This window comes from Centrocercus urophasianus, unplaced genomic scaffold, assembly GCF_019232065.1.
Source record: "Centrocercus urophasianus isolate 14NV4802_14NV808 unplaced genomic scaffold, USGS_Curo_1.0 seq_59, whole genome shotgun sequence".
Taxonomy (NCBI): domain Eukaryota; kingdom Metazoa; phylum Chordata; class Aves; order Galliformes; family Phasianidae; genus Centrocercus; species Centrocercus urophasianus.
In genome coordinates, this window is record NW_024885188.1 from 334 (window position 1) to 139,801 (window position 139,468).

The 139,468-nt window shown below is 45.2% G+C and overlaps 7 protein-coding genes across 27 annotated transcripts; 4 read left to right on the plus strand and 3 right to left on the minus strand.

Annotated features, from left to right (window-relative positions):
- Window positions 1–781: 781 nt before the first annotated feature.
- On the minus strand, window positions 782–22,543 carry TMPRSS9 (transmembrane serine protease 9). Of its 3 annotated transcripts, none has more exons than XM_042836294.1 (20): window positions 21,958–22,543; window positions 12,701–12,846; window positions 11,752–11,879; window positions 11,342–11,409; window positions 10,774–10,949; window positions 10,067–10,108; window positions 9,613–9,726; window positions 8,568–8,739; window positions 8,097–8,371; window positions 7,836–7,972; window positions 6,934–7,246; window positions 6,237–6,408; window positions 5,124–5,395; window positions 4,315–4,451; window positions 3,439–3,796; window positions 3,242–3,358; window positions 2,819–2,990; window positions 2,271–2,536; window positions 1,663–1,799; window positions 782–1,203 (listed from the first exon to the last, which is right to left on the minus strand). In XM_042836294.1, exons 1-20 carry the CDS (start codon window positions 22,404–22,406, stop codon window positions 1,042–1,044), a joined length of 3,813 nt encoding a protein of 1,270 aa, XP_042692228.1. In that variant the 5' UTR covers window positions 22,407–22,543; the 3' UTR covers window positions 782–1,041. The 3 variants fall into 3 exon arrangements, with proteins under 3 accessions (XP_042692228.1, XP_042692227.1, XP_042692229.1); XM_042836293.1 differs by having other exon boundaries at window positions 10,774–10,952; XM_042836295.1 differs by lacking the exons at window positions 12,701–12,846; window positions 21,958–22,543 and adding an exon at window positions 11,979–12,655 and having other exon boundaries at window positions 10,774–10,952.
- Window positions 22,544–22,558: 15 nt separating this feature from the next.
- Window positions 22,559–60,248, minus strand: SPPL2B (signal peptide peptidase like 2B). Of its 14 annotated transcripts, none has more exons than XR_006171648.1 (17): window positions 60,116–60,247; window positions 53,175–53,294; window positions 49,692–49,874; window positions 45,815–45,904; window positions 44,227–44,366; window positions 43,397–43,539; window positions 42,514–42,610; window positions 42,239–42,355; window positions 38,022–38,103; window positions 36,869–36,943; window positions 36,677–36,739; window positions 35,391–35,490; window positions 34,377–34,454; window positions 32,755–32,915; window positions 30,833–31,270; window positions 30,351–30,383; window positions 27,255–29,939 (listed from the first exon to the last, which is right to left on the minus strand). XR_006171648.1 is itself a non-coding variant. In XM_042836297.1 (17 exons), the coding sequence occupies exons 1-16, from the start codon at window positions 60,167–60,169 to the stop codon at window positions 30,364–30,366; spliced, it is 1,770 nt and encodes a 589-aa protein (XP_042692231.1). In that variant the 5' UTR covers window positions 60,170–60,248; the 3' UTR covers window positions 27,255–29,939; window positions 30,351–30,363. The 14 variants fall into 14 exon arrangements, 4 of the variants coding, with proteins under 4 accessions (XP_042692231.1, XP_042692230.1, XP_042692233.1 ...); XR_006171646.1 differs by having other exon boundaries at window positions 27,255–28,108; window positions 28,592–28,647; window positions 29,847–31,270; XR_006171647.1 differs by having other exon boundaries at window positions 27,255–28,464; window positions 28,592–28,647; window positions 29,847–31,270.
- Window positions 60,249–60,356: 108 nt separating this feature from the next.
- LSM7 (LSM7 homolog, U6 small nuclear RNA and mRNA degradation associated) lies at window positions 60,357–65,132 on the plus strand. The gene is made up of 4 exons (XM_042836315.1): window positions 60,357–60,424; window positions 60,762–60,852; window positions 62,238–62,309; window positions 64,769–65,132. The coding sequence occupies exons 1-4, from the start codon at window positions 60,380–60,382 to the stop codon at window positions 64,909–64,911; spliced, it is 351 nt and encodes a 116-aa protein (XP_042692249.1). The 5' UTR covers window positions 60,357–60,379; the 3' UTR covers window positions 64,912–65,132.
- Window positions 65,133–66,294: 1,162 nt separating this feature from the next.
- LOC122169849 (kelch-like protein 23) lies at window positions 66,295–74,920 on the plus strand. The gene is made up of 3 exons (XM_042836316.1): window positions 66,295–68,828; window positions 69,604–70,015; window positions 72,527–74,920. The coding sequence occupies exons 1-3, from the start codon at window positions 67,850–67,852 to the stop codon at window positions 72,831–72,833; spliced, it is 1,698 nt and encodes a 565-aa protein (XP_042692250.1). The 5' UTR covers window positions 66,295–67,849; the 3' UTR covers window positions 72,834–74,920.
- Window positions 74,921–75,192: 272 nt separating this feature from the next.
- LOC122169853 (ceramide synthase 4-like) lies at window positions 75,193–85,850 on the minus strand. Its single transcript, XM_042836324.1, has 10 exons — window positions 85,684–85,850; window positions 84,452–84,569; window positions 83,558–83,676; window positions 81,901–81,958; window positions 81,372–81,422; window positions 80,578–80,670; window positions 79,460–79,588; window positions 79,093–79,199; window positions 78,445–78,589; window positions 75,193–75,267 (listed from the first exon to the last, which is right to left on the minus strand). Exons 1-10 carry the CDS (start codon window positions 85,848–85,850, stop codon window positions 75,193–75,195), a joined length of 1,062 nt encoding a protein of 353 aa, XP_042692258.1.
- Window positions 85,851–92,153: 6,303 nt separating this feature from the next.
- On the plus strand, window positions 92,154–117,452 carry HNRNPM (heterogeneous nuclear ribonucleoprotein M). Of its 6 annotated transcripts, none has more exons than XM_042836301.1 (17): window positions 92,154–92,261; window positions 95,322–95,491; window positions 103,523–103,575; window positions 104,401–104,408; window positions 104,494–104,587; window positions 105,080–105,169; window positions 106,781–106,975; window positions 107,924–108,077; window positions 108,984–109,033; window positions 109,420–109,480; window positions 111,751–111,852; window positions 112,437–112,481; window positions 112,872–112,946; window positions 113,422–113,520; window positions 115,019–115,800; window positions 116,066–116,117; window positions 117,020–117,452. In XM_042836301.1, exons 1-17 carry the CDS (start codon window positions 92,185–92,187, stop codon window positions 117,181–117,183), a joined length of 2,271 nt encoding a protein of 756 aa, XP_042692235.1. In that variant the 5' UTR covers window positions 92,154–92,184; the 3' UTR covers window positions 117,184–117,452. The 6 variants fall into 6 exon arrangements, with proteins under 6 accessions (XP_042692235.1, XP_042692236.1, XP_042692238.1 ...); XM_042836302.1 differs by having other exon boundaries at window positions 105,083–105,169; XM_042836304.1 differs by lacking the exon at window positions 111,751–111,852.
- Window positions 117,453–118,524: 1,072 nt separating this feature from the next.
- On the plus strand, window positions 118,525–138,011 carry TIMM44 (translocase of inner mitochondrial membrane 44). The gene is made up of 13 exons (XM_042836323.1): window positions 118,525–118,583; window positions 119,220–119,327; window positions 119,706–119,876; window positions 120,516–120,596; window positions 121,567–121,716; window positions 122,205–122,344; window positions 122,795–122,880; window positions 125,635–125,727; window positions 126,033–126,157; window positions 126,769–126,819; window positions 129,094–129,183; window positions 133,034–133,144; window positions 137,273–138,011. The coding sequence occupies exons 1-13, from the start codon at window positions 118,554–118,556 to the stop codon at window positions 137,390–137,392; spliced, it is 1,356 nt and encodes a 451-aa protein (XP_042692257.1). The 5' UTR covers window positions 118,525–118,553; the 3' UTR covers window positions 137,393–138,011.
- Window positions 138,012–139,468: the final 1,457 nt, after the last annotated feature.

The window sequence follows — 139,468 nt, forward strand, 5'->3', positions numbered from 1 at the left end:
CACTACAGTACACTGAGTTCTCCCCTCTGCTTTAACCCAAACGGCACTATGTGTGTCCGTGCCTCTGTCCTTGATAATGTAATCACTCTTTCCCTTACATAGAGAGAGCTGTGGTGGGGGTGAGAAGCCTGTGCTGACTAAAGCAGATGAGGGCAGGCTGAATTCTAAGCATCTCACTCTTACAGCTTCTCTTGGGATCACACAGAGAGCCACCGAATGGATGGTGGAACAAAAATGGTGGTGTACTCTTTCACAGAGTCATAGAATGACAGAATGGCCTGGGTTGCAAAGGACCACTAAGATCATCAGTTCCAACCCCCTGCTGTGTGCAGGTCACCAACCAGCAGCCCAGGCTGCCCAGAGCCACATCCAGCCTGGCCTTGAATGCCTGCAGGGATGGGGCATCCACAGCCTCCTTGGGCAACCTGTTCTTGTGTGTCACCACCCTCTGGGTGAAAAACCTCCTCCTAATATCCAACCTAAACCTGCCCTGTCTCAGTTTAAAGCCATTCCCCCTTGTCCTATCACCATCCACTTATGTAAACAGCCACTTACAGCTTTCCATAATCCACTGCACAACAGCACCATCCCAGCAGTGAGGTGCTGATGCTTTGCAGGGGCATAACTCAGGGCTGCAACCGAGTCCGTTTGTCTCCTAGAGTGACTTTGGGATGGCAGTGCAGACAGAGCTTACCTACATGCTGTGACTTTCTGGCAGGTGTTTGTGTCACCCCTCCGGCTCGGAAGGCCAGGTGTTAATGCACAGGATGTTGGCCATGTCTGAAGATGGGACAGGTCTCATTTATTTATAGAAAAAAAAAAAAGTCTAGAATTGCATCTTTCTAAGCAAAGCAGTTATCAAATAACCCAGTGTCAACGACTGCAGTGGGTCACACCACACGAGCATTTGCTGAGTACTCGCAGACCATCTTCACCCCTTTGCAGCATCCAAAAAGTGTACAGTAGCGGTGGTGGGGTCGGTGTGTCCCCTGGAAATTATTCCTCTCATTTGTCACCTTCCCTGAGTGGTGAAATTCAGCTTCAGAGCTTGAGGTTCTGCGCAATCCAGCCTTGCACTGCCGTGACTTTGGTGTAGACCCCAGGAAAGTATGGCCTGGCACAGCCATAGCCCCAGCTTGTGATTCCTGCTAGAAACCACCGTCCTGAGGGTTCTTTACATGCCAGGGGCCCACCTGCATCACCCTGCAGAGAGAGGAGAAGGGTCCTGTATCAAGCCAAGAAGACAACCAAGCCAACCCAGCCCCCAGCTTGGAGATGATTGTGTTGTCTAGGGTGCAGGAACATACGCTGTCCCATTACCTGCCTCTGCTGGAGCCCAGAGGGCTGCTCAGTGATGCATTTGTATGCACAGAGACTGGGACTCTGAGACATTACCAGAGGTGCAGCAGGGTTGTGAGAGGGGCCTGTGGTACCCTTGTGGCATCCTGTTTGGTGTTACCTCTGTATGTATCCCTGAGCTGTCCCAGGTAGGTGGAACACAGAAAACAGCATGTGTGGGATGGACTTGGATGAGGTGATGGGAAGAGGAGGTGGTGGGATGGACAGCTGAGCTGGGGGCAGGGCATGGCCCTCCTAAAGCACGTGGGGACTTTGCATGAGTTTGCTCCATTCCACAGCACCATTTGCCGCTCTCACACTCACTGAGCAGCTGTCGACGGTACCCTGTGGGAATCCAGCACACACCATCCTGCTGCTGATCTGGACAGGATAGAACTTTTTGCAGTCCTGGTCTCCAATCACATTCACTGCTGCTTTTTGCAGATGCTTTGTCATGAGGCCTGAGGAGGCAAATATCACTGTTAGCTTGGTGCAGAGCTCACAAGAAATAGAAGCATGTATAGGAGTAGGGTCCCCATAGATTTACTTATGTGCTAGAGGGAGAGACCTGCACTGGGAAGGTGACCCAAGCCTGGTTCCTCCCCAGCACAGGAAGCACAGGAAGATCCTTTTGGGCTATTGTTTGTCAGGCAGTTCAGCTGACTGAATAGAAATGGGATCAAAGCAGTCCTTGTGCTGCAGGAGCATAGCTGGAGCAGCTGGAAGGATGGGGAGTGCCATGGCTGCTGTTAGAAAGCTTGGGAGGTGTAACCAGATGGATGGGTACAGCCTGTGGGGGGCAGAGGTATCCCCTACAGGGTATGGGTTATGTGGAATATTTGGGGCAGAGGGATGGGAAATGCAGTGGGGCCTGCAGGGTGAGTGGCACTTAACAGGGCCAGGGTGTGTGAAGGAGCCCTGCCAGGCAGTACCTCCTTCCTTGGTGGAGCCCCAGCCTGTGATGAAGCACCTGGCTCCTTCCTGGAAGATGTGCGAGTTGTCTGGGAGACAAATGGGTTTGATGGTGCTGCTGAACCTGACAGGCATGCTCAGCTCCAGCAGTGCCACGTCATAGTCCAGGCTGTAGACATTGTAAAAAGGGTGCTTGTAGATACGGAATATTTTCTCCATTTTGCCATCGTTGCCATTCAGGAAGGGTGTTCCTAGAAAGGCCACCCACATTTTGGGGTCACTGTAACTGCAGAAAGACAGCAGAGCTGGCTGTTAGCATGGCTAGCAAGGAGTGCTGCTCCTGCATCCGTGGGGGCTGGGATGCACCACAGCCACACACTGTGAGGCCACAGCCCATCTCCATCACACTGTAGTGCACCCAGGCTTTGCTCCGCTCATTCCTCTTCATGCTTACCCGTAGGGGCTCATCTCTAACAGGCAGTGTGTGCTTCCAGTGAGGTACAGCATCCCGACCACGAGGAAAGGGAAGGGCAGATGGGAGGGAGGCCGAGGGCCATCTCAGACTTACATATCAAAGCAGTGAGCTGCAGAGAGCAGCCACCTGTCGGCAATGAGGACAGCCCCACACTTGTGCTCCTTCTGCCGAAGCCAGAGACTGACTTGCCAGGGCCATTCTCCTCGAGCTGCAGAGCTCCCACCCACGATCTTGCTGAAGGCCAGAGCAGTGGTTAAGCCGCAGTCTGGGACAGAAGAAGAGGCACTATGGTTTTAAATAACCATAAGCATAAGGGATATTCCTTCCCTATCCCCTGCAGTGCAACACATCTGGGAACTCGTTATCTCACATGGGGATGTATGACCCGAGCTGTGACACAGCAAGGGATGTGTAGCCCAAATAATGGCACTCGGATGGCAAGTTGTGGTGCCGCGCAGAGCTGGAGTGCCAGCTCCTAGTGGCACAGTGGGCAGGAGGCTGCAAAGCAGGGCTTACCACAATTGCTCTCATCAAAGCCATTGCTGCAGTCAACAATTCCGTCACATTCGGGATTTTCTTTACCAATACAGACGCTGCTGGAACACCTGAAGGTGAGGCTGGTACAAGGCACCACTGGAAGACAACAACCCAACTCAGCACCCTCTGTGCCAGGGCTGGAGGTCGCGATGAATTTGCCGATACTGGACTTTTACCTGGAGCGTGGGTGGGCTTGGCAGCCTCAGTGGATTTCAGAGCTGTGGAGGGTTCTTCCACGGTGGTGGCAGTCTTCTCACTCAGGGTGCTTTCACTGATGGGACTCGTAGCTGTTGTATTGAGATGGAGCATGAGGATGTCTGCAGTAGTTCTGGTGGTGGCTGAAGTGGAAGGAGCGCCTGCGCTGGGACTGGGAAACTGTGAGATGGTATCCAGAATCCAGTCGTTGAGTTTGGTAATTCTGGAGTACACGCCAGGTTTCTTAGCCTGGGCACATCCAATTCCCCAGCTCACGATGCCAGCCAGATAGAACACGCCCGGGGTGACCTCGCAGGCCAAGGGCCCTCCTGAATCTCCCTGGGGAAGAAGCGAGGTCATGGATGCTCAGCCCACGTCTCCAGCACAGATGTGCACAGAACTGCTCCTCAGCCACACCAGGAGAAGTCAGCTAACCTCTCATTCTCCTTCCAGCCCTGAGGGGCTCTGTTCCCATGCACTGTGTGCAAGACTTGACTGCCCAGAGGCTTAAACTGGTGCTGATGGCTCAACCTGGCTGCAAAGCTATGCAGTAGTGTTTGCCAGGAATGCCAACATCTGACAGCACCTTTCTGCAAGTGGAGGGGAGTGAACAACAACCACTTCTTGTACTGCTGCCACAGGAAACCTGCTTCATCCAGGGTTGCTGGCAGCCCAGATGGTTTAAGTCATGCTTAGTTTGAAGGACCTTCATTTGCTTTTTTAAAATTGCAGGAGAGCAGGCTGTGCTTTTAAGCTAAGGTACACATAGGAAGCTCGGTAAATATTTCACAATGCCATGCTGAGGCTGTTAACACAGGAGCAAGCTGCAGAGGAGTGGAGAAATCCCAGGCTCTTACCTGGCATGAGTCTATCTTCCCCTCCAGGAAACCAGCGCAGATCATCCGCTCAGTGAGGGAGAAGTTGTAGAGGAAGTTGCAGGTCTTCTGGTCGATGATGCCCACAGAGGCTTTCTGCAGGCTCTCAGACATGGTGACTGCATGCAGACCAAGGGATTAGTGCAGCAGAGGGAAGCAGGAGCTACGACTGCTTCCAACACTTCAGAAAAGCAAGCTCCAGTCCCAGACAGGAGCTGCATCCCGCATGAACTGCCCTCCTACTGGAAGCCTCTGAAGCTCCTGGCTCACCCCAGGGTGCAGTTTTGGGCCTGGATACAGGTCACTGGGCACAGGCAGCCACTTTCTGTTGTCTAGGCAGTTGGTGGGCTCCTTGTCAGCTGGTAGAGAGCAGCAGAGCTTCTCAGGTAGCATACATTGCCCCTCTAAGGCCTCCCCCTGAATTGGGCTCCTAGCTCTTTCTCATTGCTTGGAACATCATTTTGACTGAGCCTCATCAACGAGGCCAACATTGAGCTTATTGCATCAAGTGCTGCCAAGGCAGTGCCCCACTCTTGCTTAATATGAGAGAACCACTCAGGGGAGCCAGATGGGTTCTCCTGGCTCCTGCCAAGCCACCTCCCTTACCTTGTTTGCTGGTGGCTCCCAAATAACTGCAGTTTAAGGTGTGCCCTATTTCTTGCTTACTCATGTTTCTGTTTGGTCCTGACCTCCCCTACCCTATATTCATGTAGGGTCACAGTCACACAGGCTTTGCTGCTGAATCTGTCTCTGTTTCAGAGCAAACCAAATGATAACACATCACTGCTTACCATTCCCTTCTTGGAGGTTTCCCCACCCAGAAATTATGCATTTCTTGCCAACAGGAAACTTCTGCACAGCGAGTGGGAGGCAGATGGGCTGGATGTATTTGTTAAAGATGAGTGGTTTTGCCAGCTCAAGTACAGCTACATCAAAGTCCAGAAGGATGGGGTTGAAGAGAGGATGTGGGATCACTCGTGTTATGCTGACTTTCACTGCGCTCCCATCAGTTCCATTTAGTGATGTCGTTCCCATGTAGGCTTCGATCTCTTCTGGATTTGTCCTGTAAATACACAGTCTGAATACATACGCTTGCACACATACACCTATCCCTAATTCTGAGCTGTCAGGCTGTTTCAACTGCAGGCAGCATTAAAGGATTTGTATTTGAAGCCTCACTTTACCAAAGCAAAGCCCGGAGCACACAAATGTGTCCCCAGAATTCTGCTTCCAGCAGTGGCACCTGTGGGATGTGTGCTGAAGAGCAGGAAAACGTGTGGTAATCCTCTCCCAGCCACCCAAAATGTCTTGAGGATTACAGCAGCATACAAATGGTGCTTATACTCAAAATCTCTGGATGCATGGCTTCTATTAGAATTTTTCTAGTTGTTTTCTCATTTTTTAACTCCACGTGAACTTCAAACATTCATCACTTCATACAGTGAAAAGGTCCACTTTTAATGATGCAGAGCTGCTTGTTTCACTTTCTGTTTTGTTGCCCAGCTGTTTAGCACACGAGGTCCTCCTGGAACTCCCAGCTGATGCCCCCATCTGTTTTGCTTTCAGGATTTACTGTTGTTGTACTGTGCTGCTACCCATGCTCTGTGCTAGGCCGTCTATAGCCACACCAATGGAGGCATGAACTGCCCACACTCTCTTTAAGAGCTGATTATAGAATCTCAGCCTCACCAAGGTTGGAAAAGACCTCTGAGATCATCCTGTCCACCAATACTGCCCACTGAACCAGTGCAACATCTGAACGTTTCTTGAACAGCTCGCAGGACGGTGACCACCCCCTCTCTGGGCAGCCCATTTCAGTACCCAACCAATCTCATTATGTGTTTATTTCCTATGTTACAGCCAGTTTTTCCTATCTGTACCTGCACCAGCAGGCATGGACTCACTCGTTGAAGCAGTGTGCAGCTGACAGCAGCCAGCGGTCCCCAATGATCGTTGCCCCACAGAAATGCATCGAGTCTTCCTGCAGGCTGACCTGCCAGGGGATCTCCCCTCTGGAAGCATCGGTTCCTCCCACAATCTTGTTGGGTTTAGAAAGGCCAGGTCGTCCTCCGCAATCTGAGTGAAAGCCAAAACACAACCTATGAGTACTGCTAGCAGAAGAGAAGTGAGCAGAGGCTTTGGCTCTCTCTAAACAGTAAGTCTGAGCAGGGACAGGTTAGGGCTGAAGGGGGAGACAGCTGCCCATGCCTGCTGACCATGGGGTCCCAGGGGGTCCCTGGCTGTGCACGTCTTCGAGCTAACAAGTTTCCTTCCCAAAAGGGAACCTAAGTGGGACGATGCATGGCTGCTACTGGATTGCAGCTATTGATTTTGAACTTCTGGAAAGATCCATGTGGCAAAGAGAAGCGAGTGATCCAGGAGTTACGCAGTGTCAGACAGTGCTGGGCACACAGCTGCCCGTTTGGTTGCACAGGTGAAGGAGCCCGTGATGCTCAGCTGTGCAGGCAGCAAGTGCCATACAATGGTTGTGTGGGTCAACTACTGATGGGAATTCCAGCTCAGTGGAACAACAGACCTTGCACTCGCATGTGCCAGCAACTCCTCTTCCTGAGGTCATACCCACCCCCTGGGTGTTCATACCTTGTGCTCTGGGTGCAGTTGCTGGTTTGCTGGCAGCCGGTGAAGAGGTGGGGACTGCTGTGCTGGTGGTGGTGCTGAGTTCTTCAGCGGTGACCACATTACTGTTAGTACTGGAGTGTATTAGAGGAACAGTGCGTGTTATGGAGGTGGGAAAGGGAGAAATAGCATCCAAGATCCAGTCTCTCAGTTTGGTAACACGTGTGTAAACCCCCGGCCGCCTGGCTTCAGCACATCCAATTCCCCAGCTCACGATTCCTGCCAGGAAAAACTTGCCAGATGGTTCTTTGCAAACCAGCGGCCCACCAGAGTCCCCCTGCAAGAGAAGCCCAGGTGGTGAACTCTTCTCCATGGATTTGCTTCAGCCTAGTGATGGGTGAAGCAGCTCCTACACTGCTCTTGGTGTGTTCTGCTGTTAAGCTGCTATTAAGTCATATGCTCTTGACTTGCCAGAAGAGCACAAGGACATCCTCCATAACATCTAAGGCTGCTGGTTCAGTGAGCTGTTAAACTGCTGCTCTTAAAGGCTAAGCCCAACCACCCCTGAAGGGCCAGATGATGGGTGGATACTGCATGATACACAAACCAGGGTGGCCATGCTAACCTTTTCATGTTTTTTTTTTTTAACTTTGTCCTACGGTGACGACAAGTCAGTAAACAGAGGAAGGCAGTTAAACAGCTGAAGAATCCCCTTAACAGCAGTGCCCTGCACTGAGCACTACAGAACATATTTTTCCTCTTTTGCAGTCCCTGACCCATGGCTGGATCCAAAGCATGGCCCCAAAACTCAGTGGGGTGCTGCAAGCATGGTGTTGAATCCTGCTTCTGGAAGTGCTATTTGGTGCATACTGGCAAGGAGAAGCCTCATGCAGGGATGTGTGTCACCTTCCCAGGGCAATGCTCACCTGGCAGGAGTCAATTTTTCCCTCCAGGTAACCAGCACACAGCATCCTATCTGTGAGGGCATGGCTGTAGAGGCTGGAGCACAGCGCCTGGTCCAGCAGCTTTACTGTTGCCTTCTGCAGGAACTCAGGTTTCACCACTAAGCGGGAAAGATGCAGCCATGAGCTCCGTGCAAAGAGCCTGGCTGGTGCAAAGAGCCATGCAGACCCCCTCTGCATGCCTTTCCCTGCTGCCTTCCTTGCCATATGCCATGATTTGCTTACAGAAATCCTCCTTGAGGTATCCCCAGCCAGAGATCAGGCACTTCTTGTTGGTAGGGAAGTGATGCCCAGCGTGCGGCAGGCACACAGGCTGGATGTACTTAGTGAAGGTCACGGGTCTCTTCAGCTCCAGCACAGCCACGTCGTAGTCGGCCGTGTCGGTGTTGTAGGAGGGGTGAGGGATGATCCGGGCGATGCCCATTCTCACTGCACTGCTGTCCGCACCGCTGATGGAGGTGGTCCCTGCGTAAGCTGCCCACATGGCCGGGTCCTGGAACCTGGAAGAAAGACAGCTGGGACTGTGCAGCCCTGCAGCATCGCCCTGCTGCACTCTGCAGCTGCTGCACGCCATGCTGTCTGCTCTGGGACTTGGGCTGCTAGCAGCGTGATGCTTGATGGAGCAGCGTGGTGCAGTGGGGGGTCTGGGCCAGAAGATTCAACAGCATTTGGGAAGCTAGCACAGCTGGGACTTACTCAGTAAAGCAGTGAGCAGCAGACACCAGCCACTTGTCCGTGAGGATTGCAGCTCCGCAGAAGTGCTCATTGTTCTCTCGAAGGCTGACTTGCCAGGGAAACTCCCCTCTGGATGCCTCTGTGCCTCCGACTATCCTGCTGGCAGTCTGCATGGCAGGGCGGCTCCCGCAGTCTGAAAGAGATGAGAGAGCATCAGGATTGTGCCAGCTGTGCCCTGGCAAAGCGCTCCCTGGGGCAGGTGGGAAAATCTGCTTGTGCACGTACTCAAGAACCAAACATTTCTAGGGATGTCACAAGAGACCAGATTTTAACCTACAGATCTGGAAAAGGGCACTGCAAAGCACTGACCCACCACAAGGTCCTCTCTGAAACTCCTACAAGCAAGAAAAATCCAGAGAGAATTATCTCTTCTAGCTTCACAAGCTCAGCCACTACTGAGCTGCTTCCAGCAGTCCATGGTCATGCAGAGATGACTGCTTAGCACACTGTAGACCAGGAAGGTGTGGGCAGGTTGCTGGACCTGCAACACCTGTAGGTCATCCTGGGTGTGCACAGGGGAGCAGTAGCACTGCAGGGGAATGGGAGAGGCTCCCTTTCTCCAGCAGTGGCTGTGGGAGACGCCTGCAGAATGTGCTCCCTTTACCAAAGTCTTTCAGGCAAGGAAATGTGTGAGCACACCAGGAGTCAGGTGTGCTCCCGAAGGCACAAAGTAGCTCAGCTCCACACCGCTGGGTGTGTGGAGATAGGGCTGGGCATGCCCTTGTGGCTCAGGCTTCCTAGGGTGCTGCCACTGAATGTCTGCAGTTTGGGCTCATCAGATTCACTGGCCCGTGGCAATATGACATTCTACCCCAACGCTGTCATGTCCCTTTGCTGTTGGTAATAGGACCAGCACATTTCTAGGGTGCAACCTTTTGATGCAGACAACTTGTCTGACAAGCTGTGCTGTCCTGTAACCTACTGCTAGAAGTCTACTGGTCAGAGGCTGCAGTGGTGGTTTGGGGCCCATCCCCCATCCCCAGCAGTCCTGCTGCAGGACACTCACCGCAGCCCTTTTCATCAGAGGCGTCGGCGCAGTCCTTCCGGCCGTCACATTCAGGGTTTTCCTTCCACACACACTGAGTGTTGTGGCACATGAACATGTCACCAGGGCAGCTCCCTGGGGACAGCAAGGCTTGGGTCACTTGTGTCTTCTACAGACCTCCCAGCAGCTGCCACCCAATCCCACCAGGGGCCATCACCACACTCAGCCAGCATTGCTTGCGTCCCCAGATGATGGAGCCAGCAGCTGAGCTGCAGCTCTTGCTGAACTTCCATGGGGAGCAGGGGAGCACAGCCCTGGATCACTGTGTGGTGAATAAAATGGGGCGCAAATACATTTTGTATCCGCAGGCAGAGTGCCGGAGAGGAGGAGGCTGGAGGGGAACTGGGACACATTGCTGCGCTGATGAGCACTCGCTCAGAAAGGCACACAGCTCTTCCTGCTGCCTGGCTCTTACCTGCTTTCAGTCCTGGTCTGTATGGAGAAACATCACTGGGAGCTGTAAAAGAATTGAAGAAGTGGGGCTCAGCGAGGAGGTCTCCAGTGGGGGGCACAGGAGCTGTGTACTCTCATTACTGCTACTCCCAAGCAGTGCAGGCAGAGGCTCTGCTTCACCTCCAGCCTGCCTGGTCACCACTTTCTCCATCCCATGGTCTGCAGGAGCTCTGCAATGAGCTCCCAGCCCGGTTCACCTCCTGCAGACCTTCTCCACTTTGCTCCATGAGGGGCACAAGGCATGGGGAGGAAGGAGCTCTCTACAGCCCAGCAGGGTTTTGGGGTGATGGCAGCTGTAGGGAACAACTCCCAGCAGCTGTGGCAGCAAGCTGCATCCCAGGAAAAGCTTTCAAGGTAGAAGCTGCAAAAAGCTGTTCCATTTGGGCTGCTTCCATCACTGCAGTGAATGGAGAGGGGACTGCAGGGGAGCCACAGCTTCACATTTCCCAGGCACATTTCTTTTCAAAGGCCCACGATCACACGTGACTGCAGTTAGCAAAGGAGAATTTCTAGTCGGATGGTTTCAGGGAACAATTTACATTGCTGCTGGGCACGAAGCCTCCACTGGGTGTCCAGCCCTGAGCCAGTATGGCTGTTTGAGATCCCGCCTGGTGGTTTTGCTGGTGCAAGCAGTGCTGCTAGCAGCCCATGGTTACATGAGGAGCAGACCTGTGAGAGAAGCTGAGGATATCGTCCCGAAGGCGGCCAGGGAGAGGCCCTGCTCCTGCAGCGCGGCCGCCAGCCCTTGTCGGAGTGCGTCCTCCTCTGTGGCAGAGCTGAGGGGCTGGGAGTCCTGCGGGGCGAAGCGGAGGCGGAAACGGACAATGACACTCGAGTTCCCACTCCTGCTGGAAGACAGAATTCCTGAGCACATTTGGCTCCATCAGTGGTAGAAGGGACAGCTTCTTAGGCTTCCTGCCTACAGGGAGCACGAGGGAAACAAAACTAATGCTTAATTTCAGGCTCAGGTGCCCCTGAAGGTTTGCTCTGGATCAAAATGGTCATTTGCATTTTCTTCTTTGCCCCAGTGTTCAGCTTTGGTTGAACATGCCATTTCCCTTTCCTTTTCTGACTACATTTCCAAATTAAAGAAGGCATAACATCGCTGCAATCCATCCTCCCCTCCAAAAAACTCCAGCCTCAACTTAAAAACTGTTTCTGTCTTCGCTAGTTTAGAATAAGAGCACAGCTGTGTGTTTCATAGTGGAGCTCATCAGAACACCCTGAAAACGCTCACCTGTAGTCCAGGATGGTGCAACCAGTGCAGCTCCAGTCCAGCTGGGAGTCCTGGAAACTGGACAGAAACTGCAAAGCAAAGAAGGATGGTCACACTCTCACCAGGCAGAAAACCCCAGGGAGGTGGGGCTGACTGGTCCAGAATTTTCAGGGAGCCGGAGCTAACTGCAGCATCTTCTCATCTCTGCAGGCAGCAGGAGCACCTGAGTCCAGCTCATCTCAGCATGTGTCACCCTGCTCCCACCCTGATGATCAAGAGATGCTCACGTTTCCCCCCCCTTTTGGCTTTTCCTCCACGTTCTGCTGAGCTGGACCTCAGGGAAGCACTGCAGGCTTTCCTCAGCAAGAATAGGGCCCAGGATACCCAGCAGCCCCCACCTCGAGCGCAGGGTGCAGAGCTCCTCAACTCACCAGCCTCTCAAGGGCAGGCGTCAGCACCCGGTAATAGTCTGAGTTCTCTGCCTGCAAGCTGCTGTTGAACGTGATCCCTCGCAGCTCCACAGTGTGCTCAAAGCTGGTCTCTGCTGCAGGATGACAGGCTGCCAGAGAGGGAAGCTGTGTGTCAGAGGCACAAATGGCTCACGGAGGTCTGGGCTGCGGCTGAGCTCAACCCTCCTCTGCTTTGGAACATGGGTTACCTCGTGCCATTGAGGCCTCCCTAGTTTCAGTAGCTTATCTGTTCCTGCAGTGCTTTGGAGGTGCCATGTGGCCATGCAGGGTAACCCACACATGTACAAGAAGAGAAATCTGAATTAACAGTCAATCTGAACATTAAAACTGTAGATTTCTATCAAGCCTTAAACAATAGTTCCCAAATAGATGGTTACAGCTTTGCAGGGCGATCCCTGGCTGGCCCCATCTCTGCAGGAACAGACTGGGAAAGGTGTGCTCATTATCAAAGCAGCTCAGAAAGTGGCACCATGCAGCAGGGATGTACTTGTGGGATCTGCCTCAAGGCAGATCAGGCTGGACACAGCAGGGTGCTGGGCTGATGTGGCATCTGGCCATGGTACACCAGCGGCACCAGAGGCAGGTGAGACAAAGAGATGGTTACGTGCTGGAGTGGAACCATCAGTGGCTGCAAGGGGATGAGGCAGCAGATGGCTGAGGAAGCAACTAGAGATTTGGAAAGTTGCTGAGAAGGATGAGAAGGGAAGAAATCACATGCGACAGTAAGGAAATCACTCAAAATAAGGGGTGACAACAGTCTCTGCAGTTTGGGTGAGTAAATGGGGAGTGCTGGTGATATTCTGTCCTCAGAAGAACACTTTTGAGGGTTTCTGGTATGGGAACCGTTGCTGTGAGCTGTGCAGACCATTATTCTTTTGGAGCAGATGGACACGCCTGGCTATGCACTCACCCAGCAGGATCCCCAGGTAGAGAGCTGTCACACTGCCCACTACAGTGGCAATGATGGTCACCTTCCAGCAGCTGGCCCTCGGTCCCCTTCTGCCCAGCACCGGCTTTATTTGGTCCATGCCTTCTGAGCAGCTCTCAGGATGACCTCTGCAATTAAAGAGGAAGAAAATGACGTGTTTGGAGTGAAACATGAGCTAGCAGCTGAGGTGACCCATGGAGCTCCCACCAGTACAGGAGCACAGGAGGTAAAAGGACTGGATGTGCTGCATCCCAGCCATGGCATCCCATCCTCAGGCTGCCATCAAGTTTTTTTTCAGCAGGCAGTTCCCAGCCCTGATTTAGCAGCAGGGTTTCAGGGTCCTAGCTCCTACAATGCCAGGATGAACGGGGATGCCAGCTCATAGCAAGAGATACGCCTGGAAGTAGCAGCCACACGAATTTCTCACAATGCTATCAGAATGCAGAGCAGTTGCAGGGATATTCATGCAGGGATAACCGACAGCCCTGGATCCAGGGAAGGAAGGTTGTTTCCTCCCCTGTGCTCTTCTGTCCTGCTGGGGAAAGTATTAGCTTTAGGTAGTTTGGAGAGTGTGTGTATCCCAGTCCTGAAGCCCCATAGCTGCTGAATCTGCAGAGGCATTCTTATCACTGAAGTGCCCAGAACTCTTCTAAGTATCATAACAGCAAAGCAAGCTCAGCTCAGCCTTTTCTGAATGATGTGCTTTTGCTAGAAGTACACTCTCAAATTCTCAGCACTGAGTTCGAACTTTGATTTCCTAGATTGCAATGAATCCATAAACAACAGCAGAAAGCCCTTCAGAATCTTGTCTCTCCACTGGCCCAAGAATGAGCAATTAGGAGTGCAGGAAAAAAACATATATCAAATGCTTGGGTTGCAGGTCTGCAAGGAGAGCTCGGGCTGAGTGACAGCATCACAAGGGAGCTGCACAGGAGGTGGTCTGGCCAAGCCTGTGGCTGCTTTTTTTTTTTTCCTGGGTGGAGGCTGACTTTGCTCTTGCAGCTGTTCTAAGGTGTGTGATTGCCCCAGCAAATGCACCATCAGCTTTTGCTCTTCCAGCAATGCTGGAGGTCACAAACAGGCCCTGCCTTGCAATGCAGAGAGCTGTGTCCTGCCAGCAGGTGTGGGACATACAGCCACCTGTGGGAAACATTCCTCTGTTTGGGAACCAGTGGGAGAGAAGTGCTAGGGAATGGCCCTGGGCAAGGCTGAGGACTGTCAGTTCTGTCCTCCTGGGGCAGCAATGTGCCCCAATTGAGCCCAGCCCAGCCCAGCCCTCCCTGATGGAACACAATAAGAGAACTGCTTATAGATACTGGGAACCTTGGAGCACGTTCTGGTGGGAAGGAGATGTTGCTGCGTGTCCCTGGAGGAGGCTTCGTTGCTTTAATGCAGATCGCTGACAAGAGCAGAGAGAAACTGAGGTAAATGCAATGCCAAGAACACTGGAGGATTCACAGAAGTGTGAAGTGTTGCATGGGGTAGCATGGAAGTGGGATGTGGGAGGTCTTGCCTACACAGATGCATTTGGAAGGAAAGGGAAACTGGAGAAGAGTCCAAAACTTGATGAAATATTCATGAAATACCTGCTGACATAAATGAACACAGCCAAGGGTAGGAATGATGGGCAGTGATGGAGAAATGTTTGCCTGCATTTCGTTCCTGATTGGCAACAGGGAAACCTGCCAGGCTGTTAGGGAAGAGGTGGAGGACAGGATGTTTTTGGTAGAGACTCACCTTCCTCAGGCCAGGAGCTGCTGCCCTGCTGCAAGGCAACCTCCAGTGCTGGGATCCCACACGTTTACAAGAAAACCTTGAGCTCAAGAATAATATTTTCTGGTTTTCTGAGAAGGGGAGGCAAAGCCAGGTCCCTGACGTGGCTCAGAGCTTTTTCCATCCCATTCTCTGTTTCTCTTCGGGCCAATAATGTATTAATTACCCTTACTTATTCCTCAAATCTGGATTCATTGCAATTTCCTTGTATTCCATTAGCATGAGTTCATATCTTGTTTCTTGGGTGGTACTGAATGGCATGAGTTCATATCTTGTTTCTTGGTGGAAATGACAGCTATCAACCAGGACAAATTCCTTCCCACCTACTGCTCCCCTCACTGCTAAAGTTCTCTCTCCATCTCTTCTGTCTGTTTCCGCCCACTGGCTACTGACCACCATCTCCCCTCTGTCAGGAACTGCTGATACCTGCCAGGAATATTACTCCCAATATGTTACCAATCATCACGACCCCACTATGAATGGACAATATTCCCCTCTTCTCTCACGCCTAGCCTGGACACAAATATCCATCCCCAACCTCTTCATCACATCATCATCTCATTTTTAACTGAATGCCACCATCACTTCAGTACTATCATCGCCCTGTCCCGTTCACCAGAGCCTGTCATGTTCTGGTTACTGTCACCCCTTTGCTTCTTGTGTTAGATTTGTACTCACTGCACTTGTTACCATCTGTCGTGATCTGCTGGTTGCTGATTGTAGCACAGCAGTATTAACAACCATCTGCTCCAAAGAGAAATGAGAGGGACCTTCCTGCATCTCTCACCTGCCCGGCAAGCAGAAGCTGTCACGGGGCGATATGGCACCAAGGGTGATGGTCAGTGACACGTATCCTCATAGTGAGAGCTGGGAGTGTGCAGTAACTCGTAATTAACTGCTGTTTGCCCCATTCCTGTTGTATAATGTCCTTGCAGAGTGACCAAGGAAGGGTTTCAAAACTGGTGAAGAAAGAGATTGCACTAATCTCAATAGTCTTCCAGGTGGACTGCTGCTTCTCCTGATGAAGAACCTCAGAGCAGCTCTCCAAAGCCAGCCGCGCTCAGTTTCTTTTACTTACACCAGTCACTGTCAGTGCCATTCATGCACTGAAGGTGCTCAGTGTAAGGTTGTCCAAACGTGATCACAGAACTGCCAAACAGGGCAGTTACCACCTTCTGTCAGCACTCAGCCTATGGTTGGTCATCAGCAATCAGCCTGGGGATCTTTCCTTACCCACAGAGAGGAAGAAGACACACATCCCTTCCCTGCAGACTGGCACATGAAGTCCAGGACAATTTGGTGGACACAGCTGAAATACATGGAAGTCTTGGAAATACAAGGAAGGTTGGTCTTCCCAGCCAAAGTTTGTTGGCTTTGGAGCAGTTCTTTTGGTGGTGGTGGTTTGTTCTGCTTTGCTTTGTCTTTTAAGGACGCGACCTCTGGCTTCTGGGAAATGCCAGATGCCTAAAAGGCTTGTTAAGGCAAATTCTGACAACTTCAAGGACTTTTCCCTCCTTCTCACTCCCACATTCCGGCATGCCAAGGAAGGCTCACCCAGCTGGGCAGGAGCCATTCCCTATTGGTCCAAGAGATGCTGTGCATGGTCCAGCATGAGCACTACAACAGCAGGCATCACGGCTGCTATGAATCTGACTGAGACCAGGAAGCTGCTAAGGAGCAGCCTTTTCTAATGTAAATCTATCTCAAAATGAAAGAAAAAAAGAGGGGGGAAAGGCAGGCAGGACACAGGGAGCAGCAGAACTGTTTCTGAAGCGCTTTTCAGTGTTTTCCAAGAGGCATCAGCGGCTCTTTAAACTGAAGCTTCCAGATAAGAGATTTTAAAAGGCCACTTCTTTGTGAGGCAAGAGACAGAGAAAGGGGAGAGGAAGGGAGTCTATCCAAGATGCCTCTTTTTTTTTTTTTTTTCTAACAGACCTCCAAATATTCTTTTTCAGCTGTAACAGAGCCTGGCAGAGATAGGTGCTCTGGGCCCTGTGTTTCGTTAACAATATCTCCATTTGACAATTCAGCTCTTGCTAAGAGGAGGCAGGTAAGAGACATTTTTTCCAGTGGTCCCTGTGACCTAAATGCATACAGATGAGCAGTCCCTTCTCTGCTCCTTCAATAGGCTTTGGAGTCACTGCCTGCATTGCTGTATGCTGAATGTGGAAGCTCAAAAATGCAATCCAGATATGCTGACCAGAGCAAGAAAGGTCACCAGTGGCCTTCAAAGGTAGAGCAGTGGCATCAGAGATGCTTTGCAGAACAATAAAAACACGTCTTCTTTGCTCTCCCTTGTAGCACAAGGCAAGTTTATTTTCTTCTCAGCAAGTGGTGTGAGTTGAAAGACAACTACTGGTGAAATGAAAATGTGAAGAATTTTATGCCCTTCCTACCTGCAGCCTTGGACTCCACATGGCTGCTGTGAAAGATCATGCAGCTCCTGGAGGATGGAAGCTGAACATCACAGAACAGTGGGTGGAGTGCTGGTGGGTGACGAGCGACCGGACCGACTGGCTGCAGCTTCTCCCAGCACAGCCTCCCTGGTGATGCTCCATGTGTGCTGACTAACTCAGCAAGAACGAATCTCCCCAAATCCACCCCTCTTCACCCCAGGCTGTGATGCTGGGCACATTCTACTCCTTGGGCAGAGATCAACTGAGTAGAACTAGGTGTGCAGCCAATGAGACCACACGTCCACTTTGGCCCTGTGGTTTGGAACCATGCATGCAGTCAGCTAGGTTGGAAAAGACCTTGAAGATCATTAATTCCAACCATCAACCTGAGCTACCAAGCCTCATCATGAAACCATCCCTCAGTGCCAGGTCCACATGCCCACATTTCTTGCACCCCCCTGGGCAGCCCAGCCAGTTCCAGTGCTTGACATTAGCATAAGAACAGCAGCATCACCCACCTGTATGGCCTGGGGGAATGATAATCGAAGGGTTGTTCGTTGTGGCACATGAGTTCTCCTGTGCTTCTGCCTTTTTCATGGACCAGTCCATATCTGTCAAGGTAGGGCTGCAGGCATTCTAGTACTCACGTTCCCTAAGAGAATTAATTGTCTTTGACAATTAAGGACAGGTGTTACTGAGCTCTCCCAAATTAACTGTTGGCAGAAATTCTCGCAGTACATCTTGGTGGGATGGACAAAATCTCAGAAAAAGACTGCACGAGATGTGTGATACCATGGCATCTGCCTTTCTACCTGGCTGCTCCGGTGCCGTGCTGACCCGCATGTGTCCTTCCATGTTGTGCCTCCTCGAGAAATCATGGACACACAGAGCTGTGTGAGGGCTCCAATGCACCTCTACCACCTCTGATGATGGGGAAGAGGTAGGCAAGAGGGATGTTGAAAGGAAGCTTGTCAGTTTGTCCCTTGGCTGAAACTAAACTTCAGAAGAAGCTACTGCTGAATCAGAAGGGAGACAAGGACAGGAATCAGCATCAGCACTTCTCCCAGGAGCCTCCGGGGGCTTTTCTCTTGTGTATGGTGTCCTCCTTGATTCAGTGTCTCTCTGATTTTGTAATAATTATTCCATATCTCTGTCCTGAATCTTTGTATGATTCGGTCATTCCTGATGCTCTGGAAGGGTTATGGGGAGGGAAGAAGTGCAGCAGTGGTGCTCTTGTAGGTAATTCCTTATCTGAAAGTGGGGCTGGCACAGCACACGAGGAAAGACATTGAGCTAAAAACAGATATGTCAAAAATCTCTTTGTCCAAAGAGAAGGACAGGTTGCTGGTTGTTTCTCTGACATCTGAACTTGTTATTATTGCATGCTTTTTTTTTCCCTCTCAAGGTTTAACTTATGCTTTTGGTAGAATATTTTTCCAATAAGTGGGACAGCACTAATGAACAAAGGAGAGGTGGAATCTCATATTATATTCAGTTCTAGTAACCTATATACCTATCAACAGTTTAAGCCAGAAGAGAGAAAAAGATGATGATGACTTGTAAACAGTAGGTCCATATTGCAAGAGCATAGCAGAGGGTGGACATTTCTCACTGCTGCAAGATAAGGATCATCTGTAAATACATGAAGGAGAGGAGCAGCAAGGAGCTATGCAGTTCAACAACATCTCTGCATAAAAACAGAGCAGCAACAAGCAAATCTTGAGGGGCAGAAGAGCGTTAACTCTCAGAGGATCATGAGTTTGTGTTGGGAATGTTGAGAAGAAAACGCACATTTACGGATTCTTGTCAGAATATATCTTGTGAGCAGTTAGAATTCCTTCTCATTGGAAAAAATCACTAACGCCAGCTCTTGCAAAATGTGAAAGCACCTGAGGTGGAGACGTGATGGTGACCTTCCATTGTGCTGATGGCTATCTCTGCCACAAGGACTGATGTCTCTTTGGTCACTGCTGATGCCTTTCACCCACCTCCTCAGATCTTTCCTCCCATCTTCTCAGTCCTCTCCACTCTACATTTAGTCTCCCCCCTTCAAAACAGGAATGCTCACTCACGTATCTCACACTGCTTTGCCCCAGGCTCCCTCCTGCTCCCCATCTTTCTCTGTTGCTGTCTACCAGAGAGCATCCCTGAGCAGCACCACGAGGGGAGCCAAGCCTCTCACCTTGAAAAGGAGGAAGGAAAAAGACACAGGGAAGGAACAGCGCGAAATGTGTCCTCAGCAGTCAATTTAATTCAGTCTGCAGCAGATAATGAATGCTAGAAAACCCTTATCATAGAATCATAGAGTCACCAAGGTTGGAAAAGACCTCCGAGATCACCCAGTCCAACCATCCACCTACCACCAACATATCCTCACTAACCCATGTCCCTCAGTACCACATCCAGGCGCTCCTTGAACACCTCCAGGGATGGAGACTCTATCACTCCCTGGGCAGCCCATTCTAGCACCTGACCACTCTTCTAGAGAAGAAATTTTTTCCTCATATCCAACCTGATGTCCCTGGATGGCAAGGTCCAGACTGGAGTCTTTGTGTTGCATATTTGGATGTTTCATTCTACCACTACAGTCATAAAAATAAGCCAGTGTGCTCCAACCTTTTGAAGAAGGTAATAAAACATTAACTGGCATTATCCCCAGTAGGCTGGGACTATCACAGAGTAGCCTGAGATCTCAGCACAGCAATACCTAGCACTGCTGAGATCTCATCTCACAATGCCTCATGGTCTAAGGCCATGCCTCCCAGACAGAGCCTTTGGTATGAGAAATATGTGACTTGACTAGGGGACAACAAGCTTAGCAAAAAACCCACCTGCAGCCTGGGGAAGGAGTGAGCATTTGGTGAAGGGTGAGCAAAGGACCGATGATTTATCACCGTGGTAAGACTTGTGGTATTTTGTTGTGGAAGCAGAACCGCCTCTCTTTGGAAGGAGAAAACATAAAAGGGAAAATCAAACTGCAGTGTGCCCCACTGGGTGAGTTCAGTTCAGCTCCAAATCACTGCTGCCAAAAGAATGAATCATACCAGCAAACCATGAGCTGGAGCAGAGGAGAGGAGACAGCAGGTAGAACACAGAAACAACAAAGCTGCTTGGCGGCTCCAGATCAAGAAGTGCTTAATGAGCAAAGATAGAATGTCCACATGTGTCACAGCCAAGCTGGCTCTGACAGACCTGGCCTTTATGTTTCACGTGCAACGAGCATCTCCTGCCACCAAAGCAGTTTCCTGAACCAACTAATTGTAGTGCTTCAGCCTTTTGCTTTATCCCACCTCCAACTTCTGCAACATGCACATGCAGAGCTGGGTATGTCCCCCCATCTCCATGGGCTCTCCTTTAGGGGGCTGTGCTGCAGCTGTGAGTCCAGCCCTGCCTCCTGCCAGATGAAATGCCCTCCATCCCCCAGGAGGCGGTAAGACCAGAGCTGAGAAACCTCTTTTCTGCTCATGTAAATCAGCAAAACGCCCCCAGTACTGTCTGCCTGTTACCGTGAGCATCTTGCATGCTAACAAACCTCTGGGTGCACCGTTCATAGGATTCAAAGCAGGATTAGTAATGCTCCTGTACTCTGCCTCCTTGCAGCATCCCTTTGGAGGCGCGTCTGGTTCAGCCGCTCTCAGCAAATGCAGTGACACTGTGTGGGCCTTGTTTATTGTCCCTTTCGGACTTCAAATGTCTCTCAATTTACAAGTAAGAAGATCCTCTTCCTGCCTGCCAGCTCTGCAGCTCAGCTCATGACAGGCTGAGCAGCGCAGCTCTCCCATTATCCTGCTAACAAAGGCTCTAACAGCATTTCCACAGCAGGGACGCTCAGCCCTGAGCTCCCCCCATGGTGAGAGAGCACCATGAGAGATCTGGACCCGCAATCTCTTTTTGAACTTCCAGCTATGTGTCAGGGGGTGAAACAAAGGCTGCCTTCCTGTGACCATACGGCGCAGATAGTAAATACTAAATTTGCTCTGGGAGTATCCAGTAAGCAAGGAAGTTCCATTTTTGTCCTTCTCACAATAGGAGCGCTATATAATATGATACTTCTCAGCTGATGAATGGGCAAGAAAAACTCACCAGCTTAACTCACAGCGCTTCCTTCAGCTGCAGCCATCTGAAATGCACTGCCCCACAGTGACTGCAGAGGCAAGCAGAGCAGCACCCTGCTGCACCAGGAGATACCGCCTTGGAGGACCTTGGAGGACCTCTGGCAAAAAAAAGTGTCAAACCCACAGAGATTCAGTGCTGAGCACATTACCACAGACAGTTTTGTTCCTTCAGATGGGCATCTAGACAGGCTGAACCTCCTCCACAATCACAGTTCCACTTTTGCAGTGCTCCAAACCTCAACAGTGCCACTTCAGAGTCAAACGAAACAAAAAACAGCACTAAAACCACAAAAGGATCACATAATAAGGAAAACTATTGGGCCAGCAGTGGCTACATAGGAAGCAGTGAAGTTATTTGCATCTCTGGTTCTTAACAGAAGGTTTGATGTACAGAAACAAGTGGCACCAGCTCTGCCTGAGCCCAGTGCTGGGCAGCAGCACCATCACAGCTGGGCAGGAGTACCAGGACAGGGCAGCACCAGGGCTGGGGAGGAGTACCAACGCCAGGTAGCAGTACCAGAACCAGGCACTACCAGGACTGGATAGTACCAGGGTCAGGTAGCACCAAAACCGGGCAGTACCAGAACTGGTCGGTACCAGAACCAAGCAGTACCAAGGCTGCTGCACCAGGACCAGGCAGAACCAGGACCTGGAAGCAGCCAGGACCAGGTAGTACCAGAACCAGGCAGTGCCAGTACTAGGCAAGCAGCAGCGGGATCAGACAGTACCAGCGCCAGGCAATACCAGAACCAAACAGCACCAGAACCGGGCAGTACCAGGGTCAGGCAGCATGAGGTCTGGGTAGCACCAGGGCCAGGCAGCCTACCAGGACTGGGCACAACCAGAGCCGGGCATCACCAAAACCAGACAGCACCGGGACCGGGCAGCGCCGCGCCTCGAGAGGGGATGGTACCCGCGAGGGAAGGCAGAGGCCGCTCGGACGGCACGGACTCACCTGCGGTGCTGCTCCGACCGCCGCCGCCGCCGCGTTTGCCCGGCCGTGCCCGCAGGTCGGGGCGGTGCCGGGGGCGGACCCGCTTTCCTGCCCGGCTCCGGCCCGAGGCGCAAATTCTCCTCCTGTTTGGAAATTCGAGCGGGGACATCCGAGCTCTGAGCCCGCGACGTGGTTTCTGTGCTTCGCTCTGCGGCTCTCTTCGATTCAGCAGTTTCAGCAGAAGGACGGAGGGAAAAGCGGTGCCGGAAGGGCTGAGCTCGTCCCGGTAACCAGAACTGCTCGGCGAGGTTCAGTAACACCGAGCGGGCGCTGGACGGCACTGTCCGACGCACAGAAAGCACCGCAGGGCGCTCCGATCCCAAACCCGCTCCGTCCCTCTTCTCTGCTGTACATGAAAGGATTTCAAAGACGAGTCCTCTCATTCTAACCCCTGGGAAAGCTGATGACATAGGGAGAAACACAGTTGGGTTCAGTGGTTGTGTGCCCCGGTTCTATTGCTTTGATAAGGCTCTGACCAGGCTGCCCAGAGAGGCTGTGGATGCCCCGTCCATCCCTGGAGGTGTTCAAGGCCAGGTTGGATGGTCCTGCCTGCAGCAGGGGCATTGGAGCTTCATGATCCTTGAGGTCCCTTCCAACCCAAGCCATTCTATGATGCTGCGATAACAACTGAAAAGGGAGACAGAAAACAACCTGGGCATCAGTGGAGTATAAATATAAACTCAGCTTTGTCTTCTAGGTACAGCTGTGGCGTAGCTGAGGATCAGGGCTGTTCATGCACACTCAGTGCAATTCATCGTGGCCCTGGGTGGGCCGGGGGTCCCCACTTACTCACGTGTACAAAGAAAATGCAGTGGTGTGAGACAACAAACCTGTTTGCAACTGGGCAATGGAGTGAAGGTCCTCACGTGGTTGTGCAGGAGCTCTGCAGTGGGAGTTTCAGAGTGGCCCTGAGGACAGCCTGCAGGCAGGCAGCATCTCTGCAAACCAGTTCCTGTGCTTCCATCAGTTGAGTATCACTGCTGGAGAATGCAGCCTTTCCTTCCAGAGGTGAATCACCCCGAGGTGATTCTTGCAAATTGAGGAAGGCAGGTGAACAGTTGACAGAAACGGCCTGCAGGTGAAGAAATAGTCCCGCAGGACAGGTCCTTGGTGCCTACTTATGCATGCATCAGATAGAGTGATACAAACGTTAAAACCACACAAGTTTTTCATTCTTTCCTCAGGCTGGAGGCTCTGGGCAGCTGAGAAGCTGTAATGTCTCCGCTCAGTGAAGGAAGTGAGATAAGATGGCCTTTAAGGTTCCCTTTAAACTCAAACAATTCTATAATTTTATGAATAATTCTATTATGATAGAATTACAATAAAAGAATATAATAGAATAGAACAAGGAGTAATGGCCTAAAGCTTGAACAAAGAAGTGCCACACAAACATGTGGAAGAATGTCTTTACTGTAAGGGTGATGCAGCACAGGAATAGGCTGCCCAGAGAGGTTATGAATTCTCCTTCTCTGGAGATATTCAAGACCCATCTGGACGCCTACCTGTGTGACCTATTGTAGGGAACTGCTTTAGCAGGGGCTTGCATTCAGCCTCAAGGTCCTTTCTACCCCCTGTGGTTCAGTGGGACATACCAACAACATGAACACAAGAGTAGAGTGGAAATACACCCACCCTGTTCGTGCCATACCTCCATGCCGTGCCCTCTGATTCCTTAGAGACTTGCAGTAACAGAGGGTTTGTTAGTGCTCACCTTCCCTTCCCATCACTGGAACAGCCCCAGAGCTGGTTGGTCCTGTCTGTACCACGATCCCACTAGGGGAGAACTGGCAGCAGGAAGAGAGAGATTCCTGTTGACTGTTTCAGGATTTGTTTCGAGTCCTGCATGTGAACAGAAGACTCAAGAAGGCCACAAATAAGTTTTAGGAGTTTTGTATGGATATTCAACTCAGGTTTCCTTGGGCACTTCAATGTGTGAGCAGTTCAAGGTGTCTTACATCATAAGAAGCACTTTGTCACATTTAGTGCAAAGAAGAAAAAGCACACAATCGGATTTCAAATGTAACAGTGATACAAAACTCAAAATTCAGTTCAAAAATTAAGTATCTTTATTTTACAGGTTTAGAAAATCTTTACATTTTTTAACTAAAACAGGCTAAAGTCCTTTTTTTTTTTTTCTTAAGCAAAACAGATGAAAAAAAAAACCAAAAACAAACAACACAGCAATTTCAGCGGATCAGTCTTTTTCAAGTTTGTTTTCTTTTACCATATAGGTGTGTGCCCCAAACAGGCAAACATGGAAAACCCCATGGAAAAGACAGCAAGAGCACCCCAGTGAAACCCCTGGGATACGAATCAGCTCTTGTCCTCACATCTCCCCCCAGTGCTAATTACACAATAGGTGGGGTTGTAGTTTTCTTTTCCTCCCCCCATGTTTTAAATCACAGAAGGAAGAAACAAACCTACATTTGGTGACTGGAAACGTGATGTCTTGCAATGCATTTGCACACACAAAAATAGCTGGGATGATTCGCTGTGCAGCCAGACACGAGGCTGCAGATCAGACAGATGAAGGGCTGACCTCAAAACCATGGAACTGCATGGGAATACAGTGGGAAGAACGCACCCAGACAGAACCAGGGAGCTGATGTGGGTATTTCAGGAGGACCTACAACCTCTGAAAAACAGAAATGTTTGCCAAAATGTTACGACTTGGAAATGATGTTTTTCTCTCAGCTGCTGCAATGGCTCTTGGCTGTTTTCAGCAGTTGATGGTACCAAGAAAGGAACATGTTTTGTTACAAACAATCACCACCAGGCCTTACTTCTACCATAGATATACTACAGATACAAGTCCCCATGTCACTGGTTTATCTATTCTTGCAGACAGCAAGCAGCAATTTTCCAAGTGACCACCTAGCAAATACCACATCTTCTGCAGTTTGTGCAAAGGGACGCTATTCACACGAGGCTGCCTATAGTTTGGCCACAAAGCCAATTAAACTATGAAACCAATACAATTTATTGGCTTGCTGCCAAAATAAAATGAGATGCGAGATAAAATCAGGGAAGGATATTCAGCTATCAGCACTGTTAATGACTGACTGCATCGTTATAGAGAACCAAATTCCTTCTCTTTCGGACCCATCTGCATTTCTGCATCTCCTTCCCACAGCTTCAGTGCATGTGGCATTAACAGCCCATGTGCAGGAAGGATACTTGAACAGAGCTTTCATGCCACAGCCTTCCTACCCCAGCCAACTCCCTCAGTGGGGATTTTTATTCAGTTTTAATTATTCACTTAGTTTTATTAAGGGGCCAAACTGCAAAGGCTCAGCAGTAGTAAAAATCACAGCATGGCTTTTGGAACACTGAAAGACTTTCCTTCAGTAATTCATGGAACAAGAGCTTGAAAAGTGTGTGTACTCACAATTGGTTTATTTTTATAATTAAGTGGATGCATTCACAAGCACTAAAAGGAATAACCTTCAGAGTTTGCAGTCTTCACAACTCCACCCTATGTGCTATTATCTGAATGTTATCATAAAGCCCCTTAACAGAGACACTGGACATCTAAAACTGGTTGACTGATGTTACCTCCTGCTCCCTAAAAAATCTTACTATCAACATCCAGGACAGCAGCACTGAGCAAATACTCTCCAGTCTTACCCCACAAACCCTGTTCATACTGCTGTTTGCCCACAGCCTCCTGTCTGATCCACACATCCCAGTGACTCGTTAGCATTGCTCAGACTTGGCTGCCAGATCCCCAGCTCCTCCAGCAATGGGCTGTACAAAAACCAAAGTACTGTGATGAGGACAGCACATAGATCATCCACCACCACAGCTGTAATGAAAAATGTGCATTTACAAAAGGGAGTTTTGCTTTCCTATGTTGCCAAACTGAGCCTATCTGTCAGGGACTTGTAGGGCTGAAGAGATTCATCTGAAGTGCTGAGACATCACATCTCCACAGGATGAAGCTGATGTGCAGCCCTGCAGTTCAGGTGTGAAGCACATTTCCTAGAGGTGGTGGATGCCCCATTGGGACAATGCCCTCATTCAGTTCTGGTTGGCCCCAAAGAGGTCGGGCAGTTGGACGTGATGATCTTTGAAGGTCTCGTCCCACTGAGTTATTCAGTTCTTGGAGAGGGCAAGTGACAAAGAACAAGCTCACGAAAAGTGGGCAACAACTACTTACAGCAGCTCAGACCACTGCCATTGACACCACTCAGACAGAACAGGGCTGTCTCCCCACACAGACCCATCTCTGCATATTTTCAGCTAACTAACTTTCACACTGAACACCCAAAGGAAGCTCAAATCACAGAGTGTGTGTGAGAGCTGTAGCTCAACTCCAGATTTCTAGCCTTTAGATCATTTCAAAGCTTTCCCTAAGATGAGGTTTTGCCGTACACAAAGATAGGGAATGTTAACAAGCAGGAAAGTACAACAAGAAATCTGATAAACTCAATTGTTGTCTTCAGTTAAGAGAACGCAACTCCAAATCAGACCAGGAGAGTGCCCACTCATAACCATGGCCACCAGTGGATCAATGATAGGACCAAGAGCCACAGCATTCCCAAGAACTGCTGGAGGAATGAACTGAAACCAAATGAACTGCATAAAATCAGGTTAAGTTCTGTACTAATGCCTGAAATGATGACTTGGTGTAAATATACTCATTCCTGGTTCAAGAAACTCAATTTAAGGCCCTCGTGTATTATCTAAAGACAGTGAAACCTCATTCTCCCACCGCATAACCTGAATATTTGCCTGAATATTTCACCTTTGATATTCAAAGGTGAAAGACTCACAGAAAAGCGTATTACTGAAATGAGAACATTCCAGAGTGCCTTTCAATGCAACTCCATCTACATTTCAAAATACAACATTTCTTATCTTGGTAGAAAAAGCACTGCAACTATTTAACGTGTGCTTTGATGTGATTTCTGCCCCGGGGATTTACGGGCTTCACATTAGCAAGACAAAACCAAACACATCTCTGGAAGGTGAGATCTGAACTGTCAACCACAATGCCTTCCCACTGACCTATAAACTCCCCTTTCTGGACTTAAGGTTTCCTGTGCTTCCCTGGCCAGCTGCTGCAATTATTATCTGGTCTTCTTCCCCACTGCCAACCCCACATCTATTGATTCTAATGCCATTGCTACATGAAAAATGATACATGCACTACACAACTATGGGATAGGGAGAAGACAGAAACAAAACTGCAGGGCAGAACTGTAGGATCTCACAATAAAAGAGCTGTATGCGAGCACTCACCTCAAGAGCCATTATAGGCATCCTCTTATTTGCTTTCATTTTTTAATTTTTACTGGGCTAGCCAGGGGAGGTATAGAAACAGCTGAATGAAAGGAAGGAAGGAAGGAATCCTTCAAGGCCAAAGGCATTTAATAGGAAGTAAAGAAGTTAAGCAGAGAACTGAGAAATGTTCTAAGTCAGTAACAAAGCTCTACAACCTGTAGGGTGAAACATCCAGAGGAGGCACTGAACACACATGGTGACCCAACAATTCCATTTTGAAACAGCTTTAAGAAGAACAAAGCCCAACAAAACGATAACTGAGCGTTCTGCTGCCCACCAAAGCTACAGAGCAAAAGAAGAACTGCAGGTAAATACCCATTTCCCAGATGCTGTGTTGTTTGACTGATGGATGCAGTCACCTTCAGCAAAGCTTTATGTTGTATTACTGCAGCTCTGTTCAGTAGCTACCTTCTTCCTGGCTCCACAGTCTGTGGTTTTTCACAGCGTACTTAGAAATCAACTGGCATTAACATTATGGCCAAAAATAATGATGCATCACAGACACAAAAAAAAGAATTCTAAAGCACAGAAATGGGCATGTCTGAAAAATGGAAGGCATTCATAACAACAGACAGACTGAGGGCTACTGTAATGAAAAAAAAAAAGAGCAGCTTGTGCAGGACAGGTTGCACTGATTGTGTGAGATCAGGCAATCAGGTAAAAAAAACCCAACAAAATCCAGAAATTTGATATTGTGAATGTAAAAGAAATGTGACAAGAGAAAAAGACTCACGTAAATTAACAGAGGATTTGGGGTACTTCTCCCTTGCCATTCCCATGAGGATCCTTGATGTCACATTCTGGTTTCAGCTGCATTTGTGCAACCCTTCAGGAGGATACAAGTCAAACCCAGTCAGTCCAATGCATTGACTCACGGTTAGTAACTTCTGACCCAGGAAAGAATCTGTCCCTTGCTGCTCAGGCAATCCAAAGCATTAAAAACGAAGCACTTTAACATTACTCCAAAAGCAGCCTTTTAACTCAAGTTTAGTGTGGGATGTACATCTGCAATCATCAAATAAAATCAGAATGAACTACACTGAACATAGTTTGACAATTTCCTGTACAACATTAAATTTTACATTCGGGGAAAGACAGGAAAGCACAACCTTGGTTTGATGGGAGTGATTGAACAGGGTCCAAACAGTCGCAGCCAAACTGGTGCACCAAAGGTGTACAGTACTGCAATAGTCAAAGTATGTAACTGTTTATATACTTTAACTGGAGATATTGCACTGAGTAACTATTTTTTTCCCCCACTCTGATATTCGTAGTTTGAGAAGAAGAAAAACACACACAACAAACTTACACTTAAGTAGATGGACAACCATCCAAAACATGAAGGTGAAGCATATGCAGACCCATCTAGAATGAAACATAAAGCAACTACCAGGTGTACACAACTTAATCAGTGTTATAAATCTTCCACTTTCATCGAGTTATAAACAATTTGAGAAATAAACTGCTTCCTAACCCACATGAGAACAAATGTTAAAATACATTTTCAAGAAGGTGATAAAACTTAATGCTTCATCATCAGAAAACTACTGACCTCGGTGTACAAAAATTACTCCCTACAGTATTATGACTGAAAAACAATCAAAGCAAAAAAAAAACCATAGAACTTGGAGCCGTTCTCCAAACTTTTATCACTGTTTGTCAAGTTCATTATTGAAACACAGAATTGTTTTCTTTATATATAAACTTATACAATGGTTTAAATTAAGGCATAATCCAGCTGGCTGATATTTTCAGTTAAATGCCTCCGTTGCTTTTTAGTTAGTTGAAATTCAGATTACCACTGGCAGACATAATCCATCAAAGAGGAGACTGAAGAAAACAAGAACAAAAGTAACCCAGATGTCTTTAATACTACTATCTTCCATTTGGGTCGTTCATAAATTAAATGCAGTGCAGGACTTGGGACTTATGCTATGAAATCAACCTATCAGGCAGGGCTTTAAGAAGAGGGCAAAACTTCTGATTGCACATTGTAGTTTTACAGAAATCTTTCCACATTCCAGAGAAAGAATATTACCCACCCAATGCTAAACAGATGAGAAATGAGCATCCAAAAAAGAAAACCACAGGGCAAACTTCTGGAAGACCCAGCCAAAGAGATGAAGGCTGAAGTTTAACAGACAGACATTAAAGGAGAACCTTTTGGAATTCAACTCAACACGCCAACTGGAGACTCTTAATTTAAAATCATTGCCTCAGACTGGGACAAAATGCTGATGCTTTTGTAAATGATGCTTTAGACTCAAATGCTCTGAAAAGCATTTCTCCCATGCAATTTAGAAATGTGTTCCAGGATCCTAGAACACTTTTGTTTTCTTTCTCAGTTTTAACATGAAGTGTTTGAGGCATTAGGGCACTACAATTTAAATGTAAAACACAAATGCTTATGATAAAGCCATATGTTCGTATATAGAACAAATGGTACACAAATCTCATCATCTCCCCATAAAAGATGCATAAAAGACTCAATCACGTACAAGAAAATGTCTAATTTCAGGAATATAAATTAAGACCACCTGCACCCCAAATAGTTTTACACTTACAAACTGTGTCCTCTGCCATGTCACTTAGCAAGAGGGGCAAAATAGATCACAGCCTCTTTCCAGAGCCTGACAGGCCATGCTTCTGGGATACTCCTGGGATGAAGACAAAACATTATTTGAGGCAGCTGATTGGCTACTAAGCAGCAAGTAGCTCTAAATCACAACCTACAATAGCACCGAGTGTTCCCTTGAGAATGAAAACATCAGACTTTTCTTCAGTTAGTGACCACAACTATGTTCCTTAAAATTCATCAGTTTGGGCTCTTGAGGTTTTACTTTTTTTTTTGCTGTTTTACTGTAACATTTTCCCCAATGAAAATAAGCAAGCTTAGTTTAACGTCACTCCCTGTTTGCTTATTTATCTGGCTCGAATTTCATTTCTAACGCAAACATTCTTAATATCCTTATTCTACCAGGGGTGCTCTGTCACAAACACCTTTTCAGAGACAATCCCTGGAGTTCATGGAGTGCTTAGTGAGCTTCTTGGAGCTCCATTCATCCTACCTTTTAAACTAGACTAGTAGCCAACACAGGTACCTGGAAGTAAAAAGAAAGAAGTTTAAGAGATGCATTTAATGCACCTTGGTAGTATAAATCCTTTCAGAGGCTGGCAATTTAACCACTCTCTGCATTTCCTGAATGTCAGCTTATACTAAAGCATTCCCTTGCATCAATGGCTTTGACAAGTAGAAAAAGTAAAAGATGACAATAGGGAAAGTGCTAAAGTCCTCTTGTGTTTCTTTCAGCTAAGCATTGTAGCAGACTTGTTCAATGCTTTTCTTCCACGTTAACCTGCACTATGCTAAAGCAGCAAAAATAGCCACAAAGCACAGAGTACTGTGTAAATAAAGACTCGTAATACTACCCTGGTATAATTAAAATGGATCAGTCAAAGGCATTCACTAATAAAATGATAATTGAAATCCATACATCAGAACCCTTGTAGAGCACCATATTTCAAATATGTTTGAAGTATATAGCTGTACCAAAGCTGGAGGCAGAACATTCTTTGTTGGATTTGATGATCAGACTCCCACCGAGGTTCCTCAATGAACGTGAATACTACAGAACCAGTCTAAATACATACTGGTTTTACACAAACGTTTGTAAGGGAAAATACGGAGTTCCTATCAAATTGTTTATTCCAGCTGTTTTTGCTCGAGGTTTAGAGATTTACTTTCCAGGTCATCCTTGTGCCCAAGTGTTTCCTCACTCTTTGTGATAGAAACTTCTGACTGTTCCGTCTTTGTGTCGTTATCAGCTGGCTCCTCTGCAGCCAAGGTAGGGCTGTGCAGCTCCTTCACATGGAGGGTAGGGTTGGCCATTTCCTCTGTCTCTTGTTGAGCAGCTGGTACGTTGCTATCTTTAGGAAGCTGAGGGCAGTTGACAGAAGCTATCACCAAGGGAGGCTGAGGTAGGTCTTTCTGCAAACGGAAGACGACAGAGTGATGAAAAGCAGAAATTATTACTGCTATGAAGAGCAGAATGAACTATAGAGATATTAGAATTTCCAACAAACATATTCAACTCCAGCCAGGTGTCAGGTATGATCAAAATGGTCACACGAGGCGAAGACAGAAGGCACAACATCCCTTACCATTCTCCAGTGACAGACACGTGCATACAGTTATCCTGCCTTTGCCATTTAGGGTGCACAAGGGGATTTTTGTTCCAGGGGTTTGTCCAATAGCTTTTTAAACCTCACCAAACTTTTATTATTCACAATAATAAATATTCCTGGGTGTCCTGCTATTACAGGTTTATAAGGGATTGCCTTTCATTTATTTGATTGTAATCGTTGGGTGATATTAACAGCAGTAGTTTTAATCCCTTATTCTTGGTTTATCAGTTGTGACAGATTTCCTGCAGGCCCTACCCAGCTAACTGCATACTACTGGGCTTTCTGTAATAATAAGAAATGCAATTTGCTGGTTCAAGCAGTTCCATCACATTTTGTGTTCTTACTGAAGGACTCTAAAACAATGATTTTAAATAATTTTAAAAGAATTTAAAGAATTTAAAAAGAATTTAAAACAAGAACATTACTGTCTGTACAATGTCAGGAACTGTAAGCAATCTACAATGACCAAAGAGATGGGTTGTACCAATTAACAGAAATAAAGAATTAAAGTCTGGAAAAGATGAAAGAAACAGAATCTGTAGCTGGATGATTCCTCACTGAAATCAGCCGTGCTCTGTTGATTACTCAGGAACAAGCAGACAGCACTTTGGCACTTCTGCATTCTCTGGTTTTGATCACTTTTACTATCAGTTCATGGCAACCAGCAACTTTTCCAACACATTCTGGATGCTCACTAATTTTTTCAATAATTAAATCAGTTCTCTAGAGGAAGGCTGTGCAGGTTATAAAAAAAAATAATTGAGGAAAAAAATAAATCTCACTGGGAGAGAACCTCCAGCTAGATAGATTCTTCACTTCAGGGTAATTCATCACAATCTACAGTCATGCCTCATAATAGAAATCATTCCATTCAGAATCAAATGAGTTTCATTTATACCACAGAGAAACATCACATGATGATTCACTGTACTTAACTAGATCATTATAAGCAGTAGACTAGGAAAAAATAGGAAGATAAATATTTTTTAAGGAGCTACTTACCAAAATGGCAATGATACTTTCAACAAAGATCAAACCAGTAAAACTGTGGCAGAATGAAGGATAGACAGGGTTCTACTTTACTTTTCACTAGTCAGTTTAAGTGGCCATAAACATTAAAGAAAGAAAATGAAAACATTACCTAGGGAAAAAAGTGCATTAAAAAAAAAAAGTAAAAATATTTGGCTTTGGTGGATAATACTACAATATTTTACTCAACTTTAATTCTAGTTAGGTTTTTATAATATTAGTATTTCTTGAAGACACTCATATCAAACTGGTATTCACCGCAAAGCCGCTGCCCGTCCAGAACATTGCAAGCTCCTTTCTCCAAAGAGCCACAGCAAAGCTGGTGATTAGAGTGCAGGGTACCAAGTAGAGCAGAGCTGGCTGACCCATCTGCATCAGTGCCAAGGCGACAAAGGTCACAAGAAGGCCTATGCCATATGCTGGAAGGAAACAGAACCAGCAAAAAAGAAGTTATTGGGGCATAGCTTGACACAAGAGCAACTAAATAATTTGCTAAATAAGCATTCTTATAGGATTCTTTATCCATGTAATATGTAAAGCAACTTTTTAAAACATAAGCACAGTGTATACATTATAAATTTGGAACAGTACTGTGAAATACTGCTGTCCTTCTGTTGTGAGAGTACTGTGATTGGCCTTACACACACTGTGCAATTCAAAAAACTATCTTAAGCACTTTCAGAGCAGGAAAATAAAATATTTTGTTTCTCTTATTGTATTTATGAGCCCCAATACAGATGGTTATTTTGACTATTATAATACATGCTCCTTGTTTGGATGGTCTTTGGCTGTTTCTCAGTAACAACAATGCCAGCTATGTCATTAATTATTTTCCCTTTAAGTACTGCAAGCATTCTGCAGAATATAAGCAGAGCAAAAGCATTTATATGGCAATATTTGGTAATATTTTCAATTACATTTTCAGAACCAACTGACTTTTGTTCAGAAGCCAAATGATTGGAACACTCAGTAATAGTTTTATCCAGTTATTCAAAATCAATGTAGATGAGGGAGCGTTCCTTGTATTCGATTGAAATCTTTCTTTCTGTGACTTACATTCATTCCCTCATATATTATCTCTTCCCTATACACTTACAGAGACTACAGTCAGACTACTCTTTCATTCTCACAGTAGATAACTGTGGACAACAAAAGAATCTTCTCTCTTTTGCCTTTTCTTCTTTGGGTGCCATATGCTTCAGCATGCAGCCACTGGATTTACTCCAGCATGGCAAAGTCTCTCAAAGGATCCCAAGCTAGACAGTGTTCTAGACTCAGTCTTAAGAGCCAAACTGAGGGAACAATCACTTCTCTCATCTTGCTGATCCTAATTTTGTTAATACAGTGTAGCACGTGGGTAGTTCCCATTCCTGCAATAACAATGTCAACTCTTTATTAATGCAGAAATTGATAGAAAAAAAACCACTGAAATAAAAGAATTTTTCTATCCTTGCTTTGAGTCTCCTAAGAACCTAGCTATTTTTACAAGGATTTCTAAAGCAGAATATTGGCAGAAAACTTTGAGGAAATTAAGTCTTTGCTGGCATGAATACAGATTTCTGGTGTCTTTGCAATAAAGTCAGATTGCATTTTGCAGTCACTTGGAAGTCCACAACATGCAACTCTGGATTCTACAAACTAAAGTTTGAAACCAATTTAGAACCAATTTGAAGGTATTACATCATTATAAAGTAATTCATTATGCCATCAAGTCATGGAACACACAAAAAGTAAAGAACAAAGTCAAAATAAAAATATCCTTGAACCTGAACTTCCATATGCAAGAAATGTAAGGACTGATTAATCAAAAAATCTGGAATGATTAACTAAGCATGTATAACAATGCATACTACGTGTCAAAATATCAGTGTTAAACATACCTATTGTGCAGGCTACAAAATATACTCTGGATGATTGCACCTGAATATCAAATCTATGGCAATAGGCCACCAGTAAACCTAGGAAAGAAAAGAACAATTATAACATGTTTTCAACCCATCCACATATTAAGATAAACAAAAACATCAAACAATCTCAGGACTTTTAAGATAGTTTTCAATACTTCTGTACTCCCATGTTTAAGAGCTATGACAGAATCATTCAGGAAACTGCACAGCTTACAGGCAGTTGCACAGCCAAAGCAATCTAATAGCAACGTTAACATCTACAGATACTGAGATCCTGGAGGACCAGGTTTGAATGAACAGCACTTGTTACATATTGTGAAATATCTCTCTCCCAACTAACTGAAGCTCCATACATGAAGATCAATACAAGAAATATAACCTCCAGTGGTGGTATAAGTTTGTTAGACATGATATTCTAAAAGCAACAATTTTAAGTGTAAGATTGGGTTGGGGGAGGGAGGAAAGCACAAACAGCTGAAGCTTCCGAACACAAGAAAACTGACAAATAATTTGTCAGAAGTCTGAAAGCCAGAATACACATTTTTTTCAGCTACAATAGCATTAGGTGTACTTGCAGATACTATCTGGTGCCATATGGAGAGGTGTGGTGGTAGCACTGGATGCTGTGTGATTAGTAATTACTAAGTTTTGAGTGGTCAGGTATGTGCCACCTCAAATCATGGGCAAATGGACAAGTAGATTCCTCATCATCACACCATTAAAAATGTCTATATCAAGACACCATTTGTGGAATTAACTCTTCAAATTTCTCTGCATTTCTCTACTTCGCCGAGTGAGCAACTGAACATAAAATTAAAACGCATTTTCCTACTGAAAAGAAGTGCAGGAAAAAAAAAAAAAAACATACTTCAAAGTTTACCAAGTTTACACAAGTCAACACAAGCTTTCTGTTTGAAGTGGAAGAAGAGGACGAACTAATTTGACAGTGCAGCAGGTACAATTCTTAACACAGCAAAGAAGAAATACCTGGAACTAAAATGTCTCCAAATCCTAGGAGAGAAAAAGGTCTGTCACACAGAGCCAGTGGGGAGGAGTTCAGTCGTGGGACCTTCAGGACCATTGGGAGCTTAGAATGGAAGAGACATAAACCCTATGAAAAACTTTTCTCTATATACTGACACCAGATCCTGTTGTGTTGGAACTGAAGACTACAGATAGAGCAAATGTATACGCATACATATATATTTACATTATAGATCCTTATGTTAGGTATATTTTGTTAACAGTGCTGACAGCAAACAAACTGTAGTTGAGTTTAGATGTGGTACTAAGGGACATGGCTTGGTGGGAAATACTGGTGGTAGGTGGATGGTGGGATGGAAGACCCTGGACGCCTTTTCCAACCTTGGTGTCTCTATGATTCTATGACATGAGAGCAATGAAATATTTAAATTCTCAGTAAGAAAGACATCTCACAACTCTGTATATTAATTTAAAAGTCCTCAAATGCAGTAGGGTATGAACTCTGCTTTAACTGTAGGAAAACTGAGGTTAGCTGCCACTTGCGTAAGAAACAGTTTTAGATTTGGTTCTACTGGATGCAATGAAAGTATCAGACGTGCAAAGATTTTTGAATCACTACAAAAGGTCATTTTTCCCATCACTTCAAAGACTTTTTTTTGTGTGTGTTTTTTCTGTTTCTGCTTAAGATACAATTTGCAGAGTTGAGGCACAGTACGGCAAGGCCCAGGGCAAACATATATATTCTAATATATAACATCAAAGACTATTTATTTATTTTGCTTATATTAATGCCAAAGTAATTGTATCTAATTATACTATAATGGCACAGAACTGCTGATTTTTGACTTCACTTTTCTGTCTCCAGTTTAAGTTTCCCCCCTTTGCCTCGCCTCAGCTTTTCATAAAACTGTTATCAAAACGGGGCTGGCTGGAGAGAAAGAAAGAGACAAACATCATATGAATTGAAATGCTTCAGGCAAAAAATGGACATACTTCATTAGGAATTGGTCCTATTTACAGATAGGGGCTCACGTTTTTGTGAAACCAAGTTAATCAGTTTCCTTCTTTTAAAAGCAAGATACAAGACCAAACCTATCATGGTGAGTCACCTAAGTCTGTTTTGTTTCATTTCTATTGCAGATTTCCAGAGAGCTCTGAAGTGCTTGTTTCCATGCAAAATTCTTTTTGGAGTGGCATTTCCATTTTGGATCTGTGGTCTTTGAGTTTTACAGAAGATGAAATCTTAAAAGCTGGAACGTAATGCTTTATTTTCAGACTACATACAATACCTTCTCATGAGTGGCAGAATCAGATGGGCCTGCAGCCACTTCCACCATTATACTCTCCCCAGTCTAGAAAAAAAAGGGCAAAGCTGTAAATGAGCACATCACTCAGCAGTCCAGGGGTTATTTAGGAACACAGATAAATAGGCCATTGCTTTGCTCTATGAGCAGCAGGCATGAGAAAAATATTTCACTTACCTTTGTTAGAAATGGTGTGATAAATACAAAGAATACATCATAGACAAAAAGAACGAGGAGGAGCAAGGTACAACCCTGGAGAAAGAGACAAGATACTTGGTGTACAGTTATATTCTATGCATTAGTAGATAGCAGAGAATAATCAGCAACTCAAGAGTATTCAAAGCAAAATGTGAATTCCCAAGTATTTTAAAAACAGAAGAATCTCACCATATGTGCAGCTAATAAAAGAAAATTACATGTTAGTCCCTTAAATTCCTGATGCTGTAGAATTTGGAAATACTCTTTTAATACTTTAGGAAACAGTGAAAAGTTCTGCATTTTCTACATAAAGTTTAAAGCAGTATTTAGATTTCCTTGGCAAGTGTACATGGGAAAAAATGTACAGGTGAAGATAACTTGGAACAGAGTTTGAAAGAGCTGCCTGAGAAACAACTAAATGCTAGTGCTAATTTTTATTTTAGAGTGCTGAATACGTTCTGGAAGACTTGGAAGGAGCCAGAATGTTGCACCCACAATACGTCTTATTCTGGGGGAAAAGAAACACCAAACCTAACCAGGGGGTGTAAGCTACTCTACTTTGATTTGCAGCAAAATAGACGTAGTGAAGGACTGAAAAGTCACAGCTGACAGATCTCCACAAACAGCAAAACTTATGAGGGAATCACATTTAATGACATCTGCATGACCTGGAGCTTCAGCACTGATTTTTAATAAAACCTAAAACATGAGATCACCACCTTATGGAAGGTAAGTTTATGGGTTCAGTGCAGTTGATAAGTAAACCAACTGATTCCAGTGTTTCTGGAAGACTATGCCTAGCTCTATGGTATATTATTTTATTTAGGAAGGATGCTGATGAATCAGGGAGTTTAAAAGAAGGGAGTGTGATTAAATTACTGAAAAATCCATAACCAGCAAAATTCAAGATCCAGAAGTTACTCGAAGCATATACCAGACTCATTATTTTTCTTCATTAAGCTTCACAGAGAAAAGGACACCATGAGTGTGAGCTGCTGGTCTTTTTACCTTCACTTCCCCGCTTTCTGACAATCTAAACACACTAAAATCTCTGAGTACTCCACTGTAAGTGACTCCTCAGTTCAACTATACAGGAAAACCTCCTCTTTTAACATCTGTTTAATATCCATACCTTAAATGTAGGCAGGCGAATTGTTTTCAGCATGTAAAGACAGAAAGCAATTCCTAAAGCATCTTGCAGAACCCAGGCCCATCTAAAGGAAAAGCAAAAAGTTACATTTTTGCAGGAAACTATAAGACAAATAGATGAAGTCTTGTTCTCACTAAGCACCTGCTTGGGACAATGAACAAAAAACCACTTCTTTCAAATCAACATTGCAGTTATCATGGATTCACCGGTGGAAAGTTCTGTTAACCAACCTGATAACTCTAAAATGAAATGACTAGCTGCTTTGATGAGCAGTGGATATTGTTTATCTAGAATTCAGGGTTTTCAGCACAGTGTCTTCCATCAGATTCATACAGAAAGATGTTGATACACAGGCTGGATGAGCAGATAGTGAGACAGGCTGATGACGGGCTGAAAGGTTAGCTCAGAGCGTGCCGATTCAGTGACACAAAGACCTGTTGGAGTCTGGTATCTAGCAGTGTACCCCAATGGTCCATTTGGGGTCCAATCCTGTTTAACATCAATATCAATATTCTGGATGATGGGCAAAGTGTACCCTCAAGCAAGTTTGTAGATGACACACAACTGGGAGAAGCAGCTGCTATTGCTGGAAGGTTGTACTGTCATCCAGGGTAATTTAAAAGGCTGAAGAAACAGGCTGAAAGGAAACTTATAAAGTTCAACAAGACAAAATACAAAACAACCCCCTGCACCAGTACCTGCTGGGGGCTGAGCATCTGGAAAGCAACATGGCACAAAAGGGCCCAGTGGTCACCAAGTTAAATGTGAATCTGAGATGTGACCTTATGGCAAAGGTGAATAAAGGTATTCTGGGCTGTACTAGCAGGCTGAAGGAGGTGATCCTTCTCCTCTGTTCAGTACTAGTGTGGCCCAGCTGGAGTATGCTTTCCTGTTCTGGGCTACTCAATACAAGACAGAGATAGAGCTACTAGAGAGAGTCCAACAAAGGGTCAGAGAGATGGTGAAGGGCCTGAAATATCTCTCCTGTGAAGAAAGGCTGAGAGAAACAGGACTGTTTAGTCTAGAAAAATGAAGGCTACAGGGGGTAGGGAGGGAGGTGGAAATTTTATGAATGCACATAAATATCTGATGGGGGGGTGGAAAGATGATGAGGCCAGGCTCTTTTCAGTGGCAGGACATGAGGGAGCAAGCACAAACTGGAACATAGGAGATTCCCTCTTAAAACTTTGTACCATGGAGTTGATTGAACACTGGCACAGGCTGACCAGAGAAACTGTGGAATCTCCCTCCTTGAAGATATTCAGACGTCAACTGGATGCTGTCCTGGGCAACAGCGCCAGGCTGATCTGCTTGAGCAGCTTTGGCTGAACCACATGATTTCCAAAGATGTCTTCCAAATGGAATCATTCTGTAATTCTGCAATTGTTTTTGTCCAAGCTATGTATATTTTAATCTGTCATCTAAGATGTAGGCAGAAATTTATTCTTTAAGTTCTTGGTTGTAAGACTAAGATTTTAGAACAAGTCGTATTTTGTACTCTGTGATTTGGTTTAGACAAGTTAATTGTTTTTATCCTCTTTACTATTGAATCTATTACAATATCTGTTACAATACCACATGCACCAGGTTAGTGGATGACCAGTTGGAGTGGAGCTCTGCAGAGAAGGACCTGGGTATCCTGGTGAACTACAGGTTGGCCATGAACCAGCAGCATACCTGCATGGGTAAGAAGGCTAATGATATCCTGAGATGCATGAAAATGAGCATGGGCAGCAGGGAGAGGGAAGTGATCCTCCACGTCCTCTACTCTGCCCTGGTGAGGCCACATTTGGAATACTGTGTCCAGTTCTGGGCTCCTCAGTGCAAAAAAAGATAGGGATCTCCTACAAATAGTCCAGCAGAGGGCCACAAGATGATAAAGGGCCTGGAGCATCTCCTGTATGAGGAAAGGCTGAGTAACTTTGCTGTGTGCAGCCTGGGGAAAAGAAGGCTGAGGAGAGATCTCAAATGTTTATAAATGTCTGAAGGGAGGTGAGAGGCAGATGGGTGAGGTCGGGCTCTTCTTAGTAGTGCATGCGAACAAGACAAGGAGTAATGGCCTAAAACTTGAACACAGAAGTGCCATACAAACATGCAGAAGAATTTATTACAGTAAGGGTGACAGAGCACAGGCTGCCCAGAGAGGTGGTGGAGTCTCCTATGGAGACCCATCTGGACACCGACCTGTGTGACCTACTGTAGGGTGCCTGCTTAGCATAGCAGTTGGCCTCGACCTCTTGAGGCCTCTTCCAATCCGTGCAATCCTGCAGTCTTCAGAGCAATTAAAGGGTCTTTGAACAAATACTATCTCAGAGTGTGATTAAGCTTACACACCAAATTTGCATGTGTATTTAGTGCCAATGGCTGCTTTTCAAATTCTACTTTTCCTATGAATGTAATCCTTTCCAATACCTGGATTTATTTTTTCCCCCATGAATGATTAGTTTTACAACGCTTCTGAAGAAACACCAGAGATTATACCTGTCATTATAAATTAGCAATACGTTGTGGTCATGATAGTTTAAAGAGAATGTGAATAGGGACCTAAATTAGCTCTACTAAAACCTGTGACAGAATATTTTAAAATCTACTCACATACGTTGTCTCATAGGTAAGATACACTGTTCTCTTATTTGAAAAAACAAAAATGCAGCCATGGCTGCTGTTGGTATAGTCACTAACAAAGACCAGGATAGAAAAAGATTCATTCTTGGTTAATAATGAAGAATCATTCTATTGTGATTTACAGTAACTTATCCTAGTGGAATACATCTTTGTATGCCAGTCTTTCAGGAGGCAAGTTGAAACTGACATACTCTTCAAAGGGAACAAAGTGTGAATCATCCACAAAAAGAGTCACAAATCCTTTCAGAGGCTGCTAAAATCTGTTCATTGGGTGAAACACTGCTGAAAGCCTCCTGTCTAGGAACCTCAGGGAAGGGAAGAATGTCAGAACAAATAGGAATAAATTTTTAACTAGTGGTCACCAATACAGAGAGGCTGAATTGCAACCTTGCTGTCAAAATATTTGTGTGAAATGGTAGGTACTAAAAAATAAAACATGAAGCATCTCTTTCAGGCACTGGTATAAATAAGGAATAAAGTTGCAGGAAGAAGGATGTGCAATTAAAGTGGACAGTAACTCACTTGCTAGAAGTTCTGCAGAACTAGTGGATTTTAATATCCACTAGACAAAAAGTGAGAGGAAAAGGTCAGTTTCCTAAGCAACATCCCAGGTGAAAAAAAACCAGTGCCTGACCATGCAATGGGAGGAAGTCCTCACAGATAGCTGTACTGCAATACTGAAGTATACAGCTGTCCATTTGTACCCTCAGTGCTGGGCTTTGATCTCTTCATGAAGGACACAAAGGATCTGGCAAAGATTTTTGGCTTTCAAAGTGTGAAAAAACAGCTGATGAAGTGCTCATTAGTGAGTGCTGTATACTGAAAATGGGGTAAGGAGTGTTCCCAGTTATTTCCCCTCACGGAATTCTCTGAGCCTGTATGGAAGAGGTCAACATAACCACGAGTACCAAAATAGGAAGTCCTCAGGTCCTTTGCCTCATGTATAAATGTACAGGCCTTGAATGCTGAGGGACATCTACAGCTTGGGCTATTTGTTGATTGTATTTGCAAGTTAAGTCTATAAGAACTAAAGCTCTTTCCTTTAATCTTGGTCACTAGGATAAAACTGAAGTAGGATTTGAGTTACAAAACACTAGGGTTTCCTTGCAACTGCTGGAGTATCACAGCAATATTGCCCAAAGTTCCTTTCAGCTGTCTGGTACGAGTAAACAATTCTCTAAAGATCTGACAATCGACATAGCTCTTCTTCTCTCAGAATAATGCTGAGGAGATCACCACCTGCAGAAATAAATTATACAACTTGTATTCAAAGTTCTACATCATTTCTGTAAAGCAATCTGAAGCCCCTGAGATCAGAGTATTGACTGGGACTCCAGTCCAAATTAAGCCTGAATTTTCTGGGTTTCAGGTTTAACAAGGGAAAGTTTTCTGTAGCTTAGACCAACCAGGCAAAGATAAAGCACAGTAAGAACAGCTATGGATTTCTGTCCAAGTTTCTAGTTTCCTTACTGTAATGCCTAAATTTTAGGATAGGAGTCTGCTTCTACAGATGTCAGTAACTTACCGCATCATGCAGACTACAGTCTTGTATAGAAACTAAAATATACACTTACTGATCTTCATTTCTGAAGACTCCCCAGACTACACTGACAGAGATACAGAACACAGCTAACAACAACATCCGGACCTGTGGACGCTTGTGGAAATAAGGCAAGTTGTTGTCTGGGATTCTGCAAGTGAAACACAAACAGGTACAGTTATCTGTGGAGTTACTCTGCTTCTTCAAAAACATTTTCATACACGAAACTACCTTGTAAATCCCTTACCTACCCTACAACATAAAAATGTACCTTTGCCTACAAAAAAAAATATTCAAGTTGCAACATACCTACACTTTCCCAATGGGAATCTTCTTACAAAGGGAGACAGACAACTGTAAAGGCCAATTGAGGCAGCCAGGCAGAATATTCCTATGATAACATAGACTGAAAAATAAAAAATAGTAAGTCCAAGAAGGTAAGAGATCCTTTTTTCCAATCAAAAAACCTGAATGAGAAATGAGTCTTAAATGTCATGTGTGAAAATTAAATTCAGATACAGAAATTTCATACAGTTGTTGATTAGATTTATGCCCTTTAAATATCTAACTCCATCACATTTTACACTGGTGTACTTCATGCAATATCTACTTGAACAAGTTAAAAGCTCTTTGCTACTATTCTTTAAGTATACCATTAAATCATAAGCCGAAGAGGCAACTTGTGGTGAAGTACTCATCTTCTCACTATGAGTTCATAGGAATTTCATAAGAGGACTCTTAAAACCACTCAATAACAAAACGAATTAACAGTGAAGGGATACATCTTTCACAGCTTCCTCACAAAAGAGTGTCAATATCTCGTGACTCTTCAACTTGATCAAAAAGGCAATCAACAGAAGCTTACCACACTCATAAAGGTAAAACCTCAAACTCAGTAAGAATAGAAAGGAGAGTAGAGGCTTGGTAAACTCTGACAAAAAACAAAGATTTAACGACTTACACCTCTTATACACATAAAAGGCTTTAACAATTGAAAGAATTACTGTGATCACCTAATCCAACCTCATTACAGCTTACCTGCAGAGTTTTCTTATAGGGTTTTAAATTGCACTGAGAACAAACGGCAGAGGACAATTGTTTCATAATCAGTTCTACCTTAAAAATGTTCTTTAAGCAAAAGCAGCCCAGTGCTATTGAAGATATGTCAACAAAAATGCAACTTTAAAAGTACCTAAGTGATCATAGAAGAAATAAAGGAGGACCAGCATTGAGCAGCACATCACTACAAACACACAGATCATTATTGGAGTCACATCAACTGTTTCATCATCATGTTTCTCCGCCCCATCATCACGTTTGTGCTTCATGTATCGCCTGAAAGAGGAACAGAATTACAGTCAGACCATTACCTCTGCAACAAAATAAAGGGCACTGCATCTTCAGTGAGTTACACGAGGCGGGGAATGATGACACTACATCAATACCTGTATTTCCACTCAGGTTGTCTCTGAATTATTGTATAAGGAGTACTATTTTTCATTAACTAACAACTCTGAATACTGAAAATCACTACAGAATCAGCTTGTGCAAAGCAAATGTTGGAAATGTGCAGCATAGATCTCCTCCTCCCCATCTACTTGTGAAAAGTAGCCACAAAATTTCAGTAAAACGTCCAAAATGAACATGGTGTTAACCATCTGATCTGTCTGTTTTACACTAGCCCAGCAAAATACATCTCTACAATTTTCACAAAAGATCTTTGAAGATGAATCTTTGAAAAGCCCAAACAGGAAATAGATTCCAACCCAATTTTCCTTCTGAGGTTTTTCAAGTGTATGGCTGTTTGTTTGTTTTTTTTTAAAGGGTAAAGCATTAAGGCACTGTCCATGACTATTACACATCAGGCTTAAGGGCTCTTAGACATCACGCTAACATCTTCCTAACTCCAGTTGCAGAGTCTCTAACCCTCATCAGCACAGCTACCATCCACCACCATGGTTCCCCCCTACCCCAGGCAAAAACACAAGAAGAAAACTGGCACATTACTTTCCCAGTACTCACTTTTTCACATCTCTGCTTCCTGCCCAGTAGCCTCCAATTGCCACAGTCCCCACAGCCATGACAAATATAATGACCATGTTGTAATCAAGCACAGGCTCATTTGGTGCATACATTGCTCCCTTCACTGACCTCCCAAAACTCTGCAGAGGCAAGAACAAATGGAGGAATTTGGGAATCACACTTTAGTAAGAACCACCCTGCTCTTTAAATCTCTCAATTTTGCTTTTTGTATTACTTTTCCTTAGTAAAAGATATTTAAACAGAAACAGAGCTAGGTGTCAGAGGCAGGACAAAGCCAAAAGCATTCAAAGGACACTACTAACTTAGGACTATTCCAAAGCATGGCTCCCTGAAAGAGATATTCAGCATGGACAGTGGATCCTCAGCAACAACTGTTCTTCTCCCCTTTCTATGCTGTACTAACTGCACTGAACTAACAAATTCCTTAGTGCATGATATGAACAAGTGCTTTGCAATGAAGTGCGGGCCGACTTACTTTTAAAAGTGGATTTACTATTACAGACTACTGTTGTTTGAAAAGCATGTATCATTGAACTTCTAATATCCACATCTTCATTAGGATCTGGTCCTCAGCACCAGTGACCTGGTTACAAGGTGCCCACAATTCCAGCAGTCAGGGCAGCAGCTTTTTCAGAACTTGCAGGGAGTTTTCAAACTGTCTGGTGATGAAACTCTTACCTCTAACAGGAGTATTTTAATTTGAATATCTGACACACCTTTGGACACTATCCAGAACAACACCCTTACTCTTGGTCCACAAAAAACAGAAGTGGCATCAAGGTGGGATTTATTTTTTTTAGAAAGTATCTTACTGCCCATAAAAATAACTGACTCATATAAAAAGGACATTTTACCTAAAATCACCACTTTGCCATACTCAGAAAAACTCATACACGAAGATACTGAATCCCCTTTGACAAGGGCTCCCTGATGCTTTTACATAACCAGCACTGTAGACTTCACAAAAGCCACCTTAGCAAAGCTTCAGTTATTTAGTTTCCAATCAGCAAACTCAGAAAGGGACAGACTCTTTAGCAGAGTCTGCTGTGATAAAACAAGGGGAAATGACTTCAAGCTTAAACAGGGAGATTTAGGTTGGATATAAAGAAGAAGCATTTTACAGTGAGGTGGTGAGGCACTGGCAGAGGTTGCCCAGAGCTGTAATGGATGCTCTGTCCTTGGAGACATTCAAGACAAGTCTGGATCAGGCCCTGGGCACCATGATCCAGCTGTGCTGTCCCTGTTCATTGCAAGGGACTTTGACTAGATGACCTTTAAAGGTCCCTTCCAACTCTAAGGATTCTATGATTATATAATGAAGCTTTATTGCAAGTACTTTAAAGCAATCCATTAGCTCTGCTGCTTGTAGTATTTATGTTCAGAACTAGGCTCCCTTTTTTATTCTTAAATGAGAAACAACCTCCTAAGACAACAGCATTTCTAAAAAATAGAATGTAACTGTCTTTTTGAGTATAACTCTTTACAATCCAGAGCTCCTAATATGAGCTCCACATTCTGTTGACCAATGAACAATTCAAAATAGTTTAAATCAGAATATCAAGCTTACCTTGACAATATCTAACATATCAGAATAGCTCAGCAGTGCAACGGGAATATCAATCTCTTCATATTGGCTCCTGTTACCCCCTGGAGGGACCTAAAGGACAGATCAAAACAGGCAAAAAAGAATTTATTTCTGCAAAAGCCTTCTATTCCTTCAAAAGAGTTCAAGTCTTATTTTCTGTTAATCTAAAAAATATTATGAAAAGGAACATAATGTACAATAACCTAAAGTTACCTTTACACAGGCAAAACACCAAAAAATTAATCCAAAACACAATTCAAAACAGGAAAAATACTGCTACTATCGGAGCCTTAAACCAACTTCAAAACTGCCTAAGCATAACACTTTCATTTGCCCAGCATATACCCCTCTAACACTCCAATGCAGACACAAGTATGGAAAAAAAGAACCAAGAAACACACACACATACACACAAAACAAAAAAAAAAAACAACAAACCAGAAAGCATCTTCTCTTCTTGGTTCCATACCGAGCAGAAAGATCTCATCTTAAGAATCATGTTATTTAATTTCACTGGTGTCTGTATTCTCCCTTTTACACATACACAAAATGATCCCTGAAACTGCTGGGACAAGTGCAAAACAGATTCACACAATCTTTCAAAGTGATAAGGTTTCTGAGCCCAGTAGACTTTTCATCACAGATGTTTCAGAGAAGCTAGATGAATTTGTAGACAGTATACAGGAAGAGGTTAAATCACACCATAATATTTTAATGAGTGTCCCACAAAACCTTTGATGTGTAACTGGTTAACAGCCCACGATGTACATCCCTGAGTCACAGCGTCAGAAAACAGAAGGGTTGTCCCATTCAAACAAAAGAATTGAGCGTAGATGGTGAGAACTAAACTACTGAACCAGAGAACTGCCAAGGTTGGAAGGGGTGCCTGATGTTTGCCTACTCCAATTCTGCTTTAAGAACGAAGACCAGTCTTTCACCTAAGTTAAAATATCAAAGTTAAGTGGTCAACAGATTTAAACCCAGCCGATGGCCAGTTACAAGAGGTGCAGCCCAGGGCTCAGTAGTGGGGCCACTCCTACTTAACATCTTCATCAACAACCTCGATGAGGGGATTAAGTGCACCCTCAGTAAGTTTGCAGATGACGCCAAGTTGATCAGCTGGATGGCAGAAAGGCAGTACAGAGAGACCTGGATAGACTGGAGCGAAGGTCCAAGATCAACTGTATGAGTTCCAACAGGGCCAAGTGTCAGGTCCCAAATTTTGGTCAAACACCAGACAACCCATACAGCCTTGGGGAGGAGTGGCTGCAAAGCTGCCTAACAAAGAGGAACCATGGTGTGCAGCGCAGAAGGGCTGGTCTCATTTCACGAGTGACAGGATGAGGGGAAATGGCTCAGGTTGCACCAGGGGAGGTTTAGGTTGGATATCAGAACAAACTTCTTTACAGAAAGCATTGTTAAGCACTTGAATGGGCTCCCCAAGGAGGTGTGGGTGAGGCAACAGCCCTGGATGTGTTTAAAAACCGTCTGGATGTGGTTCCCAGGAACATGATTTAGTGATGAACTGTTAAAGTTAGGGTAGCATAGTTAGGCTGACGGTATGGAGCGTCCAGGTCCTGGAAAGTCACTATTCAATCTCTTCAGAGCCTTCTCTTCTTCAGACTGAAGAACCCCAGCTCTCAGCCTGTCCTCACAGCAGAAGGTGCTCCTGCCCTCCAATCATCCTCGTAGCCCTCAGCTGGACCCACACCATGTCCTTCTTGTGCTGGAGCCGCAGAACTGAATGCAGTAAGCCAGGTGGGGTCTCACAAGAGCAGAGCAGGAGGGGCAGGATCACCTCCCTTGTTCTGCTGGCACGAAGAGGAGCGTCTCTTCATGCAGCCCACAATCTGGTTGGCCTTCTGGACTGCGAGCGTACACTGCTGGCTCTCACTGAGTCTTTCACCCATCAACACCCCCAAATCCTTCTCCTCAGGGCAGCTCTCAAGTCATTCTCCACCCAACCTGTATCTGTGCTTCCCATTGCCCCAACCCAGGTGCAAGAACTTGCACTTGGTCTTGTTGAACTCCAGGAGCTTGGCATGGGCCCACCTCTCCAGCCTGCCCAGGTGCCACAGGATGGCATCCCTCCCCTCAGGCATGTCAATTCTCCATGCTTCCATGGCTGAGCATTCCATGATGACCAAGAGTTTTGAAGAACTTCTCCTCTCCTTCGCGGCCGCCTTCTTGACTACTCCGCTCCACATTTTTATTCTCAGAAATTCTCCTAAAAGCCTTTGCAAGAAAGTTTTACTGCAAGCTGAACAATGTGAGCTGCTGGCTGCTCTGGGATTAGCACAACCCATCGCACTGGAACACAACAAGAAGTCAACAGAACTACAACTGGCAGTCAAAGAAACATGAAAAACACACAACAGGGCCTTGTAGAGGGGGGAAGAGAGGATGCCAGAGTGTGGCATACACACAGGGCCAAACTCAGACCCAGGTAAGGGAAGAAGGGTCACAGAGACAGCAGTGATTGGAAGACACGAAACAGTTGAGAAAGAAGTACTCTGTGCTTCTGGAAAAGGACAGAGACTGTAAGGCTGTAGGACTGAGAGCCCTGCGGCAGCCAGAGCCACAGGTAGGGCAGGGGCTGCAGTGGCCCAAGGGGGGGGGGGGGGGGCAGGAAGATGCTCCACCTTGGAACAGGAGCAGATGTGCAGGCAGGGCCTTGGCAGCGGGGCTGCAGCCAGCCAACTCTCACGGGGCACGGCCTTGTCACCAGCACTGTGCAAACCTGGGAACCGCAGCAAGGGCTTAGAGGAGCTCCTGGCAAGAAGAGATGCGCTTCCAGGGCCTCATGGGCTGGACAAGATCAGAAGGGCTCCTTTCTGCCACGGGAGCCACAAGCATTCAACAAGCACTCAGCCACATCTGCACGGTCTCTGGGAAGGAAAAAGCACTCCTCCCACTGCTGTGCTACAGGGCCCTGTTCCCCCTCCAGCTCATCACCTCCTGCCTGGCTTCCCATGGAGATGGGAGAAAGGGAATGGCTGCGATCCTCACGCTCACACGGCCTAAGTGCCATCAGGCACCAACTCAAGAATAATTCATTGCTCTCTTTATTACATGCATGGCGCAAGGCAGCAGCCCCATCCCAGGCAGCACCAGTCCTGCTGTGTCATGGCCCGAAGAGGCAGCTCAGAAATTCGGCTAGAAATCAGCTTAAAACAGATTTATTTATTAAGATACTGGGCAATGATCTTCCAAAATCTGCAATGACAGAAGGTTATGAAGGCAGTGGACAACTCTCTGAATCTAAGTGCTATTCATTATACAACTGCAGCCTACAATCAAGAATCCTATTTTTGCAGTTTAACTTACAATGACAGCAGTAACATAAATTTAAGACATATGCCTACTTCCAGTAAAACATGTTACTAACTGCAACAGCAAAATGCAATAACCAAACTTCAAGCAATATCTTTTACACGTAACACATCTCTTTAGTATTGACTACACTGATAAAACATTCGTTTTACAAAACATACACTGGTGATGCTCCAACTGAATCTTGTACTCTATACTCCACTGAAGGTATTCAGTTAAGAAACTGCCCTTCCCTCTTTGATTCAGGATGTTATATAACGTAAAGATAATTCTGAGCCCTTGATTTGGATGTTACAGAGGCCGTGTGCAGCACTCTGCCTACTCAAGTGAGCATACTCATTTATTTAATTAATCCTCCCTTCATTTGTATTGTTTTCCACTCATAGCTGGGCAATGTGGAAATGTATAAAAATAAAAATAAAAAATGTGTGCACTTAAAAAGGAAAATACCTACAACAATCACTGAAAATAAGCCAGTATCTAACATTATAGCATCAGTGATACAGAAAGACAGAAATAGACTTACCAGTCTCTCTCTGCTAACAATCAGCAGCCCACGAGCTCCATTTATCTGAGCAAGCCTCACTTTCTCATAGAAGGTGCAGTTCCCTCGCATCACCATGGGGATTCGGTTATTAAAACCCCCATCAGGTACATCAGAAGGAGAACACAAAACAGATGCCGTCTGATCCTGCAGTTGCAAGAGTGACTGAAAAGAAAGAAAATTCTAATATATTCTTATTTTTAACCAAAAGCAAATAGCACAGGGGGGTGTCTAAAACTCAATTTAGAACTTCCAAATACTGAAGTGATAGAGCATTCTCAGAGAAACAATAGTGTTGTCCTCACTATAGGGAGAGGAAAAGAGGCAGGGGTTGTATGTAACGGAGATGCTGCACTGTAAGGTGCTTGCAGTTGGCAATGACACATTTGAGAGACTCTGGGTGTCTTTTTGTGAGTTAACTATAGACCAACCAGCCAGGAGGATGGTGCTGGTGATTCTTTAAGGAGCTATGAGATTCATCTAAATCAGGTGTCCATGTCCTTATAGGTACAGTCAGCTTGCCATGAGTCAGCTGGGAATACCAAACAGAAAAAGTAGGACCAGAGACAATAGTGGCCTGTCACTTTACAAATAGGGGCACAAACAAGGCACAGATGCCTGTCTTCAGTACCGTTGATGGGCCCTGGGATCCTGGAGCTGTGTTGGAGGACTATGACTGAGGAAATCATAAACTCCCAAACCTCAAACTTGTGCAGAACTTGCTACACATACACACAAGTCTATGTGGACTAATAGGCACCAATCCCAGGGTACATGAAGAATTAGCTGATGTTGTCACAAAACCTCTCTCTATTTTTTTCAACAGTCTTGAGGATTCAGAAAGGTCCTAGCAAACAGGAAAGTAGCAAGTAGTATTGTCCCAATTTTCAAGAAGAGCAAGGAAAAAGACCTTGGGGAAAAACACCCCCACAGGGCTGACAGTGCGCTGGGGTGCATGTGGCTCAGGATGGCTCCTTTCCACCAGGAAAGGAAAGGGGCTGTCCCACTCCTCCTGAACTCGAGGTAAGGCTGTACTCTATCAGAGCTGAACACAAACACAGAGCAAGCTCAGCAGGCAGCACCTCTTTTATTAAATTGTATTGCTGGAGTACTTGAGGGAAGGAGGAGCTGGAGCAGGAAAGAGAGGAAAGGCTGAGGGAGCACTAAGGAAGAAAGTTGGGATTAGCAGAGAGTAAAAGAAATGAAAATTTACAAAAGACAGGTCTATGAAGCACATTGGTTCCAAACCAGCATAAGCTCTTCTGGACTATATTGGCTCATGCTGAGATACTGAAATGTGTCTCCATGAATTTTTATGAGACAAGTTAACACAAAATAGCTACAAGAGGCTCCAAATATCACAAATCTTAGAGTAACTCCTAGGGCAGTCTGTCTGGATCCAGCTGAACCAGACCCCGAGTCTCTCAAACCAGCTTCATGCACCATGTGAATTGTCTGCACATTGCACTCCCACTTCTTCCACTGAAGCAATGTAATCCAGGCACCAACTTCACAGCACAGTCAGGTCAAGAGTAAGATAATTCATAGATTTATAGACTTGTTTGAGTTGGAAGGGACCTTAAAGGTCATCTATTCCAACTCCTCTGCAATGAACAGGGACATCCACAGCTTCATCTGGTGCTCAGAGTGCTATCCAACCTGACCTTGAATGTCTCCAAGGATGGGGCATCCACCACTTCTCATGAGCAACCTGTGCCAGTGCCTCCAACAACCTTATTGTAAAAAAAAAAAAAAACAAAAAAACAACAACAACAACAAAAAAAAACACACACATTTTTCCTCATATCCAATCTAGAATTCTCCTCTTTAAGTTCAAAACCATTTCCCTCTGTCCTATCACAGCAGTCCCTGCTAAGAAGTCCATCCCCTTCTTTCTTACAGCCCCTCTTTAGAAACAGAAAGGCCACTTCTCAGTTTTTCCCAAGAGCCTTCTATTTTTCAGGCTGCACAGCTCCAGCTCTCCCCTCACAGGGAGGCTGCCCCATCCCGTGGATCATATTTGTGGTCCTCCTCTGGATGTGCTCCAACAGGTCTACACCTCTCCTGTACTGAGCACTCCACATCTGGGTGCAGTACTCCAGGTGAGGTCTCACCAGTACAGAGCAGAGAAAGAGGATGACCTCTCACCCTGCTGGCCATGCTGCTTTGGATGCAGCCCAGGATACTGCTGCCTTCCTGGGCTGGGGGCACACTGCTGACTCATGTCCAGCTGCCACCCACCAGTACACACAAGTCCTTCTTGGCAGTGCTGCATTCAATCCCTTCATCTCCCAGCTTGTAATGACAACAGAAGTTGATGGGACCCAGGTGTTTCTCTTTGGATTTAGGGTATGATTGCATGGATTTTGGCCAGGTGACACGTACATTGACAGCCAAATTATCTTCTCAGAAGGTGTGGTGCTATTATAAATGGATGGAATCACTACCTAAGAGGCAACTTTACTGGTAAAAGTGAATTGAAAAAGCATAATAGCAAAAGCCTCTCAGATCTTAAAAGATCTCGACAATTCATAAATTCAAGACTTTGATATTTAATGCCTTTGGCTTTCACGAGCACAAGCTTAGCATGAACAGAGCCTTGGATAGCCTAATCTAAGGCCTTGCTTTCAAAGCTAGATCAGAAAACCTCCCCAGATCCCTTCCTTTTTTGATTTTAGTACGCTTTCTACTAAAGCCACTTGAACAAGCCCATGAAGTGTGACTTGTACATATATACATTTAGCTTACAGAAATATAACCCTTCTTACAAAGGATTCCCTCAACTTAGTCTTCTTGCTTACACAGTCTGAATAACTGAGTCATGTATAATCAATCTCTGCAAAATTGAATCTTCTACGAATACAGATCAGACACAAAAACACCGCATAATAGAGGTCAAAGAAGCAAGTGACAGTTTCCTCCTCACATTTTAGCTATTCCTCTCATCTGTTAGGAAGTGAGTTCCTGCTACTGGTGTCTCTGTACTCTTCAATTTTCTCACAAAAAAGTGGAAAAAAAAAAAAAAAAAAAAAAAAAAAGAATCAGTTGTCAGTTCATAGTGCTTTGGATAACAAAAACAAATTGACACAGCTCATAATTGCTTATACCTAAGTTTAAGAGAAGAATGAAATAATAAGAAAGCACTAGTGGTCACCCAGGTATCAGGAAGAACCTGTATCTTTTCCGTACCAACACATGAGAGCTCCTTTCCAAACACAGTTAAGTTTTATTCTCATTTATTTCGTCACCATGTGCAGAAGTATTTTTTTTGTTGTTGTTGTTTTGAACCTGAAATAGTTGCTTAGAAAGGAGTATCACCACTATAGGCTATGGAGGCTGTAACAGATAGAAAATATTTTCGAAGTAGAGCAAGCTTCAGATTTTACTAAGATATGAATTAGAATTCTCCCCTACAACAAGGGCAATTCTGAGTACATTCTTTTAGTTGGCTGGCTTGGTACTTACAGCTTTACCCAGATCATGTGGCAGATGGGCCCACTGGGAGTTGAAGAGGATACAGTAGTCCTTGCCTTTGCTGCTCCCTTTCTCTGAAAGGACATGGACCATTCCGTACTCACAGTACACCTGAAAACAACAAGCATTCAATAGGGCTTTTTTCAATACATGCAGTACAGAAGTAATGGGCTTCACTTACTGTTGATTAGCCTGCTTCTTACTTAAAAAAAAGATTTTACAAAGTTCCACTATCTGCAGAGGGAGTACAGAGCAAAGTAAACATGGCAGCATGCAGTGAATATAGCAGGTTAAGCACATTCTCAATTATGACATATTTGACTATTACAGAGTCTGTCTGTACAGAGAAATGTTCCAAATACAACAAGTTCCATTTAATATCTCTATGTTTTCACCTTCCTATTCCTGCAAAACAGTGCAGGACAACAAATTCTCTATTATTTTGGTTATGTCAGAGTGCATCAAGTCTGTGTGCGTCATCTGACATCAAAATTCAGAGTTAGGGGCTAGCACAGGTTGAATGCGAACCACCAGAATTACCTGAATTCAATTATTTGGTAGTATCCAGTAAAGTGAGAAGAAAAAACCCCACTCCCTTACTGTGGAATCTTCACCTAGCTTTTTATTCTTCATGACAAACTGTTCTTTTGTTCACAGAATCACAGAATCACAGAATCACCCGGGTTGGAAGGGACCTCAAGGATCATGTAGTTCCAACCCCCCTGCCCAGCAGGGCCACCAAACACACACATTTAGATCAGGTTGCCCAGGACCCCGTCCAACCTGGCCTTGAACACATCCAAGGACGGGGCATCCACAACCTCCCTGGGCAGCCCGTTCCAGGGCCTAACCACTCTCCTTGTAAAGAACTTCCCCCTAACATCCAACCTAAATCTTCCCTCCTTCAACTTGGATCCATTTCCCCTTGTTCCCTTCCCTTTTTCCCTTTGTGAGCACCAGATATACTCCCACTGTCTAACCAAGAAGCCAAACGAATGCTAGCTACAGGACTAGAATCTGTGTAGAATCTAGTAGAATCTAGAAACTAGTATAGAATCTGCACAAGTATTTTTGTGGAGGTGATGTAGTTTTCTACTTGCACATCAAGCCCCAGGAGATAAATACCAGGTATCCAGATGCCAGGAAGAAAAACAACTGTGGAAGTACGTGCAGCTTTCCTACCACTGATTACAGAGATGGAATTTACATGCTAGTAGTGACTTTATTTCCACATTAACTGAACAAAATAGATTATAAATGCTCTTTGTTATCAAAAATTGAGGAAGAAGTGAATCACAAAGTCACCAAGGTTGGAAAAGACCTCCAAGGCCATCAGTACAACCGTCAGTATTTCCCCATTATACCACGCCCCTTAGTACAACATCTAAACCAAGTATATCTTATAGCTCCTGCAGCAAAAGGGCCCTGTGTGCAAGTGCTCCTGCCTGATTCCTTCTCTCTTTTCTAAGTGTGATAAAGAAATGTAAAAGGTTTCAAGATTGAAAAAAAAAAAAACAAAAAAACAAAACAAAAAAAAACACCAACACAAAAACAAACAAAAAACACCACACCACAGTTTTGGTGTGTAATTATGGCTCAACTTTCAGTCCGTTTTCATTTCACATAATTCCATTTCAAACGGAATGCATAGAGTTGAAATTAGATACTCAACTCAAAAATGCAATCATGTCTCTGACCTCTCTCACCAGAGAAAGATATCCCTCCCTTCACAACGATGCCTTATTTACATCATTGCTTTTTGGCAGTACGTGTACCTGTAGAAACTGCTTTCAGGGATGAGGCACAAGGAGGGTAGAGTTCCATAAATCTCCAATGAACACCTTGAAAACCCCTTTTACTGCCATCAAATGAGGCTGATGCACCAGTTTCACCAAAACAAAGTTGAATAGCCCTCTGATTTTATCATAGATTTGCTTAGGCTGGAAGGGACCTTAAAGTTCTCACCATCTGCTGTGGAGGGGGCGGAGAAAAGACCAGACCAGAAGAGTTTCCTTCTTATTGCTGCCAAATCTGATCGGGTTTAAGGGCTGCTGTAGTTTAACCCAGCAGGCAGCCCAGCATCGCACAGCTCACACATCCCACAGTGGAACGGAGGAAAAAAAAACAAAGACAAAACCCATGCTGAGATAAAAATAGCTCACTGGGACAGAGAAGGAAGGGAAAATCAAGGAGTACGCTCAATGAGTGACACTCAACACAGCTGCTCACCACCAGCCAACCAGTGCTCAACTGGGCCTTGAGCAGCAGCAGACCCCCCTCCTCCCAGGTTTCTTGTTCAGCACGCAGTCATGCGGTATGGGATGTTCCTTTGGCTGGTTTGGGTCTGCTGTCCTGGCTCTGTCCCCTCCCAGCTCCTCATCCTTGTGCGCACACGCACACACACCCACCCAAGCTCCTCACAGGCAAGATGATACAAGAAGCTGAAACACCCTTTATACAAAGCTCTGCACAGTAACACACCACCATACAGCCCCCATGAAGATTAACCCAAATCTCAGTTGAAACCAGGGCAGCTCTCTTCTGAATATTATACATACAGCTGCCTCCAAGAACTTCAGGCAGTTTTGCAGGAGCAAGCTACCTGCAGTGGAATGGCTTTATGCATCTGAAAAACCATCAACTTGTACAACTGAAGTCTTGATATTTATAAGAGAGAAACTATGTATCTCTAAAATGAAAGAATAAGTATAGTACATGTTGCTACATTTCCATTAGCTAAGTATTACCGGAAGTCAGTAACAATCTCCAAGCAGCACACGGAGGACAGCAATATGCAACTATGCTTTCTGAACAGCTCAGTGAATGTTCTTCAAAGAAATATTAGAGTTAAAGATTCCTAAAGTGACACGCTCAGAACATTTTAGAAAGCTGTGCGCTCATGTGCCAAAAGCTAAGTAAAATGAAGGATGAGAGGAATTAAGTGGCATATGAGCAGGGCTAAAAGTAGACGAGGGTGTAGGGAGTTGCACATGGTCCATGGAGGACAAAAACGAACGCGGATTAACATTCTTACAATGCAATTATCACTGAGCATCAAAGCATAACTCTGAAGTCTGTTAACAACCACTTCAAGCTTGTTATTTTCTTCCACCTCAGAAGAGTCACATGCATTAGATTCTTTCTTTCCTGTACTGAAGGGCTCTGATGCCTTCAGCTTTCGCTTTGTTTATATCACTAGGGATCAGATAGCAAAAGTCAGGTCAAGGCAGGACAGCTGATGCACCAGGACAGCAGCAACACTTGTTACGCTTCTTAGTTCCCAGAAATCACACCATATCCTAGACCAACCTGTGAGAAATCACTCTCCTATGCAGATCCTATACAACCTTCCCACAACCCCCCTAAGGACTCTCTTCCAAGAGTTCGGAGCTCAACCCCAGCCTGCTCCAAACACTGAAGGAAAAAACAGCAGCTCTTGAAGTTCTTTTACAATTCTTGCCTCTTACAGTACTTATGGCTTGGAAAACACTTGAGTTAAATGACGAAAGAAGGTAGGGAGGAGGAGCTCAGCCCACTGAACATCTCAAGAACCTGCAACATGAGGCACTGAGCCATACCAGTGGCTCATTCTTGTTTGTTCCTCTCTGCCCTGTTGACACACAGGGACCCAAACCTTTGTTCTTTCACGGAAGGAAGCAACGCATGAAGATGGAAACTGACCTTCCATAATGAAAGCACAAGCTAACACTAAAAGAGGCAATTCTTTACACTATGAGGTCATAGAAGTCTGGATGTACACAGAGAGGTTGTCTTACACATTAGGATTATAAATTTGTAAGGCAGAACCTGGAGGAGAAGATATAGATAGCGCTTTTTTTGCTATAAGTGAACCATGACCACTCCAAATTCACAGCCATCTCAGCTCAGCCAACACAACAGGCTGAGGAGCTTGACTACTAAAATAAAACAAGCTAAACAACCAATCAACCTCTAAAAACTTTTGTGGGAGTGACAAATTTTATCCTCAGTGCAACTTCCAGCACAAACCAGGCAGTGGTAACCCCACCATGGCACAGGAAAAGCAAATCAGCACTTTGTCCTTGGCTTAGGAACATAGTTCCTAAGTCATAGTTACATCATTGGCAGTATTTGGTCTGTATAAATATACACAGAGAATGAAGTATTCCTTAGTCACAACTAACAAACATCCCCTGCTCTGTAAGGAACCCCAAGGACTGACATATCCTCAACTCTAACAGCTGAGTGGTACAGGAACAAAGAAAACTTACACAATTAATTGCCAAGTTGCCAATGGTCTTTTTTGTTACCACTTCTTTTCTTCAAGAAATTAATCAAATTGAAAGCAGACCACCTTTTTCTTATTGGAACATACAGTGGTTATATTCCGAATTTAAGGAGAACCTATAACTTGGTCTTGTAGAGATTTGTCAGACTGTGCTCTATTTCAGGAGCACAGCTCCTTAATAAGGCACGAGCTGCATCCACTCTTACAGCAGACATTACACAAGATACGCAACAGAATTCCTAAGAGTTGAGGTACATTCTCACCTACAAACTGCATGGATCAGCTTGAAGACCAAAAATAGCAGACAGTAAACTTTCAGATAAAGAAAGCACTGATTCAACAAGCACTGCAGAGAGAGGAGAGCTTCGTACTCAATGTGACAACTCCTCGTGACTAAATTGCCAACAACCACTTTAACCCAGAACTTCAGACAGTCTTTTCAACTCTATGGATCTTCATAATTAACCACTTATTTTAAGTACAATACCTGAAAATTAGTATAGTGAACAGCAGCAGGATCTCACATACCTTACTATATTCCTCATTGGTCAAAGGCTCATTCATACCTGCTGTGGTTACAGAACACCAGTGCAATGAAGGAATAGTGAGAATAAGTAGGAAGTTGTATGAAAAATGGGAACTCTGATACCAGAGCATGATCTAGGGGAAACTGTACTGGTGCACTTGGACTTTTAAGATCGAACCCTTCTTCAGGAATTCCCAGATTAGTGCCTAGATTTGGGAGAGTCAGGCTTTATTAGCCACACTGCTCCCTTACCCGCTATAAATCAGAATACAAGGAACAAACCTGGACACATCTCCCACTGTCCTTCCCCTCTCCCCGAGAAAAGAAAACACTCCCAAATTATCTTATCTCCTGGGGGGAAGACGTGGACAAACAACTACCAAGGCAAGAGTAAGCCACTGAAGATAAACAGACACAATAATTGTGGAGGTGTTAGCTTCATTCTGGAATAACCCCATTCGTCAATGACTGGTTCTCTTACCACTGAAGTGCAAGTACATGATTGCACTCTTCCTTACCTCAAGTGAAGATGACAGACACCATACATCATACAATCATAAACAGGCAAACAACTAAGAGATGTAAAAGCACCACAAATACCAGAGTTGTTCATGCAAGTTTTAAACAAACTAGCTTGGGTATGAGGAAAGTATTAGAGCTTACAGCAAGTTATCTTCTTGCTGCTGCAGCAGAACCAATGCAGAACCCCAGCCAGGCTGTTCAAAGCTTGCTCAAATGTGTTATGCAGCTATTCTGCTGCACAAACTCACTAAGCAACTTGCTTACAGAAAGGCAGCATGCTGCAGTAGATGGAGCTGAAGCCAAGACCTCCAAGTATCAGTTCTCAAGCAGAAGACCCTCGTTGGCATTCCACACTGATGCAGTCACCTTTTCAAAGCTGGCAATGACCTCCATGCCAGACCTCAAACCATTCTAATACTTATTAATTTGTTGATGACATGCTGGCACTGGCAGTCCACCTGGTACAAAATGCACCAGGCAAGAGGAGATTGAGGTATGTACAGATGATGTACATGTAAGGAAAACATAAGTTCAATGGCAGTTGGCTCAGTCTATAACTGAGGATCACTAGCAAGAGAGCAGTGAGATGACAGGCAAGGAAGAGGGAGAAGTTAGGCTACTGTTTTCAGATACTACACTAATAAGACCCAAGAAGACATACTGTTCTACAGAGTACCCAGAAAGCAGTTAAGATAGTTTAATGAAACATTCAGAATGCAAAAGAGGAGAATGTAAAATACAAAAGCTACATACCATGTCACCATACAGAGTTCTATCCTTATCTGGATTGTCACAAGCATTCATTAGACCTATGAAAGCTCACTTCACAGAGCTCTTCAGTAGTATCACAGAAAAGTTTAGGTTGGAATGGACCTTAAAGATCCTCCACCAGTTCAGGCTGCTCAGGGCCCCCTTCATGGCCTCGGGCACCCACTGCTCTCTGGGCAGCAGTTCCAGTGCCTCACTGCTCTCACACCACAGAAGGAGAACGCAAGAGTCAAGTCATGCTGTGGGTTCAGCAGCAGCCACCTTTGTTTCACACCAGCCAGTTTCTCAGAGGGGCTTTATCAGCCAGTCTGACCCCAAAGCCAAGTGCCCAGCTAGGAGGATCCCAGCCTCATCCCCTGGCTAGGGTACTCTTCCTTAAGGACTACCTGGAGGAGCCTGCTGGTCAAACAATTGTTTTTGTTTCAAACCAGTTTTTAAGAAACATAACGACTATGTCAGTAAAAACAGAACAAAGAAGGCTAACGTGGGAGCACTGAAAAACCGTGATGGGCACAACGCCAAGGAACAGCGGCGGGGTGCAGGGCGGAACATGAACGGTGCCGCCTTCTCTCCAGCAGAACGCTGGAGGTTGGCCATTCCCACCCGGTGAGCGGCTCACCCTCTCACTGCTGCCAGCGGGCCCCTCCGCACATCGTTAAAGCCCCAATAAGGGATCGCCCTACGACCGAGCGGGGCCAGGCCCACCCGCACCACAGCTCCAGCCAGCGCTACGGGACCAGCGCTGAGCTCTGCTCACAGCCGCCCCCTGCCCAACTGCTGCCTCCAACCCCCGCAAGGCAGCTCCGGCACAGAAGCCAAGGCGCTTCCAAAGCCGGCACAGCCGCTCACCTGCGGCAACGAAAGCAGAGGGAGCAGCAGGAGCAGAGCCCATCGCGCCGCCATGCCGGGTCCACCGCGCCGCCGCCCGCTTTTGTTTCTGACCGGGCCGGGCCAGGCCCCTTCCGCACCGGGTATCCCAGCAACCCGCCCCGGAAGTTCCGCCCCGGAAGTTCCGCCTCGGAAACCAAGTACCGGAAGTCCCACCTTGGCTGTCCTCAGGGAGCCAATGGCTCGCGTCAACGTGAAACGTCATTTCTGGTGGCGGTAAATGAAATGGCGAACGTCGGAGGGGGCGGCGGTGGTGCGGGCAAGATGGCGGTGAGGAGGGGGGCGTTGGTGGGTGCTGGAGCTGTTCTCGTAAGGGCTCCTTAGGAGCTAAGAGAGCTCTGGGTGGGTGCTGTGATTCTGTTGGGTGCTCCTGGGGTGTGGTGTGGGCAGCCCTGCCTTGCCCTGCGGCTGTGCTCTTGTGCTCGGCGGCCGCTCCTTCGTGCCTGACTTTGCTCTGCGGGCGATTTCTTCGGCAGAGTTACAAGCAGGATTGTGGGGGGAAGAAAAAAATGTAGAAGCGCTGTGATGTATGTAGCGAAGTAGGAGATGCGGTGAGATCTAGCAGGTTTCGTTTTGAATTCACTTTGTCTTTGTTTCTCGTCTACAGGATAAGGAGAAGAAGAAGAAGGAGAGCATTTTAGATCTCTCCAAATACATCGACAAAACGATCCGGGTGAAGTTCCAGGGTGGGAGAGAAGGTGAGTGGGCATGAGACCGGGCTGGGCTGTGTGTGACTGCAGTGAGCAGCTCTGTGTGTGTGCTTCTGTCTCTCCTGTGGTTACCTCACTGTCTTTAGAGGGAGGATGGTGGCTAGTGGGTGCTTCTGTTCCTTGCAGTTTGCTGTTTTTTGGTGGGAAGCTTCTCTTCACGTTTCTGTGAATCCCCTTGCTTGAATTTTATGAGCACTTCATCTGTGTGCCTTTCTTTCATCTTCTGTTTGCTGTCTTGAATTTTCTTGTATCATTTTCCAGACTTTGCGAAGGTGCACTGAAAGCAGCAAAGAAAGATGTTACAGTTCATTCACCCATCTTCCTTCTCGTCTCTTAACTATATGTTCCTTCAGTTCTTTTCTTGTTTTAACATATTTTAGCATCTATTTTCATTGCTTTTGGGGCTGTTACGTTTCCTCTCCTTTGCCATACCTACATCTGACCATCCCAGCATGCTGGCACTGCCACCTGCAGACCATTTGTTCATCTGAAAATTAACAGTGTGCTGTGTGGGAGCTTTGCAAAACTAACTCAGTTTGTCTTTAAAGTCTGATTTACAGCTCCAGTGGGCCTGGATGCTTACAAATCTTCAAAGTTACTTGTATGCGTGCTGTTAAGTGTGGGATAACTTTGTTTTCTTTTATTCTAGTTCTTGTGTGATTGACAATTCCACTGAATCTGTTGGTTTAGATTTTCTTCACAGAAAAATTATGTTAATTACCCATGTGATCTTCATGTAGTGCCTAGGACTGTAAGACTCTCTTCCTTGATTTAAGTTGGTAGCAATATAGTAATGCTAATGGTACTAATTAGGTATTTTTCAGTACAAGAACTCATTCTGTGTAGCCCTGCAATTTATTTACTGTCTAGTCTTGAAGAATTGTGTTCTGTTTTAAACTAATGCCGCTGGTATTAGTATGATATATCCTACAGGTGTAGGACGTTCCTATAAAGCTAAGATGATCCATCCTCCAATTGTCCTTCTGGACTATATTTGTCTAAGGAAAGCACTGGTCTTAGTTTGTCTTTCCTCTTCTGTAGGGAACTTTTATTTGTAATATTTGCTTATTTGCTATGTTGAGGTATTCTTGAAAAGCACATGAAATTGGCAGTAAGCTCTAAATTTTTTTTAAGGCATCCATGCTTCTGGAACTGATTGGGGAAAAAAAGAAATGAAGCTTCAGTTGAAACAGTTTGGGGTCTTGTGCGTTTAGATTTTGATAGAGGGCACTGTTTAATGTTGCTGTTAGTTGGTAACCTTGCTCAAAGAAGAGAACTGAACTGGAGAACTGAGGGTGTCCTGTGCATGGTTCTGTGTTGCTGTGTTTCTAGTTTTGATCTCTAATCATTCTGTTGTATGTGGTCTTTAATAGCAAGTGGTGTCTTGAAAGGATTTGACCCTCTACTGAACCTTGTGCTTGATGGTACCATTGAATATATGCGAGGTAAGTAATACACAGTCTATGTAAGTCTGCTTTCCCTTAACAGTACTTGGTAGGTTGGGGATTCATGATCCTTGAAGTCCCTTCCAACCTTGGCCATTCTGTGATCACCCTTTATCCCCAAGAGCAATTGGTTTTAAAAGAAAATTGAAAGTTCTGTGAATGAATGGCCAGAATCTGTACATTGACTTACCTGAGCTTAGAGTTGTAACAGCAGCTAAGCATAAAGGAGGGGGTAAGATAAACCAAGTAAGTTTTACCACGTTTTCTGTGGTACAGCATTGTTATCATAGTACAGTTTGGGTTGGAAGAAGCCTTAGACATCATCCAGCTCTGGCCCCTCGCCTTAGGCAGGGGCACCTCCCTGTAGACCAGGTTGTTCACAACCCCATCCAGCCTGGCCTTAAATGCTTCCGAGGTGGGGGCATCCACAACCTCTCTGGGCAACTTGTGTCAGTCTCACCACCCTCGTAGTACAGAATTTCCTCCTAATATCTACCCTCTTCCAGCTTAAAGCCATTTCCCTTTGTCATGCCCTTGTAAGAAGTCCTTCCCCTGTAGGGTAGCTTTCCTGTAGGCCCCTTCAGGTACTGGAAGGCCACTCTAAGGTGCCCCTGGAGCCTTGGATTCTCCAGGCTGAAAAGCTCCAGCTCACAGTCTGCCTCTCTAAGGGATGTGCTCCAGCTATCTGATCATCTTCAGGGCCTTTTGTTAGTCTTTGCTTGAGCTCCTATCCAACTTATTTGGTACTCCTGTTCTTTTAAGTTTGAATGAAGTCATTCCCTTCAGAAAAGGCAGTTGGTTTTTACTTTCTGGTACTGCTGGAGAGATGACAGTTTTGTGCAAAGTGTGAAGAGTGTTTCAGTAAGAGTTATTATCTTACTGTCCTGTAAACTCTACTGTGAGTACATTCTTTTCATTTCCATGGAACTGAAGCCTTCTGTGGCTGCTTTGAGCTAATAGAGCTGTGATTTTTTTTTTTTTTTTTGTTTGTTTGTTTTCATAAAATCATAGAATATTTGCAGTTGGAAGTGACCCACAAGGACCATCAAAGCCAATTCCTGGTTCCATGCAGCACCACCCAAAATCTGCACTCTGTGTCTGAGAGTGTTGTTGAAAGACTCCTTGAACAGCCTGGGGCTGTGCCCACTGCCCTGGGCAGCTGTTTCATGCCCTCTGCAATCCTGATGCTCCTGAACCCTCTTGTCGTTCCCTTGGTCTCTGTTGCTGTCCCCAGAGAGCAGCACTGCCCCTCTGCTCTCTGTGAGAAAATGCAGCTGCCATGAGGTTTCCCCTCAGCCTCCTCTGCTCGGCTGAATAAACTCAGGGCCCTCAGCCACTCCTCATACATCTTACCTTCCAGACCCTTCACCATCTTTGTAGCCATCCTTTGGATACACTGATAGTTTTATGTCCTTACAACATGCGGTGTCCAAACCTGCATGCAGTAGTCGAGGCGAGGCTGCACAAGTGCAGGGTAAAGTCATAGAGTGATTTAGGTTGCAAGGGACATTTAAGGATCACAGATTTCCAACCCTTCCACTAGATCAAGCTGCCCAAAGCCTCACCCAGTCTGTCTTTGAATACATCCAAGGCTTCTGCAGGCAGTCTGTACCTGTGCCATATTGTATTTACAATAAAGATTTTTTTTCTTAATAACTGTCTTTTAGCTTAAAATTCATACTACTTGCCCTATCACTACACTCCTTGTCAGAGTTCCTCAGTACCTTTTCTGTATGCCCCCTTTAGGTACTGGAAGGCTGCTATAAGGTCTCCCTGGTGCCCTCTCCAGGCTGAATGGCACAAGTCTCCCCCAGCCTTTCTGTGTTACAGAGGTTCTCGAGACCTCATGTTTCTTTGTGGCCTCCTCTGGTCCTGCTCTAGTGGGTCTGTATCTGTGAATATGTCAACACTTGAAGGAGCACAGAATTGGTTCTTGCTGGGCTGTTTGTCTGTTCCTATGCACAGCTTCTTCTGGTTTGGTCTAGGAATAGACAACCAAAAGATTTCTGGTTACTGCACTTTGAATTCAGGGTTTTCTGATTTTCACTGACCCCAGAATGTTTGCCCACAATGTCATTTGAGATAGGAATCGGGAGTGTTGTTGTTTTTTTTCCCCTCCCACTCTTTTTTTTCACTTGTATCTGTGCTTTTGATTGGAATGAATGAAGGGACCTTTGAATTATTTAAAAAAATTTATGTTCTGCTTTGCATACAAAGTGGAGTACTTTGTCACTCAGTAGCAAGTGCTGCTTTGAGAACTAATGAATCAGTAATGTGCTGTAGTTATCAGATATTACTGCTGCATCACTTTTAATAGTCTGTGCTCAATAAAACAGTGCTGAAAAGTCTGGAAAAATTGTGGGTTTTTTCTTTTTTTTTTCTTCTTTTTTCCAGTTGATGGAATTTATTATATTATCTTCCTTAAGTTTCCATTGTAACTAGAGATCTCTGCTTTTCAGACCCAGATGATCAATACAAATTAACAGAAGACACACGTCAGCTGGGACTTGTGGTCTGCAGAGGGACTTCTGTGGTTCTCATTTGCCCACAGGATGGAATGGAAGCGATTCCAAACCCTTTCATTCAGCAGCAAGATGGATAATGGCTCTGGGCTGTCGTTGAAGACTTTTTGGGTGCAAATCATTGGAGGAAACGATCAGTGTGTGAGAAGTTTCATGTTTTTGGAGAGAAGTTTGAATGCATGTTTACTAGTGTGAAAGAGCAGTTGACTTTCATTTTTGTGGCTTTTTGTGAACAGGAAGAGAATGAGATGTGATGTGCAAGGCACAAGTTCTGATTAATTTGGGGGGGGGGGGGGGGGGGGGGGGGTGGAATAAATGTGAAGCTCTACATTAAGAGCTGAGACGAGAATATTCTGCCTATGAATTGTCAGAAACCCTCCTGGTATTGTGAGTCTTGAAACGACCACATAAAATTAGTAAATATTTCTCTGAACGCTGGTCATTTGATCTACATTTTTAAGTACATTAGAATGTATTTGAATTAATCTGAATACATTGGAACTTGTTTTTTTTCCCTCTTAGATGTCAGTACTCAGCTGGGGAGCATTTTGCATCGTGTTTTAGGCTTCCTCATGGTGAGTTAATCTCTGTTGCCTCCCTGCTCCAGTACAAGGAAGACAATTACTTTGATTGCATGGTATCACCTTTACAAGCTATGTAGCTAAGAAGGTATTTTTTAGCACTTGTTGCAAATCTTTTGGGCTGTCATTGTAAATTGGAAGGCTCTCAATTTTTAAATAAAGACTGGAGTCCCTCGTCAGGTTATTGTCTCAGCTGGGTGATACAAACATGGAAGTGTGTTTGCTAGTGGGAATTGTAGGGGAGGAATTATTAAGATCCTAATGTTCAATGGAAGCAGTGTCTGGAAATACTGCATATTTTTTTTTATACTGTAGCTATCTACTTGTGGTTGCACTTGTTATAATTTGATTTGTAAGTAAACTTTTTTTATTTCTTCACAAGTAGCAAGATTTGAGGAGTTGTGAACAAATAAATACGAATTAAACTGTTCCTAAATGTCTGATTGTTAGTCTGATAAAAGTGCTCTACAGCTGCCATTGCCAGGTTTGCACACTGAACAAATCTAAAGAGTGTTTGTTCAAGAGATGAGTGAACACAACAAAAACAGAAACAACCAGATCACAAGCTGTGCTCGTTTCCCAGGCAGGAAATCAATGAGAAATGACTGACAGTATCTGGTCTTGATTTAATAGCTTTTCCTGGGTCAGTGCTAAAATGGAGGTGAACTTGAAGTTAATTCAAGTATGTGAGACTTTCCTAAGGAGCTGTGCCTCGTGTGGTGTATTGTGTGTATAAATACTGTGTGTATGAAGGTGTGCCTCTGGATTATTTTAGGCTCCTGTGGACTCATCCTTCGGATGTTTTCCACAGCTCTGGACATGCAGCTGTCTGTGCAGTCATGCTCCTTCCAACACTTTTTTTTCTTTTTCTAATGTTGCGAAACTTAGAATTTAGTTGGAAGGGACCTTCAGAGGTCATCAAGTCCAACTGCCTGAGCTCTTCAGGGCTAACAGAGTTAACAGAGCATTACCCCTGTGCCTCCTCAATGCTGACAGGCTTGGGGTGTGAAACTGCTCTCCAGTGTTTGTGCATCCTCATCCTCGTGCTGAAGAAGTTTTTCCTAATATCCTGTCTGAACATCGCCTGGTGCAGCTTAGTGCCATTCCTGTGTGTCTTGTCACGTGTCATCATTGAGAAGAGGTTGGAACTTCCCCTCCACTTACACAGTGGCACAACTTCAATAGATAAACTCTTATTTAGTGCTTAGGGCAGAATTTTTTCTCTGGTCTCAGTGCAGTCTTGGACAAGGGAACTTGGGAACTTGGCATTGAGAAGAGTGAGAGGCTGCTGGTTGTTGATACCAGTAACACGCCACACCATGTCTGGTGTCAGTTCGGAGTGCAGTGTGTAATGAAGGCCCGTGGAAGCTCTCTTAGGTGGATTCCAGTTTTAGATGCAGAGAGGGCAGAGATCCACCTGGAGCTGTGTGTCATGTATAAATTCTAGAGAGGGATGTGATTCCAGGGTTTCCTACTGGGTTATTTGAACTTCATCACAAGATGCACGACTCCTTCTCTGCAGACATTTGGATAATAATTTCAGAGCAAAGTACATAAAATTAAGAATGTAGAAACCAAGAAATCAATTTTAGGTGTATGTGTGCTCGTATTGAATTCATTCCTAAATACAACTGCATAAAACCAACGTGACAGAAGTGACTTTTCCAGAAATACAATAAGGAGCCTCCAGAGAAAATAAGTGCAATTGATCCACATAGCACCATCCTGTTTGCTGGAAGCTGCTGGGAAGTGGGGCTGAGACCTCTTAGGATAGGCTCCTTAGGATTAGAGTCCCTACTTCAAGCTGTGCAAAGCTTTATCAGATATGCAAAAACTTATCAGGTTGATCTGAATGCTTTGGAAAATCCACTGTGTGAGGTCAGTGATCTGTTTGTAGTACAGCTACTAAGTGCACTGAGAGTGGCTAGATGCGTGGCTGCTTTCTGGGTTTGGACGGGGGTTATTTCCTTCCCCCTATGTTCTGTTCAAGTTTAAAGCTAAACAATGTGTGCAGCCTGGGGTTTGATGTTAGACTGGCAAAGGATCTAAACTCAGGAACGTTTTCCTGAAAGTCTCAACCTTTCCTCAGTGTTTGGTTTGCAGGAAGAAAGGTAATGTGCATGTTTTTCTCAATGGGGTCAATATTAATCTACAATTTCCTGAAATGATGTTAATGCTCAGAAATGTTTTGGTTGTTCATCTCTCTTCTCCTACTTGGAGAACAGCTCCTCTAATTCACTTCGACATTGCCTAGCAAGGGTGGATTCCAGTTAACTCTGCCGATTTGGGGTTATGCGGCTCTCCTGCCGTTGCTTAAAAGCAACAGGAAAGGCAGAAGACCAAAGCAGGAGCACAGAAAGCACTTTCTATTTTTAGGACAAGATTGGCTTATCTTCATCTATCCCAGCTGGGCAGATAGTATTTCCAGCGCCCTCGCATGAGTGAATGCTGTGTAAGGACTGAGTTAAAATTAACCGCCCGGCCATCAGCCGCCATGGGGTCTGCACAGGAACCAAAAGAGCTGGATTCTCAGGCAGAAGTGGTTGCAGACACAATTCTTGAGGTCGGAGAGAGACTTTTTCAGGTCAGCCGTAGGGCACTTTCATTACACAGCCGTTACTTTGAAGCGATGTTTTTTGGGGGCACGAGGGAGAGCTCTGAGCACCACATAGTGATCAGAGGGGTTGATGCAGCGCCTTTCCAGGCACTTCTTGAGTTCACTCGCACAGCCCAAGTGCTCATAGGTCAAGAAAATGTGACCAGCTTGCTGGAGACAGCTGATTTTTTTCAGTTTGATAGGGTGAAACTGTTGTGTGAGAAATTTCTGGAGAGAGAGCTGCACGTTTCCAACTGCCTGGGCCTGATGGCCTACGCACAGCGTTTTGCCTTTATAGAGCTGCATGCATCTGCCATGAACGTGGCTCTCACCCACTGGGGGGACGTAATGTCTCAGGAGGAATTTAAGGCACTACCCAAAGAAACGTTGATGCAGTTCCTCAAAAGCGATGACCTCTTTGTTCCTCGAGAAGATGTGGTGTTCGACAGCATCATGATGTGGATAATGGACGACCCAGCAACAAGGGAGAAAGACTTTTTGGATTTGGTGGCTGAAGTCAGGGTCAGTTTTCTGAGTTTGTCCTTCCTTGACATCTTGGTGAAGCGCAGCAAACGCCCTGGGCAGGCAGATTCCTTCTCCAGGCTGATCAGGAGGTTGGACAGCTGTCCTCCACCCAGCTGGCGAGACGTGACGCTGCATCCTTCCACCAGTCGGAGCTACGACACCCTGTACGTCCTGGGAGGAAAGCGTGACAAGGAACAGCAAGAATTATTTCTATTTCAACCTAAAACTGGGACCTGGCAGGCTTGCTCTCCCTTGCAGCGCAGAAACCTCACCCAGTATGCAGTGGCAGCAGTAGGTAACTCATAGAGCTGGAACTCAAGTGGTGCTAGCAGCTGGGACTGAGCGAGTGCAACGCACTGAGGCTTAGGGGCCCAAATGCAGCAAATTCAGCAGCCTCTCCTATGAGACACAGCATACCATTTCTGAGTACACGTGAAGTTTGTTTTCTATTATTATATTCTATAATTATAATAATATAATTTCTATAATATTAATAAAATAAACCTCGCTTGTACTCAGAAATGGTCAGAAATGGTTCAAAGAATGGTTTTGTTCTGCATAATGCTGGGAGAATGCTAGGCAAGGCTGAATGCTTTTCACGTTGCAGAAGCAGTGAAGGTATCAGACTCTTCACGTCAGCTTTATCTGGAGTGAAACAAATGCCTTTAAGCAGCACATCTTTTTGGCTTTGGGCCTTCTTCTCATGGTTGTTTTGCCAGATGGTGATTTATAGTTGCTTTTGAGAAAAATGTACATGTGGTCATCCTTGGAGACTTTGAAGGCAGCTCAAAACCATGGGCCCGCTTACCTGGTGTTGCGAGTCCCATGTCAATTAGGACCCTGCAGGAGTGATCCCCAGAGGCTGTTTCCAACCACTGCTTCTATGGTTCTCCGCCAGGGAGACTCGGAAGGAGTGGCTGCATCCCACTGGCTCACGTATCAAAAATTGCCAGCTAATAAAAGAGCAGTAATTTCCTCAGCTGATCTTGCAGCCTGTTGGTACAGTGTAGAAAGAAAAGAACAACTTTCAGCCCTCGTGTAACTGATACTTTTCCTTGCTGTCTTTCCAGGAAGCTTCCTTTTCGTGACAGGAGGATATTTCCGAGATGAGTTTGTGTGGTACAGTGTGGATTGGGTGCTGATCTACAACTGTCTGAGCAACAGCTGGCTGGAAGGCCCGGCCATGAAGAAGTCTCGCAACAGCCATTGTGCTGTAGGAGTAGGGCTCTACCTGTATGTGCTCGGAGGGAACACGGATGAAGGGATCATTGCAGAAGTGGAGCGCATGGCGTTGGTGGACTCTGAGTGGGAAAGCATGAGTCCTATGGTTCAGCCTGTGGAGCGGGGAGATGCGGTCAGTGTGGGAAGCAGGATCTACGTGGTCTGTGGCCTGGATGAAAACGGACATGTCTATGATGGGGTGCAAAGGTTGAACACAGAGACAGACAGCTGGGATGTCATCTCATTTTCTCCACTTCCAAGGTAAGAAATAATCCTGTTGGACCTGAGAAGAAGAGAAAGGCTCTGCTGCAGGGGTTAACCTTGGTGAAGGGGCAAACTCCCACCCAGCTGTTTTCTCATTTTCCTTCCTGAGCAGGGATGGGGAAGATGGAGGACATTATGGTCAGTCCATAACAATTCCTCTTTGCTCCTCCTTCTTTCTCACACTTTTTTACTTGCTCCAGTATAGGTGCTTCCCATGGGCTGCAGTCTTACAGGATAACCCAGCTCTAATGTAGGCTTCTCCATGGGCTGTAGATCCTCTTAGGAGAACCAGCTCCACCTCTGGAGCGCTGCTCTCCACTGGCTGTAGGGGACTAACCTGGAGTGTGTTCTCCTCATTCTTCCGATTATGGTGTTCATGGAGCTGATTTGCTCTTTTTTTGCCCATCTCAGCCTTAGTGGTATTTTTGCATTGAACACACAAAGACAGTTTTACTGTGGAGTTTTAATAGGTGCTGCATTTTTTATCTTGTTGGAGTTGGTTGATACCAAGCAGCATCACTCACCAGCCACTTGCTCACTCCTTGCCAGTGGAATGTGAGAGAACAGGAGGAGCGAAAGCAGGAATGCCTGCGGGTTGAGACAAAGGCAGTAGAATAATTGAAAGAAAGAGGAAGAAAAAAGAAAATAAGTGATGCAAAGGCAATCACTTCTCATCTCCCACAAGTTGACCGATGCCTGGTGACTCTCCAAGTAATGACTGCCTCCTTGTTTACCTTCTTTGATTGGGTTTCCAGTTACTCTGACTCCCAGTTATACTTAAAGCAGTGTGAAACAGAGTCTCCTGTCAATTTCCCAAAAGTTTGGAGCTAAGCAGAGTTTAGGCTGACATCCAACTCCAAATGGTAGAGTCTCAGTGAGGATTTACTGCAGCCCATTCCTCAGTTTCAGGGCTGATGTGCTTTTTCTTCAGAGGGAGCATATCGCCAGGTAGACATTCCCTGACTCCTTCTTCTAGCTATTGAATTTACATTTCTGTGTAGTCTGTTAAGTGTCTATCTATGATGGCTTTTTTTTTTAATAGAAAAAACTAAAGACTCATTAATTAAATTCATTAATGAAATTAAGTTCATTAATGAACTAAATTTCATTAAATTATACATGAATCACAGCTCAATGTTTGGAGAAGCACGTATAAAGAAGTCCTTTTCCATGTTCTGAGTTGTTAAAAGGGGGAAATTCTCTACAACTTTCGTGAGACTGACTTTGAGAGGTGGCTTTATCTGTAGCCATTCCAGATGAACTTTGTTGTAACTGGCAGGAAATAGTTCCATATCCACATTGTTATCTCAGGTCTCCAAGACACCTTGTCAGCAGGCTGGGCTCCTTGTGGATACTGGCACTGCTGAAGAACTCGAGCCCAGCAGGACTCGCATACTCTGCTTTACCATTATGAGATCAGAACCTCTTGCTGCTGCCTGTAGTTTCTGTTCCAAATAGTCTGCTCCTAGGTGACTTAAATTTCCCTTGAAATGAATTCAAATGGATCAAGGGAGCTGTGCCCCAGACTGGAAAAGCATAAATGTGCTCACATGGACACATGCACTCAGTCACAGGGCTGCTCTGGAAAAATGAAGATTAAAATAATGACAGTCTAGATAGGTCTGAAAATAGTCTAGGCTTCTAATATATCAGTTCCCAGTTATTCAGTTATCTGGGACATACAACAAAATAAAGAATGGAGAAACAGATTTTTGAACCTCCTGAGGTTTAATTACTGAGAAGTGGTTCCTTCTGCACCTGGAAGGAATCATGCTGTGCATCAGTGCGGGCTGGCGCTGAGCTGTCCCTGTAGGACCCACTGCAAAAATGGGGGCTTACAGTGAACGCCAGCTTTGGTGCAATCCAACCATTGCTCTCATCACAGATGGGCAAAGTACATCCAGAGTTGCATTTGGAGTAGTATTGCAAGATGTTACAGTGAATGATTGTTGCCCTTTGCACTAATGGTACGGGGTCTAGTTTGGGATTTCCAGTTCAAGAGAAATACAAAGAAACTGGAGAGGAGACTGTGGTGGGTTGTGAGATGGTCAGGATGTGGAGTACAAGTCCTGAGAGAACCCACCAAAGGAGCTGGGCTGATTTTTGTGGGTGAAGAGGCCATAGCTACTGCAAGGACAGTTACACAGATGGTGACCGTGGTCTTGTTCATAAGCTAAAATGGCATAGGAAGGGGCAATGGCTATAGCTATGGTTTTGGAAGTTGGGCTGGATATTATGTTGGTGTTTCCAAGGAGGGTGAGCGTCCCTGGCACAGACCTTGGGGTGTGAGGGACCCGTGGCACTGGGTGGTTTCAAACTGTTGCTGCACAAAGCCACAGCTGTTCTGACTAGCACTGGTGCCAAGAGGTTGCACTGCAGAAATGCAGAGGTCCACTTCTGTGCTGCTCAGTTCAAATGGGGGTTTTGATACAAGGAGTTAAGTGGCAATGAATATTTCAGGGGACAGATCTTTCTGTTGATTCTCATCAAGGATTTCTTCTCTCTCAGGTACGATCTCTGCATCACATCACTGAATGGTGCTCTGTACACCATAGGAGGGGAAGCTTTTCGATTTGATGTGGAAACAGATGAGTGGACCCACGTGGACGAAGAATGCTTGACCCAGAAATTCTTCATGGGATGCTGCACTGTGAATGGACAAATTTATCTGCTTGGGCAGAGAAAGGGTAACAATGCCCTCCCCATTGTCGTCCTCTTTGATCCCTATGTTGATATGTGCCAGGTCATAGACAACAAGCTCCCGTGCCCCCTTCCTATTCATGGCTGTGTCTCTGTGCGAAGGTTTGATATGTAGGCCAAGTGATGTCAGACCTGGGATAACCACGAAGGAAAATTCATGTGCCTTACAGCCAATGGGAACTGGGTTGTATCAAATTTGGTTTGTGAAATGCCTTAAATTTTGAAAAGAGATCTCTTTCCTTCCTGGCTCTGTCTCTTTTTCTTCTACCTGGTGATCGATATTTAAGAAAAACTGAAAGCTTTGCAATTGCACGTGAGTTGGAAATAGCAGTCAGTCTTAAAGGCACATAAACTCCTCAAGCTACACAAAGGGCTGCTCTGTGCTCCAACTCCTCTGCTTCCCTGTGTACAGTTGGGAGAGACAGGAAAGTCATTGAATCAGATATAAAATTAAAAATTGTAGATGTAAAGCAATAAATGCGTGTCAAGCGAATCGTCAGCAGTACATCTGGGCTCATATTACTGCAGGACAAATTTAAAAGCAAAGCAAAAATACAACTGCAGCCAAGCCGTAAGACGTATCATCAGAAAGTATCATTTTAGCTTCAAATAATCTTCCCATGTTCTGTCAAATGGTTAAAATTACCTTTATTCGAGCCTAGAGAGCCCCACAGAAGGAGGGAGGCTCCTCTGGGTTTGTGTGTTTGGGAATGTGATGATAACCACTCACCAATGGGGCACTCAGAATCCCACTTCCCTCTCCTTAGTCCCCTTTGGGTTCATTGCTCTGCAGCCCCAGCATAAAAATGCCCTTTCCATCCCAGTGGCTGAATTGGGGTGCAGGCAGCAGGGACAAGCAAGTACCTTTCATTAAAGGCTCCTTTCTTCAGTGTGGCGCAGCAATGTTGAAATGCTCTTTCATTTTTCCCTAACATGTAAAATGTGTCAGATGCCATGGAAGCCTATTCAAAGCCTAGATAGAAAACAGCCTTAAAGACAGCATTTGTAAGTTTATGATTATTCTCTGTAGACTAAATATGAATAGATTTATCTGCCCTCTGAAGCATCCAAGCCTTCATGTTATTGGTGATGTCAGATCTGTGGCAGGTCTCTGACCAGACTTTCTGATTGATGTATGAACTGAGATTGCTGAGACTCAAAAAAACAATGCATCAGTAGAAATCAAGGTAAACCACTTTTTGGTTCAGGTGCAATTCATTCCTACATAGACTTCAAGTCTTACGTTCTTTCACAAATTCGTTACAAAGTGAATGGTTATCCAAAATGGAGAAAACCTGTATAATATTCCAGCAGAATTAATACACTCCTATGGAATGTTCACATTCAGACTAATTTATAATCTCTGGCAGAAAAGCATGCATTTAGAAGAGTTCCAGTTGCTTTCCACTCAGGAGCATTATCCCAAGGTACATATTCAGTTAAGCAAAACCTTTTAGACACGATCTGTTTCACACCATTCCCACAGCATACACAGCAACCAGCAGCTGGCTGGGCCTTGGCTATGGGAACAGTCCATCCCTTGCCCCAAAGCCCGGCCAATTCAGACTACAAAACTGAAAACTTATTTGGAGGTTAAAGCAGGAGCTGTTCCCATGCAACTGTTCTCATCAGGTGGCAAGCAACAGCTGTTGGTGTCTTCCAAAATTACAAGTTGGTTAAATGTTCGACAGTTTCCAGTAAGAGTTTGGCTGACAGATCATTGTTCCCAGATAAGTGACCACAGAATAGTAGTAAGCAATGCTCCCAACCGAAGAAGTGAAGAAAACATCTCCTAAAGTTACTTACTGCCTGGAAACGACATGATGAAATCTAAGAGGTCTGCTCCAAAAGTAATGCCTCCTGCTTTATGGTGTCAGCCCAGGTCAGAGGGACGGCAGTAGGGGCTGAACCTTCCCACCAATATGCCATTACATTTTGCTGTTGTGTAACAGATGGCAGCAGAGGGGAGGTCTGACAGGATGGGTCTGACATGGGAGCACGGATGAAACAAAGGGACGTCATTGAATTCCCCCATGCAAAACAAATGGCACCCACTGACATCCATTGATGCTTACTGAACAGTTATGGAGACCAGCCGGTGCAGTGTGGTGCATTTCAGCAGTGGGTCAGTGGGTCACCTCCGATGGTGAAGATCTGAGTGCAGCACGCAGCTCCCGTTCATCACTGATGAAAATGCACAGCTAATGGTGGAGACTGTGTTAAGAAATAGCATTTTGTAGCTGACAATTTGCTCTATCAAATAGCGTTACTGTGCTCTTTGTATCTGTTATAGTTTCCGTGGAAGTAAATAGGAAGCATTACTTTCGGAGCAGCCAATGTAGATGTCAGATGGTGCTTTGTGTTGTACCACTGTAGAGGGGTCTATGAGTCAGTCTGGCCTCTTCCCCTGGGTCCTATTCAGCCTCTGTACTTTTAAGACTCTCTGGCTCTCGGTGTTTGATAACGAACTCGCGCTACTCGTTCTTGGTCGCATCCTCTGCTTCGCTCCCATCGCTTTCCTCAGTGTCACTTCTTGCATCTTTTTTTTTCTGTAGGAAAGAAAGATGATTTAAATGAGCTGCAGAACCTCTGCCGTGCTACGTCAGATAGTCTTGCTTTCCTTCAGAGCACTGATGAAGTAACCTGAGAGGTGTAATAAAAGTAATAGGTGAGCGCAGGTCCTCAATACCAGTGTGGTAATTGTCCCTGTATTTGGAAGGCTGAAACAGTCAAGTGTTTCTGTAACATCTGAATGCACTTTTTGGTGCATTAATAAAACAAGTGTTATTAATATAATGACTACAGAAACTGCTGGATGCGATGAATGGCACAGAGTGGGCTGGCTCTTAAAGGAGCTGAGCCAAATACAAAGAGAGAGCTTAGACCTCACATAGGTAAACTGAAGGTGGAACTTCTCTCTCATTGCTTTGTGAGTACATAGTCTAGTTTGGATTTTATATATTGATATATGCACTCACAAATGCATGCACCTGTATTTAGGGTCACAGAATCACAGAATCACAGAATCACCCGGGTTGGAAGGGACCTCAAGGATCATGTAGTTCCAACCCCCCTGCCCAGCAGGGCCACCAAACATACACATTCAGATCAGGTTGCCCAGGACCCCGTCCAACCTGGCCTTAAACACATCCAAGGACGGGGCATCCACAACCTCCCTGGGCAGCCCGTTCCAGGGCCTAACCACTCTCCTTGTATAGAACTTCCCCCTAACATCCAACCTAAATCTTCCCTCCTTCAACTTGGATCCATTTCCCCTAGTCCTGCTGTTGTCAGCCCTTTTGAAGAGTTTATACTCCCCTCGTGGGTGTAGGTTCCCTTCAGGTATTGATAGGCTGCAATGAGGTCACCCCGCAGCCTTCTCTTCTCCAGGCTGAACAAGCCCAACTCCCTCAGCCTGTCCTCATAGGGGAGGTGCTCCAGCCCCCTGATCATCTTAGTCGCCCTCCTCTGGACCCTTTCCAAAATCTCAATGTCTTTCTTGTACTGAGGGCTCCACACCTGGACACAGGACTCCAGATGGGGCCTCACAAGAGCCGAGTAGAGAGGGACAATCATCTCCCTGTCCCTGCTGACCACCCCTCTCCTGATGGAGCCCAGGATCCCATTTGCCTTTCGAGCTGCCAGAGCGCACTGCTGGCTCATGTTCAGTCTCTCGTCCATCAGGACCCCCAGGTCCTTCTCTGCCGAGCTGCTCTCAAGGACCACTCCTCCCAGCCTGTACGGGTGCCTGGGGTTCTTCCGGCCCAAATGCAAAACCTTGCACTTTGCCGTGTTGAACCTCATCAGGTTCACCCGAGCCCAGCCCTCCAGCCTGTCGAGGTCCCTCTGAATGGCCTCCCTTCCTTCCACCGTATCAACCGCACCACTCAGCTTGGTGTCGTCAGCAAACTTGCTGAGGGTGCACTCAATTCCCTCATCGATGTCATTAATAAAGATGTTAAAGAGCACCGGTCCCAAGACAGACCCTTGGGGGACACCACTTGTTACCGGCCTCCACCTGGACATAGAGCCATTGAGCCATAGGTCATGAGGTCATAGGGTAAGTCATATTGAAAAGGGACATCAGGTGATCGTGTAGTCCAACCTCTTTGTCAAAGTGTGCTCAGCTTTGATGTCAAATCAAGCTTCTCAGGAAGAAGGGCACTGCACTGCTTCACGGAATCACTCAGCACCACAGCATTGCAGGGGTTGGAAGGGACTTCAAGAGATCATTGGGTCCAACCCCCTGCTAAAGCAGTTCCCTACAATAGGTGACACAGGTAGGCATCCAGATGGGTCTTGAATATCTCCATAGGAGACTCCACCACCTCTATGGGCAGCCTGTTCCTGTGCTGCATCACCTTTACCATAAAGAAGTTATTTCACATGGGTAGTATGGAACTTCCTATGTTCAAGTTTTAGGCCATTACTCCTTGTCCTGTCACTGTGCACCACTGAGAAGAGTCTGGCCTCATCCTTTTCCTCCCACCTCCCTTCAGACATTTATAAACATTTATGAAATCTCCCCTCAGTTTTCTTTTCCCTAGACTGCACAGAGCCATGTTACTCAGCCTTTCCTCATACAGGAGATGCTCCTGGTCCTTTATCATCTCTGTGGCCCTCTGGTGGACTCCTAGGAGATCCCTGTCTGTTTTGACTGGGGAGCCCAGAACTGGACACAGTATTCTGTGCCCTCCTCAGGGCAGAGCAGAGAGGACCACCTCCCTTGCCCTGCTGGCCATGCTCAGTGCAGTTCATCCCAGTAAGTCATACTCCACTCCCCGAGCAACTTCTGCTGCTGCTTTACTGCCCACACCATGAAGTTTTTCTTCATATGTAGATTGAAATGGGCATTTCAGCTTTTGTCTTTTGTTTCTTGTTCTCCCATTGTTCATCACTAAGAAGAACCTGGCTCCTCCTCTTTAAAAGCTTCCCTCTAGATGCTGGAAGGCTTTTAGTAGCTTCTCCTAAAGCCTACTGAGCCCATTTCCCTCAGCTCCTCCTCACAGATCGTGTACTTCAGCCCCTCACTGTCTTGGTGGCAGTTTGCTGGATGTCTGTGTATTGTTACTTTCCTGTATTGCACTGGATGACCCAAATCTGGACACAGCAGATGAGGTGTCACGCGATTTGCTGGCTATGCTCCTTGTCACGTAGCCCAGGACTGTCTTGGCTTTCTTTGCCGTCAGAGCCCACACTTGGTTTGTGTCCATCTCCAAAACACAGAGGTCTTTTTCTGCCCCAGAGCCCTACTGTATTCTGGCAGAGGATTCTTCCTCACCAGGTGGAGGATTTCTGATTTTTCCTTGTTGACCTCCTTGGGGTTCCCAACAGCCAAATACTCCACCTTCCTTGAGCCCTCGCAGGTAGCAGCAGTGCCCTTGAACACACCGACTCCGCCTCATTTTGCCATCATATGCAAACTAGATGAGAGTGTGCTGTGTTTCATCCTTCAGAGAAACTATTTTTTCTCTTCATCTAATTTAAAGAGGGTGCAGCTCAGCATAAGCTGAAGGCATAACACCAGCAAACAAAATACCCAAGAAGGGAACTGCTTCCCTCATCTTCACCATCAAAGGTGCCCATACAACCCTCAGCACGTGACTTCAGTTCTGAAGCTCTTGGGCTGTTTGGCTGGGCAGTCCCTTTTCTCCCACCCTTTCTTTGCAGGTGTGCAGAACCATGCTGGATCTTGTGGTCATGGAGGAGAAAAAGATTTTTCTTACCGCGCCATACAGGATGACACCAAAGGTCATCCGGAGGATTAGAAAGGACCAGAAAATGTGCAACAACTGCAGGATTATCAGGAAGGCGTTTATCAGGCAGCTTAGGAAGAACATCTCAAATTTTGTCACATAGTAATAGTATGTGCTGTGGGAGAGAGAGAGAAACAAATGAGGAGACAAGACTCCAGCAGGCTTACAAGGGTCAAGAATCTTTCTGGACAGATGTTTGTCTCCTGGGTCCCCTGGGCAGAGTTGAGCTGTGCTAAGACTGGGAAATCATGCTTCACTTTGGTGCCTTCTTGCTCTGCCCAAGGAAGGGACTCTACCAGCTCTAGCAAGCACGGCCCAGGTCCCAAAAGACATGCAGTGATTCTTAAAATTGCCAACCATCCCACAGTGTTCAGACAGGCTGCTGGTTGGAAACCTGCAATGCCCTCCAGGAGCAGCAGGCAGTGCTTCTCCCTGTGTTGGAGCTGGAGCTGGGTGTCTGACATCCCAGCATGGGACACAGCCACAGCCTGGGGACGAAGGGCAGTTTGTGACTCAAGGTTAATTTATAGCTAACAACCCTCAGCTTTCCTCCTCAGTTCTAGCTGGATTCATCTTCGAGCTTACCTGGAATGTTCTGTTCGTTAAAACATAACTCACATTAGTGGGAAAATGACAAGGCGGGAGCTGATGAACACCACAGCGAAAACTATAAAGACAGCTTCACAGACCCGCTTCCATTTCATGTAATGGAGAACCTTGGCCAGCTGTAGAGAGACAAAGAGCCATACATCCCATGTGCCAGCGTGCTCCTTCACCCATCCCTCTCCTGCAGGTCTGCAGGGATTTCCATGAGCTGACGAGTTATCAGATTAGTTGGTTGATGTCCCAGTTTGCACTCACTCACTTTCCCCCAGGAGAACTAAATCTGATGCTTCCTGGTCCTCCCACCGCACAGATCACGTGTAGCAATGCACTGCTGGCAGATGTGAGCATGGAGCTGCATTTCTGAGTGAGGGGAACTCACCTCTAGAAGGTAATCAGAGGCGTCATGGACCAGCATGATCATCACCCCAAGCCGTATCAGGTTGGCACAGTAGGATACAAAGATCAGAGTGATGGTGGCAATGTGGTGGATGATCTGTTCCTTGAAGTCCTGTAAGGAGAAGACAGAGTGTCTTGACCTGGCAGCAGCTGTTTGTGGATGGTGCTGCCTTGTTGGATGTGGAAAACACCTCCACAAAGCATCACCCCTTAATGCTCCTTACTTTCCTCCTATGCTGTACATGGGCTCACCCTTCCATGTACTGAAGAGCTGTGTGTGATAACAGTAGCTGCCTTTGGCCCGGGGCAGGACCTGCCCAGTAACCACAGTGGAGGCAGTGCCTGGACTCCCCAGCACTGCCCATGGAGAGGAACCAATGGAGGCGGATGGAGATGCTGCAGGTGGGGAACATGCCTTCCCGTGTGGAAATAGAGAACCCTGCAGCAAGGACAAGCCTATATGTGCAAAGGTAGTCATAGAATTGAGTTGGGAGGGATCATTGAGGTCATCTAGCCTAAACCTCTTGTAGTAAACAGGGCCACCTACAGCTCAGTCAGAGTGCTCAGAGCCCTGTCCCGCATGGGGTAAAAAAGCAGGAACCCTCAGTGCTCTGTGGAGGTCATGAGATGCCCAGCTCCAGCTCTGGCCCATATGGCAGCTTCCTGCTACTTCTGGGAGGCACTGCAGCTTTCCAGCCAGCAGCCTGTCTGCAAACACTGTGGGATGGTTGGCAATTTTAAGTCACTGCAAGTCACTGACCTGCTTGCTAAAGCTGGGTAGAGTCCATTTCTGGGGCAGAGCAAGAAAATGTAATTGTCAAATTAATTGCAAACTGTGCAGCCTACACTGCAGGCCACAGCACTGTGCCTACGCAGTGGTTGCCACTTGGCTGGGCACACAGTCTTTGTGTCAGCCACAGCACTCCCCTGGCCTTGCGGGCAGAAAGGCAAAGCTGCTGTAGAGTGAGGCTCAGGGGAGGGAGGAGGGCTGCAGTGTGCCCTCACTCAGATGCTGCCTCCAGGGCTGGGGATTTTCTGGGCATTCCCAGGAGGCTGAGTGGTGCCAATGCAGTGGTTTGTAGTTGTGCTGCTGCCACTTACCTTCCTCTTCACATCGAAGGGCAGGGTGACGACCAGTGAGCAGTAGAAGGAGAGCTCCAGCAGGTAGAACCAGCCCAGCGTGGGTAGGAGAGGCTGTGACACAAGCAAAAGGCAGCATGACAACCCTTGCTTAGCTTTGGGGGACAGGAAAGGACAAGGCTCTTCCCAGGTAAGCGCATTCATTCAGACTGCATTTGGGGCAGGACTGTCATATCTACGTTCCCCCATCCCCTGTGGCTGAACTGTTTGCTGCTGTGCTGGCTGAGGGCAGGACAAGTCCCTGATCATCACAGAGGAACTGAGAAGAGCCAGGTTCACCCACTGAAATTTCAGTCCCCATTCCTCTTTAAGAATTCAAGGGTTGTCCTGAATGCCTGGTCCCTTTTGTGGCCCCACACGTGGAGCTGCTTCCTGCCAGGCTTGTATTACAGAGAAACTCATAGAGAAGAAGTGGCTGCTCAGGGCAGAGGCAGGACAGCCTCCTGCTGCTCCTCCATACGCACCACCTGCAGAGAGCTGGTCAGGAAGACAGCCAGGTTTTCACTGTGGTTCATGGTGCGAGAGTGAGAGGCAGCGTGCGTGGTTAGAAACAAGAGGTGGACCTAAGGGGAAACTTGGTCCTCATGACCATTTTCAAACAACAGGACAGGTTGCCTGGGGACACTGTGCTGTTTCCATCCCTTAAGGTCTTCAAAACCAGACTGGAGAAAGACCTGCTCTGACAACCTGCTCCTGCTCACAGCTGACAAGAAACCTCCTTCCAACCCGAGTTATCCCACAGACTTGCAGCTCACCTGTTGTGGGTATCTCAGCCAGCACACAGTGTGATCCCAAACCCATGGCTTCTGCACAAAGAGAAGGCAGCAGTAAGAGTCCATATCCCTAAGAGTGTACATCAAAAGCATGAAAAAGCACTTCAGTAAGCAGATGGCGTCGGAGTACTTGTGGTAGAGCCAATCTGCCCTGACCTTTGCAAAAGTGAATGGCAGTTGTCAATGGTGAATGTTTCACCAAAAGTGATGATACCCAGCGGGCAGTGGGTGCAGCCAGGATGAAGAAAAGCGTGGTGACACCACAGCCACATAGCCAGGCCCATATCTGGAGAAGGGGGCTGTTCTGCTGGATGTGGTTTGGGAATGGTTCTGTGCCATGTCCCTGAATTTGTCCTTCTTTGACTCTGAAACTGTGGTCCAAAACCATAGTCATGGCCACACATCATCTATGGGTTCCTTGGAGCAGCCCGGAAGCATCAAACTTATTTTCCATGAATGAGGAACACCTGGAAGGTGTCACCACACAGTGTTTCCCAGCTGACATACTTACATCGTATATGAGAGCCACCCCAGAGAAGAATGATGTGAAATAAAATGTGAATCTCCAGCTAAAACAGAAAGAAACAAAGGGGGAATTATAACTCCCTCTGGAGCTTAGATGCCTCCCCAGGCTTTGCCATCACATCCAGCACCTGACTGGAAAGCAGCAAAATGGGTGTAGTTAGGCACAAGGGCTGGAGAGCAGAAGCAGCTGGAGAAGGAATAGGTGCGGGCAGATGGATGTGGGATCCCACCCTCCCAGGTGCTCTCCCACCAGCTGAGAAGCCCACAGGGGTTCTGTTTGGACACAGATTTGCAGCAGCTCAGCTCTGTTTGCATGTGCAGCAATGTGCTGGTAAGGCAGTGGGGTACCCACAGCTCACCTGGGTTCTACTGTGCCCAAATCCCAGACGTACGCTGCCAGCACTAAGTGGGAATCAGCATCACTCCCGAGGTGCCTCTACCTGCCTCCTTTTGTGATGTGGGAACAGGATTCAAGCACTGAGAAACGTTGTTTTCAGAGAACGAGGAACAGAGGATCTTGTGCCTGATTGGAGCCTCTTTGTACATACAGTTTAAAGCCTCAAGCTGAGATCCCACTTTTCATCTAGACACTCCTCTGTCCTTTCTGATTCCATATATTATTGCAATATTCCTTAGAATAATAAAGGGTGAGAGGGAATGGCCCGAAGTTACACCAGGGAAGATTCAGATTGGATGTTGGGAAAAATTCCTTCTCCAAAATAGTGGTCAGGCGCTGGAATGGGCTGCCCAAGGAGTGGGGGGTCACCATCCCTGGAGGTGTTCAAGGGTTACAGAATCACAAAATCACAGTATCACACAGAATTGTAGGGGTTGGAAGGGACCTCCAGAGCTCCTCAAGTCCAACCCCCTGCCAAAGCAGTTCCCTACAGCAGGTCGCACAGGTCGGCATCCAGGCAGGTCTTGAACATCTCCAAAGCAGGAGACTCCACCACCTCCCTGGGCAGCCTGTTCCAGCACTCCTCACCTCACTGTAAAGCAGTTCCTTCGCACATTGGTGCGGAACTTCCTGTGCTGCAGTTTCCGGTCGTTTCCCCTTGTCCTGTCTCCACTCACCACTCAAAAGAGTCCGGCCTCGCCATTCTGCCCCCCACACCTCAGATATTTATAGACCTGGATCAGGTCCCCTCTCAGTCTTCTTTTCTCAAGGCTGAACAGACCCAGTTCACTCAGCCTTTCCTCATAGCAGAGATGCTCCAGGCCCTTCACCATCTTTGTGGCCCTCCGTTGGACTCTTTCCAAGAGATCCCTGTCTGTTTTGTACTGGGGAGCCCAGAACTGGACCTGGGTCGTGTAGATGCTGTACTGAAGGACATGGTGCAGTGGGAAATATTGCTGGTAGGTGGACAGCTGGACTGGATGATCATGGAGGTCTTTTCCAACCTTGGTGATTCTATGATTGCAGAATCACAGAATTGCAGGGGTGGAAAAGACCTCAAGAGATCATCGAGTCCAACCCCCTGCTAAAGCAGTTCCCTAAATAGCTTGCACAGGTCAGCCTCCAATTGGTCTTGATAATCTCCATAGAAGGAGACTTCACAACTTCATATAAGAGTGGAAAGTACAACATGTGCTGCCATGCAGCTCGCTGGTGGAGGCTCCCATCCCCACGCTGGTCCACCTACCTCGCCTCACAGAACCTCTTCGTAAGCCTGGGACGGTCCTGGGCCCGCCGCTGCCGGAACCAGCTCTGCACTGTTCTGACTGGCAGGCCGCTTTGCTTGGCCACTGAAATCAGGTCCTCCTGCAGAACAGATGGGGAAAGCAGCGCCTCGCCTCCCTGACTCTTTCTGTCTCCATGTGGGGGCAGGGGCTGCTTCTGCCCCTCGGGGTCGGTGCTTCCCCAGAGACCGCCTCTCTTTGGGAAAGAACTGCATCTGCTGTGCTTGCACTGCTGACCTCCCGCATCACTTTGGCCGTCCTAAAACTCCATGCAGAAATATGTAAACCCAGGTTTGGAGCTTAGCACCGGCTCTCTCTGTCCAACTTTTCCAGCAGTGGGACTCAGTGCCTGCTCTGAAAGCCTAACTACAATTTTTTCACCTCTGAAGTGTGTTTGACAGATGATTATCAGCTGTGGGTTACAAAGGAAGAGAAAATTAGCTTTGTCTGTGATGTGAAAGAAACATACTAGCTCACTCAGTAACATCAGGGGGGAACATCCAATTGCTTGAGCAACAAACAGTCAAAATTAATTTGACAAAGCTTCATACAAATTTAAGTCAATCATTATTTTATAGACTCAGGAGTGCTTCACTGTGAGCAATGATCCGAAGGACTCTGCTAAAGATAAGAAGCCTTATCCACAGGATCTGCCCACTGTGGGGGATGGCTGCTTTGCTGGGAAAGCAGACTGCTCCCAGCTATCTGCTCGATCTGACACACACCAGACGGGTGGTGCTGGGGCTGTGGCTGCTGAATGCATTGGTGGTGAAATATCTGCTTCTTCCCCAGAATGGTGGTTGGCAATGGGGGAAGGAGGTATTGGTTGCCTGGGCTCTCAGCACAGGGGCACTCACCTCCTTTGGGGTCCTGCCCAGCAGCCTGTAGAAGCCTTCCAGTGTGGCAGTGGGCTGAGCTTTGGGCCTCTGCTTGTCTCTCACTCCCAGCCTCCTGCCCAGGGGCAGAGCTATGGTTCTACGAGAGGAAAGAGAATTCAGAGCGGAGAGGATGTGATGCCCTCTGCCATCAAAGTGGCGACAACAATAAGGAATATTGGTATCGAGGCCACATTCTTCTGATATTTTTATCAGCCATCTTGATGAGGAAATTGAGTGCACCCTCAGGAGGTGTGTGGGTGACATCAAGTCAGGTGGGAGTGTTGATCTGCCCGAGGGCAGGGTGGCTCTGCATAGGGATCTGGATAGGCTGGATCGAAGGGCCATCAGAGAAGGCTCACGTTCCAGCTGAGGGCAGGTTTGCTGGGCACAGCCTTCCCACTCCACAGGTACTGAAGCCCTGCTCTGCCGGGCTGGACAGCTGCATGTCTGCCCAACAATCTGCCCCACTCTCACTGATAATTCCTTGATTTCCCCTCAGTGTCAGTCCCTCATTTTGGAACAGGTGCCCAAAGCCCAGTCTGAATCCATATCCTAAACTCAGCCACACGGATCTGCATCGTTCCCATCCAAAAGCCCGGAGATGGCTGTCAGCTCACAGGCTCTGCTTGGAAGGACCATTTCCCTCCGTCAAGGTGGAACGCCCATCGCTGAGGCACTGCAGTACCTCAACCCTGCATGAACTGGGGAGCTCTGGTGCCAGAAGGACAGGGAAGGGCAGAGCTGTGGAGGAGGAAGGAGTGGTTTGAACAGGACGGTCCCACAGCAGGCTGTGGGAGCCACAGCTGTCCTCTCCCTCTTCCTCTGTGCTGAGAGTGGGGACTTGCATAGCGTGCTTGGGAGTATCCTCTAAGACCAGGCTGACCCCTGGCTCTGCAGTGGCTTCCAGCCCTGATGTACCCAGCAAATGCCTTGTTCTGTGTTGCATGCTCCCAGCTGGTCTCTCTGCAGAGTCCGGTCCCCTCTTTCCAGAGGGACTCTCCACACATGGCTGAGGTGCAGCTGAGTGATGGACTTGTCATTGCTGCCACACAAATGCTTAATGCCACAAAATTCAGAGAGATGCAGTATTTCTGGAGCAAACCCCTGCCAGCTTTATCGTGGTTAGGAGATGGGTAAAGGTAAGTCCAGAGCAACCCTGCACAGACACTGTTGACAGCAAGCACAGAAGCAGCTGGATTTGTGGCACCCACCTTTCAAATCCGTATCGGACAACGATCAGGAGCAGAGCACCGGGGATGCAGAGCCAGAGGTCCTGAGGCTTTGGGTAGTGTGTGTCCGCAGACTCTTTCATGTCTTCCCAGGTGGCTCCGGATGGCAGCCAGTGCTGGTGGTGCCAGAGCTCCTCCAACAGTCCCATCCTGGTCGAGGTGGTGGACAAAGACAGCAGAGGCTCTGGGACTCAGCAGGGAGATGTAAAACTTGCTCTTGAATCAGGACTGCCGGCGCTCCGGAACACCCAGCCCAGCAGCTCGTTGCTCACACTCCGTGCCGCACACTCGATCCCATGAGTATGACTTCCAACACCACTTGTCCTGACCTGCCTGCGAGCTTGGAGGTGGGGTGAGATGTCTTGGTACAAGAAAATAATTCTGTGGGTGTTAAGGAGGTGGATATCTTCAGCTGTACTCCATCACACGGATTACGAGTCCCTTCCTGGTGACAGTGTCAGAAGGGACATCTCTTGCTCCCATTTTCTACCAGCCTTTCTCTTCTCAAGCTGCAAAGCCATTGCCTGTTAGACCACCACCCATTCATTGGGCATCTCTAACAAGACATAGCTGTGAAAAATCTATTGGTTTCTCACAGAACCTCAGGTGTTTCTTCGGACCTCTGCCCAGGAGTCTTTCTGAACACCTTTGCAAAGCACTACCAGCAGGTTCTCTCCTCTGCATAAACTTGTTGACTCTTTGGGAGAACTCTGGCAGAGAAAGACATGATTTCCTCACACACAACACATGGGAGCTCTTTCCCACAACGTAATGTTCACACACGTTTCCAGTAACTCATGGTACGTTGTGCCAATCTGCTCGGACCAGATGTCAGCAGCTCCTCACATTTCCACCTGGGACTTCCATCAGTTTCTGACACCACCATGGTTTGAAACAACAGCGACCCTGCTCAGTTGGTAGCTGAACTCTTTATTGTGTCAGCTCCCTCTTGGCTCTTGGGTGAATACCACCCAGGCTGAAGGTTTGCTGTTATTCCATTGCTGTTTCTTATAGAACCCCTTCATGCCCATCATTTGGTGGGATGCAGCCTCAGCAAGAAGACAGCTGATGTGGACACCGCCTGCTTCCAAGTAGGAAAGCCTTATGCAGGCAGCAACAGGCAGCTCCAGCCTGATCCCTTCTCACCCTTATTATTTTAAGTCTCCTACAGTTTTCCCAGTGTTTTTCAGAGCAGATTACTGCTGCCCTTTGTTTCTCAGTGTATTTCCTGGTATGTCCAGATCAATCTGCCAAGCTTACGAGTCCTTTCCTTGTTTAGACATGACTTCAGCTTTCTGCTGTTTCTTAGGGACGCCCCTGCCTGCAGGCACTGTCTGTTGCACACGTGCAGATGAGAAAAGCAATGTTGTTTGAAGCGCAGTCATCCAGTAAAGGCTCCCTTGGGCATATGTGTCTGAATCAAGAAACACAGTGGATGCACTTCTCCCATGTTTCCAGTGCGTGCTTTAAAAACACGACCCCAAGCAGTGCCCACTGGAGCCAGCAGCTCGGTGCCAGCTGCCAGCCCTGGGGCCCAGCTGTTCCAGTCTCCAGCTCAGCACTGCACAGCTGCCTAAAGACACCAGGAGAGGTTCTCTTTCTCACAGCTCACCTGGAGCTGGACATTCCATCTCTCCTGCAGCTTGATGACACGGCTTGGCGCACACATGGTGCAGTGCACTCCTTTGTTGCACACAGGGCTGATAAGGATCAATTGCAAAGAGATTCTGCTGTTGCACCCGGAGCTCCATTCGCTCTGCTGGGTTATTTTAGCAGATGTGACACAGAGTTTTGCTGCAGGTTTTTACAGCAGCTTCTCAGTTTTGAGGTCTGTGATGCTCCAAGAGGAACTGCGTCCATGGGTGGTGATAAAGGGAGTTGATGCAATGAATTCAGAAATAGTAATGCAGCACTCACAAACTTCCTGACACCAGAGCAGACATAGAGCGAATGTGGAGCCATTGTGGGGAGAAAGCAGCACACAGAGCTTCGCTGAGCCATAGCAATTTGATGGCAAGAAAAATTCTGCTGTGTGATGGGCCGCAGTGATTCACCGCTGCCATGCTCAGTTACTCAGTGGAAGTGTCCTAATTCAGCCCCCAAGAGCCCTCCCAAATCCTTGATGCATCCTTTCACAGTGATCAGATCAGCCTTACAATGAGCCTGGGCAGAGCATTCTGCTCCTCAGATGTGTTGTGATTTTACAGCATCAATCCTTGCCACCCTTCTGAAACCTCACGACAAAGAAGACTCCAGATGCATTTCCCTTCCCACGTCCCCACAGCTCCAAATCACCCACCAGACTGTGGACTCCCATTGCTCTGTCAGTGCCACGTCACCTGGACTGCCTCTAGATTTAACACAGGGGTGCCCCAAACTGCTTCAGGGCCAAATGAAGCTTCACCAAGCAGGACACAAAGGAGGCAGCTGCTGCTCTTTTCTGGCCGGCCTGATACGGCTGAATGCTCTGCAGCATCACCTCCATGCACGCTGAGTGTTCAACAGCCCTGGCAACAGCACCAAGACGTGTCACCAACCAGCCTGCTCACCTCCTGAGAGTCCAAGAAGTAGAAAAGAGCCCAGAGAGCCAAGCCATTCAAAAGTAATTTACAAAGAACTGTTACATTCAGTAGTACAAAATGATACATAACCATTCCTCCTGAGCTCACCGCCTGCAGAGGAGTGGCAAGATTGCACATGTGGATTACAGAAACATGACCGTATACAGAAATTGTACTCTGAACTCTAAATTACCCCAACATCCAGAGAGAAGCTGTCTTCAACAAACATGGATTTAATGATCCGCATGAAATGATGATGCAGGAAGAGATGCTCTGCTCTGAGTATGTCACTGCCCTGGAATCAATCACCTGTGCTGGAACCACTTTTCCCTCTGAAGTTATCCAATATATTTTGATTGAAACCTAAGACCAAAGGCTAAAATCAAAGCTTCCCCAGTCATATTTCAGGTGAACTTGGTGAGCTGCTGAAAACCGTCATCCTACTAGACTGTCATTTGCCTCTTAACTTTATAAATGTGCACCACCTCCTAGAATTGGGCATTTCCTTGGTCCGTGTCCATCAGTTAGCACTGGACCTTGCCAGGCACAGACAGGGAAGCGTCTGCATGGCCTGCACAGACTAAGTCCCTGCTATTGTAACAGCAAATCTGTTAGTAATGTGGTTTCATAGTTTAATAGATCTATAAGACAGAAATCTGTGCCATATCTATTTAACTCTCCTAAGGCATTACAGAATCAAAAGTCTAAAACTACACAGGATATAAGATACAAAACGTCTAAAGGAATGAATCAGAATTGCATCCTGACTTCACTGCCTACTGCTTTAAACTCCCAGCACATCTAGGCAGCGGCCCCAGAATTAGAAGCCTAAATTAAAGCATTGTGCCATGAAGTTCAGCAGATTCTTCAGTTCTCTGATTCTTCTCCCTCTGAGAACAGGGGTGTTCTATTCCCTTCTTACCACAAGCTGACTGCAAATATCTCCAATCATCCTACATAAAAACATGAGCACTTGATCGGTGTTGTCTTCTAGAATATCAATTTCCTTGTCCCCTCTCTTCTCCTGAAATTGTTACTTTCCAAGATGGGATTCATTATCTGACAGCTGAGACACAACTGCTTGGATTTTCTAGCCCCTACAACCACGACTGGGGTGGGAACTCTCTTCATTACAGCCTTTGGAGTTCCCCCCCTTTGAGGCAACAGTGCTGACAAGAGAAGGGACTGAGATCCATACGTTACAAAACCAGTCACATGGCACACAGCAGCATTTCCTGTACGAAAATGTTTTCTCCTGTATCTTTCCAAAGCTTTTATACCACTATACACAGTTTCAATGTTATGAGTACGTATGGGGCACCTCTGCTCTTGAAGTGTCCCTGTGTTAAGGTTTAGAGTTTCACACTTCCTGTCTATAGTCATTAGTGGCAGTGGGCTTTGGCTTCCAGAGGCCATTCCAAATAGATTCCTATCAAACAGCATTAGGCAGTTAAGAGGTGACATTGTCCAACATCATCCACTGTTCTGAGTGTTTTTCAAGATCAACATGTTTAACACCTGCTGTGATATTGTCTAGTTCAAGTCAAACCACTTGGATCCCCTTCTATTTGCCTCAAGGCTACAAAATATAGAAAACTTATGTTGAAGAAAGACCAAAAACTCCCCTCAGATATCAGTGACTGTACAGAAGAATGAGTTAAGTTATGCTGGCTGAGTCACAGGCTGAAACTGCTCCTTCAGCCACCTGCCTGCAGCATGCATTTCTGCAGTGTGCTTTTAGCTTTAGCTCACCTTTGCAAACAGTTTCATTTCTGTCCCAATTAAATCTTAACTGTGACCCTGATATTCATTATACAAACAGGTTGAAGCAGCCCCAAATCACAGCTGCCCAGGAGTGAGGACAGCCGTGTCAGAGTGAAGAGATCCACACTGCTGCTTTGGGCATCACTGTGCAGAAGAAGAGAGGGGAAAGGCTGTGCATCAAAATCTTACATTTTCCAAAGGGGACATGAAAATGGGTGCTGCAAGTCCAGCACTCAGAATCACAGGATCACAGCACCGCCTGAGTGGGAAGGGACCCACAGGATCCCTGAGTCCAGCTCTGGCTCCACAGCACCACCAAAACCCAAAACCTTTGGCTGAGAATGGTGTCCCAACGTTCCCTGAACTCCAGCAGCTCAGGGCTGTGAGGCTTTTGGGCTCCAGGGCACGCTGCTGCCTCAGACCCTACTCACTCTTAACCAGAACTCTCAGGTTTCGTTCTGCAGGCTGCTGTCTGGCCTCTGATCTCCCTCCTGTAGCCATGGCCAGGGGCTGCACACCCAGGGGCAGGATTTGGCCCTTGCTCTCCTGGACTTCATGCTGCTAGGGATTGCCTGTGGCTACAGGTAGAGGATGAGAGGCCAGAGATCAGCCTGCACAGAGAACTGGGGCTTCTGGTTGACAGATGTCCTGTAGTGCATGGTTCCCAGCACTGCTGCCAGGTGAAGGAAGGGGCTGTCCTGCTCTGCTCTGCACAATGTAGCTTCACTTCGAGCCTTGAGTGCAGGTCTGGGCCCCAGAAAGTCAGCAGGGCATCAAACTGTCTGAAAGTGTCCAGAGGAGATCCATATAATGGCCAACCCACATTCCATATCAGAATACTATGTGACTGCTACATAAGGCTAACAGATCAGCATCTAATTGTTGCACAGTATTTAATCATTGCATATTTTATTGTGAGCATATGTGTAACGTGCAGATCAGTGCCTTTGAAATGTCAGGTGACTTTGATCACCCATTACATTACTGCTGTCGTGAACTGTAAGCCTATCAATGTGCTAAAAGAATGGGTTTCAATCAGTGGTTCTCAATGTTCAGACATTTCCCTCTGCTCTCACTGCCTCTCGCTCTGTCCTGAGCACCACGGCAGATCCTGGCTTTGTCTGCTTTGCACCTTCCCTCAGGTGTCTGCATACACAGAGAGACCCCCGAGCTGGCTGTGGCTTGTAGTGCTGATAGAGCTTCATTGGAGGTCTGATGTGCACAGCAACACTACAGGATGTAACGCTCGCAGCCCTCCTGGAGCACAGTGCTGGGCAGAACAGAATCCAGGCTGAACCTGAGTGGTGGAGAGCCACTCCCAGCCCAGTGGTGCTGTGCGATGCTATGCTGTGTTACGCTATGCCAGGCTGCACTACACCGTGCCAGGTTGTGCAATGCCACAGTGTTATGCTGCACTGTGCTATGTCACTGCGCTATGCCATGCTAAACCATGCTGTGCTCTGCCATGCCAGGCTATGCTCTATATGCCAGGCTGTGCTACACCATACCGTGCTATGCTGTGCCATGCTACACCATACCGTGCTATGCTATACCATGCTATGCTGTGCTATGCTGTACCATGCTATGCCGTGCCATGTGCTATGCCATACCAGGCCGTGCTGTGCTGCGCCATGCTATGCCATACTGTGCTGTGCTATGCTGTACCACTCTATGCTATGATGTACCAGGCCAGGCTGTGCCATGATGTGCTATGCTGTGCCGTGCTATGCCATACCGTGCTGTGCTATACTGTGCCATGCTATGCCATACCATGCTATGCTGTGCAATGCTATGCTGTGCCGTGCCACGCTGTGCACTGCTGCGCTGTACCATGCTGTTATGCTGTGCCGTGCTATGCCACGCTGCGCTATGCTGCTCTACGTCGTGCCCCGCTAGGACTACGCCGCACCCCCGCCGTGCAACGGACCTCTCGCGAGAAGCGTGGCACCGCCGCGAGCAGGAGAACGGCGCAGGAAAGTGACGTAAAAGATGACGCAGCTGACGCAGAGCGCCCTCGCGTGCTCCTCCCCCCTTCCCCACCTCCCGGCGTTCCTCGCGCCCGGCGGCGGGGCGGGCTCTCCTCACACAAAGGCGCAGCGTTGGGAAAATGGCGGCAGCTGCGGCTGTAGCGGCGGCCACCGAAAGCGCCGGGGGTAAAATGGAGGAACCGCAGGCGGCGGCAGCCCCGCCACCTCCCAACGGGGCGGGCGGCGCCGGGGACGCGCCCGCCAAGAGGTAAGGGTGCTGCTGAGGGCCGCCGGCCCGGCTGGGCCCAACGCGCCCCACGCGGCCTTCCCGCGCCTCGGGCCTGGAGCTGCTTGTAGCGGTGCCATGGGCGGGGGGAGGTGATTAGATGTAGGGAAGGTGTCGGAAAGGGAAAAACGATAAGAATCCAGCGGTTACGGTGAGAGGTCTGTGAGCGTGGTGGTGATAGGCAGGAAAAGCTGCAGCTGCGCAGCGCTTTCGTGTGGGGACGCTGACAGAACGCCGAGAGGTTTCACAGGGAGCGGAGCTTTGTTTTCCTGATTGTGAATTTGAGGAATACGGACTGCAGGCTGTTGTGGCTTTTATTTCTTTCTTTTTTTTTTTTTTTTTTTTTTTTTTTCTTCCCCTGTTAGTTTTTGTCCCCAGGCCTTAAATGCTACGTAGATTAGAAAACTGCTGATGTTTTGTGAGCGATCCTGGCAGGGAGGTCAGCTGTAAGTGGATTTCCTGAGGTTCTGCACAGCTCACGTTTCCAGCTGCTGAGTGCTGTTAGGTGCCACGCTGTGCTGTGTGGATCCGCAGTGTGAGAGGTATCTTGAAACCACAACAGCCCGCAGCTGCAGTAAGGCAGTCAGCTGGGGCTGCGGGAAGCCCTTCAGCTCCTTATCCCTGAGCGCTGGGCATTCGATCCCTCAGGGTGCTCCTGTCTGGGGTCATTTTACAGCCTGCAGCCCTGGGCGGTGCAGTTACGGTCGTTTCTCTTTGGTAACACTTTGGTAGTTCTGAGGTACTTGGTGCTGTAATGCAAGGGAAATCAAAGTAAATAAAGTGTATTCTGAAAGCTGTTTAAATGTGTTACTTTCTGTGGATCTTGCCTGTGCCCTGGGGGTGTTATTTTTCTGTATACCTTCTGTTATCTTTGTAAACAGATCACAGTTATTCAGAGTAGTTCCCTGTTGGGATGGGTGAAGCTGCTGTGGAAGTTTCACTTCAGTCGCCTCTTAATGACGCACACAGACATGATGTATTTTTAGGTGATGTGGGGAATTAGCTTCTTCCTGCTGTCAGGAAGTCCTGAATAATTAGTTGTGTTTGTGTTTGGCAACTGCAGTGACCTCTGTGGCCCTGCACCTTGCTGTCATGCTTTTACAGTAATTGCTTTTTAGGTGTTGGGGATAGCTGCGGTGGTTTATCTGAAGTCCTGCAAATGAAAAACTTTGTAGCTGAAACAGTTTCTTTTCACGTGGCTGGATTTTGTTACATTGAATGTTTGCAGGAATAATTCCTAGCTTTATATTTGCCTTTAATGGCAGGTAGTGCTGCTTGCCTGAATTATTTATAGAGATAAGTGACAGCTTGATATGTTTATAATATAGTCTGAGAGCTTTAAATGCAAAGCTGGAAAATGTTTTTGCATGACACTGTGAGCTTGAAGCAGGTTTCACAGCAGTTCTACCCGTGTCTCACAGTTCCAAGGTTGAGGAACAGCTGTGCATTGGGTGTAACTTCTAGCAGGTGTGCTCAACTCTGTGTTATTTCTTCAGTCAAACAGAAGTTAAGGAGTTCTGAGGATTCTCCTGACCTGTTCTGGAGTTTTTCATCATTTCATCATTTTTCATCAAGTGGGAAAGTCTAAAACTTCATTTTCCGATTAAATACTGTAGATAACTAATGAAAGTGTTTCGTTATAAACCTTCCTTCCAGCATATTACTTGTCGTGCAGAACCTATGTCTCCTTTGCTGTGCAAGTGGAGCACAACAGCCATACTTAAGGACAAGTCCTGTTGCTGTTATGTCCGTGCCTGTTAAGTACAACACTTCTGTGTGTTTGATTTTAACGTGTGCTTGTGACTGGAGAAGTACAGGTTGTCACACAGTGGAAATGAGGAACTTGTTCCAATAGAACACTTCATAGACAACTGCATACGTCCCACCCTGCAGGCTGTTGTGTCTGCTTGGTGATTTGAAATGGTTCTAGAGGAGTGAAAAGTGTTAATGCTGAAGTATGTTCACATCAGAAATCAAATTTCTTACATAAGTACAAGTTTCTGACATGGCTTGGACTGCATAGGCTCTGTAAAAGCTCATTGTATACACAAATTAAAAAGGTGATGTTCTAAGACTTGTGTTCTCTTGGATTGCTTCTAAAGCTGTGTTTTTGCATCTTCTGAACAGCATGCAGTGAGCAGGGAAGTTAATTGACTCATTTAAAAAATTGTGTCAGGCTGAGGCTGAAGTATTTCATTATTTTATTTTCGGACACTTACATTTTACATACTGAGTGCTGTTTTTCAGTAGTGCTGTTCTCCTCTTGGGAGCATTCAGGGCCAGCCTGGATGGGGCTCTGAGCAACCTGGTCTGGTGGGAGGGAGTTGGAACGAGGTGATCTCTGAGGTCTCTTCCAGCCCAAACCATTCCGTGATTAGTGGCACTTAAGTCCTGTTAAGACCTGATGGGCAGCTAGGTTGGTTTAGAAATAGTTTCTTCATGCTCACTTTTGGCCTGTTAGAGCTAGTGTTCAGAGATAGTTATGGAGACTGTTCCAGGTGTTTGTTGAAAGGCTTGGCAGCTTTGGATTTGCATTGTCCAAAAACTGTATTTGGGGGAGAGTAAGAAGTGTTGTCACTGAAGGAGAGCTTCGATGCAGCATCCCTTGGCTGAAATTCTTACAGTGTAAGAATATAAATATGGTGGATGAACGCATTATTTGTCTAAAGAATGTTGAGAAATTATAGGTTAAGGAAAAAGTAGTGGATATCTGATCTGGAGCATCACAAGGATGTGCAGTTCTGCCTGCTTGGCATTGGAGAGATTCATCATCTGAAGTCGTCAGCAGCTTTAGTTATGCTGCATAAATAACTGTGGGAGAAGGCAGCGTGTGGTGGTGATAGAAGTTGTCTACTGCTGGGATGTCCTGGTTAGAATGCAGCGTGCAGCACTGACTGTGTGAGCGCCAATCTCTGCTCTTGTGACCGTGCTGTGGGTGACACAAGTAGATGAAATCTTGAAAGTCTTGGTGGTTGTTCTGTGGAGCGGTGTGACAGGGGCAGAATGTCCGTGTGCTTAATGGTCTCCTTTCATTGTTTGCAGCGAAGGTGAACGACCGAGTCAGAACGAGAAAAGGAAAGAGAAGAGTGTGAAAAGAGGAGGAAACCGCTTTGAGCCATACGCTAATCCTGCCAAGAGATACAGAGCTTTCATTACAAATATTCCATTTGATGTGAAGTGGCAGTCTCTGAAAGATCTGGTCAAAGAGAAAGGTAAAGTGCAACTAAGTTTGATCAAGTGCTGTCTGTCGTCTGACATGCTGCTAACTTTGTAAACTTAACAGTTGAAGTTCTGGGTGAACTTGTGACATGAGTTTTGGGAAAGGCTTTTTTTTTGTGCTGCACAGTGTTCTCTGGCAGCCTTCCAGATGGGGAGATCTTCCATAGGCATCTGGCGTATTTATATAGCGTTTCATCAGAGATTACGAAGAGCATTTGTCTTATTGGTGGGGAAAAAAAAAAAAAAAGGTTTTATCAGGTTTTAGTCTTGACATGCAGTAAAACTTCCTGAAGAATTTTGTCTCTTGGTAATACTTTAGTTATGTAATGCTGATCTAGCAAGTGTGTTCCTACATGTGTGTCTCCAAACTCTAGCGATTTGGGCTTAGAGAGAGATCTGCATTGCCAGTTGACGTCAGTAAAAATGTATTTAAGGGTGACCTGCAAAGGAGAAAAATGAGGTTTATGCTTTGGCGTGCACCTCAACATGGATAGGGCTTTGGAAATCAAGTTTATTGTTTTCCCCATCCCTGGTTCTCTTCAACTTACACCTGTGAACGGGAACCTTCTTAGTGTGCAGGCCTCATCATCTTCATCTCTTCAAGACGATGAAGAAACTGAGTTGATTGCACTCAGGTGGTGATGAGTCTAAATGCATATTTTTGGCTCACTTGGTGTTATTTCTTTAAGTCGATGCCCGGCCTGCAGATTTTGAAGTTGCTTTGGAAGTGCAGTGGGTTGGCCAGAAAATACTTGGCTTCCCCATCAATAAAATATCTCAAACCATTCTAGGAGTTATGAATGCAACCATTCCTCTTGTGGGTCACTTCTAAAATACATAGTATAAGCCTAGCAAGTTAGAGAGCAATGTTTACTGTTGTTTGAACTGGGTAAGGGATGACGGTTCATGAGTTGTGGCCTAAAGAATCGGGAAAAACACTTCCAAAAGTGTTTTCCAGTGTCTGTTTTTGGAGGCAAAATGGAGCTGCTGAGTCTGTGCAATGAACTTAAGGACTATAAGCCCTGACAGCTGTCATAGTTAGAGGACGTGAGATGTTGACACTTGAGGTGCAACCAATGGTTTCGTGAAATGTGAAGATTACAGTCTTAAAAGACTGCTTTAACAGGCCCCCATTATGCATGGTCTCTTGCTTTAAACTATGCTTTCACTTTGCTACACGAGATACGTTGGTTAATAGGAGTATCTGTATGTGTAGATGTCTAACTTTAAGTGCTATGTTGAATTCCGTTCCAAGTGTTTTGTGGTTTCTCTCCAGTTCACGTGGATGGAAAAGTCCGATGTGAGATTGTTTCCTGCCTTGCTGTTCAGCTGCTCATTCCAGCAGATACTCCTAGGGGAACGTTGAAACCTCTTCATTCTGTCTGCAGGGTTGATATGCTAAATATTGAGAAGCATTGTTCTTGGTTTTTGGGACTGCTTCTTAAAACATTACAGTTTAGATTTGCTGTGTAGTTGTGATTCATTCTAATTAGTTCCCGACTTCTTCCAAATTGGTGTTTTTGTGCTGTGCTTGAACTCGCTGAATCGGTGCTTCTTGACATAAGGCATAGTAGTTCCAAAACCAGGAATGTAGTTGAGGAAAAATCTAAATGTTAGAATTCTTGGTTTGTGAGTGTAAGAATTACAGGCCAAAAGTTCAAGGCTTTGAGAGCATGTGAAATGGATTTGTACACAAAGGGAAACGTAGGGCATTCGTGACTGCTGCATCGCTTGGCAGTCTAAAGATGGAAGCTGTTAGCAGCAATGGTGTAGCAGGGGACTGAAGGGAGGAGTTCACCTCCATCAGCTGTTTTGTGTCAGTAAGTATGGGTTAGGATATGAGCTTTGGAGGTCTGATATTTCCATGATCTGGTTCTTTCAGATGCGCACATCTGAAATCTTCTAAAGGTGACATTTCTCTCAAGAGTAACGCCTTAGTTCAGTCACTTGAGTGTATTCGTTGGTGAAACTCAATTACAGGTATGCAGTATTACAAAGTTGTTAACAAAACTAACGAGTGTTCTTGTTTGCAACTCCCTTGTACTGGCTGACAGATGCAGTGTTCTATCAGCACTGGTTGCTGGCAATTGGTAGATGGCTTCAGAAGAATGAGGGGGCAGTTCTTCAGAGTGTAAGTGGAGTCTGAAAGTAAATGTGATCAAATACTTCATATGGGTCTTACTCTGTCCCTCCTCAAATGTCTCTGTCTAGGGGAACAAAATGGTAATACTTCATGACAGCTGGTATACATTGTGCAGTACTGCATGGTTACAGCAAGTAATTGAATTTGGGACATTTATGGATACCTTTAGTACAGAATTTTGTATTTCAAACCTTTTCTTGTCGAGAGCAGCAGGATGGCAGATGGTACAGGAGGAATGTTAACTATAAAGCTAGTTACATTCTGCTGTGGCAAAGCACTCAAGGTTGTGCTCACACCACAGGTAGGGATCTCGGGAAGCCCTAGGGACTGCTTGTGTTAGAATGGTTGTAACCACTTACAAAGCCAGATGTGTAGTGTCCTGCAGGCATGTGTCTGTCCTGCTGTCAGAACCTAGGTGTAAGAATAGATTTGAGGAGAGAAAACAATGCTTTTTGCAGATTAAACTTTATATGAAGAAAAGCAACTGCTAAACTACACGTGCAGTCTTTTCTCTTGCATCATCTCCTGAAGTTGTTAGAATCTTTGTGGCCTCTTAAAGATGCAGCTGAAGCCCTCTTGTTACTGTAGTTGACCCCAGGTACTGCACAGCATTTTCATCAGTTTGAGAGCAGCAGCTGTTCATGCCTTCAAGGCAGATAATCCTGGAGGGCTACATGGGCTTCAGAGCCAGAGAAGATTCAGTGTGCTCTCAGACTGAAGTTTTTGATGGGTGAAGAGAAAAGGATGTGTTAATTTATCTGTCATTTCCCTCCCCTTGCTTTCTGTTGGTGTGCTGACAAGTTCTCAACAGCATCTTGTCACAAAAGGATTTCTTCTCCTATCTCAACTTACTTAAAAATGGTTCTTCTGCAGGCCTCTCAACCTCCTTCCTTCCTGAACTGCTTCTATCATTCTTCAACATCAGGTTCCACAACAACCTCTGTGCTAGTCAGTTTATTTTTGATATTGAATCTGCAACTGCAGACAATGCTTCAGTGCTCTTCTTTCTGCATGAGGAAGTAGAATTTCAATGAATGCCGGTAAAATATCTTGCATGAGAATCATGCTGTCATCAGTGTTCCACTGGGAGGTCAGAACTCAGGGCTGTGTGCGGTGCTCCTCAGCAACGACTGAAACGCTGATGTGTTACCAACATTGTTTTTCACCTGAAGCTGAAACACAGCATCATACTAGATGCTATGAAGGAAAAATCGACTGTCTCCCAACCAAAACAGTTGTACTTCTGTTAATTGCAGATGTTTCAGCTTAATTCACTTTTTGATCAAAGCAGAAGATGTACTGCAGTAAGTTGCAGTGATTAAAAGGCAAGTAGAGCTGGAGTTTTGTGTGTTTTTTGTCAGTGTTGGGAAGAACTTTCGCAATTCAAGACTTGGTGGTACTTTTCAGACGTGTGAGAATGCTGTCTGAAGTCTTTTTTGTCATGAATTCACATGCATGGTGACTGCATGGAGAGGGCTTTGCCAGTACTAATGGCTTTGCTATGCTCACAGCAAGGCACCTGAGTGTTCTTAGAGAAACAAACTAGCAGCTGAGAGCTGAGGTGATTGCAAGCCTTTAACTTCTCTTTGTTTCCTTTTGCATAATGTTTGCCATTCAGGACTTTGTACGGTCTGTAGGTTGTATTTGTAAGCTTTAGAATCTTTTAAATCCAGCTATACACCAAATATGAGTCAAAGCAGAGCTGTGAGCACTGTTTAAGCCTGATTTCTAAGAGCACTGCTTCAATTAAATTTATTGAAAAACCATTATCAGTGGAATTTGGTACCTTGTCATAGCACTTAAAAGTGCAAACTTATGTTGTTCTGTTGTATTTAAAAAACAAAAACAAACTAAATTTGGCATCTCTGCCTAGATAGTTCAGTTTAATGGAAATTGTGCTATTTTACTAAGAACAGAAGTTGTGCTTGATGCTCTTGAGCTGTCTGCCACCTTGTTCAGGAGGTGGCACAATCAGCTTCCCAGTGAGATGCACAGAGGGAGGTTTCAGTTCCACTCTAACGCTGACAATATTTTAAGCAAATATCTTAAATTTCATTAGCATTAAAGCTTTCAGTGTAGGTAATTCAATTAAGACTTTGAAATGTGAGGGTGGGTCTGACTGTTTCTTCCACATTAAGGTTGGGAATGACCACTAAGATCAGGCCATCAAATAAATTGCAGCCATCGAGTTGCTCTGTTTCATTGCTCTAACCATCTTTTCAGGGTTGTGGAGTAGAACCAAAACTGCTCAGGCTTTTTTCTTCTGGTCCCTCATGCAAAAGGGAGACTTCCACTCCCCTATGCTAAGAATTATCCATTTCCCCTTTGCTAAAAATACTTTTCTTCTCACTTTTTAACTAAATCTTTGTACATTATATCTGTCAAATGTTGTCTCTTCCCTGCCCACCATGAAACTTTCTAGCAGTTGCCAGTCATGAGCTTTTAAGCACCATAAATGACAGGGTAATTAGCAAATTACAAATTGTCTATTATTAAAGGTATCTGGCTTTTGATAGCACAGCCTTCTTTTGAATCGTTTGTTTTGACTGTAGTGGAGATAATGGAACTGTTTAATTTGATGTTGTCTTGAGAAGCTCCTTTATTTATTATTTACTTTTGACACTGAGTCAAAGCAACTACTGTTACATAAAGCATTTACCACTTCCTCCTTTTCTGTGCTTCTCTACTTGCTGATACTTGCATCTCTGGGCCTTTCAGAGAGAATCAGATTGCCCAACTTCATATTCCTCAAATCTGATGTCTGCAGCTGAGCTTTTTCTCCTGGTTGTTTCTCAGATATGTGAATGCTCTCAGACTACCTTGCTTTAAAGTCTAAATTTTCAGTGCAGATAAAACTGCCCAGATTTCACATTCTCTCCCCAAAGGAGAAATGATAACTGTATGAAGTAGAACTTGGTCATAAATAAGAGTAGAGATTGCTTTAGTTAGTTTTTCTACTCGTTTCCATTTCTGCTGCATCATCTGTATTAGAAGTGCTGAGTTCCTGAACTCTCTCAGATCAGAGCTTTAAGAAGGAAGTCTGTAATGACACTGTGCAGTACGTATTCCTTAATTATATTTCCATTAACAGCTGGTATTTTCTGTAACTTTCTCTCCCCGCGGAGGCTGATCTGGCACTCACAGAATCATGGAATAGATGGAGTTGGAAGGAATCTTCACGACCACCTCTTTCAACCTCTTGTGCCACGGACACCTACCAGCTCAGGCTGCCGGGGCCCCATCCAGCCCCAGCTTCTGGGCACGGCAACACAGCAGGCCTCACCGCTCAGTAAAGAATTCCTTCCTGTTTCCTGACATCTCATCTAAATCTTTCCTCCTCTGGTTTAAAGCTGTTACTCCTTCTCCTATCACTACACACACTGATAAAAAGTCTCCTCATCTTTATTGTAGGCTCCTTTTAAGTACTGTAAGTGATCTTCTTTTGTGTTTGAATGGAATTTCTTTGCTCGTGGATGCAGGATATCTTCCCTCACACTGTGTTCCTTTTGCCCTCAGGATTTTTCAGACAGAGCTGTCTGCTGTTGCAAAGACAAGCCACAGAGAAATAGCAAAGTTACAGGCTATCCTTGCCTTCTATCACTGATATATCCTCACTTCCTGATGTTCTGATGTTCCTGTGGTTTGGAATCTACAAAGAAGCCAAGTAAAACATGACCTGGCACAGGTTTCCTTTGCCAGCCTCAAATAAGAAGCCTGGAAGAACTGTTAAGTTAGCATGTTGCTCAGGTGGAAAAACTGAAGAGAGCTGTGTTGGTTTTTTTTTTTTTTTTTTCCCCCCTTCAGTTCTGCAATCTGGAATTGTTTTCTTAAATAGTGTAGTGGCTCAGTATCCGTGTCATTTACCACTCCACACACGTCGTGTTTTGTTTGTGGTTTTTGGCTATTCAGGAAAATTCAAAGGTCCTTCAAGATGTGTGTTTCAGTTTTAGTGCAGGCATCTGTAGGGCTTGAATGTGAAGTACTGAGCAGATTGGCAAAATTTTCCAGGTAATGCACAACTGCTGCTGTATCAGACTTCAGGAAAACTTGTTCAGAGGTGGCGTTCCTTTACTTAATTAAAAAAAAAAAAAAAAAAAAAAAAAAAGCATGTTAAATTATATTTAGTATGTTATGTTCAAGGTGGGCAGACTTCTTTCCGGAAGCGCTAATGTGCATGAGGAGCTGGAGCTGGCTTTGATAGCAGAGCAGAGAACCCTGGGTCCAGGGGCTCAGCAGTGTTGTTGAGAACTCAGAGTCACAGGCTTGTAACTTGCCATTGCTGTGCTCTGTGAAATGGAGTGCTTTTCTCTTGTAGGCAATCTGGGCATTTGTTGTCTTACTGCATAAGTTGTTGAATCACGTTCTTGATGAAAGTTCCATTGGCTGCTGCTGTTGAGATGAATGGCTTCAGAATGTCTTGGTAATGCTGAATGTTTGGGCTGGGTACGTGGCGCCCGTGTCCCAGCAGGGATGGTGCCAGCAGGACTGTGACAGTGCAGTCCCTTCACTCAGTTGCTGTGGAAGCAATCCCATGGGTACGGTGTGACCCTGTGCTGTTCAGATTATAGGGAGGAGATGGTTTTTGTTACACTTTATTTCAAGAGCTGTCACTGAAGTAATGAATAATACTGTGGATAATTAGTGAGCACTCTAATCTGCCCTGTCCATTTTGAAGGGGTTTGTTTGCCTCTACCAGGCTTGAACCTCATGAAAATATGCTTGATTGACTGCTTTAGTCTGTCAAACTAACTGCTCTTTGGATGGAATGTTGATGTGGATTAATTTGTTTTTAAATTGGAAATGGAAGAAGAAAAATGCAATTTTATCAAGCATTCCTTTTCTTCCAGCTTCTAGGAAAAAAAAAAGTGGAACAGTCCATTCCAGTGGTGGTCTGTGTCTGATGAGGGACTGCTCCTGTAGGTGCTGGGGCTGAGCGCTCTCCCTCTGCGAAGGAAACTCTTGAATGTGAGATTCCCTTGCTTGGAGTATGCTATCAGTATTCACATCTGGTTGTGGTACTGTTTTCTTTCCACCTTTCAGATTAATGCAACTTGGAGTCCTCTTGTATTTAAAAAGTAGAATGTGCAAAGAAAAAAGTCTTTTATTAAAGAGTGATTCTGAAAACCTTTGTATGCCACTCACTTCAAGGGCAGCAGCCATGGCAGTAGTTGTGTCCTGGAGGTACATCATATAGTTCTGTGGTCGCAGAAACAAAACAAAAGCGTCAAAAGGAAAAGGACCAACATAACAAAAAGCAATCCTAATCTTGTGAGGAATGGTGCAGATACAGTTTTCTGGTTTGTTTTGCATCTTGCTTTAAGCTGTTTTGTCTTGGATGCAAATATGCAGACAGCTAATTACTTATTATCAAGCCTAAAACATGGACTGAAATTTTACAGTGGCTTAACAACAGGCTACGTTGCTGGAATGAAGTAGGCAGCGAATGATCTTCTGGTCTGTTGGGTCAGTCTGATCCCTTCTTTGGATTTTTACTGGAGAAAAGTCCTGAGAAAGTGAATGATTGTTTGAGTTCTGGGCTGGGGAGATGAGACTGACGCCATGCAAAGAGAAGGAAAATCGTTCTGCAGACTTCCTCATGGATTTGGATTGCCTGAAGTGTCATCAGTGAGCACTGAAGGTCGAGTAAATAGATATTGTGGAAATAGCCAGCTTTTCAAGTGGAGGAAAAGCAAGAACATACTTAATCTTAAGATTTTACTGCATACCTGTAATTGTCCAGTTTTGTGGTTTAGAGAACATGGAGTGTTTCTGGGCTTTCTTTTAAGGCAGAGGCTCCATACACGGTTGATTGTTCTAAATTCCCATTGTTTTCTTGGCTTTTCTCCCTTGGTATATGTGTCGTCTGGAATCTGATTTGTAGTTGGTGAGGTAACATACGTGGAGCTCTTAATGGACGCTGAAGGAAAGTCAAGGGTAAGTGTTTGTGAGAATTTCTTCTGTGGATTTTCTACATGACAAATGTAATTGTATAGAGGCGTGGAATGAAAGGAGGTCAGGGAGGCAGAGAGTGTGTATGCTTATGGCTATAGCACAGGATTGCTTAAAAGCTGTGGGGATGGGGAGGTGGTGGGATGGGAACAGTGTTAGGGTGGTCTTCCACTGTGTTCAGTTGGTGTTGGCTGTTTGCATTGCCCATGGACCCTAGCAGTATGCATTAGTGGTATGGAATATTAAAGTAATACTTGTGTTTTGGAAAATGTCACTGTAGTGGTTTGCTGAATTTGTAAGGGCAGTGTGTAGAAGCAGGTTCTGTAAAATATTCTTCCTGTGAGAGTAAACATAAGTACCTATGAAGGCAATATGCATTTAAGTTTAGAAATTGACTTTAGTCCTTCAGTCCAGTGAAGATATCTTGCAGGAAGAAATAGTAGGAGCTCATTTAACTGTCCTGAAGGATATGGATTTAGGGTGAGAGAATATGGCCAGGATTTTGCTGTATGGCAGAGAACAGTTGATGTGGAGCGTGTGGTATTTTTCTTGGAGAACATGGACTTAGTTCTGCTTGTTACAACTTCAGAAACTACAGCTTAACCCTTTTAATGCATAAGCAATTATATCTTAATTCAATTCAAGGAATTCAAGTAATGAATTGGGTAACATTACATTCATTTTCTTTCTATTAGAGTTAACTAATGTGAATTGATGTTTTAAAAATGTTGTTTGTGTTTTGTGCTTTTACTTACTTTGTTTTTTCTTCCCTCCTCTCCTTGTTGTTCGTCTGTGAAATGATATCATCAGGGATGCGCGTAAGTTCACTTATGAATTTTTAGCAAGAAATGAGGTAACTCTTAAGATACAAGCGGTGTTCTTAGAAGTCTTGTATCTTCACAGTGTTGTTGAATTCAAGATGGAAGAAAGCATGAAAAAGGCTGCAGAGGTTTTGAACAAGCATAGTCTTGGTGGAAGACCGTTGAAAGTGAAAGAAGTAAGACTCACATCTGTTCTTTCAGCGCCGTGGAAAAAGGCAGAGGGTTGCTCTGCAGTCCAGCAGTATGGCTTACTCATTTGCAGCTGATGATTTTTGACCAAAAGCGTGACCTTGAAATAGATACTGAATTTTCTTTACCCCTAGCATGTGTTGGTGAACAGTTTGAATGTGATTGCCTAGACTAAACTTGATTTTAAAAATGGTTGCTTCTGATAGTAAGGCAGAACTTGGGCAAAGCAAGCTGTAATGCAGGTATATGACTTGAAAAAGCAACTTGCATGAGTGTTGTTTGTTCTTGACTGCTTTCCGTTGAATTCTGCATCATGATAAATGTGTTCTGCAAACAGTTCCGTAAAATAAGCTGGTTTCTGAAATACTCTGAAGATTTGTTTCCATTCTAGTGGCTTTGCTGTCGTCAACCCCTGTGACACGCTCAACTGTACCATGAATTAATCCTTATTTATTGACAAGTTTAAACTTCTGTTCCAGCAGCTTAGAACCTGTAGCTACATCAAAGGCCCAATTAAACAAAAATCAAGAGAGACTTCTTCAGTGTTAACAGTGACTCTTGGCCGTAGGGTAAGCAAGTTGTTCTTGGCTAAGCAGGCTTCATGTTCTGCTGTGCCTGTACTGCCCCGAATGGTTGGGGAAAAAAACACCTGAATGAGTGTAAGATGGGAAATGTGTGCAGAAAGTCCACTCTTAGCAATGTGTGTTCTTAGAAGCACTTGAGGAAAAGAATGCGGTGTGGGAGTGGCAGCACTTCTCAGAATCTAGCTTGTTTAAATGACTTTATGCATTCTGAGGAGCAGTGATTTGAGTCTTGCTGCAAGCCATCATCTGCTGCTGGTGACCTCTTGCTGCCCTTTCAGGGAAGTGAGAGTAGAAATGGATCATTAGAAAAGTGGTTCTACCTGAAACTTACCAAGCACTGACTTTTCAGAGAGGCTCTTGGGAGAAAAAGGTATTGAAGTGGGGCTGTGTGCGATCAGTTTTCCTGTTATACACTGTTACATTTAGAACTGAAAGTCACATTGCCCAGTTGGCATCAGACCTTGGAAAGAAGTAGTTGTGATTTGACCGAGTCTTCATAAAGCGATTGCCGTACTCGAATATTTCTGCTTAAATGGCACCAACAGAGCAGACGTGATAGCTGAAATGGGTGAAGAAGCATGCTTCAGTTGTAAGGGGTTCAGCACCACTTCTCCAAGCCAGGGGTTCTGACTGTGTGAAAGGAGTTAAATTATTGTAGACAAATGTTAGCATAAGTTTTGCCAACTGTCCAGCACATACATCTGTGTTGGGCTGTTTCATTGCTGGAAAGCATGAAAGCCTTCAAGTGAATGACTGATTGAAGTAGATGTTGCTGGATTAATCAAGAAAGGTGTAATTCCTCCATTCCTCAATTTCACAAATGTGCTGTTGTTTCTTCTTAAAATTCAGATAAAGATATTTTTTTGATTTAAATAACTTTTATTCTTAACACCTCTGTTTCTGACTAATGGAATGAATTTTGATTTTTTTTCACTTGCTCACTGAACACGATTTGACATTTCTGATTTAAGCAACATCAGTTTGCCACATGTTGTGGAGGTTCTCACTTTCAGTGTGAAGTTACAATAATTTTATTTCCTTGCTAAAAGTCTTTGTCCTGTGCTTTTAAGAATATCCTAAAATGTGAGATCTCACAGTAATATAATGATACACCCCAACTATTCTTTCAGTTTGGAAACTTGGGGCGTTGAGGTATAGGAGCTGCCCAAAGGAATCTTTGTGAGATTTTACACAGTGTGTCTTGTCTTGTGGAGTGTAATTGCAAAATTAATGAGTTGTTGTATTGTTTTCAAAATGTCAAAGGTTAATAGCAGTTTCTCTTCTAAAACCTTTGAATTGTCATTTTGTCTTCAGGACAAATGTGGCTGAGGTTTGTTGTGGGTGTTAAATAATAAAAGGTACCTTCAAAATGAAGGGAAATGTGTGAGTAACTTGCTAACTTGAAGGGGCCTCATACTTTGGTTTTAAAAAGTAAGATGATAATAAAAATATAGCAATGTGATTCCCCGTAGATCTACAGGGACCTCATAGACCCATATAAAAAGTCTCTTCTTTTGACTTGTGGCCATGCTACTAAGACCCTGTGCATTTATTGGAATCGTGGCAAACTTAATTTGTTGTTTCTGTGTCTTGCAGGATCCTGATGGCGAGCACGCCAGGAGAGCAATGCAGAAGGTCATGGCAGCTGGTGGAATGGGTATTGGCCCAGGCCCTGGTGGCCCTGGAATGATCAATATCCCACCTAGTATACTCAACAATCCCAACATACCCAATGAGATCATTCATGCTTTACAGGCAGGGAGACTTGGAAGCACTGTCTTTGTTGCAAATGTAAGTGTTTTGTATGCTCTGTGAAGAGAAAACCTGGGTTCAATCTGGTAAATTAAAGGAAAAGTTGTAGAGTTTCTCTGTCCCAGTATAAATGAGTAGTAACTCTTGTGACTGATCTTACTTGGAACACCTGCTGAGTGGACAGTGAGCTTTTAGTGCTTCCTGTGAATGAAAAATGAGAGCTGGGAAAGCTGTCATGGATGTAGTGTAAAAAAAAAATTTTTTCCTCATTGTACTTCCCTGATTCTTTAGAGTATGCAGTGTTTTCAAATACTAAAACTAACCACGATCAGCAGAGGAAAATGCAGCTTATTTGATGGAGAGGCAGTGGAGAGACATTGAGCTAGATGGAGGCTAGAGAATGTGAACTCGTGGAAAGTCTGAAGGATCTGGGTTTGTTCAGCTTTAAAGGAAGAAAGCTCAAGGAATACCTGATTGCTGTCTCCAGGTCTCTGATCAAGGGACACAGAAAACAGAACCAAGCTCTTTGTAGGGTATGTGAGTTGGAAGATGGGTGCATCTATTTACATACTGGGATTTTTTTACCTTGAAATTGATGAAATACTGGAGGGCTTGTCTGGAGAGATTGTCAGCCGTGTGCGCTTCATAGTGCTCACAGCTGAGCTGAACGTGGCCCCGAACGACCCGAACTAATTAGAGCTGTTTTCAGCAGTGAGTTAAGAGTAGCGACTTCTGGAAGTCCCTATCCAAACCTGATTATTCAGTGATTCTCTGAGTAAAGTAAGGTTGCTGTTTCCTACATACTAGGATGTTGAGTAATGCATGAGGTTCTGGAGCATTCTCTGGCATCCTGTTATTTACATTTCATCCCATCTATCTGAACACTGCTTATTCTTACTGCAGATACTGAGAAATGAAAGTGAGAACACTGAAGGTATTCTTTTGTTGGAAAGCTTTCTCATGCTTTTAATATCACTTGTCTTCCAGTTGGATTACAAGGTTGGTTGGAAGAAACTGAAAGAAGTCTTCAGCATGGCTGGTGCTGTGGTTCGAGCAGACATTTTAGAAGATAAAGATGGCAAAAGTCGTGGAATTGGCACTGTCACTTTTGAACAAGCCATAGAGGCTGTTCAGGCTATATGTATCCTTAAATAGTAGCAATGGTAAATACTAAGTAGGTTTGCTGCAAAGCAGGATAAAATGTAAACTATGCTACTGTAGTTAAGAATCTTTATTGCAGTAAGTGAAGCCATTACAGTGGGTGGAAAAGGTAAGGAAAACTGGGGGGAAAAAAAAAAAAGAAAAATACGTCTTGAAAGAACTTTTCTGACTTGCTCAGAATCATTAACAATGGTGGATGTATGAATTTGTAGCCCTGTTAGTAAATTCTTGTCTCTAGGTCACAACTGGTAATAAAGTGCAATTTATCAGAAAGGGTTTGTCTTATATTACTGCAATGGAGGTAAGGGAGGAATGTAACAGATCCACCTGCAATGTGACAGGCTTGACCTGGTTTGTTCTGTTGTCATCCATATCCTTACTCTGTCCAAGCTGTGATTTGCTGCAAGCAGTCCACGCACACAAACACACACAAAGTATAAAAAGTTAAGCCTTGTCAGGGTAAGCTGAAGCTTAAAATATTAACATTAGTGAATCCTGTGACATTCGTGTAGTTGCTGATTTGAAAGTCATGGGAAGGTCTGCATGTTTTGTCCTGTTTGAAATAACTGAAGCTTCCAGTGTAATGTTCTAGCACTGGTTTTGAGACACGTCTTAAGGGTTGTCTTAATTTATTCTTAATCACAGGACTGCTTTTTAACTCGTATTTTAATTTCATTAGTAAGCTTTGGAAGGTTTTTAGTTTTGGAAAAAGCAGAAGGATTTTTCGTAGTCTGAATAATAACTAATAATAGTCTGAGTAAAAACTAAGCTGGGAGCATGGAGTTCTTTTGTTCTGCGGTTTCTTTTGAACTCTGCATCAGATAGCATTTCAATTTTTTTCTTTGTGGTTTTAATGCTTGCAAGATAATCCTTAATGAAATAAAAGCAATGTTTAATGGGCAGCTGCTGTTTGACAGACCAATGCACGTAAAAATGGTAAGTATGTTCAAATTCCTACTGCTTTTTGAACTGACACAGTGCTTGTGACTTTTTTTTTGGGTGATGTGTGACTTCCAGATTGGTGTGACAGAAGTAAACAGCATGTTATGGCAAACACAGCCCTGTGCTTTGCATCTCAATTGTAGCTTTTGAGTTGAAGTACTGGAAGAAATGCTTATTCTGTTGGAAAGACTTGGCCTAATGCCTTGTGATACCAAGTCATACAACTGGGGAAGGGTATATCTAATTATTTTTCTAGAATATGATGGTAAATACAATAAGGATTGCTTTAAGTTTCTGTAATTAGACGGGGGCAAGAAATAATTCTAGCAAGAAGGCAGGCCAGGGTCATGTACCAGCTTAATGTATTGAATTATTTTTAGGATGAACGAGCCTTTCCCAAAGGAGACTTCTTTCCTCCAGAACGACCCCAACAACTTCCTCGTAAGTTTCTCCTCCGTGACTGAATATGTTCTGTTATGCTTTTTAATTTGCTTCACAGCAACTTAAACACATGCAAGATGAGACTGAATTTGAAAGCACTTTGCCTTCAGGATTGCATTTAGAGAGATTTCCTTTATATTCCTGGGTTATGCATATTACTGAGTGTGCAGGTGTTTGAATCTTAGGCTTGAGAGGTACTGCTTCTGTGGCCTGCTATATGCGGGCAGGAAGAGATTAATAAATAGAATTTAAATAATAGATAACTATAACTTCTCCTACTACCCAGCTGTTTAAACCCAGCCCTAGTGAAAATGGTTCAGACTTCTGAAAACTGGAATTCAAATGATTTTAGTAATATCAAAGGATAAAACAGTAAACGAGTTCATCAGCCTTGTCTCTTTTTGGGTACTTCCTTCAGTTCTTAGTAGCTTAAAGTTTATCCTACAAACAGTATTCCATTAATGTACTCAGTGTTTCCAGGTGTCTTGAGTGCAATTCAAAAGCCCTACAAAAAACGTAATCAGCTAATAGACATGTGTGCACCTTTTTGTGTGCTCGGATGTTCTAGATATCTTGCATTTTTTCCTTCAGTTTAAAGGGCTGAGCTGAGGACCTGATAATCTCCCAGGTCTTTTCGGGTTTCTCAGTGGAATTTTATACCACTTTATCAATCCTGAAGGGAGGGTGCAAAGAAGATAAAGCCAGGCTCTTTTCAGTGGTGCCCAGTGATGGGACAAAGCATCTAAACATAAGGAAATGTTTCTCTGAGGGTGGCTGAGTACTGAAACAACAAGTTACCCTGAGAGCTTGGGGAGTCTCCATCCTTTAAGATAATGATAAGTGGTTCAGGGCAGCTGGCTCTAGATCGTCTGAGGCCTTTGGGATGGAGAATCTGCAGAGGTCCCTTGCAACCTCAACTATTCTGTGATAATATAATGAAACATTGAACAGAATAGAACAGTGATAATATAATGAAACACTGAACAGAAGGAGACTGGTTTGAAAGGGAGAAGAGTGGAGGTGAGGAAAAACCCACTATTTTACAGCTGAAACTTAATTTGCTTAAATACAGTGACAAATGTCAAGTTTGGCTGACTGTAAAACCATAAAGTAGTTCTGTTAATTCAGCCATGTGAAGTTTTCTTATTCCTGGAAACAAATTCTGTTGTGTGCTGCTCCCTGGCACACTTTAGCATTCATTGATCCATCCCTTAGTTCAGTTATCTGCGTATTCGCCAGAGCTTTGTTCAGTAGCGCTATCATCCAAGTTGCTTTGATTGTTTCTCTCTTTTCTTTCTTTTTTTTTTTTTTTTTTTTTTTTTTTTTTTTTTGGCTGCCTTGACTTTCTGTAACAATGTACCTAATCAAGAGAAAGTCGTTGGTTTCTAGTTTGATTACCTTTGTGTTAAGTGGAAGAACTAATTATGGAAACATATTTCTTGGAAGGGGAGGTTATGGGAGGGGGGAAGAATGCTATCTCATGGTGCTTGAAAGCAAAATTTAACACTTCCTAAGAACATTATGTTGAGATCTAAACAAGGAAGTTGTATTCTCATAGGCAGAGAATACCATTGAGCTGTTACTTGGGTCAAATGCATTAAAAGAACTTTTTCTTCCTGATTAACGATGAGGAAAATGAGATGGTTTGGTTTTTATAATTTTACTTTATTTTGGGGCTGGGGAATCCATAATTCACTTGGGTACAGGAAAATTTAAATACTGTGTCTGGGAATGATGTTCTTCATTTCTGTAGGGAAGAGGCTGGCTGTGTGCTCTGAATTGTATAGGTGGCTGTCATAATGATAGGTGGAACCTTGTGGTCATTTAAATTCTTACCTGCAAGGGCAGAACCTTGGCAAAGACAGAAATAAGCCATTTGTTAATCAAAGGTGTTATTGTGAAAAGGATAGAAGTTGCTTCTACTAAATTGCCCACTCTATTCTCAGATTGAGGAGTTGCACAAAATAAGCAGTGTTCTAGCCAGTTATTTTTCAGGAGTCAGCTTAAAACCAGTCAACAGAAAAACAACTTTTCTCAGCAGTGAGATAAAACTGGATGATGAGAAAGAATAATTGAGGTTAGATTTCAGTCTGCTTTGAGACACATCTGCTCTGGATTTACACTTTCATGCATTAACTATGTACCCCAAAGTGGGAACACAGCAAGATTTTTTTTTTTTGAGAATGGAAGTAAATTACTTAAGAGTAAAACTTGCTGTTTTGTCAAATTATGGAAACAAGGCTTTTTTGATATCTGAATATTTTCTTCAGATGGTCTTGGTGGTATTGGCATGGGATTAGGACCTGGAGGTCAACCTATTGATGCAAATCATTTAAACAAAGGCATGGGAATGGGCAACATGGGACCTGGAGGTAAGAAGATTACTCCTATGCTTTGTTTCATGAGAGCTTTAAGCTGTGTAGAGGGTAGATAGCTTTGTTTTGCCCACAAAAAGAGTTGAAGTGTATTAGGAGTGTTAAAGCCAAGTGAAATTTTATTGAGCTAAGTAATGAGCTTGATAATGGAAACCTGAACTTAACAGATAGTTCCATTTTTATTTTTTAATCATTCGAGGCACAGCTCTCATTTTCTGACTCTTGAGCATGAGCAGCAGACACTGCAAATATACATTAAACTTTTAAAAACCATCTGTTACTCTTAATACTCGTTAGTGGGCTTGCAAATCTTTGTTTAGGGTATGTTTAAACAGAAAAAGTTTTAAAGAGCCACCTAAAAAGTAGCACACATTCAGCTTTCAGATGCCTATGGGGTTTTTTTTTCCACTTACTGCTTTTATTTGTTGAGAAGGAATGTTTCGATCTACTCAGAGCTATCACATGTAATGATCAGCTGAAAGAGTGGATGCAATGTTTGATCTGTATTTCTGCAGCCAGTCTGATGGCTGAAGCTTTGTAAAATTACATCTGCTATATAAAGCTTTCTCTTTTATTTTGAGGAATGGGAATGGAAGGCATGGGCTTTGGAATGAATAAAATGGGAGGTAAGCTGTGTTTTTTGAAATATATATAGCTTGAGTTTTTGGAAAGCCATGTGAACTTAGCCAAATAAATATCAGGCATTTGTTTTCTCTGTGAAATAGTCACCCATTTAGTACAGGCTTGTTCATTTTTGGGTATTAAAAGCAACTTCTGTAGGCGTATAAAGAAGGGATAAAACCTCAGAGAAAACATGAGCTTGGTTTGGATGTTCTTAAGCCTGACATTGGCTTAGGAAATAAAGTGTGACCAAATTCCGACTGAGTTTTGTGGATCTGTCATACAGAGTTGTCGTGATGCCTGTGAAAATGATCTGTGAAAAGCTCATTTTGGGGAGATGTGGTGTTAAGTTGAAATGCATTGCTAAAGAATCCCTGGAAAATACTTTCTTTTAGGAATGGAAGGTCCTTTTGGTGGCATGGAAAACATTGGTCGCTTTCCAGCTGGAATGAACATGGGCAGAATGAGTGGTAGGCACTGGGTTATCTATTACTCACCGTTATCACTGACCACGCTCCTGAGTTTGAGAGAAGTCCTTCTGTTTTCTGAAACTGTAGCAATGGAGGCTGGTTATTTTCCTCTTCCCAGCTTTTATTGGAAGAACTTAAGATTTACACTTAAGATGCAGTGTCTGCAAGGCCCTTGTTGCCTCTAAACTACAAAAAACGACTGCTGAGGTTTTCTTGAACAAGATGAACTGTGTTCTGTCTGTATTAACCAGAAAGTCTCTTCTAGAGCAAAGCGTCAGCCTCGTCTGCATTTAAGAGGATTTGTGTTGTTTCTGTCAGTTGTGTTTTTGTCTCGGAAAGGCAAGACAAAATAATGAGGAGGACGCAGTAGAGGTTTGCCTAGCTGTTAACCTTTAAAAATTATGCCTGCATTAAAATGTTCAGTCAGAAGTTATTCGGGTGCCCCGAAGAAAATAATCAAACTTGATCTTTACAGAGATGGATCGTGCCATGGGTGGAGGATTTGAGAGAGAATTTGGAAGAAATGAAATGGGGATGTCTCGTAGTTTTGGAGAGACCTTGGAGAGAGGAATAGGTCAGTATGCAAAGCTAAGTACGTGTGCTTTCTCCTGGAAATACGTGAACTGTGCATGAAAATGGTCTTTTTTTGTTATAGAAAAAGCACTATATTTTGTAGGTAGCTGCTCTAATACTTCATTTTTTATCAGACATATATGTGACAGTAGTAATCTGTGAGTTCTGTAATGGGATTTCAAATGGGACAGAGAACGTTTGATGGTCTTACATGCTACTTAGTGACTTTTTGTGTTAAATTGCCTTGTGTGTGGCAGAGTTCTGACTGATGTGAGACCTAAGCTTATAATGCAGCCTGCAGTCTACCCAGTAGATAAGAAAAATGTGGTGTAACCTTTGTTTTTTTAGCAGAAATTTAGAAATTGCACAGTGAAACGTAGTGTAGAATTGCTGATAGAACTGAGACATCTCTATGAAATTAGATCTTTAATGTAAAGGAGATCTTTTTATCGAAGTGATTAAAAAAGCTTAATGACTGAATGATAGCACTTGAATAACCAGGACTTGTCTCTAACAGCGTGGGGTTAGTGCTTTTTCAGTCTCTAAAGCTAAATGAAGAACACTTCAGTCTTTCAGCTGAAACAAATACTGTATGATTGCTGCTGTCTTCCCAAGAAACTTCAATATATATTTCTTAAAGAAAAAATAAATGTCACACAAGTCAAACCCATTCTTTCTTATTTAAGGTACTACTGAAAAAAAATGCAGAAGCCAGAGTCTTGTTTCTCTTCACTAAATATACTTAGAGCATTTAAGTAGATAGCTTCTTCAAGGCTTTTTCTCCTCGAATCAAACTCAAGGTTTTCTTGTTTCTTTGCTTTGTTTGTTTGTTTGAGTTTTGTTCCTGAAGTGCTGAAGTTAAACTCAGTGGATAAGGTGGTTTGTACAATAGGAACTCCTCCTCAGGGAGAGGAGACCAAACTTGTACTGCTGGAACTAGAAGACTCCGTAGGATAGTCAGGACAACTCAACCAAGGAATTTTATGTAGCAGATCTAGATAATGTATTCTTGCTTCTGTTTTATGGCATAAGACAGCCTTTTCATACTTTCCACACTAAAAGGCTGAGCGTGCTTTATGAAGCCATACTTCAGGATTCTTGTGTGGAGTTTGCTTTTTTTTCTCCCCCCCAGTGTATTGTACAGGACAGCTGCCAGCTAAAATTTAAATACTGACTTTTGCCAGCTGATCTCCCAAGTATGCATATGCCTTAAAACTTTCCTCCTGTGTGTGATGGTTTTCACTGTACATAGTGTGTGTAAATTAGAGTATTCGTTAGGGATAAAGTGCTCTCTGCCCAGCTGTAGCACAGTCTGACAGGATTAGTGATCTCCTAAAACGTGTTGCAGTCACAGTAACCTGAATCATCAGTGACAGTTATTCTTCCTGCCTGAAATAACTACTTCATATTCTACAGCAAGGTGCACATCGTGAAGTCATTTTCTGATTCAGTTTGCTGGTCCGAGTATGACTACTGATAACTTGTTTGTTTTGTTCCAGGTGGTGGAAATGCCAGCATTCCTGGGATTGAGAGGATGGCTCCTGGCATTGATCGTATGGGCTCGGGAATAGAAAGAATACCTTCTGGGATGGGTCACGGGATGGAGAGAGTAGGGTCAGAAATAGACAGGATGGGTCTTGTTTTGGATCGCATGAGTTCCAATGTGGATCGAATCGGTTCTGGAATTGACCGAATGGCCCCTCTGGGCATAGATCACATTGCTCCTAACATTGAGAGGATGGGACCAGCTATTGAGAGAATGGGTTCTGGCATAGAAAGAATGGGTTCTGGAATAGGCTTTGGTATTGAGAGAATGGGTGCTGCCATTGATCGTGTCGGTACCACTATGGATAGAATGGGATCAGGCGTGGAACGAATGGGCTCTGGCATGGATAGAATGGGTATAGGGATGGAGCGTATGGTCCCTGCTGGAATGGGAACTGGAATGGGTCAGGTCATAGAGAGAATGCCTGCTGGTTTGGATCGCATAGGTGCCACTCCTATGGAAAGAATAGGAATAGATCGTATGGGTGCTGCTAGCATGGAGAGAATGGGCTTGGAGCGCATTGGAGCCACTAATATGGAAAGAATGGGTCCTGCTATGGGGCAGGGCATGGGAGCAGGCATAGATCGCATGGGACTTGCAATGGGAAGCAATTTTGAAAGAACAATGGAAATGGAACGTGGAAACTTTGCAGGCAATTTTGCAGGCTCCCTTGGAGGAACTGGAGGACCTGCAGCTGGGGTGGCCAGAAAAGCTTGTCAGATATTTGTGAGAAATGTGAGTAGCCTTCTTCCTATCTGTGTTGATCTCATCTGTGTTCTGTTGACTTCCGTTACAGTATTTAATATTGGATGCTGCCAGAGGTGGAATGAGGGAGACCGTTGTGAGTGGGAGCTATTTCCTTAGCAGGAGAACAGCTTTCTGCATCTGTAAATAAACACGTTGAAGTGTGGCTGCCCTGGGATGGAAAGCTTTTGAAGAGCTTGCAGTACTCACAGGTCATTTAACAGATCTTCAGTAATTGTTCTTCTCTTTTTCACAGCTGCCCTTTGATTTTACATGGAAAATGCTGAAAGATAAATTTAATGAATGTGGTAAGTTACAAATTATATCGCTGGTGATCTCTACTGATAGCTGTGTGAGACAGGAACTACTCTTCTGTCATAGGCACCAATACCTTAACTAAAATTTCACTCAGACCTGGCAGTACTAAATCTCAGGGTTGACAGGTGTTTTGCCCAGGAGAGTCCTACAGTGTTCAGAAGAAATGTTGTTACTGGCCAGTTGATAATCCAGTCAGTGCCCGCTCTCTCTCAGCTTGCTACTCAATTTAGGCTCCTCTCTACCTCATGGCTTACCATGTGGATAGCCTCTGTGTGGTTAGAGAAAGAAATGGGTGTGGAAATCCAGGATGAATTATGAGGTTCATTTCTATAGCAAAAAGCCAGTGACTAATGGAAAGTATTGGTACAGATGTTTTATGTTTGAGTGAACATAGTTTGTTTGGGGAAACTGTCCTTAAAAAGATGTTCAGAAATTAATAATAGTAGCAGTAAAAGAGAAACAAATCAAGTAGCCAAAAGGATTGCTGAATGTTGTTGGATGTGGGCTGTTCTGCTTCTGGGAATTTCTCTTGGCAGTAGCTACTGTCCCCCTCACCTTGTTCCCTAATATTTACTGCTTGCCAAGTGCCAGCCCTCATCAGTTGCGATACGAATTAAGGTATTTGCAAGTTGGGCAGGGCTCATTAGCTTTGCTCTGTTCATCTACTTCTGATGCGTTGTGCTTCAGGGAGAATTGACAGAACAAGTTTGAATTAATTCGTGCTTCCAAACTGAGAACACTCCTTTAAAAAAAATGACCGTCCTGTCGCTTTAAGTCTCAAAGCGGTGGTGGCTTGTGAAGGTGGGCTTCCTGAGGTTCGAGCAGAGCACTGTAAATTGATAGTTAAGTGGTACGTTCTAGGTTAAATGAGAACCTTCCTTTTCTTTTGAAGGTCACGTGCTGTATGCTGATATCAAGATGGAGAATGGGAAATCGAAAGGATGTGGTGTGGTTAGATTCGAGTCCCCAGAAGTAGCTGAGAGAGCCTGCCGCATGATGAATGGGATTCAGCTCCGTGGGAGGGAGATAGATGTGCGAATTGATAGAAATGCTTAAGTAGTTGCTTTTTTAACACTGATACCAGATTTTTGAATTTGTATTTTTCTTGTTAACCATTTTAATTTGAATGGATGTAAAGGTGTTAAAATGATTCAGTTGCTTTCTGGAGTAATTTTAATTACTTTTTTAACAAATGGATTTCCATTTTACTGTTTTTTGCATTGAAACTGCAATGTGCACAATCTTTTTTTGTAGTTGTGGCATCTTGTTGACATTACAGATGTAAACAGTATGACTTTGATAATAAATGCAAGTTAAAGATTTCAGTCGTTGCATCCATTACTGGCAGCATATCCTATGCTTGCAAAGCTATCTGTAAACTGAGCTCAGTAAACCTAGAGTTTGTTTTCTCCTGCGAAGTGTCAAGCAAGAATGTTCTTTTTGGTTGTCAGTTTGTGACAGACTTGCAGATCCACGTTAGTACTTAATGGCGTTGGCACAAGGGAGCCTTGGGATTCCCCCTTCAGACCTGGACGACTGCTCTTTGCAGGAGCACTGGGGCAGATTTTTCTTCAGTGGCATTGCTGATTTTACAAAATAAAGCATCCTGCACCTTCAGTTGTGTAAGTGCCATTATGAGGCCTGAACTGAAAGTGGATTTAGAAACCATGTGCTTATTTTTTCCTAATGTGGGCTTCAGCAGGGGCTGCATGCACTGCAGTCGGAGGCAGGAGGTGGGACGGTAGCAGGATAGTTACAGGTTACTGTGGGCTGCGTTCTGTACTTTATTGGCTCAGAGGCAAAGATACTGAGAAAGTAAATAGTGAGGACCGCTACTTTTTGTGTTGCCCTAAGATATTACTTAAGCTGTAATCCTATCAGAAAAGATTAGAAAGCAAGTTGGAGTGTAATCGTATGGCTGCTGTTAAACTAAAGCCTATCAAACTCGTCTTGTGCTGGAAGCGCCCTGCTCTGCTTTGTGCTACTCCTGAATTGCAATGCAAGAAGCAGAGCGGCAGGAAGTGGAAAGAAGTCCTTCATCGAGAGACCCGCCTGTGACCGAGGGGGCGTCGCTCCGGCCCTGCTGGGCGCTTTCCCCCGAGGTTTCGAGGTGACGCGCTCCAGGAACGCCTTCAGGACAACGCCACGACTCCTGAGCTATTTTCCATCTGCTTTCTCACTCATAAGGAGTTCCCGCCCTTTCCAGCACGTCCTGCAGTCCGTCCGCGGCGGGTTGCACTGGTTCCATTCGTTGCACTGCTCACGCTGCTGTTCCCCGCCGAACCCCTCGCGTCCCGCGCAGCGGAGCGGACACACTTCCGCCCCCAGAAGTGGTTCGCGCTCCCCGCACGGAAGTGATGTCGTTGCACCGCGACGGTGACGTCACTGCCTCGCGCCACGCGAGGGTCACACGCTCAGCTCTCAAAATGGCGGCAGCGGCGGCTGGTAGCTGCCGGGTGAGCGCGGGGCGCGGGCGCTGTGTCCGCTCAGGGCCGGTTCTGCGGGTCTCGGGCGTGCCGCGAGACCGAGGTGGGGCAGCGGGAGCCGCCGCCGGGGCGGGGGGCTGGGGGCGCCTGGAGAGCCTGGGGGCCGACGCGGTGTGGGGCGGGGCCGCCTCCTCCCGCTTCTCAGCCCTTGTACCGCTCGGGTCTTCGGCTTTCGGGGGCTGCTCTCCCCTTCCGCTTCCTCACCCGCACCGCTGGCGTCCCGTCAGAGCGACCTGAGCTGCGAGTAAAGCCAAGCGGGGGGACGGAGCCTGCTTAGTCTGTGTTTGGTTTGAGCTCCCGGAGGCTCTGGGTTCTGCGGAGCGCCTCGGCTGCCTCAGTGTGGGACGTGCATCGCCGTGTCTTGGGCTGCGACTTTGATTTTTTGAAAGCAAACGTTTCGGTGGTTGTGGCGCTACTCAAACACGTTAACAAAGCTTTATGGATGATCCCAAGCATGATCATGGCTTGATCGGGTTTCTCAGCAGCACTCTGAATCTGCTCCCAGTGATGACTGTCCATTTTCAGGATGCTTGCCATCCTTTCTCGGCTCTTCAGGACTGCTGTCATCTCATATTGTGTGCTAACTTGAACTTGTTTTTGTTGCAGAAATGTCTCATTAGTGGCATGTGGCTTATGCCTAGAAGATGCCCAGTTCCTGCAGTCCACAGTGGTGCTGTGTACAGAGCGAGCAGGCCTGTCTCAGAGATCAACCAGGTTGGCTAATGACTGAATGTTGTACTACAGGCTGCATGTGGTTTCCCACTAGAATACTGTATCTGCTGGGTGTGTTCCCCAGCAGCAGCAGTTCCAAGCTGCAAGTTTCACCTTTTCATGATTCGTGTGATGAATTCAAGGAGTTTTGTAGAGGCTGAATTGAAGTGACAGGCAGGAGTTGTGCTCTGCTTACCAGACTGTTTCAAGCCTGGTTAGTGTCGAACTGCCTGTTAATGGGTACTTAGATGTATCCTATGTTGGCAGAACATCCAGTACCTTAGAAGTGACCTAGTGCTGGGCTGCAGTAAATCTTTCTGCTGCCTTTGTTACTTGTTGAACTTCTTTTTGGATTCTGCAACATGTAATGATTTTTTTTAGTTTAGATGTTACTCTTCAGGAGGAAGAAAAGGTTTTATATCAGGTTTTGTGGAGAACATCAAGCAAGAATTAGCAAAAAACAAAGAGATGAAAGAAAGTATTAAAAAGTTCCGAGATGAAGCTAAAAAGCTTGAAGAGTCTGATGCACTTCGAGAAGCAAGGAGGAAATATGTAAGTCTTTCTCATGAATTCCTTTGACATTTTCACTGCCTATTTGCTAAGTTAGTTCTGTTTTTAATGTTAAATTTAAATCTTTATGCAAATGAACTGTTTAGTGGTTAGCCTGCCTATTTTTATGAGAAGTTCTGCTTGGCTGGAAGTACTGACAGCTGAATGGTTGACCTCAAGTGTTTTTTTTCTAGTGGCAGTGCTCCCAGCAGGCTGCTCACTGGAATTCCCAGTTGACAAGCTGATAAAATTTGGGAACGTTAAATTTAATGTTCACAGTGTTTGTTTAAATACTTCTTTTGCATTCTTTGAAGACTATTAAATGGCATTACTCACAGTAATTAAATGCTTGTGTTGGTTATTCAGTTAGCGTTTGCTCAAAGACAGATTTTTATCCAGCTGAGAATGTGCTATATTCTGATTTTTTTTTCAGTAAGAATGCATTTTTCATTTGCTAAAAGTGCTAGGAAGAAGGATAAATCAATTAATTCTATTTAGACCTGAGCCCTAATTAGTGGTTGTTTTTTTTTTTCTTTTTTTTTTTTTTCTCTAAACTAGTGTTAATAGGATATTCTGTGCACTAAGGTATTTTTGAATGAGTATCTTCTGCCCTCATCCATTGTGTTTTCTTTTTTTCCACAGAAAACCATTGAATCTGAAACAGTGAAGACCTCAGAAGTAATTAAAAAGAAACTTGAAGAAATAACTGGTACAGTTAAAGAGGTAAAACATAACTGTGGAATCACCTTTTTTTTAAGAGAACTCATCTCTGAGGTTCTGTGTGTATTTGAATTGTCATCTTGTTTTTCTTGAAGCCAGGTAGTTGCTATTTCAGAGGTTATCGCTGTTGCAGATCGTAAAGGATAGAGCTGCTATCAAAGCTGCAGCAATTACCATGTGACAGATCTCTTAGTTGTTGTTGTATGCTGTGTAGGAGAGCATCCAGCAGCTCCTTTCACATTTGGAGGTTGAAGATGGTGCATATGGTTCTTTTATTCTTTAGCACTTATGAAAGAGGATGATTGTATCTATGCAGATTGATTTTTCAGCAATTAAGCAAGTTCTCTTGTAGGGTGGGACCAAGCACTGAAACTTAATGAGCATAACTTCATTTCTTGTTATGTATTGAACTCTTCCAGGCATCAGATGTTTTGGAGTGGTTGCTACACTTTGAGTTCTGTCTCTTGAGTAAATCTCTGTGGAATTTTCGTTATAGTATTTTAAATATGGAGAAAAATTAGGTGCATGCTAGATGCTGGCTCTGATAAACACAGCCTAGGTGATACATAGGAATATGTTAGATTGAGAAATGCATTTGCTATTTCTTCAGGAAGATCTGAATAGCAGAGAGCTATCTCAACCTCTGCTGTATCTTAAGAAGTAGTAAATGGTGGTTTTAAGGGAAAGCTCTGGAATGTTTTAACATCAACAGCCCTTCTCTTTGAGGTCAGGAGAAGCAGTTTTTGTATGTATGAGTAGCAGCTATTACAAACATGTGTGTGACTGTGAGCAGTCAGAACTGTTCTGCACAGAGCTGTTGGCTGTGTGAGTTTCAGTGCCAAGCCCAGTAAATCTCTCCTGTGACATATAAACTGTGTGTTCACCTTAGATTGGTTAGCCCTATTGCATTTAGGCTTATACAAAATGTGCTTTCACCTGTGTTGTTATAATTGTCTTCTTTATTCTCTTCCAGAGTTTGGATGAAGTAAGTAAGAGTGATATTGGCCGGAAGATAAAGGAAGGTGTGGAAGAAGCAGCAAAAACAGCAAAGCAGTCAGCAGAGTCAGTGACAAAAGGAGGAGAGAAATTAGGCAAGACAGCAGCCTTCAAAGCTATTTCTCAGGTACACTTCTCTCTCTGGGACCTAGTGCTGCAGGCACAGATCATCTGAACTTGTGCTAATTATAAAATTTATTTGTTAAGTAGAAAGCCTTGGTACTGCTGTCTTTGTACATACGTATCAGTAAGGAAGCATTTGTGTCATCACCCTCTAACCCTTGTTAGAAGGTGGTGAGGCACTGGCACAGGTTGCCCAAGGAGGCTGTGGATGCCCCATCCCTGCAGGCATTCCAGGCCAGGCTGGATGTGGCTCTGGGCAGCCTGGGCTGCTGGTTGGCGACCTGCACACAGCAGGGGTTGGAACTGGTGAGCATTGTGGTCCTTTTCAACCCAGGCCATCCTATGATTCATTCTATGATTCTCTGAGTAAGAGAGATGACAATAACACCTGCTCTTATCTTTGTCTTTTTCCTTTGACAGAAGCAATTTTTAATTTTTATGGGAAAGACGGGGGAACAGTAAATCAGCCTAATAGGATTGCTTTCCTTTCAGGGAGTAGAGACTGTAAAGAAGGAAATAGATGAAAGTGTTTTAGGGCAGACTGGTCCTTACAAACGTCCAGAGCGTCTACGGAAAAGAACAGAGTTCTCAGGCGAGAGGATTAAAGAGGAGCGAATATTTGAAGCTAATGAGTACGTATTTCATGTAACTTGGGGCAAATCTTTATCAGATTATGCACAGAAATGACTTAAACTTACAGATCAGGTTAAAAATCAAGTGCTGAAATGAGCAGAGCAGGTAGATCTGAGAGCAAGGTTCTACCATAAGTTTATGATACAGAATTTTCTGATAGTTAAGCTGGGCATTTGGAAGTACTGAGTGTGTACGTAATGTTCTGTCTGACTTGCACGTTACATTTTCTCTGTTCTAACATCTTGCTGTTGACTTGTATTTGACTTGGCTAAGTCTAAGCTGCTTTACTGTCTTCACTGCCTTGCCTCCACTAAACTGTGTATTTTTTATGCTGTGTATCAGCCTCAGTACTACTGCGTGCTTCAGTGACATTCATCAGAATATTCATCTTTTTGCTCTCTCACCTCCAAGTTATTTGTTCACAAGTTCCTGTCTTCTGTACCTTCTAGGGAGGCCATGGGTATGGTGCTGCACAAGGACTCCAGATGGTATCAGCAGTGGAAAGATTTCAAGGACAACAACGTGGTCTTCAATAGTAGGTGTACCAAAGACAAAGTAGTAGCACGTTATTTTCTCTGATCTGATTCTTGCCTTGTGGGATCTGATGCCATTTGTGCAACCAACCCCAACAGAATGCTAATCACAGCGTTGTATTGATATAGTTGTGGCTGTGGGTGATGTGAATGGGAAATATGATAATACTGCAGGCCCCTAAGTTGCCATCCCCCCAGCCAGGCGTTGTCTTTGGTCAGTCTCACTCACTGTATGAAGAACTCTAGATCCACCTTTACACTGTCAGGAGACCATGACACATAAATGCACGTCACAGGGTATAGGTCAGGCAGGTCTACTCTCATCCTTGAGCTTATTGTGAGGAAAGGTCTTGTTTTCAGTGAGCTGATTTCTGTTGTCATCTGCTTAGGACTCTGGAATGTGTGGGACTTTGCATCATTTCTATGTATTAAAAAAAAATAGTCTGAGAATACTGAATATCTGTACTCTGCAGCAATCAGGCAACACTGCACATGTGGCTGCACTGAGCTCTGCAACGTGTGTTCTCCTTTTGTGTATTCCCTGTACAACTGCAGGTTGTTTTTGGCTTTACTTTTTGATTTAATTTGAAGCATAAGCTTCAACATTCCAGTTGTTAATTGACTAGCTGCTCTGTACTTACCTGTTATCTTGCAACTGTCTTGTGTGGTTCTGGTCTACTTGATTATGTCCAGAGACAGATAATGGACATAATGGGCTTGTTTTGCCCTACTTTGCTGCTGCAGTGCTCATCTGTTTCTGTGGGTTTGCTTCCTGCTCCCACTTTCAGTCTTCTTTCTGCCTTCAAGATCTTGCTTGGCAGTTCTCCCTGCACAGAATCACAGAACTGTAGAGGCTGGAAGTACCTTTGAGATCATCAAGTCTTGCTATAGAGCAAATTCTTTACAGCAGGTTGCACAGAAGAGCATCCAGGTGGGTTTTGAGTATCTCCAGAGAAGGAGACTCCACCACCCCTCTGGGCAGGTTGTGCCAGGGCCCCGCCGCCTTCACAGTGAAGTTCTTCCTCAAGTTTGTATGGAACTTGCTGGGTTCAAGTTTGTGCCCGTTGCCCTTGTAATGGACACCACCACAAGAGCCTCCATCCTCTTGACACCTGTCCTTTTGATGCCTGCCCTTTAGATATTGATGAGCACTGATCATATTCCCTCTCACTCTTCTCCAGGCTAAACATCTCTTAGTGTTTTCTTGTATGAGATGGGAGATGTTCCAGGTCCATAATCATCTTTATAGCCCTTTGCTGCACTCTTTCCAGAAATTACCAGAAGTCTTCCTTGAAGTTGGGAGTCCAGAACTGGACACAGCATTCCAAACGTGGCCTCTCCAGGGCAAAGTTGGAGCACATCCATTGCTGTGCTGGCCACGCTTTTTTTAATGCACCCCAGGGTTCCTCTGGCCTTCTTGGCCGCCAAGGCACACTGCTGGCCACCAGGACACCCAGGTCCTTCTCCCCAGAGCTCCCTTCCAGCAGGGCAGTCCTCAGCCTGTACTGGAGCATGCAGTTATTCCTCTGCAACTGTAGGGCTCTGCACTTGCTCTTGTTGAACATCATCAGATTCCTCTCTGCCCAACTGTCAGCCTGTCCAGGTCCCACTGAATGGCAGCACAACATTCTGGTTTGGCCCCCTCCTCTTCTCAGCTTTGTGTCATTAACAAACTTGCTGGGAGTGAACAGGACCTGGCCCAGCACTGACTCCTGGGGAATGCCAGCTGTTACAGTCTCCAACCAGACTGTCAGACTTTCCTGCTGATCACTGAGCTCTGCCTGTCAGACAGTTCTCAATCCATCTCAATGTCCATTCATCTTTCCTCCACTTCCTAAGCTTTGTTACATGGATGCTGTGGGAGATGTTGTCAAAAGCCTTGTTGAAGTCCAGGTAGACTACATCCTCTGCTCTTCCCTCATCTACCCAGCTTGTCATGGCATTACAGAAGGCTACCAGGTTGGTCAGACATGATTTCCTCCTGCTGAATTCATGTTGACTGTTTCTTATATATATATTTTCTCTTCCGCTTGCTTGGAGATGGCATCCCAAGCAAGTTGTTCCATCACTGTCCCCAGGGATGGAGGTGAGGCTGGCTGGCCTGTAGTTCCCCGGGTCCTTCTTGTCCTTTTTGAAGATTGGTGTGATTTGGGCTTTCCTCCAGTCTTCAATCACCTCTCCTGTTCTCCATGACCTTGCACAGATGATGGAGATTGATTTGGCAGTCATTTCTGCCAGCAGCTTCAGCACAAGTGGGTGCATCCACAGGTGTGGAGAGGGGGCTGAGTGGAGCCCCATGGTGCTGCAGCTCCTTGCAGGGAGCAGCGGGCAGTGCTGAGCTCTGCTCTGTGTGGACAGCAGCAGGGAATGGCACAGAGCTGTGCTGGGGGAGAACCAGGGCGTGAGGGAAAGGCTTTGGCCCAGGGGGTGGTGGGCATAGAGCAGCTTCCTAGGGCAAAGGGCACAGCCCTGAGGGACACCACCCTCAGCCAAAGGGTTTGGGTGGTGCTGTGTGGGGCTGGGAGCTGGACTGGGGGATCCCTTGGGTCCCTTCCAACTGTGATAATGTTCATGTGAAAGGAACCAACCCCGTAGTTAGTGACAACTGTAAAGGTGAGGAGAAAACTAGTTTTTGAAACTGGAACTTGTTAATCAAGAAAGAGAAGTAGCATGTTTAACCTGCAACACATTGCTTGTCCTTCCTTGTTCAGGGACTCGGTGGAAGGACTCTATGCTAACATCTCTTCTTGTTTCAGGGTTCTTTGAAATGAAAATGAAATACGACGAAAGTGATAATGCATTCATTCGAGCTTCCAGAGCTGTCACAGACAAAGTCACTGACTTGATAGGTAAAGTGTCATCATTGCTATGAAACTGCATGTCCACCTTCTGGCTCTTGCTGTTAGTGATGTCCTACATGTAATACTAACCTTTGCAAAAGAGTCTCAAGCTTTTTAGTATTTTGCATTTATTGTTATTCAGTCATTCGGTGCAGCAACCTGCTGTTGGCAGTATGTGGGGTAAATGTCAAGCCTAACTTGGTCTGTTTCAAGGTGACTCTTCCTTCCCTCTTTCTAAAGCCCAAGACCCATCTTTTCTCTTGGTTTTTGGTAGCAGTTGTCATTCTACCAGTCTTGCTGAATTGTTTTGTCAGGTGGATTGTTCTCGAAGACGGAAATGTCAGAGGTTTTGACAGAGATACTCAAAGTGGATCCATCCTTTGATAAAGATCGTTTCTTAAAGCAATGCGAGCGTGATATAATCCCCAACGTCTTGGAGGTAAGGTGGGGATAGAACGGGATACATTCAAAGAGGTACAACAGGAATTGCCTGGAGAGATTTGTATGAGATTGGCTAAACAAAAGCAGTTATTTTTGTTCATCTTGCAGTGCAGTGATGTTGAAAGAATGTATGTCAAACTGGTGCATGCCAGTAAACACATCACATACCTCTGATGCTCTGGTTGCGAGGTAGCAGTGTGAGATGAACTGAAAACAAGCAGCAAAAGCAATGCTTAGAGATACAGACAATGAAACTGATGCGTGTTTGTTTTTGCCACTGCTGTCTTTGTGGTGAGTGACTGTGCATGTATCAGAGAGATGGCTGCAACTGTAATGTCTGCACTGAAATAAGACCTCCCAGGATTTCTGGGTAGTGCGTGTTCCGGCAGTGGATTAGGATATTATCTGAAGATTTATGCACATCTGCCTTTGTATGTGTTTACAGAAGATCTTATTGCTGCTCCTCTTTGTTAATTCTTGCTCTTTTCCTGATTCAGGATGTAGGACTTAAGGCAGTTTGCTCCTGAAACTGCTGATACTCCAATTCTTTGATATGGCATATATTTTTAAATGCTCATATCTTACTGATTTTTTGTTTTTCTGTTTTAGGCTATGATATCTGGAGAGCTTGATATCCTCAAAGATTGGTGCTATGAGGCGGTAAGTAGAGTACTAGGAGTGCTAAAAATGTCTAAAAAGGTTGTGATTCTCACTTCTGAGTAGGTGTGCTGTGCTTTCTTTGCAAGCTGTGTGGCCATTATGACTGTGGTGCTGCTTACCCACTTTGCCTCTGCTCCCCCATTAAATTTATTCATGCTGTAAAGCTCTGCAATACTGCAGTCAAGTATGCACTGTGGACTTCTGGAGTAGAATGGACGTGAGAGGAATGCTGTTTAGAGAGAGAGAATTGAGAGCCAATCCCAAATGAGTCTAGCTTCAGTTCTCCAAAGCCTTGCATGATTAGATTGGACTTCAGTAGAGCCTTTGAGGTTTGGTGCATTGTTCTGTACTGGTGGTGACTTCAGAGCAATTAAGGCCCTGGAATTCAGAAGTCTCCAGGAACTGAGGAGTCTTTCAAGATCTCAGATTGTGGGATTTTGTGGAGTTTAATCAAATTAGTGCTTAGCTTCTGTCAATTTAGTGCTTCTGCAGCACCAATTCACATGCTTCCAATTTTATTTAACATGGGCACAACTGCCTGGTTTTCCTGGGACTGCTGGGGTGCCTTGACTCTGAGCTGTTCTGGGGAGGCTTTGTGCAAAACCAGGTGAACACGCAAAGCCCTCTTAACTTACTTCAGCTTTTAAGGAGCCACTGGAGCTTGAAGCTATGGAGGAATGACAGTGGCTCTCTCTTGTCCTGGCACTGGTCAGAGATACGGGCTGATAAGAGATGTTTGAGCTGACCCAGAAAGGTGATGATTTTCTGGTGGCAGTCAGATCGTCCCTGGAACTGTTCTACAAACAAAACTCCACTGTGGTACCCCAGCAGTCTTTGCAGGCTCAAGGTTTTCTGAAATTGCAGCTTAGGTAACATGCAGCCTGAATACCTGACTGCAAAAAATGGCATTTATTGGTGAGATGGTGAATTTGCTTTTCTTCTGGTATAGGTTTTGATCATTGGATGCACTTCTTGGAGAAATGAATTGGTTGTTATTCAGCGATTGTATTGTTGTCCTTTTAACTTTATGAAAGCAGATCTTTACCTGAAAACAGCATTTAAACTTGAAAGGACATTTGTTCTCTTCCTCTCTGTCCCAAAATAGTTCTGCTATAGGCAATGCAGACCTGTGCTTTGAAGTAATGTAGCTGCTTCCCAGTCACAGCCACCACCAGGGGGCTGCAAGTTCACACACTGAAAAGGCTGGGTTGGTTGGTGTTGTTTTATTTCCTGCATTTAAATCTTTTGAGGTTGTTAGCTGCTAACATCTTTGCAGCAATGTTGCACAATACGAGAGTAAGGTATTAAAGAATCCCCCTTATTTTCAGACCACCTTAATATTCCAAGCCACTTTTGAGATCATACCATAGAATTCCATTCAGATTTCTAGTGGGAAGTAATAGATTCACTGTGGTCTAAAAAGCATACAAACCCTTCTAGTGGTAGCCAGAAATGCAGGTCATAAGACTCATCCATAAAAATGACCAGGAGGTAAACGAGAGTTTTAGAAACGAGAATGCAGAAGATGGAGGCTCTGTGAACAGAGCCGTGCTGAAAGTGTTAAGTTGGTGGTGCTGGTCACTAACATGTTAGAGTACAAAGCAGGAAGGCAAGTAAAGCAACAAAGCTGCCTGTGCCTGCTGTCCCCAGAATCCCTGTTCTGTCATTCCAGCTTTATTCTGGTGACTTTCTCAGTATTCTTCTGTCAGGTATTTACATCTGAATGCTTGTGATGAAGGTTAAAAGATCAGCGTTGGGGGAGTCGTGGTAGGGACTCCTCCTGTTTGCTTGGTAGCTGCCAAGAATGCTGTGAGAATGCTGAAATTTAAATCCCAACAACAGTTCTTGATGCATAAATAACGAAGCATATGTGCCTGAAAGCAGCCAGGAGGAGCTGGTCTGCCTGCAGGATCTGTCTGGGTGTGAGGAAAACAGCTTCGTTCCCAAACTGTTTCTCCCTGTCTGCTGTCAAATCAGAGCTGCAAATGCCCTGGCTATCAGGTGCACTCAGTTTGTGTATTCTCTTGTAACCAGTGACCTCTTGTTCTGGCCAGGGGAGATGGGATTCTTAGGAAGAATTTCATTATGTGAAGCACAGAGAATTTGAGGTAGTCTGCAGGGTATATACTTGCTCAGTATATTTGCAAAAAAAAAAAAAAAAAAAAAAAAGACTTTTATTGTCATATTTTCTGATGGTTCTCTCTAAGCAGAAAATTCCTTTTTCTTTGACAGAGCAAATTCAAACATGTAACACAAGTTTGTTGCTTCATTTAGACTTACAGTCAGCTTGCTCATCCAATCCAGCAAGCCAAAGCCATGGGTCTCCAGTTCCACTCCAGGATTCTCGACGTAGACAACATTGATGTGAGTGTATTTCTGTATTTCACCTTGAAATGTGATGGGATGAATCAGAAACTCACGATTTCAGGGGTTTTCTTCTTTGCTCTGACTATTTTGCTTCATGCTGGTCTACTTACCGTGTTTGCTAAGGCAGGAACCAATCATTGTTGCAGGAAGAGAGACATGGGACAGGTTTGGGGAAGGAATTTTTTACTACGTGATCAAGCCTAAGTTGCAGCATTGTGGTTTGCCTCTGTGCCAAGGCATCTTGGTCTGAACCACCTGCAAGAACTGAGGTGCTGTCTATGAAGGGCTTTGTGGATGGTTTTTTGGGATAACAACATGTGGTGCTTTTGTGACTCCAGGCTGTGCAGTGCAGGAGCAGATATCAGAGACCTGAGTGCTGCTCTGTGTGGTTGTGTGGGAGGTAATGGCACTGCTGCCCCAGGAGCCGTGTTGGCAGCTGAGCACTGTGGCAAAACAGTTATCATGCATTCTAACAGACTGCCTGCACAGTGGTTGTGCTCTCTGTAGTCCTCTTTACTCTGGAGTCTGAAGCGTTACTGTTGTACTTAGCAGCCAGTCTGCTGTACTGCCTTCGTTTGATGGGGCCTTTGATGTTGTCTGTCACAGTACTGCTGGTTTCTTTCTTTTGTTCGATGACAAAGGCGTCTCAAAAAGAAATTCCCACTTTTTATCATATTATGAGATCTTTTATGTCCTGTAACAATCTCTGCTTCAAAGGTCGGAGTGAGTGGAGGAAAAGAATGGGGCAGTTGTACATTCACCCTTTGAAACACACATGAGAGTTCTAGAAACATCTGAGGAGATGCCTTACAACAAAAGATTGAAAAGTTCACCTTCTGTAGCCCTGTGAAAGAGCAATGAGAGCTGACTTGCTTGATGATCGCTCAGGGAGCAAGAAAATAATCAACCCATTAACAGACAGAAAGCTTCTCAGGACCGTTGGTGCCTGATATTATCTCTCATCTGTCTGGTTCAGAGGAAATCGTGCAACTCCGGGCAGTATCTACAAGCACGTGCCAAATGAGCAGGAAAATTTGTGGCATGGACAATTCTCCTGAATATCCAGCAACGAATAACATGTTCTAACAGTATCAAAGCTTTGGGAGTAACAAACGTGATGGCCTTTTTCCTGAGCATCTGATTTAAATCTGAAGTTTTTTTCTGTTATTAGAGTCTAGGTGGCTTGGTTTCCTTACAAGCTGAGTAACCTTTCTGGTGTAGGTAGGTGTAAAATCAATGAATGCACAGATGTTATAATTATGGAATGTACCAGAGAGTTTGGCTAAGCAGGTTATTATGCAAAAGAGAGTAGATAGAATGCTTACCTGTGTCCTGGGCTCAGTGCAAAACTCCAAAGGAGGGATCTCCAGAAGAAATCCTTCCCCATTGGCAGTCAGCTCTTAAATGGCTCTAGGAGAGGTGCAGCCAGGCTCCAGCCCTTCCTGCAGCACCGCCGAATCGCCTTCACCTGTGCTCCCGTGGCTGACTCGCTGCTCAGGTGGTCAGTCAGAGGTTCAGGCCATGATTCAGCAGTTCCCATACAGTAGGTAGGGTAGCTGCTCATTAGTATAAAGCTCTGCATAAATTCTGAGTGGTGTCTGGAAAGACATTTTGTTATAAATATGTCTTGGATGCCTGTTTTTGCATAAAGTTTCTTGGGAAAACTACATTATCCTGGCTGAAAAATGACTGACATAAGGTGTGATCAGTGCAATTCATATTACACTCTCTATGTTGCAAGAAAGGGACATAAAAGGGAGGTGATTGTTTAAATTTTTAAATGCATTTCCTTAGAAAAGATTTGTGGTATTGTGCTGAGAGATCTCATCCAGAAAAAGGGTTGACTGAGCTTGAAAATCAATATGTAAAAGATTTGAAGGAGTTCACATTCTGCGAAATTTGCAGCACTGAAATTAAAATTAAGCCTTTAAAATATCAATGTATGCACTCATGTTCCATGCTTAAGGACTTGAATTTTAGATGCTTGGCTAGAAGGCATTATCATAGGGTGTCTTGGGTTGGAAAAGGACCTTGAAGACCATCTGGTCCTAACCCTCCTGCTGTGGACTGGCTGCCCCCCAGCAGATCACTGCCCAGGGCTCCATCCATGACCTCCAGAGATGGGTTCACTTCTCTGGGCAACCTGTGCCTCACTGCTCCTTGAGCAGAGTTTCTTCCTAATACTTAATCTAAATCTCTCCTCTTGTAGTTTAAAGCCATTCCCCCTCGCCCACCACTACCAGACTGTGTAGAAAGTCTCTTCTGCTTATAAGCTCCCCACGAGTACTGTAAGGCTGCAGTCACGTCTCCCCATAGCCTTCCACTCTCCAGGGTGAGCACCCTCAGCTCCTTTGGCCTGTTCTCATGGCTGATGTGCTCCGGCCCTCTGAGCATCTTTGTTGTCTCCTCTGGCCCCACTCCCAACATCCTTCTGTGCTGGGGCCCCAGGCTTGGGCACTACTGCAGGTGGGGCCTCATAAGGGCACAGCAGAGGGGTTCAGTCAACTCCCTGCCCACTGCCATCTCTCTGTTGATGCAGCCCAGGATGCTGTTGGTCGTCCAGGCTGCAGGCACACACTGCTGGCTCATGTCTGGCTTTTCATCCACCAGGATGCTCCGGTCCTTCTGTGCAGCACTGCTCTCATGAGTTCTCCCAGTCTGTGCACACACACATCTGGGATTGCCCTGACCCAGGTGCAGCACCTTGCACTTGGATTGTTGAATCATTGTTGAAGTTCACATCATCCCACTTTCAGGGTTTTCCATTCCTTCCTTCTGTTGTATCAGCTGCACCACTCAGCTTGGTGTCATCAGCAAACTTGTTGAGGATGCGCTCAGTCCCACTGTGTGTATTGATAAAGATGTTGAGGAGCACTGATCCCAGGACACCACTTGTGACAGTCCCCTACCTGGACATAGAGCTGTTGACAGCAATTTGGTTGCAACTTTCCTACCAGTTCTTTTTCCACCCAATTGTTCAGCCTTCAAACGCATCTCTCTCCAATTTATAGATAAGGATGTTGTGTGGGACCATGTCAGAGGCCTTACACAAGTCTAGGTAGATGACATCACTTGCCTTTCTTTCGTCTGCTGAAGTTGTCACTCCATCATTGAAGGCCACCAGATGGGTCAAGCATGATCTGTCCTTGGTGAAGCCATGCTGGCTGTTTTGGATGATCTGCTCATCTTGCATGTGCATTAACATCTCTTCCAGGTGGATTTGCTCCATGATCTTCCCAGGCACAGAGGTGAGACACAGTGGCCTGTAGTTTCCCTGATCTTCCTTTCTCCTTTTCTTATGAATGGAAGAGATGTTTCCCTTTTTCCACTCACTGAGACTTAACTAGGCAGCTACAACTTTTCAGATGTGATGCAGAGCAGCTTGACAACCACATTAGCCAGTTCCTTGCAGACCCTGGGATGCACATCCAGGGGGCCCCTGGTCTTGTACACATCTAGTCTCATCTGTTCTTGAACTGCTCTTTGCATTGCAGGATGACTTGGGCAGGTTCCAGGAATCCAGTCCTTACTGGAATGGTGTCAGTTACTGCAGTGCTTAAGAACTGATTCCCTCTCATTAAGCAAAAGAGCATTGCAGAAGTGTGTTCTGTCATTGACTACCAGGATGGCTGGCACCTCCCTGTAGAGCAAGATGTTGGGAGAATGCTTTGCAGGAGGACTGGTAACGTGTGAGCAGAGAAGGTATAACTTGATGAAGAGTTTGGTTTGGGTTTGGTGCTGGGAGATGGTGGGATTGTTTGGCTGTGTAGTTGTGGTAAATACTTGGTGCCTCTACATTAATCTGCAAAAACACTCCATTTTCTAATAGTGTTTTCTTTAATTGCAGCTGGCCATGGGAAAAATGATGGAGCAAGGACCAGTATTAATCATCACTTTTCAAGCTCAGATCGTGATGGTAATTAAGAACCAGAAAGGGGAAGTGGTAGAAGGTGACCCGGTAAGTGATGCTCACCTCCTGAATGTGGCTGCCCCAGGTCCCTCTGTAGCCATCTCAGCCATGGATTGAGTTTGTAGCAGCTCCCTATAGCAGTATGTGGTGTATTTCAGCTTTGCTTACCCACATACGTTGTAATCCACTCACACTGCATTCTCTGTCCTATTCTAAAGGTTTTACTGAGTATTTTTGAGAACGTTTCTCTGGTGTTGTTGTTATACCAGCATCTCCACTGGAACGTTTAACAGTCAGTGATTGTGATATGATCTGTTGCTGTGGTTTAGAATGCTTGTGTGCTTGCCAGTGCAGCTAAGCACATGGCTATTTTATGAATTCTGTTGTAATGGTGGTCCCCCCACCATAGACACGAAAGCTGGGTTCTGTAGGGTTGCAGTGTCTTGTCCACCAGTGAGTTTTGCAGATCTCCAGATGACACAGAGCTGGGGTATGAAACAGCTGACTTCAACACAAGTGACTGAGAAAAAGGGTTCAGCAAGAGTAACTTTTTGTACCACAATAAATCAAATACAGTGTCTTTGTTTTGCATGCTCTCTGCACCTGGGAAGAACAGACAAGCACTGTTTTGCAAGCAGTGGAGTTGAAATGGCTCCATGCATCCAAGTTAGCATACATACATCTGAGTTATCAGCTTGCTTTTGTGCTTTACAGTCATGACTCTGGCTTTTGGACCAAAGCTGGGTCTCATTCTTTCATCTTGAAGGACTACAGAGCAAGCATGAGCTTGTCTGCAGCTGCTCACATAGAAGAACTGTAGTTCAGTAATTCAGTCAGTTCAGCAAAATCATCTGGATCTTTACAGGTGAAAACAGCTGCCCATAAAATCAACTGTTATCACCCACAGTGAAGTCACTGTCATGTAGTTGGGTGAGGGAGTGAGTTTCTCTGTTTTCTGGGCCATTAGAAATACTGGACTAAAATTAAAATACTCTTGGTAGTGATGGACAGATGAGAAAATGAATGAAAATCTGAAGGGAATGAGCAAGCTGTGGCAGGTGGAATCATCCTTGCAGGCTGCCCTGCTTGTATTTCTCTGCAGTCTTAGCACAGATGGGTGATGTATATATTAAAGAGCTGGGAGAAGACATTAACTGATAGAAACCTCGTAAAACTCATTAATTGTGCTCTGAGTGTTTTCCTTAATCAGTGTTAGCTTCTTCAGGTGGGCAGCCTGGATACAGCTCAGTGAGTCTGTGCTCAGTGAGTCTCAGTTCTGTGAGTCTGGCTGCTTGTTGCTGTGGCTTTTGGGGCCTGTAGGTTCTCAATCAGACATGCCTTGTAGACAAGGCTGCAATAACTTGAATTTAAATTGGCTGGCAGAAGATGTGCTGGCTGTGAAATCCCGTTCAGCTCAGTGTGAGCTATTTATCCCTGTCACACTCTTGAAGTGCTACAGGCCATTAGCTGAACATTATCTTGTATGAGGAGAATGTACAAACATCTGGAAGGAACACAGAGTTGTAGATAATCTTTAATTCACAGTGAGGAGAGGAGCTGGAGTTAGGAGCAGCCCTTTCTCTTCCAGTTGCTGCTGTGCCTGGCCAGCAAATTCCTAGCCTGCAGAGGGGCTGTGTGTGAGTTCTACTGCCTTGGCACTCTGTGGGACAGAACTGAACTGTTCTCCTGTGGATTAAAGCTTCCTCTCAGATTCCCCCCAAGCCTGTTATTTTTTTCCTCCCTTTCCTTTCATAAAGGGCAGTTTAAGAACAGAGCACAAAGATGCTTGGAGGTCAGGCTGGAGTCATTGAAGCCATTTCCCAGGAAACTGGGAACGTCACTGGAGCCAACTGGAAGTAGGAACTTCTTTTCAGCTCTTGCCTCACTACATTGGGACAGAGTGCCTCACAGAGCTCTGTTTGCTGAAACTGTCCCATATCCAGTTGTGCTGAGTACTGTGCATCAGCTGTTTGTCTACTGGGAACCTCTGACAGGGTGGTTGAGTAAAGATACAAAGGGTTGTGAGGAACTCGTTGCCATGAAGGCTGAAAATAAGGAAGTTGTGTGGTTTGGCAACACTGCTTTTGAACGAAGGCAGAGGATTTGAAATGGGAGGCAGACGTCATGTAGCATAATGGAGCGGGGAAAGTTACAAGTATATTAATTAAGGTAATTGGAATTGGACAGATTCACAAAAGACTGGGTATTCTGCAAGTCCAGGTGAGTCTGAGTCCCAGGAAATCTCTGACCTTTCCTTACTGAGCTGTGCAGTGCCCGACACGAGTTCTGTTTCTTTCACTTTTTCCCTTGTGCATCACATTTTGACCGTCTTCATGGGCAGCAGTCTCTATGAATAGGCAGGATTTTATTTCTTGTAATTTTTACAATGAAAAGGAGATGAATGAGAACAGCTTAAATAAAAGAATAGCAAAAAAGGAAAATAGGTAAAGTAGGATGAAAACCAGATTGATGGTGGTTTCTAGAAGTACATTAACCTTCAATCACTTTCTTAAGCAGGCAAAAGTTCTGTTGTTCTTCGTTTCTTGTCTCCTCTGCATTCCTTTTTACACACCCCCATCATCTGTGCTACTCAAATTGATGTCACTTTCAACACTTCTAAGCGTAGCCAAAGCAAGTGAAGCTGCTGAGACACTGAACAAGAAGAAAATGGCTTTCAGTGTAGGATATTTCTAACACCTGCTGCAATACAGAAACTTCCCCTCATCGCATTTACGTACCTGTACCTTGTGACCTGTAAAGACTGATGCATTCAGTCAGAAATGTAATAGTTAAGCTCACAGCTGGGAACTGAGTGCAGGATGGTCCCCCAGTGCTGCTTTGTTATCTGGAGGGAACATTTGCTTCTTGGTGGTTGGTGTGTGCTCAGTATGCATCTCGTCCACCACAAATGTTCTCAGATCCACTCTACTGTGAATTCCTGGAGATAAGGCAGACAGGCGTGGTGGTTTGTGGTTTTTATGGTTGTTTTTTTTTTCCCAGTGATTTGTGTTTTTGGTTATGTGTATTTTGTGTATATATATTTTGTAAGATTTTTCTGTTCTTTTTCTTTCCTGAAAATGAACTTAATAAAATCAAGTGCTTATAGCCAGTGATAAGAAGATTTAAGAATAACTTCTCTCTCTGCTGGCTGGTGATGTACCTGACTTCCATGCAGGTCATGGAATCACTAGGGTTGGAAAAGACCCTCGAGATCATCCAGTCCAACCATCCACCTACCACCAATGCTGCCCACTGAACCATGTCTCTCAGTGCCACATCTACATGTTCCTTGAACACCATCAGGGACGGTGACCCCCCCCACTCCCTGGGCAGCCCATTCCAGCACCTGACCACTCTTCTGGGGAACGAATTGTTCCTAATGTCCAACCTGAGCTTCCCCTGGTGCAACTTGAGGCCATTCCGTCTCATCCTTATGCTGTTACCTGGAGAAGAGGCTGAGCTCCACCTGACCACCACCTCCTTTCAGGCAGTTGCAGGGAGCCATAGGTTCTGCCCTGAGCCTCCTCTTCTTCAGTGTGCCCCATCCCATTCCCTCAGCTGCTCCCCATGGCACTGTGCTTTAGCCCTTCAGCTCCACTGCCTGATGGGGAGAGGCTGCAGCTCACAGACTGCTGTGGAAAAGGTAGCGATGTAGCTGTGGGCAAGAGCCTTCAACTTGATTGAGTATCACAAACAGTAGAGCCTGGCAGTCAAACCAAATTGAAACCAAAAATTTATATTCATCAGCAAGTCAGATATTATTGAAGTCGCCGTCCCTGGCTGTGTTCAGGAGGTGTCAGGATGAGGAGCTACGAGATCTGGTTTAGTGCTTGTGGTAGCAGTGGTGATGGGAGGATGGTTGGATGAAATGATCTTGTAGGTCTTTTCCAACCCTGTGATTCTGTGAAGTTGGCAGGGGTGTCAGTTAACATTTGTAGGCACAGATATTAGGAAATCCTAATTGTGCTTTCAGAAATCAAAAGTTTACAGGTTCCTGATTGTTCTGTGATTTAGCAAACGTTACAGGAGCTAAACTTGTATGTGATTTTGGGGCTTAGAACCTGGAGAGAAAAATTACAATGTTCTCTGGAGGGAGTATGGAGCATCTCTGCATCAAGCACTGAGCTCGGGGGTCTGTGACCGTGACGCAAGCTCTAACAAGGATTTTCATTCCAGGACAAGGTTCTGCGGATGCTGTATGTGTGGGCACTTTGCAGAGACCAGGATGAGCTCAACCCCTATGCTGCGTGGAGGCTATTGGACATTTCCTCGTCGAGCTCCGAGCAAGTTCTCTGAGGCGAATTGCACCCAAGAGCTTTCTGTCCCTCCCTCAAAGCAATGCCATCTCTGAACTTGCACCAGTCTACTGCATGATGCGCTGTGGGGGAGGGGGACCAGAGTGGTTCTCTTTCAGAAGAATGGGCTATTGGGTGTGCCATCATTACACTGCTCCCCATTGTGAACTGGATGAGTCTGACGTATCTGCCTTACGCTTTGCCGTGTAGCAGTTTGCACTGTAAGGATGTATGGTAGGTTGTAACTCGAATGGTCTAAGACACTTGCAGCTGCTGTTGGCTCCCATGGTGGGTGAAGGAGGATGTTTGGGGTCCTATACATTGACCAGTGCTTCCAGTGATGGGCAGAGGTGGAGGTGGATACTGATGAGCAGCACAGTGAGATGCGACAGGTCTGGTTTCAATCTGCTGTCATCCCCTGATGGCCTTACATCATCTCTGAGAGGAGCTTAGAGCTGCTCTTAAGACACATTGGTCTCATTCCAGCAGAAGCCAGGAAGCCTTCTGTTGCTGCAGTGTCTTTACCAAACCAAATACAATCACGTCTTTGCACATGGAACTGAGTGAGGATGGAGATGGTCAGAAATATATGTCAATATATGTCCGCAGCTTTGCAGGGAGAACGTTGTTGTTTCTGGTGTTTTTGTTCTATTGTGGAGATGGGTACTGCTAAATGGTACACAGCTGCATTTCTCTGTGGGCTGAGCTGATGATGTGGAGGAGACAGACACTCCAAATGGCTGCGGGGAACCAGGCCAAGTGCTGAAACAGTGACCAGGAATAGAGTTGGACTGAACAGCAACAAATGAGTAAGTAACTGCAGTAACAAGTAGAATGTCACCTCTTGTATCTGAGTTATTAGGTGTGGTGAGAAAAGGGGGCTTGTCCCATTTATGTGCTGCATAAGATGCATTACAAACACAGCTCTCCTCACCAGATGGGTCTTTGCTTCAGAGGGACAACACATCTGTCCTGGAAGTCAGGTAGCAGGGGAAGACATGGGAAGGCAAGCAGCTGGAGCGTGTGCAAGGACTCTTGGTTCTGAGCTGCTGGAGACTCAGGTTGGAAGCTGACCTGGGGGCCAGTTCTTCAGCTGCCTTCTCTTAATGGAAAGTGGTATTGAGGGGAAAAGAAAATTGACGTGGATCAGAGGTCTGATCTGCTGTGCTCTGCGTGCAAAACAGGGTGGTGCAAGAAAGCACTTGCTTGACATGGTTATTAAAGACAATAGTTGCCAGTTCCTTTTGTGATTGTCAAGGTCAGTTCCTTTGAAAGTGAATGAGATTTTACCACAAACCTTGATTGAGACATTCAACTTCTGTAGCAACACTCTTAAAGTGAGAGATGATGCATACAGCAAGTTCAGTAGCACGGTGCCCTCTTCCACTGCATGCTCCCAGGCTTACTGCCTGGCTGCTGCTTCCTGCACCCAGAGAAGTTGTGAGTGAGGTACAGTCCCGGTTTTCTTGCTGGTCTTATTGTGTGAACTGCCCCACTCAACTTGTTTACAGCAAATTGCTGAGGGTGCACTCAATCCCATTGTTTATGTATTTGATAAAAATGTTGAAGAGCCCTGGAACCAGGACAGAACCAGCTGTCATCGGCCTCCTGGACATAGAGCCATTGACCACGACTCTCTGGCTATGACCTTCCAAGCAATTCTTTATCCACCCTTCAATCTGCCCTTTGAACCAATATCCCTCCTATTTGGAGCTCCAGCTTAGGAGCAGAACACCTCCCTGCTATCACAGCATCTGAGCCTCCATCACCCTCTGTCACGCAGCTGACACCCATCTGATCAGGGCAGGCTGGGGCAGATGCTGATCACTCACTGTCCCGGTCCCAGGGTGTGTAAGATTTGCCCTCTAGCAGTGTACAGGAGTGCTTTGAACTGTTTTTGTGCCTGTTAGATACCACGATACACTGGAGCAATGGCATGCCCAGCTGCTCCCCAGTGCTGGTCCCAGTCTCACACAAGTCTGTGTGGTCAGCAGCAAAACCATGTGCTGTGTTAGCATTGCTCTGCTCAGAGACATCTCTCCATCTCTGATAGCACCTCCTGGTTACCTGATATTTC

Excerpts from the sequence above, each read along its gene's own strand:
- TMPRSS9 (XM_042836293.1), bottom strand. The coding sequence starts at position 22,406 with ATGTCATCAGCTTTCCCAGGGGTTAGAATGAGAGGACTCGTCTTTGAA. Across the intron at positions 6,409-6,933 it reads AACTGCACCCAGAGCACAAG|ATTGCGGAGGACGACCTGGC; the intron begins GTATGAACACCC and ends GCTTTCACTCAG. Across the intron at positions 2,537-2,818 it reads GCAGCTCACTGCTTTGATAT|TTACAGTGACCCCAAAATGT; the intron begins GTAAGTCTGAGA and ends GTCTTTCTGCAG.
- SPPL2B (XM_042836296.1), bottom strand. The coding sequence starts at position 60,169 with ATGGCGGCGCGATGGGCTCTGCTCCTGCTGCTCCCTCTGCTTTCGTTG. Across the intron at positions 44,367-45,814 it reads ATATGTTAGATATTGTCAAG|AGTTTTGGGAGGTCAGTGAA; the intron begins GTAAGCTTGATA and ends TTGCCTCTGCAG. Across the intron at positions 35,491-36,676 it reads ATTCTGCCACTCATGAGAAG|CTCCCAATGGTCCTGAAGGT; the intron begins GTATTGTATGTA and ends TTCCATTCTAAG.
- LSM7 (XM_042836315.1), top strand. The coding sequence starts at position 60,380 with ATGGCGAACGTCGGAGGGGGCGGCGGTGGTGCGGGCAAGATGGCG. Across the intron at positions 60,853-62,237 it reads GTTCCAGGGTGGGAGAGAAG|CAAGTGGTGTCTTGAAAGGA; the intron begins GTGAGTGGGCAT and ends GGTCTTTAATAG. Across the intron at positions 62,310-64,768 it reads TACCATTGAATATATGCGAG|ACCCAGATGATCAATACAAA; the intron begins GTAAGTAATACA and ends TCTGCTTTTCAG.
- LOC122169849 (XM_042836316.1), top strand. The coding sequence starts at position 67,850 with ATGAGTGAATGCTGTGTAAGGACTGAGTTAAAATTAACCGCCCGGCCA. Across the intron at positions 68,829-69,603 it reads GTATGCAGTGGCAGCAGTAG|GAAGCTTCCTTTTCGTGACA; the intron begins GTAACTCATAGA and ends CTGTCTTTCCAG. Across the intron at positions 70,016-72,526 it reads TCATTTTCTCCACTTCCAAG|GTACGATCTCTGCATCACAT; the intron begins GTAAGAAATAAT and ends CTTCTCTCTCAG.
- LOC122169853 (XM_042836324.1), bottom strand. The coding sequence starts at position 85,850 with ATGGGACTGTTGGAGGAGCTCTGGCACCACCAGCACTGGCTGCCATCC. Across the intron at positions 84,570-85,683 it reads GTCCGATACGGATTTGAAAG|AACCATAGCTCTGCCCCTGG; the intron begins GTGGGTGCCACA and ends TTCCTCTCGTAG. Across the intron at positions 81,423-81,900 it reads GGGTGGCTCTCATATACGAT|AAGCCATGGGTTTGGGATCA; the intron begins GTAAGTATGTCA and ends CTCTTTGTGCAG.
- HNRNPM (XM_042836301.1), top strand. The coding sequence starts at position 92,185 with ATGGAGGAACCGCAGGCGGCGGCAGCCCCGCCACCTCCCAACGGGGCG. Across the intron at positions 108,078-108,983 it reads AGAGGCTGTTCAGGCTATAT|CAATGTTTAATGGGCAGCTG; the intron begins GTATCCTTAAAT and ends ATGAAATAAAAG. Across the intron at positions 112,482-112,871 it reads TGGAATGAATAAAATGGGAG|GAATGGAAGGTCCTTTTGGT; the intron begins GTAAGCTGTGTT and ends ACTTTCTTTTAG.
- TIMM44 (XM_042836323.1), top strand. The coding sequence starts at position 118,554 with ATGGCGGCAGCGGCGGCTGGTAGCTGCCGG. Across the intron at positions 119,328-119,705 it reads CTGTCTCAGAGATCAACCAG|TTTAGATGTTACTCTTCAGG; the intron begins GTTGGCTAATGA and ends GATTTTTTTTAG. Across the intron at positions 126,158-126,768 it reads TAATCCCCAACGTCTTGGAG|GCTATGATATCTGGAGAGCT; the intron begins GTAAGGTGGGGA and ends TTTCTGTTTTAG.